This window comes from Mesoplodon mirus (genome assembly GCF_964341445.2).
Source record: "Mesoplodon mirus genome assembly, chromosome: 16".
In the NCBI taxonomy this organism is placed as follows: Eukaryota; Metazoa; Chordata; class Mammalia; order Artiodactyla; family Ziphiidae; genus Mesoplodon; species Mesoplodon mirus.
The window spans coordinates 1,276,520-1,415,912 of NC_138992.1; the positions used below are offsets into that span (position 1 = coordinate 1,276,520).

A 139,393-nucleotide genomic window follows, 5' to 3' on the forward strand; every position below is an offset into this window, starting at 1 on the left:
CTTCTCATTCCACGTTGGAGTCTCAGTTCCTCCATTTCCAGGAGCTTTGGTCCATTCATAATTTTCACGGGCACATAGCCCGTGATTAGTCTCCCTTAGTGGCTTTTGTGCTCCGACCTGAGGCTGGCTTCTGCCCATAGTGCTCCCAAGCTCTTTCCTGGGGGATGTGGGCAGAGGCCCTGCGGTCACATGGGGGGTGCGTTGTGGCGGGTGTGGAATAGCGGGAGGGAGGTGGGGATCTCCTGTGCGTGAAATGCCACCTTTCCAAAGAGCAGGGTGGGTTCACACCGCACGGGGCTGTGCTCCGGGTTTCTGTTGGAGTTCCGACGTCATTAACTCAGTGCTTCCGGATGGTGTCTCACCGCGGTCTAACTGGTCCCCTTCTGTGACCTAAGTCCTATCAGTACTTCCACTTTACAGCAAGGGGCCAGAGATTTGCCACGAGCATGGAGTCCCGTCTGCCTCTGGGGGCTCGGGCCCTGCTGGTGGGGGTGGGAGGGATGGCGTCCTGGGAACAGAGGGGTCAGGCCTGAGTGTGGAGCTGGGTTGCAGTGGCCGCTTCGCTGGTACACCTTCATTAGATGCATTCAATATAAGAGCTGCGAATTACAGTTGCACAAGATTGGGAAAGTAGGTTGGAGCCAGACCTGGGGACTCTGGGGCGGCCCTGAAGGGACCCAGCTGGGGGAGCCTCTCTGCCCCTTTTCCTCTGGGTCAAGGAGGTGTGGTTGTCTAACGAGAGGCGTGGTCTGAGGTCAGGCAGGGTCAGTCCCCGCACCCCTAGGGGGATGACCCCTCCTGTTCCTTACCTAGCTCAGCTGGGAGGTGGTCACGGGGTGTCCAGAGGGATGCGTGGGGAGGACCTGCACTCCTGTGCGGTGTGAGAGTCGGAACCTTCTCGTGTGTCCTCCAGGTGGGAAGAGGAGAAGGAGAGCCCAGGCGGTGTGAAGTGGACGCAGCTGGAGCACAGAGGCCCGTGGTTCGCACCCCCGTATGAGCCGCTTCCTGAGGGAGTTTGCTTCTACTACGATGGTGAGGACTACATGGGTGGCTCGAGTGACTGTGGCCAGGGACCTGCTTCTGCACCTGGTAACTGGCGGCCACCCAGGCCTGCTCCGTTGGTGGCTCTCCCGTCAGGGTCTGGGCTGACCCGTGCACCTGGGAGACACTGGCCCTTTGCTCAGGAGCCAGGCCAGGCTGCTTCCAAGCCTGCAGTTCAGAGGCTCCCTGAGACATCAGGGGGCCCCTGCCCATCTGCAGCCTGGCCTGGCTCAGAACTCCTGTGCTTTGGGGGGCGGGGGCTGCACATCCAGCGCCCGGTGACCCAGGTGGTGTCCTTGAACTCGCCCAGCTTGGTTCTGCCACCCCTGCCTTCCTGCTGTGCTGGCATGGCCCACGTGGGCTTGCATCCAGAAGGACCTTCTGGGTGAGGGCCTGAGTCTCTGGGTCCCTGGGTGTTTGCAGCGGGCCGCCTGCGGGCTCCCAGCTGTTACCGTGGGCGCGTGCTGACTGGCCCGGCCCCTCACTGCCCCTCCGCTGGCCTCTGGCCCTCTTTCTCTCCACCCCTCTGGTTAGGAGCGTCTGCTTAGTTGTTTTTTTTTGTTTGTTTATTCTTTTGGCTGCGTTGCTGCATGTGGGCTTTTCTCTAGTTGCAGCAAGTGGGGCTTCTCTTATTGCAGAGCATGGACTCTAGGCGCGTGGGCTTCAGTAGTTGCAGCGCGTGGGCTCTAGAGCGCAGGCTCAGTAGTTGTGGCGCACGGGCTTAGCTGCTCCGTGGCACGTGGGATCTTCTCGGACCGGGGCTCGAACTCGTGTCCCCTGCATCGGCAGGCGGACTTTCAATCACTGCGCCACCAGGGAAGCCCCTTCTTGTGTTTTTCAACTGTAAATTTTCATGTAAGCGTAGCAGCAAAATAAATCATTAAAACAGTATAAACGTGAGCAATTCTGGCCATTGACACCTTCTACAAAGGCCTGGCCTGTGCTCCAGGATGCTTACAGCCACACCTGTGCACGGGTGTGGTTGTCTTCTTAAATTTAGAGCCTTCTCCTGAACTAAAAGAAGTCAGCTATGTTACGATACAATACAACGTGTGTAACCAAGCGTGACTTAAGGAGCAGGATGTTGTGGGCCGGAGGGTGGGGCAGGGTCGGCTCCCTAAACCAGTGTATCTTCCGGCGTCTCCAGGGAAGCCCATGAAGTTGAGCTTAGCAGCTGAGGAGGTTGCCACGTTTTATGGGAAAATGCTGGATCACGAATATACAACAAAAGAAGTTTTCCAAAACAACTTCTTTAGCGACTGGCGGAAGGTACGTGCTGCGCGGCCGCGGTCTCTGGGTGTCGGCCTGCTGCGGTCAGACGCTTGCCCACCCTCGCTTCTCTCCAGTGGCTGGAAGGCCAGGCAGAGCCAGGCTTGGAATCTCCAGGAAAGGGAGGTGGCGGGGTGCCAGGAGTGGCATTTTCTGGCCCCCGGGAAACAGAGATACTCGTTGGCAAGCTATCTGAATATAAGGTGCTACTTGTTTTTTCTTTTCTCATTGAAAAAAAAACTGGGTTCTGTGTGCGTCTGCACTCATCTTGGCTACACCTGTGGACTCCGCCCGGAGAAAGCGCACCCCAGACCCCCTTCCAGCTGCTTTGGGCAGGACACCAGCGCCGCGTGTGTCCCCTTCCCGGCTGGCGGGCACCTGGGTTCTGCCACAGGGTGTGGTGCGGCCTCACACCTACCTCTGCAGGGACCTGGGGGTTGGTGGGGCTGCGGGCTGTGTGTGTGTGGCTGGACTGGGGACCGCCAAGCACGTGTGTGTTCCCACCGCGCGTGGGGCGGTGGCCGACTCCCCTGGTGGTGAGTGAGGGGCCCCCTACTGCCATGCGCAGCCCACGCGGCAGCCAGAGGGGGCAGTTCTTCAGGTGCGGCCACAGGGCCCAGCTCAGAAGGCCATTAGGAGGAAGCACCGGGGCCTCAGCTCTCCATCCGGCCACCTGCACACCTGGGCCACCTGCACACCTGGGCCACCGGCCTGAAAAGGCTCTGCTTAGGGGACAACTGCAGAGGCTGCTGGTCGGGGTGGCCTTGGCGTCTTTGCCCAGAGTCTGCTCCTCCTGCTTCTGGGATGTCACCATTCCCTGTGGAGTGGGACCCCTGCCGTGGTGGGGGAGGGTCCCCACTGCCCCTGTGACTGTTGCCTGTGTTGGATGTTGAGAACGCATGTCTGATTTTGGGGCAGGAGATGACAGCAGAAGAGAGGAAAGTAATCAAGCACCTGGACAAATGTGACTTCACGGAGATCCACAGATACTTTGTGGAGAAGACCGCCGCCCGGAAGGCCCTGTCCAAGGAGGAGAAGCAGGTCGGGCTGCTCTGGGGCTCAGTCTGGCTTGGGCCCCTGGGGCCTTGCGTGGGAGGCTGCTGGTATGCAGAAGACGACCCCTTCCTCTCACAAACGCCGTTCCTGTGTGATTCTTCTAGACGAGCCCCCGACAGGGTGTGCTGAAGGGGCCTCTGATTCTGCTCCGTTATTCTCAGACACTTTTGAGTTAACATGGCCCCTAGACGCGTTTAACCGTGCTCTGCCCACCCGGAGCACGGGGGACAGTGGCCCCGCCGTGTGAGTTAGTGACTCCGTAGTTCATGCTCCGTGGTGACGGTGGACCAGCACAGCTGCAGCCGGGAGCCGGGGGCGGCCGCCTGCCTCGCTGGGCCTCCCGCGCTCCTCCCGCAGCAGGGAAGGGGCTCTGGCGAGTGTCGTGCACCCGGCAGACGTGGGCACCGGGCTCGTCCTGTTTCTTCACCCCTGACGCCTACACGCTATTCTGTGAACGCAGAAGCTCAAAGAAGAGGCGGAAAAACTTCAGCAAGAGTTTGGCTACTGTATCTTAGACGGGCACCGAGAGAAGATAGGCAATTTCAAGACCGAGCCCCCTGGGTTGTTCCGGGGCCGCGGCGACCACCCCAAGATGGGGATGCTGAAGAGGAGGGTCCTGCCGGAGGACGTGACCATCAACTGCAGCAGGTGTGCGCGGGGCGGGGGTGGTGGGGGTCGGTCCCGCCTCTCACCCAGGGGAGTGGGGCCCGATGTGGGGCGTGTCTCCGCCACTCCAGGCTCTGTGGGCCGGGTGGGCGGGCACCTTCCCCGCAGATGGACGCTCTGCGGCGGCCCACGTGCCGTTTGCTGAACCAGCCCGTGTCACTCTGCCTCCTGCTTGAGGTTTCACTCCACCAAGAAGGCGTGTCCGTGTCCTTCCAACACAGTTTTCCAGAGTTCAGGTGGTCGAGATGGTCTAGTAACACGTGAGCGTTTGGGACTCCGGGCCACGCTCCAGCAGGAGCTTCGGTCCCTCCGCTGCGTGGACCACGGCCGAGCCGGGTCGGCAGAGGCGTCCTGGCAGCCTGGGCCCATCAGGCGCCCGGCGGCGGCTTGTGTCCCATGGAGCTGCTGAGCTGGCAGCGTGTGTGGCCTCGGGGGTGGCCGTCCCGGTTCACGTGTGGTGGTAGCTCTGAGTGAGCCCCTCACGTGCCTGGCGACACAGAGGCCGCGACGCGAGGGCGTGGCCTGGGCGAGGAGGCACCTGCGGCGCCAGCGCAGTCGCAGGAGGCGGCGTTTGGCCCGTGTCTCAGGGAGCAGGGTCTTGCATCGTCGGGTTTGGGTCACTCTCCTGCTGCAGGGACTCCGAAGTACCCGAGCCTCCGGTAGGTCACCGGTGGAAGGAGGTGCGGTGCGACCGCACGGTCACGTGGCTGGCGGCGTGGACAGAGAACGTGCAGAACTCCACCAAGTACGTCATGCTGAACCCCAGCTCCAAGCTGAAGGTGAGCCGGCTCTGACCCGCTGCCCCCGGCTGGGCCCGGGCCGCTTTGGCAGGGGGTCCCTGAGGTCACGGGCACTCGCAGGCCGGTTTTGAAGTGATATCGTGTCCAGCGGCCATTTGTCTTAAAAAACAAGGTATTTAGGCTTACGCTCTCTTTAAATTTCGCTGAGTTTGGAGTCTGCTCCCCGGCCCTGAGCCGAGCAGGTGAGAGCGGCCTGGGAGGAGAGTGGGCGGTTTCCTGTCTGAAGGGATCCCCGGGGTTTCCTCTGCTACTTTTGCTCCCTTCGTCAGGGGGAGAGGGACTGGGAGAAGTACGAAGTGGCTCGGCGCCTGAAAGGAGTTGTGGGCGAGATCCGTTCTCAGTACCAGGCCGACTGGAAGTCCCGAGAAATGAAGGCGAGACAACGCGCCGTGGCCCTTTATTTCATCGACAAGGTGTGGATGGTTCCAGGCTTCCCCACCTGCTGTTCACAGACGCTCCAGTCGGTCGCAAAGACCTGGTTGCACGGGCAGCTGGGGGAACCGCGGGGCTCGTGTGTCCTGAGCCGGAGCCTCGGGCAGGTGGAGGGGTGGGTGTGTGCCTGAGGGGGCGTGTCCGTCTGTGCCCCTGTGTGTGTGCACCACGTCCTGATGGGCCCCGTCCGCTCAGCTGGCGCTGCGAGCCGGGCACGAGAAGGAGGAGGGCGAGTCGGCTGACACGGTGGGCTGCTGCTCGCTCCGTGTGGAACATGTCCAGCTGCACCCAGAGGCCGACGGCTGCCCGTACGTCGTGGAATTCGACTTCCTGGGAAAGGACTCGATCCGCTACTACAACAAAGTGCCGGTGGAGAAGCCGGTGAGTGCCTGGTGTGGGCGGTGGCTCGTGCCCCACGCTCGCCCCTGAGATCTGGGCGCTCTCTTTCAGGGAGCATCAGAGGAAGGCACAGGGCCACGAGGCCCATTTGCCTGTCCCGTCAGGCTTGGTGGCAAGGCCAAACGCCCGTAGGCTGAACTGGACCTGCCCTCCAAGGTGCCAGTGCCGCCACTGCTCTTCTGGTGGGTTAGGGTGGCATTCTAGAGGCCAGGATTCCGAGGGCAGGGTGTTGGCAGGGCCGTGCGCCCTCTGCGGCTCTGGAGAGAAACCTTCCAGGCCCCCTGGCGTCTGGAGGTGCCCGTGCATCCTGGCGCGTTGGCTCGAGGCTGCAGCAGTTCAGCTCCGCCTCCGTGGTCCCCGCGCGTCTGTCTCTCTTCTTGGGAGGACACGGTCCTGTTGGAGTTGCCCCCCACCAACTGTGACCTCGTCTGGACTCATTGCATCTGCAAAGACCCTATTTCTGAAAAAGGTCACGTTTTGAAGTTTTGGGAAGGACGTGAATTTGTGGGGGACGCTGTTCACCCCAAGGCGCCTGGGAAGGGTCTTCTGGCCGCTGGGCGTGCAGCTCGCTGCAGTCTCTCTGGCGGTGTCCCGGGTCTCCCCTCTGTGAATGGTGAGGTTCAGGGCTTGAGCCTGCTGGCTGACCGCCGCGCCCACGGCGCCTGGCCTCGCACCTGCCGATGGAGGGACGGATGGAGTCGGGGGGGCCCGGGGGGTGAAGTCTCTGGTTTGCAGAGGGCTCTGAAGGGAAATCAGGATTTCCACTCCTTCTGGAGTGATGAGCCCTAGAGTGTCAGTCACCCTGGCCTCCGTCTGCGTGGGCCCCGTGTCATAGCAAGGAGAGCAGATCCAACACTGCCCACCTGCAACTTACACACAGACATGGCTGCCCGAACACAGAACGGGAGGCCTGGGGAGACCGTCGAGGGTGACAGAGAAACACCCACTCGGGAGGGGCTGCACGGCGTGCCCAGGCATCTGAAATCTGTTCCAGGGCATGAGTTGGTGGGGAGCACAGGTGAGGAAAGGGAGAGGCTTTCCTTGGGGCAGGAGAAGGGGTTTTAGTAACAGAAGATAACCACCACATATCTCAGTTCGGGCCACTCTGATGAGGCACCTGGCCTGGGCACCTCATTAACAGTGCTTCCACCTCCTGGTCTGGAGGCTGGAGTCGGGAGCTGTGAGCCGGTGAGGCCCCTTCCTGGCGTGGCCATGCTTTCTCACTGTCCTCACGTGGCAGAGGGTGAGGGAGCACTGGGGCCACTTTCCTAAGGCACAGACCCAGTCAGGAGTCGGGGGACTTGGGGGCCGTGGTGCCGAGAGTGGGGGATGTTCCGGTCACTCTGGAGCTGGGCACCTGGTGTCCAGCCCCGTGGGGCACACGCAGAGCTGCATGGAGAGACAGGCCCAGGCCGACACGAGCCGGGAGGACGTTTGCGCTCCCTTAGAAGGACAGAAAGGAAAGTGAGGGTGGAGGGAAATTGGACAAAGGGACCTTGAAGGTCCTCTGAGGCGCTGTGGTGTCGGGCGAGTCTGACTGTGGACGTGGGGTCACCTGGAGGGACCCGGCGTGGGAGACAGAGGAAGAAGCCAGGGTGTGCGTTGTGAGGGGCCGTGCCAGCCTCGCGATGGACAGCAGCCTGGACACGTGGCGCGTGACCCTGCGGTGGTGCTGACTGCTTCCTGGGAGAAACCCAGTCTGCTGGTCTCCCAGTTCTGTCGCACAGCTGGCCCTTCGGGCCCCTCGTTTACCTCCATCTCCTTGGCCCCAGGAGGCTTTTTCCTGCCCGGGGCACGAGGGGGTCTTTGTAAAGGCTTCTTCTCTCTGCCACAGGTGTACGAGAATCTGCAGCTGTTTATGGAGAACAAAGGCCCCGGGGACGAGCTCTTTGACAGACTGACCGTAAGCCTGGGGCACTCAGAGCAGTGCTGATGGGGTGACACAGGGCTGCAGCGCAGCTCGGCCTGTCTGCGTCCAGAAGGGCCAGGCTGACGCCACGGGGCGAGCGTGAGCGCCGACTGGCGTGTTCTCCTGCACGAGAAGGCTGAGGCCATCTGTCTAACCACCAGCTTCCTTCCACCCAGAGGTGTGGGGCAGGGGGCTGGGAAGAGAGCTGTGAAACTGTCCACAAAGGAGACCACGTTTTGAGACCCACCTCCTTCCTCGTGTTCAGACCGCCAGTCTGAACAAGCACCTGCAGGACCTGATGGATGGCCTGACGGCCAAGGTGTTCCGGACCTGCAACGCCAGCCTCACCCTGCAGGGCCAGCTGAGAGTGCTGACCAGAGGTGAGAGTCCCTGGTGTGGGGACAGGGCGCCCACTTGTGGGCTGGTGCCCGGCTGCTGGGTTGGTACGGGATGCCTCGTGGCCGGTGTCCAGGGCAGAGTGGAGCTCCCCTGGCCCGCAGGGACGGGTCAGGGATGTGTGTGGGTCCCCAGGCCAAGCCATCCCTGCAGGGCCACCCGCACGGTTAGGCCCGCTGCCCAGTCTCCGCATCTGCTCCTCCGCAGAGTTGGTTTTGAAGCGCCCGTCCAGCTCTGCGTGTCCCCCACTGTGTGCGGGAACCCTCTTCCTGCCACTCCCACCCCCAGCGGGGGCTCCTGGACGTGGGCCCGATGCTCTCGGGGGGGCTCTGGGGAGGCCTCTTCTCTGCCTCTGTGGTGAGGCCCTTGGACTAGGTGCGGAGCCTGAGTCCTGTCCTGTGAGCTCCTTCCTTGGGCGGCAGCGGCTGTTGTCCGGTGGCTGCTGCTGTGTAACAGACTCCTGTTTTCTAGCTGAAGACAGTGTAGCCGCTAAGATCCTGTCTTACAACCGAGCAAATCGGGCCGTTGCCGTTCTCTGCAACCATCAGCGGGCAACTCCCAAGACCTTCGAGAAGTCGATGCAGACTCTTCGGTCGAAGGTGCGCGGCGGGCACGGCGGGAGGGCCTCTGGGGGCGACTGTGCGGCTCTCCTCCTCTCCCCTCCCTGGGACCGCACGGCCCTCGGAGGTGCTTGGGCAAATCAGGGCTGCCCGGGGCCAGGTGCTGGCCAGGAGGGGAGAACCGGCTAAGGGAGGGCCAGAGGCTGTCCTGCGCGGCCTTCTGGTGTGGAAGGGCCTCTAGCCCAGGAGGGAGGTCAGCAGAGCACGGGGCCGGGTCTGGCTGGAGCAGGTGGTATGTCTGGGGCCTCTTGGCCTCACCCTGCCCCCTGGCCACAGAGTGACCAGTCAGGGCCAGTGCTCCGGCACCCTGACTGGGCAGACGGGTACCCAGGGGACCCGGTCAGCTGGGCCCTTTCAGGGCGTAGGGCCTGCAGGCTGTGGACGGTGATCCCTGGGGCTGGACTGGGGTGGGCAGGAGCAGCCCTGACTGGGCCCCTCTTCTTTTGCAGATTGAGGCAAAGAAGCAGCAGGTGGCCGAGGCCAAGGCAGAGCTGAAGAAGGCAGAGGCCGACCACCAATCCAGAGGGGACGGCAGGTCCAAGAGGCGAGTGTCCGGAGGCCCCAGCCCATCCGAGTCACGGGGTTGCCAGTGAACCTGCTTTTCTCTTCACCAGTTCTCTGCTTTTCTTTCCGATCGTATTTTCTGATTCAAACAATACAAACTATATTTGCGCCAAAAGGTGAAGCAGTGCAGAAGTGCAGGAGGAGAAACGCCTGTACTCGGGCACCCGAGCTCCGGGCCGCGTGGTTCTCTCCTTCAGAGGCTCTCGGCTCTTGACTGCGGGCGAGCGGTTCCGGCTGGTTCACAGAGCTGCGCAGCCATCGTCACCGTGCATTTTAGAGCGTTTCCATCACTGCAAACAAACCCCCTCCCCTCCCCCAGCCCCTGGACATTCGCACAAATGGAATCCCACCATCTGTGGACCTTGTCTGGCTTTTTTTGTTTAGCGTAATGTTGCTGAGGTCCAGCTGCCTTGTAGCCCGTCAGTGCTTCAATCGCCGAATATTCCGTGTGTGGCCAGACCACGTTTTACCGTCCATGTGTCTGGACGTTTGGGTGTTTGCACTTTGTGACTTTTGTCGTAGAATTGTTGGATTGCTCTGTAGCGCCAAGGTTTAGCATTTTAAGAAAGCGCCACCTGTTGTCCATCGTGCTCACGTTCTCACCAGCCGTGCGCTGGGTCCCAGTTTCTCCACATCCTCGCTGGACTTTTCTCATCTTCCCTCTTTTTGGTTACAGTCCAGCGGGTGTGGGTTCGGTTTGCATTTCCCCGATGGCTAACGATGTGTGAGGATCTTTTCTCTGCTTATTGGGCATTTGTGTGTGGTCTTTGGAGAAATGTCTGTTCCATCCTTTTTCCGTTTTTCAGTTGAGTTCTTTGGTTTTTTTTACTGTTGAGTTATAAGAGCTCATAATTCACTCCAGATACGAGTACCTTTTCAAATATATGATTTTTTTTTTTTTTGGCCGTGCCACGTGGCACGCGGAACTTCCCCAACCAGGCATCGAACCTGCGCCCCCTGCAGTGGAAGCGTGGAGTCTTAACCACTGGACCACCAGGGAAGTCCTCAAATACATGATTTGAAAAGACTTTCTCCCATTCTGTGTGTTGTCTTTTTACTTTCTTGGTAGTATGCTTTGAAGAACAAAAATCTTGATAAGTCTAGTTTTCATTGCTTATTCTTTAGGTATCATGTCTAATAAGGCTTTGCCTGACCCGAGGTCATAAAGATGCATTTCTAGGTTTTCTTATAAGAGTTTTGTAGTTTTAATATTTACATTTAGGTAGTTGATCCATTTTGAGTTATTTTTTGTAGATGGTGTGAGGTAAGGATTCAACTTCATTTTTTCTCATGTGGACACCCAGTTTTCCCAGCACCACTCCCACCAGCTGAATGGTCTTGACACCTTGTGGAAGATCAGCTGATGGCAGGTGTTTCTGGGCTCCGTTCTGTTCACGTTCATCGGTCTGTCTGTCTTCCTGCCAGTACCACTCAGTCTTGATTCCTGTAAGTTTGAAATCAGGAAGTGTGAGCTCCAATTTGGTTTTCTCATTAAAGATTGTTTTGGCTATTCAGGGTCCCTTGAAGTTCCATATGAATTTTAGGGTTGCCTGGTCAGTTTCTGCAGGGAAGTCGGCCTGGGTTTTGATTGGGATGCGTTGACGCTGTAGGTCAATTTGGGAAGTACTGCCTTCTTAACAAGGCCAAGCCTTCCAACCTGTGAACACTGGGATGTCTTTTCAGATGCTCGTTCTTCTTTCATTTCTTTTAGCAAAGTTTTGGAGGACAAGTTTTGCACTTTTGGGGGTTAAGTTTATTTGAAAGTGTTCTATTTTCGTTGCTGTTGTAAATGGAATTGTTTTCTTAGTTACACTTTTGGGTTGTTCATTGCTAGCTTTGTTGCATGTCCCCGAGCCCACCCACAGGTTCAGTGATTCACCAGGAGGACTCCCAGGACTCAGCATTGAGCTGAGATTCCTCACAGTGATAGGACACACGGACGGTTCTCAGGCCCTCGGGCTGTGCACACGACTCATTCCCACTCCCTGGGCTCAGCCGGTGCTTCCGCCTCCTCCCCAGGGACCAGGATCTCAGGAGTGTTCCCCCTTGTTGTTGCAAAATCATGTTCGTGGTCAGTCGTCATAACTGCATTGCTTTCTTTCCCAGACCTTTCATCTGGGTTTTGTGCACAAGGGGCAGGTGTTGCCACAGAGAGACGTTTGTATGCATCTGGGCCAGAAAGACACACCACATCCAGGTGCTGGCGGGACGGACTCTGGATTTTTCACAGAGGTTCTCATGTTTATGTAATGTCCACGTGTGTACGGCTGTATCCTCCTGCTGATCCGGTGAGCAGCAGAGACAAGATGGGCTGCATCTGGGGGTCCACCTGCCCCACTGGGCTGTGTGCCGGGGCAGCCCCCTCCCCTGCTACAGGCTGCCCTCACCTGGAGAGTCTCAGGTGGAGCGCCGAGGCATCCCTGGGGCAGCTGTCCCTGTGATGTGCCCCCCCTGCCCCCCGCTGGCACACGTGCAGGATCCACAGCCTGGGTCGCGGGCAGTCTCTGCATCAGAGACACACGGCCCAGTGCACTTGATTTCTGACTGCCCTGCCAGAAAAACGGGCCTTTTCCTGGGGGCATCTGCAGGTGACCCCAAGGTCCAGCCAGCGGCTACGTCTGCATGGTTAGGGTCCCGCGAAGGGGTGTCCCAAATCTGCCACGACCCTGGGGTCTGAGGTCCAGTCCTGGAGCCTCCGTCCCACTTGCTCTCCTGCTGCAGACGGTGCTGGGTTTCTGCCTAGTCAGGCCCAGGCAGCAAGACCCGAGGTTCCCCGCAGACCGGTGGCTTTCCTGCAGCAGCAAAGTGGAGACGCCGCCAAGTCCAAGTCACAAGGCTTCCCTGAGCCCTCAGTCGCTTGTCCATCTGGAGGTTAGAAGTTGATCTGCTCTAAAGGGCACACGTCAGGCCAGAAGGTCACCAGCCTGGGTCCCGTCTCACGAGAGCTCGTTAGAAATCCACCCAGCTCTCCAGACTCCAGGACGTGTCTCCCTCTTGGGACAACCTCCTTCCTCACGTGGGCCCCTTCCCCAGAGATGTCAATCGGCAAACAGAGTAAGAAGGCATCGTTTATGGAGATGTGTTCGCTGCACTCAGAGTTGGAACTCTAACCCTCCCACAGGCTGCAGCACAAGGCTGTTGAGTCCCCTTTACACTTTTCCTGGGCATCCTTTCTGATTGGGATGATTCCTCTGGCATTTATGAAGTTACAGGGATTTTCCTTTTTTTTTTGGCCGTGCCATGCAGTGTGTGGGATCTTAGTTCCCCGACCAGTGGAAGTGCAGAGTCTTAACCACTGGACCGCCAGGGAAGTTCCAGCCATTTTACATTTTAGGTCAGCTTTTTACTCTACGTCCACACGCGGTAGCCACAAAATACAGAGCCATCGCAAGAATTGTACTGTTTTTCTTTTTTTTTTAATATTAATTAATTTATTTGTGCTGCTCCGGGTCTTCGTTGCGGTACACGGGGTCTTCGTTGCGGCCTGCGGACTCTTAGTTGCGGTGCGTGTGCGGGATCTAGTTCCCCGACCAGGGATGGAACCGGGCCCCCTGCAGTTGGGAGCGCGGAGTCTTACCCACTGGACCACCAGGGAAGTCCCTGTCCTGCTGCTTCTTACTGCTAATTTTTCCAAATCCCTAGCAGGTAAACCTTCACAGGGTTAACGTTACAGCTGCCTGGGAAGATCCCAGCTGGAATGGGGGTTGGGGAGGGAGAGGCGAGGGCAGCAGTCTTTTCTAAAACTTGTTCCAGGCTTTTCTGCTTGGAGGGGAGAGCCGTGTAAACTTCTAACATTTTTGGCCCATCCAGAGCTCAATTTTGGGAATTTTTGGGTCCCTTCTCCCACCTGGAGAACAGAAGCCCAGGCATCACCTGAGCTGTATTTCCCCCCCTCACTTCAGCCATGGTGGTCAAAAGCAGCCTGAGGATCCGAGCCCAGTCAGCTGGGGTTGGACCTGTCATCTCCAGGCTCGCCTTCTCACAGCAGACAGCAGCTCTCCTGCTGTTGCACACCGAGCGAGACTCTGGGCCACCCAGGGACCAGGGGGGGCGTGTCCTGCGCCAGCCCTTCGTCCGTCCTTTCCAGAACAGTGTCCTTGCCGTGTTTCATGGGTCACAGTGCTAGCGAATACCCTTTCCCGCTGACTCCCCAGACCACCTGTAGGTTCAGTGATTCCGTAGGACTCACAGGACCCTGCACAGTCACGGCTGTGATTTCGTACAGTGAAAGGTCATGTGGGCACCCTCTGCCTAGCACATGCCAACCTTCTGGACTCCGGAGGGAAGCAGGAGCTCAGCAGGACCTGTACTGTTGGTACACGACTCTGGGCTCCGTGAGCCTCTCTTTTCTTACTGTTTAGGGAGATGGGCGCCCTCCCGACGTCCAGCCTGGTAGGCAGGCCTTCCTTTCCAGGGTTGGTCGGGCCTGCTGTGCTGACTTGTCCTCTGCAGACCACGTGGAAGTAGACTTGATGCGTGTGGGTTGGTCTCACACCCTGCACCCCACTGAACTCACCTGTTAGCCTTAGCAGTTTCTTGGCGGATTCCTTAGGGTTTAAGATCATGTCGTCCTCAAGTAGAGATGGTTTCCGTCTTCCTTTCCAACCGGGATGCCTTTTACTTCTTTTTCTTGCCTGATGCTCTGGCTGGACCCTCCAGCGCGGTGCTGAGGACGGTGACCTGTGTAGACCCCGAGTCTTGTTCTCACCTCACGGGCAGAGCTTTGACTGTTGAGGAGGAAGTCAGCTGTGGGTTTTCTTAGGTGCCTTTATCAGGGTGAGGACGTGCCCTTCTGTTCCTTTTGTCGAGGTTTGTTTTTTCCTGGAAGGTGTTGGATTTTGTCAGATGATTTTTCTGTATCCAGACAATGCTGTGTTGCACTGACTGGATTTTGGGTGTTACATTCTTGCATCCCAGGGATAAACCCTGTTTGGTCATGGTGCAGAATCTCTTTTATACATCCTGGGTTAGGCTTGCTGCTGTTGTGATGAGGATTTTTGCTTCTGTATTTACACTGGATAATGGTGTATGGCTTTCTGGTGGTGTCTTTGGTTCAGTGTCAGGGTGATGCTGGTCTTGGAGGGACATGGGAAGCGGTCTCTCCTCTTCTGCTTTGTGAAAGTTTGTGAAGAGTTGGAGTTAATTCTTCTTTAACCATTTGGTAGAATCCACCAGTGAACGCCTCTGGGCTCGGGCTGTTCTTTTGTGGGAAGTTTTAAAATTGCTGAGTAATCGCTTTGCCTGTGGTCCCTGTCGCGTCAGCACTGGTGGCATGTCTCCCGGGAGCTGGTCTGCCCCACCAGGACACGGTCGTCTGTGGTTTCCCTCATCTTCCTTGTTTCTAGCGGGGTGACCCCTTTTATACGCGGCTGCTGTGGCTGTGAAAGCATGAAAGTTTCCTCAGGTGCAGGCAGGTGCTTTTTAGTCGTGGGGTGTGTGTGTGTGTGTGTGTCCAGCCATTAGACTGAAGGGTATTCATGTTCAGTGAAAAATGAGGCTCCCCAGAGGCAGCTGCTGGGAAGCCTCTTGTGTCTTCCAGGAGGACTCGTGTGTGCCCCCTGCCCCTCCCCTCTTGGTGGCATCAGCAGCCGCCTGCCGTTTGCCGCTGGCACCTTGGCGTTCGGTTGGTGCTCTGGAGGCCACTGTAGAGCGGTGCCCGTGGCTGCGGCCCACCCTTGTGCACAGCCTGGGGACAGACCCCGCCTCACACGCTCCGCTGTGGTGTCTGTCAGGGCCGCTCAGCCTCTGCGGCGTTTCCTCCACCCGCGGTCCTTCCACACGTGTCCAGGTGGGTTCGGAGCTGGAGTTTCTGGAACAAGGACTGGGGTTGAAGTTCACGTGCACATGGATGTCGTGGCTGTGGCTGTCCTGTGCCCTCTGCAGGGTGCCCTGTCTGGCGTCTCAGGAAGGGCATGTGGAGGGTGAAAGGAGGGTCCTGCCTTGATAAATCAGCTTTTCTCTAAAACAGTAGAAATAAGGACTGAGCATCTTTCACAGATGTGAAAAGGCTTTTGTATTTGATTCTGTCCTTTGCCCCCTTTTCTGTTTGCTTGTGGCCTTTGGGTGCTTCCTGTGAAGTCAGGTCTGGGTGGATGGTCCCTGCTTCGTGCCGAGGGTGGTCTTCCTTGTGTTCCAGCCTTCTGGGACTCCCCCAGGAGATGGAGGAGGGCAGTGAGGGGCAGCACGGGCACCCCCATCACTGGGCTCTCCTGGCCTGAGTGGAGCTGGGTGGTGCCAGCGTGGGGGCTTGTGCCCCTCCTTCTCTCGCCAGCTTCCTGGAGAAGAGGGGACGGCTGCTGGAGAGACTGGAGGAGCAGCTCGGGAGACTGAGCACGCAGGCCACGGACAAGGAGGAGAGCAAGCAGGTGGCCCTGGGCACGTCCAAGCTCAACTACCTGGACCCCCGGATCAGTGTTGCCTGGTGCGTGGGCCCAGGCCGCCGTGCCCACTCGTGGCCTCGAGGAGGGGACTGGACCCCTGAGTGGCCCCAGTTCAGTCCCCTGGGCCCGGTGGTCAGCGCAGGTCCTTCCTGTGATGGGACCCGACTGGCTGGTGTGTTTAATGCTGAGTCCTGGGTCACTGGTCCTCTCTGCCCGAGAGCTCTGGGGCCGTGGAAGGCTGGGGTGGGACCCCGAGCTGCATACCAGCCAGAGAGCCCAGCCTGCCCACTGGGGGTGGGGTGGCTGGGTCGCCTGTGTGCGAGCCCCGCTCGGAGGACAGCTGGGCTGCGCTGGGGGACGTGGCCTCCTCCCTGCTGCTCTGGGCTGGTGGCCGTGCTGTGCCCGGGAGGAGCAGGTTGGGTAGCCTGGCCTCCTGACCTCTGTCCCGCTCCTCCCAAGAACCGCGGTCTCCTCTTGGCAGGTGTAAGAGGTTCGGGGTGCCCGTGGAGAAGATCTACAACAAGACACAGAGGGAGAAGTTCGCCTGGGCTCTCGACATGGCCGGCGAAGACTTTGAATTCTGAACGAGCATCTCTGTGTCTCGTCGGAACTTATTTTTTTCCACCATTAAAGCAGATTTGGGGAATTTTGTACAAAGTAGTGTCTTTCGTGTCATCACACAGAAGGTGGCTGCCGCCCGGCTGGGTGCTTTCAAGTGTCCCCTCCGCCATCAGGTGTCCCTTGGCCTGGCTGGGAGCTGGCATGGCTGTGTGCCTGGTCCCAGGCCCTGACTTGGGGAGGGCCCGACTGTCCCGTGAGAGGCCTATGCCTCCCCACTCGCAAACTGCCCCAGCACCGGGCAGGGACCCCCTCAGACACGCTGCACCTGTTCCCTCAACAGATGGGACGGCGGGGCCCGGAGTGCCCATGGAGCCTGTCTCTCCCTGGTGGGTGGGCGGAGTCCACGTGTCCCCGAGGGAGCAGCTGGCAGCACGTGGGGCTGTCCTGAGTTCCGTGCCAGCAGGAGTTGTGGTGTCTGTGCCCTCAGGCTGCCTGGTGCGGCGCACAGGCCCTCAGGGGCTGGTTTCAGAGTCACGGGGAAAGATCTAGGGTGGGTGTGTGGCACTCAGTGGCCAGGGACGTGGGCATGGCTGAGGATGGACGGGAACGTCACTGATGTGGGCTGGGAGGGACGTCCCTGCTGCAGCCAGGCCTGTGGTCTGCCTGCAGGCTCCTGGAGCTGGAGGTGGGTAGGGGCTGGGAGGCGTCTTTTTTCAAATTCTAGGCTGGGGGGCAGATAATTTTTCTTTGTAGTTTATAGGTCTGTGGCTTAAGAGGCATCTCATCTACACCCAGACGAGGTGAAACTCACCAGAGAAGAGCCTTTGGATGGGACTTCCGGGTGCCTTAGGGGCGGGCATGTTTTGTGTGGAAGGAAAAGTAAGTAATCATGGCTACAGCGTGGAGTGTAGGAAACTAAGTGGTCCCAGGTCTGCAAATCCTTGTCATTCCCTGGGGCTCTCTGGGCCCTCACCACTGTCTGCAGTGGATTCCCTGTTTACTGGACCCCACCCACCCGTCTCCCAACTCCTAGTGTGTTTGGGGATCTTCTTTTTGTAGCCTCCTGAAAAAAACTTTCATGGACAGCAGTGAAAAAATTTCAGTTTGCATGTCTGAAAATATTGTCATCCGACTGTCACACTGGACTCACGACTCAATACGTGTAAACTCAACAGGTTGCAAATTATTTTCAGTTGTAACTTTCAAAGCATTGTTCCGTTGTCTTCCGACTTGGGACGTGCTGTTGGGAAGTTCGCCGGGATCTGACTCCCAGTGCTCCATGGGATCTGCTGTCTGGCCTGCCCACTCTAAGGTCTGCATCACTGATACTCTTGTGTTCTCCACGTTGAGACTCGGCATCAGTTTTCCTTTGTTGTCTGTGGAGGGTACTGGGAGGTGCTTTTGCTCTGGTGATTCATGTCTCTTAGTTCTGGGAGAAAACATTATTTCTCTGATAATTTCATCCTCACCATTTTGTTTCCTTTTCTTCCCCCTAGAACTCCTGTTAGTCTTAATCTTTCTGTCTTATCATCCACCTCCTTGTCTTCTTATTCTTGTAAAAAGATGTTCTCAACTTTACGGTATCTCAACCGTCTTACTAGTTTTTTAAAAGAAATTTTATTTTTATTTGGTTGTACCCGATCTTAGTTGCAGCTCGAGGGCTCCTTAGTTGCAGCATGCATGTGGGATCTAGTTCCCTGACCAGGGACCGAACCCGGGCCTCCTGCATTGGGAGCATGGAGTCTTAAGCACTGTGCCACTAGGAAGTCCCCTAATTTGTGTGTGTGTGTGTGTGTGTGTTTTATTTACTTAAGTTGTATTTTTGGCTGCGTCGGGTCTTATGGCACGCAGGCTCTTTGTTGTGGTGCATGGGTTTCTCTCTAGTTGTGGTGTGTGGGTTTTTCCTTCTCTGGTTGTGGTACACAAGCTGCAGGGTGCGTGGGCTCTGTAGCTTGTGGCATGTGGGCTCTAGTTGAGGCGCGCGAGCTCAGTAGTTGCGGCGTGTAGGCTTAGTTGCCTCGCAGCATGTGGGATCTTAGTTCCCTGACCAGGGATCGAAACCGCGCCCCCTGCATTGGAAGGCAGATTCTTTACCACTGGACCACCGGGGAAGTCCCCCCTAATTTGTTTTTAATTTTGCTTATCACGTTTTTAAGATTTGTTTCCTTCTTTTGTTCCTTTTAAAATACTATTCTGTTTTTTTTGTTTTGTTTTGTTTTTGCTGCAGTGCACAGCATGTGGGATCTTAGTTCCTCGACCAGGAATCGAACCTGTGCCACCTGCAGTGGAAGCGTGGAGTCCTACCCACTGGACCACCAAGTCAGTCCCCTATTCTGTTCTCTTTTAGTGGACACAGTTCCTTCTTGATCTCCTTGAAGTTACTAACTACCATCTTGCTCACTTTTTCTACATTTCTTGCACTATCTCTGTTTCCTCTGAGTTTGTAAAAAGCTCCTTTTCTTTGATTTGACCTCGCACGCGCATTGAGAACCTCCTCAGCTGTCTGGTGCTGGCCTTCCATCCATGGGGATGGGGTGGGGGCGTTCTGAGCCCAGGGGAGCCTTGCTGCCTCTGGAGCAGCTGAATGCGGTTGCCACTGAGGTTGGTCTTTATGGCAGGACTTTGTTGTTTCTCTGAGATGGTTCCTGTTCTCTGGTGAGGACCCTGTAGGCCCGCTGTCTCCAGTCATGGAGCCTTCCCAGAACTTCGCACAGCAAATTGGCAGGCGTCTCACGTCCGGAGGCCCCTTGGTGGACTCCTGCCTCTGCCTACTTTGTCTTCGCAGGTACTGTGGTTCTTAGTTACAGGCTCCTCCTACTAACCTTACTGTTTTAACTGGACATTGCATCTAGTTAGGTTTACTGTGATTAAGAACCTATTTGGGTGGTTTCTACCATCTTACTCTGATTAGCTTTTTTCAGATTTTTCTTTTCCTGTTTATTTTTTAGTTGATATAGTAAGTTTTTGTTCATTTTAAATTATTGCATTTTTTTCTATTGGACTGGAAACATACACACCATTTATATATAGTAATTAAGGTTAAACTATACTATGCATATTTAAAGTCTAAAATTAAAGTGTGTTACAGCCCTTCCCAACAAAGGAGGATCTTAGAACCTGAAAGTCCCTTCTGCCCCCGTGCAGGGCCCAGTGGACGTCCTCACACAGTGTGTGTTTACACTCACATCGATCTTCTTCTTTGCTCCAATTCCATCTTGTATCGAAAGCTATCATTCTGATACCATTTTCTTTCTTTTTTTTTTTTGTGGTATGCGGGCCTCTCACTGTTGTGGCCTCTCCCGTTGCGGAGCACAGGCTCCGGACATGCAGGCTCAGCAGCCATGGCTCATGGGCCTAGCCACTCCGTGGCATGTGGGATCTTCCCGGACCAGGGCACGAACCCGTGTCCCCTGCATCGGCAGCCGCACTCTCAACCACTGCACCACCAGGGAAGCCCTGAAATCATTTTTTTTTTGTAGTACAAATTTTAGAAGTCCTTTCAGTGAAAATTGCTTAATGAACTGCCCCAGATTTTACTTATTTATAAATGTCTGTTTTCACCTTATCTATAAAAAATAATTTTGCTGGGTGTGCAGTTCTAGATGGACAGATACTTTCTCTCAATGCACTAAGGACACGAATCCACCGTCTTCTGTCTCTTACTGTTGGCTTGAGCAGTGTGATTGTGTGACTGTGATGGTGGTGATGGCGTGACTGTGATTGCTGGTGATGGTGTCTTTTTCTGGCTCCTCAAGGTCTTTTTCTGGCTGGTCTGTGTTCTCACTGTGTTGTCTCCAGGTGTGGATTTCTTTTTATTTATGCTGTTTCATATCATTATACTTCCTGCATCTGTGAATTTATGTTTTTCATTAAATACAGAGAAGCCTTGCTGGAACACTGTGAGTGGGGTGTAAATTGCAGTCACAGTACTGTGATTGTGGCACAGGGGCCACCAGAAGTTGTGGAAGTCCATCCAAGCAGTCGGGTCCTCCATTCTCAGCTGTAGGTTGGCACGACTTGTTGGTAGTTGTCCACTCTGGCTTAAACACTGAAGATAATGATTCTGGGTCTTGAGAATGGCTGGAACTTCCAGGACATAGATAACAATTTCAGCATTCTCTCCTTTAATTGATTATTTCATTGGCCTGATTACGGGGAGACTGGTTGAGGTTAAAACTGGGGATGCTGACACTCATCTTCACCAGATGGGGTTGGCTGTTGTTTCTCTGCCTGGATGGCCTGTGGGAGAGGATCTGCATACTCACAGGGGTCAGTGTAGGGTTTTGCTGTATCTCCTCTCCTTCACTCTCTCCTCCTGGGATTCTTGTCACATCTACATCAGACCTTATTCTCTTCTACAGATCTTTGAACATTTTCTTCATGTTTCCCATCTCCTCATCCCTGTGGTATTCCAGGCCTCCTTGCATGTTTCTTCCACTAGACTAATGCTTTCTTCAGCTGTGTCTAATCTGCTACTTAACCTACCCATTGAATTCTATTTCAGTGATTATAATTTTCATTTCTAAAAGTTCTACTTTAAAAGCCTGCCTTTTCATGAGTGTAGTCTCATTGCTTTCTTGTCACTGTGTCTATCTTCTTTTTTTAAAATTGAAGTATTGTTTATTTACAATGCTGTGTTTCTGGTGTATAGCAGTGATTTACATTATATATATATATATATACACACACATATATATTTTTTCATATTATCTTTCATTATAGTTTATTACAAAATATTGAATACAGTTCCCTCCGCTGTACAATAGGACCTTGTTGTTTATTTTATATAGTGGTGTGTATGTTAATCCCAAACTCCTAATTTATCTCCCCAACTTCGGTAACCATAAGTTTGTTTTCTATGTCTGTGAGTCTATTTGTTTTGTAAGTAAGTTCATTTGTATTTTTTTTTTTTAGATTCTATATGTATGTGATATCATATGGTATTTGGCTTTCTCTTCCTGACTTACTTCACTTAGTATGATAATCTCTAGGTTCACCCATGCTGCTGCAAATGACATTATCTCATTCTCTTTTATGGCTGAGTAACATTCCATTGTGTGTGTGTATATATACACACACACGTGCGCACACACACACACACACACATATATATTTGTTTGGCCAAAAAGTTCATTCGGATGTTATGGAAGAACCTGAATGTTCATTTTGGTCAACCTAATACCACATCTTCTTTATCCATTCACCTGTTGATGCACATTTAGGTTGCTTCTATGTCTTAGCTTTTGTGAATAGTGCTGTTATGAACATTGGGATGCATGTGTCCTTTGGAATTAGTTTTCTCCAGATACATGCCCAGGAGTGGGATTTCTGGATCATATGGTAACTCTATTTTTAGTTTTTAAAGGAACTTCCATACTGTTTTCCATAGTATGGAAGCCAATTTATAGTTCCACCCACAGTGTAGGAGGGTTCCCTTTTCTCCACACCCTCTCCAGTATTTATTATTTGTAGACTTCTTGATGATGGTCATTCTGACCAGTGTGAGGTGTTACCTCATTGTAGTTTTGATTTGCATTTCTCTAATATAATTAGTGACGTTGAGCATCTTTTCATGTGCCTGTTGGCCATTTGTGTGTCTTCTTTGGAGAAATGTCTGTTTAGGTCTTCTGCCCATTTTTTGAGTTGTTTATTTTTTCTGTTAATTGAGTTGGATAAGCCGTTTGTATATTTTGGAAATTAAGCCCTTGTCAGTGACAACATTTGCAAATATTTTCTCCCATTCCATAGGTTGTCTTTTTGTTTTGTTCATGGTTTCCTTTGCTGTGCTTTCAAGCTTTTATGTTTGATTAGGTCCCATTTGTTTATTTTTGCTTTTATTTCTTTTGCTTTGGGAGACTGACCTAAGAAAACGTTGCTATGATTTATGTCAGAATGTTTTGCCTATGTTTTCTTCTAGGAGTTTTATGTTGTCATGTCTTATATAGCTTTAAGCCATTTTGAGTTTATTTTTGTGTATAGTGTGAGGAAGTGTTCTAAGTAACTTCATTGATTTACATGCAGCTGTCCAACTTCCCCAACACCACTTGCTGAAGAGACTGTCTTCTCTACATTGTATATTTCTGCCTCCCTTGTTGAAGATTAATTGATGGTAGGTGTGTGGGTTTATTCCTGGGCTCTCTATTCTGGTGATCCGTATGTCTGTTTTTGTGCCAATACCATGCTGTTTGATTACTGTAGCTTGGTAGTATTGTCTGAAGTCTGGGAGGGTTATGCCTCCTGCTTTGTTCTTTTTCCTCAGGACTGCTTTGGCAATTCTGGTCTTTCATGGTTCTGTATAAGTTTTAGGATTACTTATTCTAGTTCTGTGAAAACGTCATGGGTAATTTGATAGGGATCACATTAAATCTGTAGATTGCTTTGGGTAGTATGGCCATTTTAACAATATTAATTTTTCCAATCCAAAAGCATGTCTTTCCATTTTAAATCATCTTCAGTTTCCTTTATCAGTGTTTCATAGTTCTCAGCATATAAGTCTTTCACCTCCTTGGTCAGGTTAGCATGGGAGTTCCAGGCTTAGCTTTCCATGTTACCTTGGCCCAAGAGTCAGCAGCGCAATAGCTGTGGTGCCTGAATGCACTCTGTGGGCAACTCTGCCCCTACAGGCTGCACAATCCTGTAGCCTAAGCTCACACCATAAAATAAGGTGCCAACAAGAGCCCTAGAACTGAGCTACTATTTTGGAAGTCCCAGCCGGCTACAGGACCCAAATAATTCAGTCAGTAGTTAAGCTAGAGCAGACAGTTCCCACAACGTGGCACCAAACCACAGCTTGACTAGGACGGGTTTGGGTCCTGCAGCTGGACCCCCAAGACTTGTGGCCAGGTAACTGCTCAGATTTGTCTCAGTCATTACAGTAAACTTCCCATAACATGACCTCACTCAGTTTGTTACAGCAGTTTTATGATATGTACAGAGTATCATCCCCAGCAAAGACACCTGTCCCATGCTATCTGGCAAATGGCATTTGTAGCTATCTATAACACTGCCGTACTGTGATATGAAATATCAGACCATGAGCAGTGAGCTCACCTAGACCACTGTTTTACATACGCTTTTTGTCTAATCATCTCCCAGCTACGAACCGGAAGGTCCTATGGGTGAGCACATTTCTTACGCTCTTCACATTCCGCTAGTGTGCCCTGACCTTTGCTTTGTACACAACATTTAATCCATCTGCTCAGGAATCCCCTCCCCTGGGTGTTCACCCCAGTGTTTCCCTTGCCCCAGTCTTGTTTACTGCCCTCCTGTGTCACTAGTTCCCTCTATATACTTCTGTTATTGGACTTTTACCTACAAAGTCCTTGAATGCAGCCATCACAGTGGCTTTCTGTTTCCTACAACAGTGGCATAGAGCCTGGACAGCTAAGTGCTTAGGAAATGTCTGTTCGAAGTACAAACATCTTAAACTTGCTTTATCTCATACTACCTTCCTGAGCCTGAGAAGAGTTCTGTATACTCTAAAATGGCATGACAACAAGTGAATCAGTACCTCCTCCTTCCGGCCAAGCCTATGGTCTCTCCTCTATGCCTATCTTTCATAAACTCCCCTGCCTATTTCATGTACTTACTTTTTTGTGGAGTGCACATCCTGTATCTGGGGCTGTACTAAAATAATTCTAGCTACAGGGGCTCATACTTTGATAGAAAGACACAGACATAAGCATATAGCTTTGATACAGGGTAGAAAGTGATTCTTGACTTTTCAAAAGAGCTATGAAACTGAAAAAAAAACCACAAAAGAACCCCCAAAACCTACTGATACATGGATAAACGTCCAAAAACATTAAGCAAAGGGAAAAAGACATAAGAGTATAAATTATATCACTATTTATATAACATTCTAGAACAAGCAAAACTATAGTGACAGAAACGAGATCACTGGCTGCCTCTCAGGATGAGGGGCTGACTTGAAGGGGCATGAGGAGACTTTCTGGGGTGATGGAAATAGTCTACATCTTGAGAGTGTGGTGGTCGTAAAGGTCAAAGCACATTGTACTCGTTGAAACTCATAAAACCAAACACTTAAGATCTGTGCGTTCCACTGTATGTAAATTATACTTCAGGAAAAAACCCAGTGCTGTGAAAATGAAATAACTTAACTTCCGAGGCACACGTTGCCATCACGTCTCCTTCCCCAAGGCTCCTCTTTCCTTTCCGGTGCTCCTGGCAAGGCGGTGGTAGACAAACTGCAGGCCTCCACGGGCAGGCTTGGAGACCAGCAAGACAGTTTTACCCTCTTCCTGTGGGGCGAAGTACACAAAGCTGGGGGCGTGGGCAAAAAGTGAAGGGCGCTGTACCCACACTCCAATCTTATTTACTCCATTTTCCACTCCATGTTCACCCCCCAACAGGCTCACTCCGTGCCGTGAACTCGCTGGTGCTGGATAAGATGAAAGCTCAGGCGGAAGGCCCTGCCACACCTGGCACAGTGGAAAGGCTTCTCCCCAGTGTGGATCCTCTGGTGCCGGAAGAAGCCCGACAGGGCCCTGAAGGCGCGGCCGCACTCGCCGCACTCGTAGGGCTTCTCCCCGGTGTGGATGCGCCGGTGCTCGCTGAGGAAGGAGCTGCGGCTGAAGGCGCGCCCGCACTCCTGGCAGGCGTAGGGCTTCTCCCCAGTGTGGACCCGCTGGTGCTGAATGAGGTTGGAGCTCTGGCTGAAGGCTTTCCCACACTCTCTGCATTCGTAAGGATTCTCCCCGTGGTGAATTCTCTGGTGCCGGACAACGTTTGAGCTGTGGATGAAGGTTTTCCCACACTCGCTGCACTCATACAGCCGCTCGCCAGTGTGAATTCTCTGGTGCTTAATGGCGTCTGACCTCTGACTGAAGGACCTGCCACACTCAGCACATTCGTAGGGCTTCTCTCCCGTGTGGGTCCTCTGGTGTCTAATGAGGTTGAAGCTCTGGCTGAAGGCTTTCCCACACTCCTTACAAATGTAAGGCTTCTCCCCATTGTGAATGCGCTGGTGCCTGACGACGTGGGAGCTGTGGATGAAGGCCTTCCCACAGTCGCTGCACTCGTAGGGTTTCTCCCCAGAGTGAATGCTCTGGTGTTTCACCACATCTGAATAGCATTTGAAGCTCCTGTCGCAGGTGCTGCATCGGTAAGGCCGTCCTTTCCAGTGGCCTCTCCTGTCGGCCGTGGAGGCTGTATTCAGGGTGATCTCTGACCCAGGCACACTGTCCTCATGGCCATTCTGCCCTCCAGTTTCCTCATAAACAACTGGTCCCCGAGGGGAACCTCTGGGCCTCTCTCCAGCTTCCTCATTCCCACAAGGGTCTGGAAACCGCAGTGCCCGGGGAGGCCCCCGTAACAGTCCTGGCACAGCCTGTCCACGGTGCCTCCCTTCTTCTAAGGTTGCTTGCCGTGGCATCAGCCCTGGGCTCTGAGCCCCTTGCTCAGCCACCGAAGCAGCGTAGCAGGAAGCCGGGCTGCCACTCGGTGCCTGTGCTAGGAAAGCTGGAAAAGAGGGACAGAGATGCACAACTTAGAACTCTGCTAATGACACACAGGTGCACGGGAGAGCCATGTGATGACAGGGAACAGTAAGACGCCAGTGGGCAGCAGACACCCATTATCCCGCCTGTCCTCCTCCTGCCCAGCTCTCCTCCCCGACTTCTAACACCTGTGGTCACAGGAATGGACAAGGGACTGGGGGAGAGCTAATCAGCAGGCTTCCCTGTGACTCCAGAAAAGGCCCAAGCCTCTAACCTCAGTCTGCCTGGTCTCACGAGTCAGGGGAGACAGACCCCCAGGCTCTGGTGACACCCTGGTACGGCCTCATGGCCTGGAATGCAGAGAGAAGTGGTTGGCAGCAAAGCAGGCACGTGTGGCCACATTTGAAAACACTTCCGGTGTCACAGTGGGGAGGGGGCACTCCTGGCACCTAGTGGGTAAAAGCCAGGGAGGTTGCTCAACATCCTGGAATGCACAGGCCACCCCCAAGAGACGCACCTCCAGCCCAAAGTGCCCAGAAGTCTTCCCAGAAGGCAGAACCTGGGCTGCCAGACGTCCTGACCAAGAAGCTCAGTCCCCTGGCACAGATGCTGGTCACCACTCTGACACTGGGACCCAGCCCTCAGCCTCACCTCCCTTCAGGCCATACATCTCGTAGTATATGCTCAGGCCAGCAACCCAGACAGGGTGCTTTCTCTTTATTCCTTTTCTGAATGGGATGTTTTTAGTAACCCGTTTTCCTACACAGTCTGTGTATGGTGGCATTTGCTAAAATTTAGCCCCAAATTGTGAGACTGAAAAGAGTGCTATCTGGGCCGGATCTGGTCAGGAGTAGGGTCAGACAAGGGAGGGAGACGGTGGCCTGGAAGGACTGGGCCCAAAGGGTGGCTCCATGGCTACACCTCTGGGTCATCCCCGACTCACACCCCGAGGGATGATGTGCAGGGACACAGGGTGGCTGAACCACCCGACACAGGGGCTCCGTGACTTCCTGGGAGAGCAGGTGCAGGTGTGGGAGCCACGGTCACGTCCTCCCCAGGCTCCCACTGCTGAACCAGAACCTTAGGGTAGAGTATGGTGGGGAAAAGCTTGAAATGGCATGTATCTTTGCCAAGGGAAGACGGCCTAGTTGTTAGCACAGGTCACGTGACAATTCAACAACAGCAACAACAGGCAACTGAATACGAGCCCTCCCCCAAATGTGGCCTGAAATCTTCATGAGAACAGAGGGGCCTGGAGCCCGAGAGGGAGGTGGCCAGCCAGACTGTCATCCACCACACACTTCCTGGTCACCAACCCTGAGCCTAGGCCAGTTGACACTGCTGTACATTAACTCTCATGTGGAACCTAGAAAAATGGTACAGATGAACCGGTTTGCAGGGCAGAAATATAGACACAGATGTAGAGAACAAACGTATGGACCCAAGGGGGGAAAGTGGTGGTGGGGGTTGCGTGGAGGGTTGTGGGATGAATTGGGAGATTGGGATTGACATGTATACACTGATGTGTATAAAATGGATGACTAATAAGAACCTGCTGTACCAAAAAATACATAAAATTAAAAAAAAACAGCATGGTGTTTGCACAAAAACAGACATATGGATCAATGGAACAGAACAGAGAGCCCAGAAATAAACCCACACACCTATGGTCAATCTTAGACAAAGGAGGCAAGAATATATCATGGTGAAAAGACAGTCCCTTCAGCAGGTGGTGCTGGGAAAGCTGGAGAGCCATATGTAAATCAATGAAGTTAGAACACTCCCTCACACTATACACACAAATAAACTCAAAATGGCTTAAAGACTTAAACGTAAGACAGCACACCGTAAAACTCCTAGAAGATAACATAGGCAAAACATTCTATGACATAAATTGTAGCAATGTTTTCTTAGGTCAGTCTCCCAAAGCAAAAGAAATAAAAGCAAAAATAAACAAATGGGACCTAATCAAACTTAAAACCTTTTGCACAGCAAAGGAAACCATAAACAAAACAAAAAGACAACCTATGGAATGGGAGAAAATATTCACAAACATTGCAACTGACAAGGGCTTAATTTTCAAAATACACAAACAGCTTATCCAACTCAATAACAAAACAACTCAATCAAAAAAATGGGCAGAAGACCTAAACAGACATTTTTCCAAAGACATACAGGTGGCCAACAGGCACATGAAAAGATGCTCAACATTGCTAATTATTAGAGAAACGCAAATCAAAGCTACAATGAGGTACCACCTCACACTGGTCAAAATGACCGTCACCAAAAAGTCTGCAAATAATAAATGCTGGAGAGGGTGTAGAGAAAAGGGAACCCTCCTACACTGTTTATGGGGATGTAAATTGGTGCAGCCACTATGGAAAACAGTATGGAGGCTCCTTAAAAAACTAAAAACAGAACTACCGTATGACCCAGCAATCCCACTCCTGGGCATATATCCGGAAAAAACTCTAATTCGAAAGGATACATGCACCCCAGTGTTCATAGCAGCACTATTCACAATAGCCAAGACACAGAAGCAACCTAAATGTCCATCAGTAGATGAATGGATATGGTGTATATACATATATAAAATGGAATACTACTCAGCCATAAAAGGAATGAAATAATGCCATTTGCAGCAACATGCAACAACAGATTATCGTATTAAGTGAAGTCAGACAAAGACAAATATCATATGATATCACTTATATGTGGAATCTAAAAAAATGATACAGGGGCTTCCCTGCTGGCACAGTGGTTAAGAATCCGCCTGCCAACGCAGGGGACACGAGTTTGAGCCCTGGTCTGGGAAGATCCCATCTGCCGTGGAGCAACTAAGCCCGTGCGCCACAACTAGAGCCTGCGCTCTAGAGCCCACGAGCCACAACTACTGAGCCCCCCAAGTGCCACAACTATTGAAGCCTGCGTGCCTGGAGCCCGTGCTCCGAAACAGAGAAGCCACTGCAATGAGAAGCCCACACACTGCAATGAAGAGTAGCCCCTGCTTGCCGCAACCAGAGCAAAGCCTGCGCACAGCAATGAAGACCCAATGCAGCCAAAATAATTTTAAAAATAAAATAAATTAAAAAATTAAAAAAGTGGGGCTTCCCTGGTGGCACAGTGGTTGAGAGTCCGCCTGCTGATGCAGGGGACACGGGTTCATGCCCAGGTCCGGGAAGATCCCACATGCCGCCGAGCGGCTGGGCCCGTGAGCCATGGCTGCTGAGCCTGCACGTCCGGAGCCTGTGCTCCACAACGGGAGAGGCCACAACAGTGAGGCCCGCGGACCACAAAAAAATAAATAAATAAAATTAAAAAATGATACAAATGAACTTATCTACAAAACAGAAACAGACTCACACAGAAAACAAAGTTATGTTTACCAAAGGGGAAAGGGAGCAGAGGGAGGCATAAATTAGGAGTTTGGGATCAGCAGCTACGCACTGCTATATTTAAAATAGGTAAACAACAAGGTCCTACTGTATAGCCCATGGAACTATATTCATTATCTTGTAATAACCTATAATGGAAAAGAACACACAAAAGAACATGCACGTATAACTGAATCACTTTGCTGTACACCTGAAAGTAACACAACATTGTAAATCAACTATAATTTAAAAAATAAAATTCTTGTTCTCAGAGGACTCCAGGTGGGGGGACCAGAGAGAGAGAGAACAGGGTGTAGCGTGTGCCCAGGAGAGCAAAGGAGGGAGGGGCTGAGGGAGCACAGCAGGCATGGAGGTGGGGAGCTGTGATGGTTAGAAGCTGCCCAAGCCTAGTAACACCTCCAGAGTAGCAGCCAGGCAGATGGACTTGGGAGCCCCGATTCCTAAGCTGTCCCCACGTCCCTGACCCCTGGCTGCCTCCCTCACCTGTGCATGTGTCCATCAGGGTAGCCCTCTCTGTGGCGTTCTGTGGACCCAGGCTGGGGCTCTGCTTGCTGCTTTCTGCAGAAACACCAGTAGTGGGACACCTGCCTGGAAGAAAGAGAAAGAAAGGGGAGAAAATGACAGGGAGAGTGGGGGTGAGGTCAGAGTACCTTCAGAGAAGGGAGGGTCAGAGCCTGCCCAGAGGGCCCTGAAGGAGCCACCTCACTATAAATCAAGGTCTGAATAAGCAGACATCCCAGAAACTAGTGCTCCACGGGACACGCTCTGGCAACTGTCTAGACCATGCTGGCTCCCCCACCCCTACCCCCCAGCAGATTAGGAGCAGAGACAGACGTGGCAGCACCTGTTACCTGCCCGCTGTGGTCTCAGCCCCACCAGGAACCAACCAGCACCTTTAGTCAGTCCTCGGATGTCTGGACAAATTTCTATGAATTTATATTTTTTCTTGATAATGACAAAAGATCTGAATATAAATACAAAAAAGTGACGATCTGAATGGCACAATTTTGGATTGAGGAATGCTTTTGCTAAGCTTGCCACCAAAGGTAAAGTGTGACAGATTTAACTACACAAGGATGTTTACTGTCAAAAACAAAACAAAAAAACAAAAACGGGAGGGATATTTGCAACACAAAGATTAATATCCTCAATATCTAAAAACCCACTATATATTCGTGAAAAAGCACGAAAAACTAGTAAAAGTTATGAACAGGTAACCAGCAGAAGAAAATAAACAAGTAGCTGGGACCTCCCTGGTGGTCCAGTGGTTAAGAAACCGCCTTCCAGTGCAGGGGACACGGGTTCCATCCCTGATCGGGGAACTAAGATCCCACACGCCACGGAGCAGCTAAGCCCGAGCGCCACAACTACAGAGCCATGCACTCTGGAGCCCATGCGCCCGCAACTAGGAAAGCCCAGGTGCCACAACGAGGAGCCCGCGTGCCTCAGCGGAAATTCCCCCAAGCCACAACTGAGGCCCGACGCAGCCTAAAATAAGTAAAATATTAAAAAAAAAAAAAGGCTTAAAAACAGTGGCACCTTATGAGCATATAGACAATTATGGGAAACAGGCACCTTCATACACCGCTGGAAGAAGAAAAAGTGCACTGGACGGCGGGTAATTCGATGATTTACAAAGGCCTTAAAATTAAACTGTGATTTCACTTCAGGGAACTGTCTGAGGCTGCCCCGGGGCCTTCACACTGGTCGTCACAATGGGCGGGGAAGGCTGTCCCCGGGGCCGTCACAGCGGCGGGAGTAGGGCCGCCCCCCGCTTCCGCTCTCCTCCCGGATGTGAGCCCTTTCGCAGGGAGGGCCCAGGACAGACAAGGGCCCCGTGCCCCGTAGGGACGGCCCATCCTTGCGCCCATATTTCTGTTTCCCTCGCGGGCGCAGCCCAGCGTCCACCACCCCCTGCCCAAGCCCAGGTCCGCCGCCACTTACCCGGAGGCCCCGCCGCCCGCCGGAAGCGCCGCCTCCCTCTCCCGGGCGGCTCGGGCACTTCCGGTGACGTTCTAGGGCGCCGGAGGACCTGCACTCAGCTGCCCTGGAGGCCGCGGGGGGGCGTGGGCCTGCCTTCGCGAGTTATGCGCGGATTCCCTAGCTTCGTGTGCAAGACCCTCGGTTGCTGTCCGGCCACCTTCACACCGACCGCTCCCGCCCCTGCAGGGCTTCACTCCCCGCACTTCTGGGACGCCTCCCGGGCTCCCGACCCGGGCCGCGAGGCCTCCACCAGGTCCAGGCCTGAGGTCCGGGGAGTAAGCCGGGTTAGGTGGCCTTGCTGACTGCGGAATGAGCGAATGCACGGACGGATGAAGTCAGCGCTCGTGGAGAAAGGGGGGAGTACCCCGGTGGAAGAAGCAGGCAGAACCGCAGGGACCGCTTCCCCATGGAGAAGATCCGCCGAGGGGAGGGCGCGCCGAGCCTGCCCGGCCTGGGCTCCAGAGCCTCACAGCGGCTGGTCCTCTGCAGATGGATTCCCCTCCTAAGCCAGGGGCAGCGCAGAAATCCCCTTCCTCCCGCGCGTCGGGCCGCCGCGCCACATTCTCCGGGTTTCCCTCACCGCTGGTTTTCAATGACCACACACTTAAGGGCTTGAAGCATCATGCGTTTATGATCTCATGGCTTCTTGTGTTGCACGAGTCCGGGCACAGCCTGGCCGGTCCTGGGCTGGAGTCTCCCCTAGGCTGCAGGCAAGGTGTTGGCCACGACTGGGGTCTCCCCTGGGGTCTCACGTGGCTGCGGGCAGGATTCAGTTCCCGAGGGCGGGAGTTCTCTGGGCTCCACACGTGACGTGGGGCTGCAGGCTTCCCACAGGAACAGCGGCCTTCGGGTCCTCTGCCGAGTGGATGCTCTTGTGTTTACTCCCAGCTGAGAAACCTTCACAGCGTCTGCCTTAGACACGTGTCGTGGGGCTTAGGCGATGAACGTCCTGTCCCCAGCCCATCACTGAGTGGTCTCTCCGTGCTCTGGGCACTTTCCTGTAGGTGACTCCTGTGGTCTCTCCTCAGCCACCTCATTCTAACCTGCTTCCAGAAACCCCACAGCCCAGAGAGCCCTTGAAATGAGCCCCTGCTCCCTGACATTGTCCCTCCGCAAGATTCTCCTTCTACAGAAGTCTGCTGCTCTGGCACCCACCCCGGGTTCTGAGCCCAGACAGAAGCACGGGTGGAGACTGGCACCCTCACAGCTGGGCTGGGCCTTCGATGGTGGCCCAGTGCCCGGATAGCAGCAGGCCTTACCTCCATCAGCTTCCACCCACCTGTCCAGTGTCGCCTCTTCCTCCAGCTCCCCCAACTGTGAAACCAGTCACGGCTCCCTGAACAGGCCAGGCTTGTTCCCGCCTCCCTCTGAGCTTTGCCCATTCCCTTCCCTTTCCGCATCACTGGACACAGGTCGCACCTCTCCAGCCTGCAACCACGTGTCCTCAGGGCGTCACGTGGAGGGACATGGTGTCCATGGGCTCTTCACTGGCTAGTGACCATTTTGATCACACGGTCAGTGGCCTCTGGTTTTTTGACCGTGTGGGCACCATTTTCCCCTTGCAACTAATAAACCATCTCGGGAGAAAAGAAAGGTGGAGGAACTGCTCCACACTATAGATTCCTCAGGAGACACAGTGACCACAGGCAGGCTGGGATCCCAGAATGGATGCTGGGTTGGAGGGAAAATGCCACGAGCACAATGAGAAGGCTTGCTTTGTTGAGCATTGTATCAATGTCCAATTACCTGGATTTGGTACCTACACTGTGGTTTTGTAAGAGAATATCGTTGAATATAGGAAATACACACTAAAGGGTTATGGAGCCAAGAGACATAATGGATGCAATCCATTCTAAAAAGATTCGGGGAAGAAATAATTTGTATAGATATAAAAAAATTAAAAGGTACATTTCTGCCATGTGGTGTGAACTAGTGTGATTTCTTTCTACTTTTCCCCATTTCCCAAATTCTCTACGATATATTCTGTTTATATAATAGGGAAAATGGGCTTTGTCAAAAGTTTTATCAAAACGTGAAATCTTGACAAACAGCAGTCATTGATGATCTTGTAAAACACGGAGAAAGCCTGTTTTGTTTTTAAGCCCCAAAGCAGATCATAAACTGCATACTGAGTTTGTTTTCCGATGGTGCAGGTGAGGCCGACAGCCACACCCCCGGATGCGGGTGGCGAACGGTTTTCTTCTCCAGATGTTCCCACGTGTCCCAGTTTCCTATCACGCACGTGTCGCTTCTACAACCAGGTGCCCGGAGGGAGCTTTCTTGTTCAGAGGCTACAACGACGGCTTCCTCATGGGACACGCACTGGCTTTTCTTTTCCGACAGGGTCAGGGGTGCACCTGGGGGCCCGTGGCTTGCTTCTGCTCAGGACCCTTCCTTCTGGGGAGCGCTCCTCTCCCTCTCTCCCTCTAGGTCATTCTGGAACCCCCACCACCCGCTTCTCCAGGAGCTGGGGTGAGAGAGGGCTCTGTACTCTGCAGCCCGGGCTGAGATGGTGTCAGACCTGGGGAAGGCCGGTCAGCGGTTGGAGCCTGAGGCCACACGGGGCCTGCAGAGGTGAGAGGCAGGGAGGGGCCAGAAAATCCAGATTCCTGGGGGTCCTGAAGCAGCTCCTTAATCCCGCCTGCTGCCCGAGCCAGTGCTGAGGGGTTTCTGTCGCTGGCTTTGTTCATGGGTAGTGGGACCACTCAGCTTCCAGGCCCAGGCCCTGGGCACCGGAGAGCTGGCCGGTGCCCAGAGGGCCGGACAGGCTTCAGTGGTGCCAGGGCTGGGCCGGCACGAGGTGGGGAGGGCTGAACTCAGGCTAGCCTGAGGCCCCAAGCGCGCATGTGGTCTGTCCGTCCACTCACAGCCCCAGGGGGATACCACTCAGTCTGCCTGCGCCCAGGCACACTCTCCTTGAACAGCCCTGCACTGTGTTCATCACCTCTTCTGATATCAACCCCCAGAGAGAGACTGTGTTTCCAGAAGAAGGAGCTGGCACATGGAGAAGGCAAGCACCACACCTCTCTCAGTCAAGCCTGACTGTGCTGTGCTGACAGATGGGCACTGAATCTCCCCGCTGGAAGCCAGAGGTCCCTGTTCACCACTGGTCAGCGGCTCTGCTCTGCCTGTCTTCCTCCATCCAGGGCCAACAAAACAGGCGCCACTGGAATGTTGCTGCTGGTCGCTGCGGGTGCAGGAAAGGTGGACGAAGCCCACTGGGTCTTCCCAGTTCCCTTTTACTGCCCAGAGCAGCTGGGGCCTACAGTCCTGCCACGACGTAGGGGGAGAGATGAAGGGCCGAGCGCAGTGGACAGGCCTTCCAGCGGGCGGCTGGGCGGCAGCAGCAGGGCCAGGAGGGGAGGAACCAGGTAGTCTGGACCCCCATCAACAGCCTAAACAGTTTTCTCTTTGGGACCAAAACCAGCTTCAGAACGCAAGAGCTGAAGCCGGAGTAGCCCTGAGCCTTCTCAGTACCTGCAACCTGCAACTCGCAACCTTCCCACCTCTGGACTCCCCGCCATCCCCGGGGACCCTCTGGAGCCTCTCCCACAATCCCGCCCAAACGGGGCTCCCCGCACCAGTCTCCTGCCAGCCCACCCTGTGTGTTGAGGCTTTTCACCGCAGAGGCATCAGTAAACGCTGAGTACATACCCACCACGCACTGCATTTATTTGTAAAAATTATAAAAATCATAAAGCACACATAAAAATGAAAACATCTTAAAAAGATGATCTAGGGACTTCCCAGGTAATCCAGTCGTTAAGACTCCACACTCCCAGTGCAGGGGGCCTGTTTGGTCAGGGAACTAGATCCTGCATGACGCAACTGAGAGCCTGAAAGCCGCAACTAAAGATCTCTCGTGCAGATCCCCCACGAGGCAACTAAGAACCCGTGTGCTGCAACTAAGACACGGCGCAGCTGAATAACTAACTAACTAAATAAATATTAAAAAATAAAAAGATGATCTAAAAACTAGAAACAAGCTTGCCGACGCATCACAAGGGAAAACCTCCAGTATCGTGAGGGCTACTCTTAGCAAAAGCAACACTCCGAAAACGCCAGCCCGACTTCCGCTCCTGACCACTGGCTCCCACAAGCCACCGCGCAGTCCAGGGGCCTCACCTGAGCGCAGGCATCCGGAGCGCCACTGCGGCCACATCCCACGAACGTTATCCATGTCCGGGCCTGTGTTCTAGCCTCTTCTCACAGCCCCATAACCAGAAAAGACCCACTAGTCTCAGCTAAGCTCCCAACCCAAAACTCTTGAACAGTCAACTGCTCTATCAGGATCAGGGCCGCCCCTTACGGCGCTCCGCCCCTTACGGCGCTCCGCCCCTTACGGCGCTCCGCCCCTTACGGCGCTCCGCCCCTTACGGCGCTCCGCCCCTTACGGCGCTCCGCCCCTTACGGCGCTCCGCCCCTTACGGCGCTCCGCCCCTTACGGCGCTCCGCCCCTTACGGCGCTCGCGCGTCTTTGCATGTTAAGGGTTATTTTAAAAGTAGGATTAATATGCCCAAACGAAATATTTGAACGAAATATTTGCGGGTATTTACCCCTGACCCGAAACAGTCTTGTCCCTTTCATAGAAATGGACGCGGGTAACTTGGCAGCGAACACGCGGAGCGTAAGGGGCGGGGCGCCGTAAGGGGCGGGGCGCCGTAAGGGGCGGGGCGCCGTAAGGGGCGGGGCGCCGTAAGGGGCGGGGCGCCGTAAGGGGCGGGGCGCCGTAAGGGGCGGACGGGCCTGAACCTGGTAGAGCAGTTGACAGTTCAAGAGTTTTGGGTTGGGAGCTTAGCTGAGACCGGTGGGTCTGACGGCTGTACACAATCTTCCCCAGCGCCTGAGCTCTCGTGTAGGCCTCGGCCAGGGCTGCCATTAGGGCGACCACGGGCGCTCAGGCGCTACATTTCCCTTCGTGTCTGTCAACAGCAAAGCCGCCAGGTCTCCCAGGAAGAGCAAGGGCGTGGCCACCTTACTTCGACCGTCTGTCCCGCCCGCGACCGGGAACTCTGTTCGCACTTGTTTCACTGGGAAGCCCTGGGGCGGTGAGGGTTGGGGGAGGGTGCGGGCGAGGGGGCGAGCGCCGGCATCTTAACTGGGGTGCAGGGGCCAGCTTCAGCGAGGGTCCGCGTGCTGCTCTCCCCGCGCCCCTAGAAGGGCGCGGCAGGCATCCATGGTGTCCACAGCGCCCTCCAGTGGAAGGTCGGCTTGGCGCGGCACAGGCCCCGGTGCACCCCTGCGGTCCCAGTCAGCGGAAAGGGTTCTCCCTGGTGAGGATGCGCTGGTGCCAGAAGCAGCCCGACAGGGTCCTGAAGGCACGGCCGCGCTCCCCGCACTGGTAGGGCTTCTCCCCGGTGTGGACCCGCTGGTGCTGAACGAGGTTGGAGCTCTGGCTGAAGGCCTGACCGCACTGCTGACACGCAAGGGGCTTCTCGCTGTTGTGGAACCGCAGGTGCTGCGTGAAGTGAGAGCTGTGCACGAAGGCCTAACACGCGTTTTAACAGCCGCACGCGTAGGGCTTCTCGCAGGTGTGGACCCTCTGGTGCTTCACCAGGTCCGACCTGCGGCGGAAAGCCTTCCCGCACTTGCGGCACTGGGGAGGCTTCTCCCTGCTTGGAAGCTGCCACTGCTCCAGGACGTGGGCCCCTCACGGGGAGGCCTCGGGGCGCACGGCCCGGTGCAGTGCTGGTTCGCCCGCTGGGGCTCCCCACGCCTGCTGGATTCTGAGTGGCTCCTCCAGCTGGGGTCGCAGCTACCCGGGATCCCTCCTGCGCGGTCTTCCTGGCGCGTCACCAGGCTGGCGGTCATGGTTCCTCTCTTCCTCGGGACCCACCTGGTGCGTGCAGGCCTTGTGTGGCAGCCCTGCCCGCCCCTGTGAACCCCGATGGCTTCTGCACGGCCTGGCAGGTCCCTGGCCCTGTGGCCCGGGCCTTAGGACCTTTGTCCCCGGGACACCGTGCGGTTCTGCCCCGGAATCTGCTCCTCGCTCTGAACTCCGTCCTCATGGTCTGAAACCAGAAAGGGAGGCAGCAAATGACACCGGACTCTGAACCAGAGCATGGAGAGACTTCGGCCAAGGCCGCACCATCTCATTTAAATCAGTGGGGCGGGAACAAGGAAATTAGGCCCTCTGTCTGGGATGGGGTTATGCAGGGATCAAGGTCAGGTAGCGGAAGGGTGTTTGTTAGAAGGACACAAACTCCCAAAACACTCACTATTAAAAAGAAATCTGGGAGCACGCCTAACCACTTCCAGTTTGGTGCTCTCTGATTCCAAACGATTTTTTCTCAAACTCTTAAAGACAAAATTTAAAAAAAAGAAAAGAATTCTGTTAAAACCTGTCCTCCTTGAGGACTAGCCTTCAATTTCCCCTGAGATCTGGAGCCTGGCTGATCCCTGTGGCAAGGCAGCAGGGCTGGGGGGAGGGCACTGGGAACAGCCCGAGGAGGCTGCACACTGAATGACAGATGTCAAGGTCAGGACCTGTGGCCCAAGGGACAAAGACCGGGGCTCGAGAGGGCAGTACCATGTCCCTGGGTCCCCGCCTCCGGAAGAGGAGAGCCTGGCCCGGTCCCCTCGGCAGGCAGAGTGGGGGTGAGGTCACAGCGGGTGACAGCGCTGCCATCGGTGAGATGAGGATTCGTGCTGATCCGTGGAGAGGTCCTGAGGAAAACACACCCCAGCTGTGCAGATGGGGCCGTGCCCAGAGCCAGATGCTCTCCCCAAGGGCACATTGGCCTGGACTTAGCAAGGTCCACCCGGACACTCCAGGATGAGCTTCTCTGAAAGGGAAACCCGGGCTTTCCCGGGATTTTCAAATCTTCCAGCGGACTCCCTAAAATAAGAAGTTGGGAGAAGCATGGTTTGGGAACCTAGCCTGTGGGCATCCAGGCCCCGGGCCCAGCAGGCCGGGGCCGCCCTCCTCGCGCACGGACGAAGCTCGGGCGCCGGGGGGCGCGGCTGGCTGGTCGCGCTGACGGCGGGAGGGAGCCAGGCGCGACGCCGCGTCTCCCGCCGGCCTGGCTGAGGGCCCAGCGACCAGCACCGCGGGGTATCTCACCCACCACCCCCTGGGCCCCGGTGGGAGCCGGAGCCAGAAGCACGCACCGCGCCCACAGGGAGCCCCGCCCCGCCGGCACTTCCGGGAGCTCTAGGAAGCTCGGGGGACCCTCTCGGGGGGACCCGCCCAGGGGAGCGGCCGGGGGGAGGGCTCCTGGGGAGGAGTCCCGGGGAGAGCCTCTGGGCCGTGGACCTGCGCCCGGAGGCGTGCGCGCGTCCCCGGAGCTGTCCGAGGTGCTGGGCTGCACTGCCGATGGGGCCTCTGGGAGGGAAAGAGCAAGGGGACCCGGCGTGTAGGGCCCGGAAGGCCGTAGGAAGGGCTCTGGGGAGGAATGACGCACGCTGGCTTGGACTGAGGTGAGAACATTACCGTCCATTGCTAAGGCAAGTCCACAAACCCTGCGACCAGCTGAGGGAACTGAGTGCTTAGAAAAGAACCGCAGGGGGGAGGAGACGGACCCTGGCCTGAGCACTACCTTCGAATCCTGAGGCTTCTTCCTTCCAGTGAGTGCAGCCAGGCTACCACAGGCCCAGAGGGCAGAGCTGGGGTCAGCTGGCGGTGGGAGGGCAGATCCTGGCGTGAAGGCAGAGCTGCCCGGCAGTGCGGGTGCCTCTCCAGGTGGCGTCTGAGTGGGGCTTGGACCGCTGCCTATGCAGATGCACCTGCTTTGAGGGACTAGATGAGACCGGAGGTTCCCAAGCCTGGCCCACTGTCAACATCACTGGGGGTGTCAGAACTAAATCCGATTCCCTGGCTCCACCCCAGGCCTATTGAATCTGTCTTCCCTGGCGTGGGGCCTGGGAATCTGTGTTTTTCAGCAAGCTCTGCGCCCAGGAGGAGCCTCTGATACTCATTCCTCAGGGGTCTGGGTCCGGCATAACCCCTCCTTCAGCTCAGAGACCCCTGTCAGAGACCTCTGAAGAACAGTTTGTCTCACTTTCCCTAGTGGAGTTGGAAAAGTCCTGCCAGATCTGATTTAGCCTGCAGCCTTGGGTTTAAAAGATAAAGTCAGGGGATCTGACCAATGACACACCTGGGTGACCCCAGTGACTGTTTAACCATGCAGCAGTGCACAGGCCACCGCCGTGCTGCACACCAAGGACAGAGGTGGGTGAGACGTGCTGTGCGGAAAAGCAGCTCCTAGATGGGGACACGCACAGCCCAGAGCAGGTGCTCAGAAAGGGTTTGCTGAATGAATGGGATGGAAATAAATCAGCGTAATAAACTATCACGAGGGAGGATGTATATTTTCCAGGTGGGAAGTGGATGTTAACTTCTGCTTCTGGCCTGTGCTCTGCTGGTTCTTCACATAATGATCTAATTTAGTGCTCAGAGGAACCTTGTGATGTATTCAATAGAATCACTATTGCCAATTTACCGATGCAGCTTAGAGAGGATACGGACCTTGCCCAGGTGGCATAGAAGTGAGTGGCAGAGCTGGGCTACAAAGTAGAGTGAATGTCCTTCGAAGCTGGATGCTGGGAGAGCCTGCCTTCCTGCCCACCTGCGTTGGGGCACACGGCACAGGGCAGATGAGCCCATAGACCACGTCTTGGCTTCCACCTCTGGGCCATCATTAATCTGGCGTCTCTCAAAGTCCGAAACCCTTGATACTGAGGTAGCCCAATATGGAATGTTGCATAGCAACTGGAAAAGACAAGCGCGTGGACAATACTGATATTGAAAACGCGTGCAGAGGACCTTATGGTTCTGTTTGCCCATCCCAGCATCCTGCAGCCAGCCGTGGGTGTGACCTTGAATCAGGCTGAATGACAATCTCTGGGCCCATCTCCCTGATTACAGCCCTTGGCCCAGGGATGGACAGTGAGCGGCATGAGACCCCAGCAGGAACCAGCAGAGCCCTTCCCTGGATGCTTCCCTTACCCTTCTAGTGGCTAAAATAGATACGAATGGGTCTGGGGCTGCTTTGAGCTCTGCTCTGAGCCACGGGGAGAGAGCACATCCGTATCAGGAGGAATGAGGCCAACCCTACGGCATTAAGTACCATCTTATCCTGGCTCGAGACGCTTAATTGTATGTGTCGACGGGACTGGGTTGCAGGGTGTCCAGATATTTGGTCAAAGGTTATTCTGAGTGAGGTCAACATCTGAGGCAGCATGCTGAGTAAAGCAGGCGGTTCTCCCTGACGTGGGTGGGCCCAAGCCAATCAGCTGAAAGACTGAGCAGGACAAGAAGACAAAGGAACACGGAGCTCCTCCTGCCTGACTGCTGAGCTGGGGTGTCACTCACTCTACCTTTGGACTTGGACTGAAACCCTGGCTTTTCTTGGTCCTGGGCCTGCCGGCTTTCAGACTGGAACTATGCCATCAGCGGTCCTGGGTCTCTGGCATCCTGACTGCAGGTCTCAGAACTTCTCAGCCTCCGTAATCTTGTGAGCCAATTCCTAAGAATACCTACCTACCTGTCTCTCCAATTGAGTCTGTTTCTTTGGAGAGCCCTAATACATCTTTTTTTTTTCTTCCTAATTAGAAAACAAATTTGGAGACTAATAACTTGTCCAACCTTACACTTAAGTGTAGAGTTGGGCTCTAAGTTTCAAAGTCGGTTCTCTTAACCATCATGCCACAGTCCTTATATTCAATTAAAAATAAAACCCCTTGTATCCAACTGAAAAGTGTCCACATTTAGGCCCAGCTTTGTCGTTATTTCCCACCTCACAGGCACACGCAGCCCGCTCCACACTCTGCGCAGAGCCCAAGATGGATTGTCAGCTCCTGGACCGTCTTCCCTGTGCGGGGCCCTGGGGGCTCCTCACAGGACCACCTTTCTTTAGGGCTCAAGCTCCTATAGGGCCGAAAGCAGATACTGCCCCTACACAAGTGACCACTTCCTGGACCCTGAAACGCACAGGGACCGCTTTCCCGGTGCCTCACTCCTTCTCCCTCAATGTTCTTTTACACTCGCTGTGGCCGGCCCTGGCCCCCGGTGGCTTTCTGCTGAGGCTGTCCATTAACAGTGTTCCTGACCTGTCCCTGGTTGTCGACAGAGCCTTTCCAGGAGCCCCTTTTATGGGTTTTTGCTGTGTGCCTGGTGGCGTGCAAAGGATTCTATGGCCATCCTCCCAATCACCCTATGCGGTGCCAACAGACGGCTGTCCCTATTTCCAGAGGAGGAAACAGGCTCCGTGAGGGACAGTAAGTGCCTGGGCTGGCATCAGGGCAGGCAGACCCTAACCCTGGTCTCCCAGAGACCAGTGGGTCACTTCAGGGAAGAGCATGAGGCTGGCTGGAGCCGAGGACACGGGCCTGGGTGGGAGGGAGAGCAGCCCATGGGGTTGGAGATAACGGGGTCAGTGGGAGGCAAGGGACTGGCCGCTGAGCTGGAGACACTTGCAACCAGGGCTGGATAGAGGCTCCAGAGCAGGCCGGGGCACAGAGCTGGAACTGGAGGATGACGATGGCGGGGGAGGAGGGGCATGATGCCTGTGCCTGACACGAGGCAGGAGGACAATGCAGAGACTCCGGGCTGTACCCACGTCCCAGGAGTGGTCAGGGGTCGAGAACTGTAACATCCTGTGCAGCCAGATACTGATAAACCTGGGCAGCCACAGCAGGCAGAGAAGATGCCCTGAGTCCTTATCTGGGTCCTGCTGGGTGTTCCAGGTTCCCGGGAAGTGCTGAATGCATCAGATGGAACCCTGGAGAGAGAACCGGTCCCAAGCCAGCAAACACAAATGCCATTCAGCCCATCTCGGCAGGCCGCATGCGACAAGGGAGGACACAGAGCCTTTGCTGAGAGTTTACCTCCTGGCACCGAGGAGCTGCAGCTGGGGGCGGTTGGTTCCACGCTCCCCTCCTCTGGGCAGCCTTCCTAACTTGCACGCCTGCTGCTCAGTGGCCTGGGAGCTTCCGCCCTGTCCTGTCACCGAGGGTCTGCCGGGCCACCTCCAGGACAGTCTAGGACAGTGTGGAGGACTGCCGGGCTCTGCTCTGGGGCTGCCCGCTAAGTCCGGTTGTGGTGCAGGTATCCGAGTCCAGCCTTGGTGCTGAGGCTGCAGGATGACCCTTCTGGAGCACAGGCTGAGCCGCCGCTCCCCGGAAAGCCCTGGGGGCTCTGCTCGCCCGCTCTGCGGCCTGGCTGCCCAAGGTGGAAGCTTCACAGTACCCAACAGCCGCGTGGTATTAGGGACAGGGGACTGGGGAGAAGGCGGGTGTCCCTTGTCTTCCAGGGCGTCACAGTGCACCAGCAAAGACGACTCAAGGAGGTGTTCTGACCCTCGTGGGGGAGTCCAAAGCGCTTGATGGCTTCGGGGCCCTGGGAGTGTAGCCTGGAGAGGGCGCAGCCCAACCACAGGGCTCTCCATTGGGGTCACTGGGAAAGAGGATGGGGAGGCGAGGCGGAGTTATACGCTGGAGAGGGGCCGGACAACTCCTCCGTGTGTGGTGCAGGTGGGGGGGTCCCAAAGCTGTCCAGGAAGGAGCAGGCAGGAAGGCAGGCAGAAGGCACCCCCACCCAGCTGGGCTCTCCCCTTTACGACAGGGGCTGGAGAGCTACAGGGCAGTCATGGCAGATCTGAAGCCGGCTACAGCCAATGCCCAGCTGCAGTTGCCTAGACCTGTCAAGCAGGGAAGCCCTGGGGCCCCGGCTTCCTGGGGCTGGAGGCAGCTATGAAGGCTGGGCAGGGCCACCTTCCACTGAAGCCCGCTGGCCTCAGGCAGCCACCAGTAGGTGCAGAGGCAGCGTGAGAAGGCAAACAGAGCAGATTGAGGGCTTGCTGCAGAGAGAACACGCTACACACATTCTCCCAGACGCATGAGGAAACCAAACCACCAGAGACTACAGCCCAGGGTGAGAGCGGGCAGCCCGGGCCCGCCCCGTCTCTGCCAGCACCCCCCAACCCCAGTCTGGAAACCACCCGTTCTGGGGTGCCTGACCCCGCCCTGGCTATGGCTCTGGTAAGTCACGACGCCTGCAGGCCTCGGTCGCTAGGGCACGCGGTGGGCTCTGCCTTAGGCCCCTCACTCCTCTACCGAGAGGAGCCCTCAGGGATGGGGGGCAGCCACGTGGCCTTCCTCCCGCGTCCATCAAGTACACAGACTTTATTCGGGACACGCACGAGACGCCGGCTGCGCCAGCCAGGAGGCGCGAAGGCGCGAGCCCTCCGCGGGAACTCGCCTCGACCTCAGGCTGCTGACGCCGGCCCCGCGCCCGCTACTCCCGGTAGTGCACCCTCTGGTGCTGGATGAGCTGGGAGCTCTGGCCGAAGGCTTTGCCGCAGGCACCGCAGGCGAAGGGCTTCTCGCCCGTGTGGGTCCGCAGGTGCCGGAAGAAGTGCGAGCGGCCGCGGAAGGCCTTGCCGCAGTCGCCGCACTCGTAGGGCTTCTCGCCCGTGTGGATGCGCTGGTGCTCGATGAGCACCGAGCTCCAGATGAAGGCCTTGCCGCACTGGCTGCAGGCGTACGGCTTCTCGCCCGTGTGCAGCCGCTGGTGCCGCACCAGGTTGGAGCTCTGGCTGAAGGCCTGGCCGCACTCGCCGCACTCGTACGGCTTCTCGCCGTTGTGGATGCGCAGGTGCTGCGTGAAGTGCGAGCTGTGGCTGAAGGCGCGGCCGCACTGGCCGCACTCGTAGGGCTTCTCGCCCGTGTGGATGCGCTGGTGCTGGATGAAGCCCGACCAGCCGCGGAAGCGCTTGCCGCACTCGCGGCAGGCGTAGGGCTTCTCGCCCGTGTGGATGCGCTGGTGCTTCAGCAGCAGCGAGTTGTACTGGAAGCTCTTGCCGCAGGCCTCACACCTGTGCGGCTTCCCGCCCCGCGCGCCACCCTGCCGGGCCCCGAGGCCCGAGCCCCGGCCGAGGCTGCCCGCCAGCTCGGCGGCGCGCCCCGGGCCGCCCTCTGTCCCCGAGGCTCCCTGCAGCCCGAGCGGCCCACGCCAGGTGCCTCTCTTCTGGGGGCGGGGCCCGGCCCCCGGCCGCTCCAGGCTGCACTCCTGGCCCAAGCTGTCCCCACACTTGGGACTACGGGGAAGGCTCCTCAGAAGGGTCCTGAGCACCCCCGTGTCCTGGTCCGCCTCGTCTCCAGGATTGTGCGGCTGGGGAGACGACGGGCCCTGCTCGCGCTCCAACTGGGGATCTGAAATGAGAAACGGGAGAGGCGGAGAGTACTCAGCAGCCCACCAGGCTGTCCCTCCGCGGGGACCCCCGTCCCATTCCACATGACAGGACCAGGGTGAGAACACACAGGGCGCGTGTGCATGTGGAGGGGGGAGGCCTGACAGGAGATTCAGACTCAGAGCCAAGCAGAAAAGCCCCTGATCCTGAGGGTGCTGCCCACACGGCCCCGGAGCTGCTCCACGGATCCCCAGGGGACAGCCCAAGGGCTTCTCTAGGGGAGAGAGGCCAGGGGTGGGATGTGGAGGGAGAGAAACGAGGAGCTGAGGGCCTGGATAAGTGAAGCCCCAGGGGAAGGGGGTGGGGACCAGAGCTCGATTTAGGGGACAAGTGGAGGCCGAGGGCAGTACACAGGGGGGCCAGGACGACTCCCCGATTGCTGGCCACTGGTGCCAAGTCAGACACTCTAGCCGGACAGGCAGGTGGATATGGGGGTCTGCGCTGCTCTCACAGCCCAGAAAAGTGTCAGCAACAAGACCGGGACTGAGCGGCGGGAGGGGCTGTGGCGGACAGAAGTGAGCGCTGAGCCGGGGACAAGTGGGGCCCCGGGGCCTGGCAGCAGTGGTGGGCGCTGCACGCAGCCTGGCGTGCAGCAGCCGCAGGTAAACGCGCTTCTGGGCGGGGCCCCGCAGCAGGTTCCGCTCGCTCACCTGGCCAGCAGGTGCCTCTGCCAGTCTGGACCTCCTCCACGTCCCGGAGATCCTCCTCCTGTGGTGGCTGGGAGAGCACCTCAAGGCTGCAGCCGGGGAAGCCTGGGGGTCACAGGGGGGCTGGGGCTCATCTCCCCCTCCTCTAGAATGGGTTGTACCCCCCAACACACCTCCTTGTCCTCTGGAGGCTCGCTGAGTGGGACGGAACACATCTACCTGGGCCCTCGTCCTGGCGGTCAAGAGCTTATCTATGTCCTCGACTGTGAGGGGAGTGAGGCCAGGCCTCCTGTGGGACATGGGGCATGGAAGGGAGTCTGGACTCCCTGACGGCTGAGTGTGAGCAGGGTCCAGGGGCACCACACACCGCAGGGCTTGGACATCCTCCCCGACCAGTTGTCGGCTATTTCCACACCTGGACACCCCCAGATCCTGCCGGGGGGCGGAGCAAGGCTGATGGCTCCATCCCTGCAGGTCCCTGGGGGTCCCCACCCAAACCAGCTTGCCCAGAACTCTGGAGACCATTTTCCTGGCGTGGGATCAAAGGCTCGGAGAGGGAGATAAGGTGACTGACTCCTCTCACACAGGCCTGGCCATCGAGGCTGCTTGTTTTGCACCCCTCATCCCCTGAAGAAACACACTTCAAGGGACTGTCCTCTAGGGAGCCACTGCTCACACAGCTCAACCCCTAGCCTCAAGCACTGCTGCCCGAGGCCCGACCCAAGCACCAGGGTGCAGGAGCCCCAGCGCCCAGTGAGTTGCCTGCCTGCAGTGACGGTGCAGGGCGGTAAGTACCATGTTGATGGCCGTGGAGGTGAAGCTGGGCCTCGTGGTGGTGGTAGGCTCCAGGGGTCTCCGGTGACTCGAAAGTGACAGTGGACAGGACATGAGGGGGCTCCTGACCGTCCCCCAGGGCCGCCATCTTCCCCCAAGGCCTGCTGGAGGAGTGCACACCTGGGAGCCGGGGAAACGAAAACCACGGCGAGATGAGGGGGTCAGAGCGATGTGCGGGGTGGGGCTGATCAGCCACAGGTGAGCTGGAGGCTCCTTCCCCGGGGGAGGGACTAAACGCCAAGAGGTAACCTGTGCGGCCCACAGTGTGAGGCCACCGGGGCCCCTGGTGTGTTAGTTCCACCACGGGCACAGCACCAGCGCACCCACACGCACTGAACCCAAGCTCTCCTCCCAGCAACGCCTGCAACGTCCTCCCAACCCAAGGCCTCGCCCACGGAGAGAAGCAAGCTGGTTCTCCCGAAAAACCTCCCCCATCACGGCTGGGGGCCGCTGGCCCTGGGGAGAGCAAAAAACGGAACCTTGCCTGCCGGAGCAGGAACGTCCTAGGTTAAATCTTGACGAGGCGTTTCCAGAGAGGAAAACCCCCTCAGAGGCTGCAGGCTGGGACCCCTCACCTCCCAGCCCCGCCCAGGGTGCTCCGAGCCTCCTCTGGGGTCAAAGATACTTTTCTTTAGTCTGGTTTGCAGGAATAGCTTGATCTAAAATGAGCATTTTTCTTTCACACTTCCATGAAGTAGGAAGCCTTATCTGGGAGTGAAAAGGGGCAGGGGAAGGACGAAAGGTAATGTACCTCCAATAACGGTGCAGGCAGTACCTGCTTCAAGGAAGCAGGGAGGCAGACGCCACAGGGCTGCTCACCAGTGGGGGCCTCCTGGGTCAGCCCCCGACAGACCTCAGCCCCTAATGATGGGAAGGCTCACCCGCAGCCAGGTAAGTGGACACACGGTGGGGCTGCAGTCCTGACATCGGGGTATGCCACATTTTAAATATCTGGGAAAGGGCACGGTCACCCCTAGCCGGGCTGTCTGAGGGGAGGTGGCGGTCACAAAGAGACGCCAGTGCAAACGTCCACGCTGCTGCAACAGGCTGAAGGCAGAGGGGACACAAACGGCACCGGCCCAGGAGCAAACCCTCCTCCACCACCCCCTCCCAGCTTGGAGCCTGTGCGCCGCCGTAAAGAGCCCGAACTCGGGGCGCTTGGCAGCGGAGAGCAGGGTGCCCCGGCTGAGTCCGGCCACGGACCTCGGGCCAGGGGCAGCTCTGAGCCTCTTTTCCATCCGAAAAGTGGGCATCACCACAGCTCCCGTCCCTGGGGCTCCGGGCGCGTGGGGAGGCGCCCTGCGAACGGACACCCGCGATCATCAGGGGCCAGTGTGCCCCCTGCGTCCCGCCATCCGCGCTCCCCACGCCCGGCCGAGGCCAAGGTGGTGGCGGCTGCGGGGATAACGCGCGAGCGCGGGCTGGGCCGGGGGTCCCCCGCAGCCGCCACCACCGCCAACGCCCGGAGCCCACTCACCTTCCGATCGGGAGGTGGCCGCCCGCCCGCCCGCCGGCCGGAAGTGCTCCCGCGCCCCGCCCGTCCGGCCTCGCGCACTTCCGGGACGCTCTAGGTCCCCGGAGGACCGGTGCCTTGGTGACCTCGGGGGCTGCGGGCGTGGGCCCTCGCCAAGCCGGGCCGCCCCACAGGTGTTCGACCACAGGTGTTCGACCCCGTGTCTGCGGCCTTTGACCACCGCAGCCGCGCCGAGAGCCTGGGGCCGGGAAGGTCCCTTCGCGTGCCGAGGACCCGCGTGCGCCCTCTGAGCCCAGAGCCCGGAGCCCGTCGAGGCCGGCCGCCCCTGGTTCGTCTGCAGAGCTCGCTGTCTCCGGTCCACACGCTTCCAGGGCAGCGCGCGTCTGGCACGCATCCCTCCTTGCGGAGCGAGGCTTGGATCTCACACATATTCTTTTAGCCCCTGGAATTCTCCCTTCCACAATATGAAAAGTTCCACCCAAAGCATTCTTGGAGGGATTTTTCTTTCCCCAGGATGGACGGCCATCATTTGCTGGGGAACTTGCTGAAGACATGCTTCCTCCCTTTTTGGGGGTGTCTCGAATACCCCCTAAACTGCCCTTTCATTGAAGTGTGTTCCCAAACTCTAGGGCCTGAGGAGTGTGTTACAGATTTTCCCAAACGCTTTTTGTGGAATTCTTCCTGAAAACAGCTGGAGGAGGATTCCATGAACCTATCCACCAGGGATGGACGTCCGGCAGGGTTGCTTGCCCATGGCTACCCCTGAGCCTGGGCAAGTAGCGGACAGGAAGACAGCAAGGGCGGAGCCACAGCCCCAGGCCTGAGGATCTCATCAGGGAGGAAGAGACATCTGGTCCCAGGGCGGATGCCAAGGCAGCAGAAAAACTGGATGATCAGGGACGTGTGAAGGACCAAGTGTGTGGGGAGGGGCCGTGCTTGGCGAGTGGTGAGACCAAGATGAGAGCTGGGAAAGAGGCTGAAGCACACCTGGAGCTGGAGAAAAGGTGCCTATACTTGGAGTAGCCGATTCCCACCGAAGACTAGAGACACAACAAGCGGTCCTGAAGCCAACGTGGAGCCTGGATTTCATTCTTCTTGCACCAGGAGCCACGGAAGGTCCCGGGCAGGGGAGTGAAGAGTGCATTGAAGAACAGTCTGGGGCGGTGGGGAGGCAGGAGAGAAGGGGAGAGATGGGCTAGATGGAGAGGAGGCTCGGTGGGGCCCCGTGTGGGCGGCAGAACTGACAGTACTCGCTGCCCCCTGGGATGTGGGGCATGAGGACACCTCGGGGTTCAGGCAGGAGGGAGACGGGGAGACGGCAGGGGAGAGGAGGGGGGTTGTGATGGAAATGCACACAGCCTAATTCTCCTTGGATGTGTCCTCCCCGATGGTGGACAGCGGTGGCCGTGGGCTGGACTTTCACCCTTTCTTTTCTTCAGTCTGTCCTGCTGGTTCAGTTTCAGAGGGATGGGGGCAGCCTTCTGTTTCCCATGAGGGTGGACAGACCTGAGGGGTTCTAATTACTCCCATGGAGACTTTTAGCCAAGCACCATTTTTCTTCCCACCTCTGCCCCACTGTCAGGGTTACTCGGGCGCCCATCCCCAGGCCCTGCCAGCCTTCTCAGCCTGGACGTGCACCTTGTCAAGTGTGTAGGCTTCTGCCGAAAGCTGCTTCTCCTCATTTTCCAGCTTCTGAAACCTCCAGCTGACAGCGCTTACTCTTCTCTCTCCGGCCTCGTGAATCTTCTCTTTAGCCCTTCGCCTAAGTCACGGATCTAACTCGGGTCCCCACCCTCAGCATCCTGGGCTCTTTAGGACACGGAGCAGCTTCCCTGCTCCCCCGCAACTGACAAAAATAGCACCTCCCCTCAGTTGTGACAACCAAAAAAATGTCCCCAGGTGTTGCCAGCGTCCCCTTCTGAGGGCAGAATTGCCCCTCGTGAGAACATCTGCTCTAACAGAGGCAAAGTGAGCAGGGGCACAGAGGGGAGGACTGACAGCGCGTCAGAGCTCAGGACCTGAACGGGGTGCTGACGGTCTGGGGGCAGGCAAGGTCACATCACACTGCAGGCATGAAGCAACGACAGGGCCTAACTTTGTTTCCCAGGTAAAAATGTCCCCCTGCTTTTTGAAAGTTCTCTTTACACCACTCTGCTTTTACAAGAGACCTATGTTAGTACCTGTTTTCCGACAAATCCAAACAGGATTTTAGCTTTTTTTGAATAAAGGCAAAAAGTGAAAACAGCGCTCAGCCTTTGTTTTGCAGCAGCTGCAACCGAGGCAGGAGAGCGGCCCTGCCAAGCTCCTATGGAGCTACACTCAGCACCAAGCTGCCAGGGCTGCGAGCCGCGTCTGCGGGCGTCTGCGCTTCGTCTCGATTTGTCTTGTGCGCCGTGAGCAACATGTGTCCTAACGAGGTAACTAAGTGCCTCTTCGCTTTATGCCATTTCGGCCTTGGAAGGTGTCACAGGAACGCTCTGCTTTTGGCTAGCAGGGGAACCTGTATTCAGGCTCAGAGAGGGGGTGTCTATTGAGGGACACGATATTTTGCTGCAGCAAAGGGTCATGCCCATCCTAAGTTAGCCCATTCGTTTTCTGATTTGTGTGTTGGTCTCTTACAAGTTTGGTTAAGATGAGGCGGCCCCCAAGAGACACATCCAGAGGCAGTGACCAGCTGGGTCTCTGGCTCTGCAGGCCTGGGCCAGACCTTGGGCTGGGAGATGGTCTCTCCCTTGAGCCAGTGGCACCTCCCTGGGGAATCTGGACTGTGGGGAGAGCAGCTGACTGCAGTGAACAGGTCAGAACGGATGTTTCCTGCGGGAGAAAACAAGATCCAGAGGCGGCAGGACAAGGAAGCACTGACGATGCCCAGGGCATCCGGGAAGACACGTGGGGGCCAGCGCAACGCCCGTCTGGGGTAAGAGAACACCGCGTGGAAAGCAAGCCCCGGGAAAGCGAGGAGAGAACGAAAGAGAGCACCTACCCCAAGTGTAGACCACACTTGCTTTCCCCGGACTGAAGGATGTGAAAATATAATAACGTAAAAGTTCAACAAACTTGACTAGTTGGAAAGTTGCATTTCTAGGACTAAAAATAACAGTCAGAAACACTAGACTGGGGAAAGCGTCCACCCCAGCACAGGCCCAAGGCCACCTCGGTCCACCAGGGGGGCATGAGGAGAGCAGCAGCCCCAGTGCTGAAGCTCTCCCGGAAACAAACACGCAGTAACACCAAGAGGCAGGACACTCAAGGCAAACAGGACCAGAATGCTGCGGGGGTGAGGCTGCACGGACACAGGCCACGCGGGGCCGCAGGGAGCTCGCAGGTTGTGTCGGGCGCACCTGACACCGGGGCCGCCCAGTGCCGAGATCGCTGTGGGCACTGGGGCCGGGACGCCGGGAGCTCACCCCGAGGGACGGCTGTCCTCAGGCCTTGGAAACCCCCGTCCGTGGAGTCCGCAGTGTCAGCCTCGCCCTGTGGCTGGGCCTGGATCCTGTAGGGGCTCTGGTCAAGGGGAGGACCTCCGGCTCCCGGCTTTGCTGACAGGTGGCTGGAGTTTGTGCGCAAGCAGCCAGGAGACAGTGAACTCCAAGCTCGGGGCAGGGGTCCTTGAAGGCACCGGCTGCCTCTCAGAGCACAGCCCTGACCCCAGGCAGTGGATCCCGGGTCACTCCCGCCCTGACCCCCGCCATTTCCCTCTCTGGTCCCAGCACTGCTTCCGTGGGCCTCGAGACACCCCCTTCACCCCGCCATCTTTGCTCGCTGAAAACCCCACCCTCACCGTGACCTCTGTCTGTGCTGCTCCAGAGCAAATGCCCAAGTGCCCCAGCACCAGGGGCTTCCATTGCAAGGAGGGCGACTCGGAGCCCTGGCCTTGCCCCCAGGGCCCAGGCCAGCCCAGTGTCACTCTGCAGTGCGTCTTGGTGTCTAGCTCACCGGCAGAAGAAAGGAGTGATCACATCTCGGTGCCCCAAATGGGGACAGACATGAGTGGCCATTAGAAATAAAGCCCAGGTGACATGCTGGTGCCCAGAGCCTCCCCAGGGGTGCAATGGACCTGGCGAGGGCGCCCTGGGCTGAAGCCCATCAGCCCCGCCTGCTCTGTGGCCCGCACCGCCAGCCCCCCTCAGAGCACAGGATCTGGCACCAAGGACCACAGATGTCACGTCCCCGGGACATCGCAGGTGTCCCCACGTCCGTTCAAGGTCCTCTGTGTCTTCGCTCTGACGCCAGGTCATGCCGTCCCAGCGCCCTCCGTGTTGGCCCCGGCAGCGCGGAGCCTGCGCGGTAACTCAGGTGCCCTGACGTGTTTCTGCGGTCGCTGCTTTAACAGTTCTCCTGTGTTCAGTGGGGAGGGCACACCCTGAAGGGCGTTTGCCGGGACAAGCTCTGAGGCCAAGGAGGTTCTGACTTGGCCTGCAGCTGTTTCCTCCTGGAGCCTGTCCTACAGTGCTCCTGGCTGAGAGGGAGGGGCTGAGCGCCTCAGAACCTCGAGATGGCTCCCTGCGGTTGCTTCCCCTTTTCACCTCACTGCCTTCACAGGGCCTATCAGACGAAACACTTCCCTCCACCTGACCCGACGGCAGGCATTGCCCGAGGGTGGAGTGTCTGCTGCCCTGCGGTGACAATGCCTGCCCTGTAGTGACAGCGCCCGCCCTGCAGTGACAGCCCTCCGCGCCCCGTGTCCCCGCACGCGCCCCTCCTGCAGCCTAGCATGTGGACCGCAGGGGTGTCCTTTCTTACCACGGCCTTTCTCTTCCCTTCCTCCTTGATCTCTGTTCCTCCCTGGAGCTCAGGAATGTGGAAGTTTTGCTAGTTTTGAGGTTCTTTTTTACGCATATTTCATCAGGAACTTCTTGCTTTGGGGCTGATCTGCTTTCACAACCGAAAAAGGACAGAAATACCTTTTGAATAAATAAAGAAGCTCAATTATCACCTAGTTGATAATTGGGAAATTATCAACAGTTGGGAAATGCCAACGATGTGAATAAGGCCAGGCTCTGGGTACATGGACACGCGGACGCTGGTACTTGGTGGGGATGACGGCCACAGGGGCTGGAGGAGAGCAAGGTGGGGAAGGGGGCGTGGGCTGTGGCTCAACCCATGTATCCCACCCTGGGTGGCAACAAGATTTCAAGGAAAGTGCTTCAAAACTTAGGACTTCCCTGGTGGCACAGTGGTTAAGAATCTGCCTGCCAATACAGGAAATACGGGTTCAAGCCCTGGTCCGGGAAGATGCACGTGAATATTAACAGTGATGGCAGAAACTCTGTACTGCTCTTGTTTTCAAAGAGAATGCCGTTTAACATTTAAACTTAAGGTTTAATTTGCTATAGATTTTTTTTGTTCTTTGATTTTCATTTTATATTGGAGTATAGTTGATTTACAATGTTGTGTTCGTTTCAGGTGTACAGCAAAGTGATTCAGTTATACATACATATATGTGTGGGTATATATATATATATATTCTTTTTCAGTTTCTCTCCCCATATAGGTCATTACAGAGTACTGAGTAGAGTTCCCTGTGCTATACAGTATGTCCTTGTCAACTATCAATTTTTATATATAGTAGTGTGTTTATGTTAATTCCAACCTCCTAATTTATCCCTCCCCCCCCAACCTTTCCCCTTTGGTAACCGTAAGTTTGTTTCCTAAGTCTGTGAGTCTATTTTTGTTTTGTACATAAGTTCATTTGTATAATTTTCTTTTAAGATTCCACAAATAAGTAATATCATATGATACTTGTCTTTCTCTTTCTGACTTACTTCACTTAGTATGATAATCTCTAGGTCCATCCACGTTGCTGCAAATGGCATTATTTCATTCTTTTTTATGGCTGAGTAATAGCCCATTCTATATAGATATACCACATCTCCTTTACCTATTCCTCTGTCAATGGACATTTAGGTTGCTTCTATGTCTTGGCTATTGTAAATAATGCTGCAATGAATATTGGGGTGCATGTATCTTTTGAAATTATGGTTTTCTCTGGGTATATGCCCAAGAGTGGGATTGCTGGATCATATGGTAGCTCTATTTTTAGTTTTTTAAGGAGCCTCCATACTGTTTTCCATAGTGGCTGCACCAATTTACATTCCCACCAACAGTGTAGGAGGGTTCCCTTTTCTCCACACCCTCTCCAGCATTTATTATTTGTAGACTTTTTGATGATGGCCATTCTGACCAGTGTGAGGTGATACCTCATTGTAGTTTTCATTTGCATTTCTCTAATAATTGGTGATGTTAAGCATTTTTCATCTGCTTTTTGGCCATCTGTATGTCTTCTTTGGATAAATGGCTATTTAGATCTCTGTCCTTTTTTTTTTTTCTTTTTGCGGTACGCGGGCCTCTCACTGTTGTGGCCTCTCCCATTGCGGAGCACAGGCTCCGGACACACAGGCTCAGTGGCCATGGCTCACGGGCCCAGCCGCCCCGCGGCATGTGGGATCTTCCCAGACCGGGGCACGAACCCATGTCCCCTGCATCGGCAGGCGGACTCTCAACCACTGCGCCACCAGGGAAGCCCTGTCCATTTTTTTTATTGGGTTTTTTGATATTGAGCCACATGAGCTGTTTCCATATCTTGGAAATTAATTCCTTGTAAGTTGCATTGTTTGCAAATATTTTCTCCCAGTCCATGGGTTGTCTGTTTTGTTTATGGTTTCCTTTGCTGTGCAAAACCTTTTACGTTTGATTAGGTCCCATTTGTTTATTCTTGTTTTTATTTTCATTACTCTAGGTGGATTCAAAAACATCTTGCTTTAGTTTATGTCAAAGAGCGTTCTGCCTATGTTTTCCTCTAAGAGTTTTATAGTATCCGATCCTACATTTAGGTCTTTAATCCATTTTGAGTTTATTTTTGTATATGGTGTTAGAAAATGTTCTAATTACATTCTTTTACATGTAGCTATCCAGTTTTCCCAGAACCACTTATTGAAGAGACTGTCTTTTCTCCATTGTATGTTCTTGCCTCCTTTGCATTGATTAATTGACCATAGGTGCGTAGGTTTATCTCTAGGCTTTCTATCCTGTTCCATTGATCTATAAGTCTGTCTTTGTGCCAGTACCATACTGTTTTGATGACTGTAGCTCTGTAGTATAGTCTGAAGTCAGGGAGCCTGAATGCTCCAGCTCTGTTTTTCTTTTTCAAGATTGCTTTGGCTATTCAGGGTCTTTTGTGTTTCCATACAAATTTTAAGGTTTTTTTGTTCTAGATCTGCAAAAAATGCCATTGGTAATTTGATAGGGATTGCCTTGAATTTGTAGATTGCCTTGGGGAGTATAGTCATTTTGACAATATTGATTCTTCCAGTCCAAGAACATGGTATATCTTTCCATCTGTTTGTGTCAGTTTTGATTTCTCTCATCAGCATCTTGTACTTTTCGGAGTACAGGTCTTTCACCTCCTTAGGTAGGTTTATTCCTAGGCATTTTATTCTTTTTGATATGTAGGCAAATGGGACTGTTTCCTTAATTTCTCTTTCTGATCTTTTGTTGTTATAGAAATGCAACAGATTTATGTGTATTAATTTTTTATCGTGCAACTTTACCAAATTCATTGATGAGTTCTAGCAGTTTTCTGGTGGCATCTTTAGGATTTTCATGTATAGTATCATGTCATCTGCAGACAGTAACAGTTTTACTTCTTCTTTTACAATCTGGATCCCTTTTATTTCTTTTTCTTCTCTGATTGCCGTGGCTAGGACTTCCAAAACTATGTTGAATAAAAGTGGCCAGCGTGGACATCCTGTCTTGTTCCTGATCTTAGAGGCAATGCTTTCAGCTTTTCACCACTGAGTATGATGTTAGCTGTGGGTTTGTCATATATGGCTTTTATTACATTGAGGTATGTTCCCTCTGTGCCCACTTTCTGGAGAGTTTTTTTTTTTATCATAAATGGGTGTTGAATATTATCAAAAGCTTTTTTGTGAATCTATTGCGATGACCATATGGTTTTTATTCTTCAGTTTGTTAATGTGGTGTATCACACTGATTGATTTGCGAATATTGAAAAATCCTTGCATCCCTGGGATAAATCCCACTTGATCATGGTATATGACCCTTTTAATGTATTGTTGGATTTGGTTTACTAGTTATTTTGTTGAGGATTTTTGCATAGTATCAGTGATATTGCCTGTAATTTTCTTTTTTAGTGGTATCTTTGTCTTGTTTTGGTATCAGGGTAATGGTGGCCTCGTAGAACAAATCTGGGAGTGTTCCTTCCTCTGCAATTTATGTCGTCTATGCATCTATGAATTTGTCATCTATGAATGCAATCTGTCTGGTTAGAGGATTCTTCAGGCTATTTCCTCGAGTTGGCTTCAGTAATTCATCTTTCTTCTATAACCTACTTCATTTGAGCCCTCACATCTCTTGGTTCGACAGTTTATCCTTCTAATGTCTGATGTATCTGCCATTATCCTCCCCTTCTCACTCCTAATGGAGCTCTCCTTTTCACTCCTAAAGGAGCTCCTTTGCTCCTTCCTTCTCTCTTTCTGGATCCCACTGCCAGGGAATGTGAATTTTCATAGTCCTGTCAGAGCACCAACCTTTATTAAAAATGCTCTCCATGGTATCCATTCCCATTAGTCGTATTAATTTCTATAATTTGTTTCCTCCATTCTACTTTGAGTTTATTCTGTTGGCCTTTTTTTACTTTTAAAATTGGATGCTTAGCTTGTTGATTTCCAGCTCTTCTGCTGGTCACATAAGGCTACAAATTTCTGTTTGGCTTTAGTTGCACCAGAATTTCTGGCAAGTTGTATTTTCATTATCATCCAGGTTTAAGTATTTTATAACTTTCATTGTTTTTTTTTCTTCTCTCTTTTAAAAAATTTATTTTTGGCTGTGTTGGGTCTTCGTTGCTGTGTGCGGGCTTTCTCTAGCTGCAGTGAGTGGGGGCTACTCTTTGTTGTGGTGCGCGGGCTTCTCATTGTGGTGGCTTCTCGTTGCAGAGCACAGGGGGCTTCAGTAGTTGTGGCACGCGGGCTCAGTAGTTGTGGCTCATGGGCTCTAGAACGGAGGTTCAGCAGTTGTGGTGCACAGACTTACTGCTCTGTGGCATGTGGGATCTTCCCGGACCAGGGCTCGAACCCGTGTCCCCTGCATTGGCAGGTGGATTCTTAACCACTGTGCCACCAGGGAAGCCCATGTTTTTCTTCTTTGACTCAGGCTACTTAGAAGGTTTTCTTTTTCTGGAATTTAAGTTTCATTTGAAGAGCAATAGCAAAAAAAACACCCCAAAACAAAAAACCCATCAAAATAGATTTATCTGAAAGATTTGGGTTCAGTGCTTGGTGGTGATGTGTTGTCATAATGGTTAACTCAGAAGAAATGGGAAATGAGCCCGTCTGTCTGCACCAAAATGACAGGAGGCAAAAAAGATGGTGGACTGATTTTAGTTTGATTGTGTGATATATTTTCTCATGTCTCTCGTTTTCCTGGTTGATTTCATCCTCTTGAGAGAGGGACTGATGGTTGTCTGCTTGCACAGCCACCTCTCATGCCTGTGGAAAAATGTCCCCTCACTAAGGACACTAACACGTGACCGGAGCTGACAGTGGCTCAACTGGGGGTCAGCACGGCACTGAGGTCACACACAGTCACTGACCAGGTTGAGCACTGTCAATGCCTCCAAGTCACCTCTGAGGAACCATAGGCACAAGGAGGTGAAGGACGGGCCCAAGGTCCCACATCTCCAAGGCACGAGGGTTGAGTCAGTAACCCTTGGCTCGAGAGACTACGCTCTTTGCCACCTGCTTCCTCTCTAGAACTCGAAGACACCAGATTAGAATGCTTCTTCTCTTCTATCAAATTGGCGAGATTAAAACCCACCTGCTGCCTGCGCACTGCTGGGGCACTTATGCAGCACAACCTGGGGGAAGGTATTTGCCAGAATGATCTCCCTGTCAGCTCACTTCTGGCAACCCGTCCTGTTGGCCCTAAATGTGGAAAAGATGTTAACTGCATTGTTTTTAATGACCTAAACTGGAAACAGCCTACATGCCTTTGTTAGGAGAAGGTTAAGTCAACTTTTTATTTAATGGATCGTTATGCAGCCACAAAAAATGCTTCTCATTGGTATTAACGTGGAAACATAATAACATAGAAAACGATAATTTTTCTATAGTACGTGTGATGTGTTGTAATTTATGGTACATTTATACAATATTTTATATATAACCATATATCCATCATGGTATTTTATAAACCATCATAAATAAAAACCAAACCAAACCGAAGCAGATGCAGACACCCCTGGAACGTGTCACATACCCTTCACCTGGAACCAGCCAAATCTGGCCCACCGCCTGCTTCTGTAAATAAAGCCTCATTGGCCGTTTCTGTGCTGTGACTGCTATTGCATGTCATGGCTGAGCTGAGCTGTGGCAGAAACCTTATGGCTACAAAGCCAAGAACAGTTATTAGCTGTCCCTTAACAGAAAATGTTTGTCAACCTGCCAATCTGCATTGTTGTTATTGCTTCTTTGCTCAGACTTTGAGAGCAAACTGCAGATGTCATGACCCTGTGGCCCTTAAGACCTCAGCATGCATCTTTCATGACAAGGATGTTGTCTGGGATGGCTGCAGGCCATCAAACCAGGGAGCTTTGACACTGATGTGCCCCCCACCTCCCCTGTGGACAGTCTAGACCCAACGTTTGCCAAATGTCCCAGTGACCTCCTTTATAGCAACCTTTCCCCACCCAGGATCACAGGTGTGTTTTCCCTAAGCCAGCCCCTGGCACCTGTTTGAACAACTTTGCCTCATCACATCTCCAGTTCTGGGACTGTGAGAGCAGGATCACAGGTCACACCTGGGGCCTGCCTGTCGGGGTAGGAGGAGGGCCTGCCGAGCTGTGAAGCGGAGGTGCCAGCTCAGGTAGAGCTGTTATAACGTCATAGCTTTTAGAAAGAACAAGAGTAAAAATCTTAACCTGGAGGGATGTTTCCACTGGGAGCACTCTCTCCTGTCTCCTGATGGAGGAGCCCCCAAGATCAAGGCCATTATTAGTTTTCTGGGTCCAAAGAGCTGAAAATGTAGGTATCAACATTTTCCTGATAAAAAGCCCTATTACTTCCTGGATGACAGTCACCTCGCCCCTCTTATACTGTGCTGAAATTCCGAGACAAACCACACCCTTGCCCAGGAGAACATGGAGGCCCATCCAGACCACTCTTGGAGGGAAACCAAGGGCAGGCACAGCATGTGGATGTGAAGGGGGTAGGATGGAACCTGGGGGCCAAGCACAGAGAAGTGGAACTAACCTGAATGGAGAGCTGGCCCTGGGGGGCAGGCCCACCATCTCGTGTCTGAAAGGCCGCACGGCAGGCAAAGGCTGCATCCAAACTGCTGTCAACATCCCAGGGCCTCACATGGCCAGGGCAGGAAGCTCCCACAGTGGCAGCATTTAGTGTCCTGAGTGGTCCACCTGGTAAGTCAGGCTGCTCAGCTGGGATGATGGCTGATGTGGGAGGACACACAGAGAGCCCAGTTCCTGGGAGCAGGGGCCAAGTTCAAGGAATGGCTCTCCAGAGAGGAAGGAAGGCAGAGGACAAAGCACAGCACCGCCATCACAGCCAGCCAGGGGGACAGTGGGGTCCCCAGTGCTCACTGCAGAAGCACTGCCATCCAGCTCAGGGCCACAGGCCTCCTGCCGGGCTGCACAGAGATGGACTTGGGACCCAGTGGGCCAAAGGTCTGCAGCTCAGTCTTCAAAGGAGCCGGTGGGAGGGCCGAAGCCAGCATGGGGGTCACAGGCGGAGGCGGCAGTGGGAGGTGCTGGCTGTGCTCGGGTCTGAAGCCTGTCCCCTGGACAGCAGTTTGTACACTCGCCTCCCTGGTGCCACAGCTGTGAGAGCTGCCTTGTTATCATGATGTCTTGCCCCAGAGATTCTCTAGACCAGAAAGGTCTCCAGCCACACTGGTGTTTGCTGACCTGTCTGGGGCGGTTTTCCTGGTGACGGCAGGACCCCCAGCCCGATCAGACGCCAGGGCAGGAGGAGCCCCAGGCAGGCCTGCCAGGACAGTTCTCACGGGCACAAAGCTCCGAGTCTGGATGGCTTCCCCACGCTCAGTGCTTCTTCTGTGGGTGACGTTTCCGATGGCGAATAAGACACGAGCTGTAGGCAAAGGTTTTCCCACATTCCTTACATTCGTACAGCTTCTCTCCAGTGTGGGTTTTCTGATGTTTTAGGAGATTTGAACCGCAGTTAAAGGCTTTTCCGCACTCACTGCATTTAAAGGGCTTTTCTCCGGTGTGAATCCTCCGGTGCTTGGTCACATCGGAGCTGTGCCTGAATGTCTTCCCGCACTGGGCGCACTGGAAGGGCTTCTCTCCAGTGTGGACTCTCTGGTGGCGAACGTGATCCGTCTTGTGCTTAAAGACGCGCCCACATTCGCTGCATTCGTAGGGCTTCTTCCTCTGGAAGGGAGTGAACACAGGAACCCCCTCAAAGTCATCTTTAAATGAAGCACTGAAGGCCTCAAACATGTGTTCCTCGTCCTCATGACTCAGGCTGGGTTCCTTACTGTGCTTTTTGGCCAAAGTGGATCTCTGGTTTGGCTTCTTTTTCCTAGATGCTTCATCTTCCTTGGGAGTGTCCTTCTGAACACATACTTCCTCCTCTGGGGTTTGTGCCTTTTTTTTGCCTGTGGGCTTTTCCATCTTTCTTGTCCCCAGGAGAGAGGAAGGACCACTGGAAGCCGGCAAGGGCCAAGGAGAACGACCAGCAGCAAAATTCTCCAGTCTTACGAATTTCCTTGTAACTCCACTTCTTCAGAAAGGTCTTGCTTTAGACACAACACTGTATTTTTCCAAGCTGGTAACTGCAGTTCTGGAACAGAAACTCTGCAACAAAGAGAAGAGCACCGACAACCCTTCTGAGGCTGGAGAGAAACAAGACCACGAACATTAGATTAAACGAATGTTTGGGAGGAGCACAGACACGAGGTCTTTGAGTGCTGAGTTATGAAGGGGCACATGGACAGGGAAGGGGTGGGGGAGGCATGGGAACACGGCCCCCTTCCCTTCCCAGCTCACGTATCCCACCTGGATACCTAACGAGTCTCAGGCTGGACATGACCAAACAGAGCACGTATTTCCCAGAAACCCACCCCCCGCAACCTCACTGTTCCCAGTTTTCCTCATCTCAGTAGATGGCATCATCGTTTACTCAGTTGCTAACCAAGGAATTCTTTTTTTCTTTAATTAATTAATAATTAATTTATTTATTTTGGCTGCGTTGTGTCTTCATTGCTGCGTGCGGGCTTTCTCTAGTTGTGGCGAGTGGAGGCTACTCTTTGTTGCGGTGCATGGGCTTCTCACTGAAGTGGCTTCTCTTGTTGCAGAGCATGGGCTCTAAGCGCGCGGGCTTCAGTAGTTGTTGAATGCGGGCTCAGTAGTTGTGGCACATGGGCTTCGTTGCTCTGTGGCATGTGAGATCTTCCTGGACCAGGGCTCGAACCCGTGTCCCCTGCATTGGCAGGCAGATTCTTAATCACTGCACCACCAGGGAAGTCCCAACCAAGGAATTCTTATTCCTCTGCCAGGGGCCAGCGTCTCCACACCTGCGTGCAGTAGGGCTCATGTGTACCATGGACCAACGACTGCTGCGTGGTCCCCAAATTGGAGTTTTCCCCGCCCTTTACTTGCTCCTTCTCCACTTCTTGTATTTGGGACTAGACAACGTGCTTTTGGAGTTACAGGCTGTGGGAGTCACATGTGACCCTCATGGAAGGTACCTCCCATCACCTGGAGCCTGGATGAAACTCGCTCCCACCCTCACCCTGGCCCTCCCAAGTCCATCCTCCACAGAGCAGCCAGTGAACCCCCGTCACATCTCTGCCCAAATCCCCACTGGCTCCCCTCACACTGATGCCCCTGTGCTTCCCCACCCCCCCAGCCATCCTTAGGTGTGCCACACATTCCTTCCTGCCTCAGCACCTGGCTGCTCCTAGAAACAGGTCCTGAGAGGAGGTGTTGGTGGTGTTGGCCCCTCACTCATTCAGAGCTCTGCTCTCAGGGCCCTTCTCAGGCAGTCCTCCCTGGCCCCACTCCCTGGTTTCCTTACCCGGCTCCCATTCTCCTTGTGGCACTTAACTGGAGCCAACTCATCCACTGAAGGCCAAAACCCCAGGGAACAATCAACTACTATCTTGCTTGCATTGTCTAAAAAGTCTGACATTCTCTGTCTCTAATCCCATCTAAAAGAATTCCAATTTCACCACGAATTCAAACAGGAATCAGTCGGTTCCAGTGATAGGTGCTTGTAGAAGCTTCACCAGCATGGCTCATGTTTCACTGGTTAAGAACCTTCATCTATTTCTTTTTTGTATTATTTCTGAGCATCGTTGACCTGCCTCTTCCCTCAGTGTTAACTAATGCAATTCCGGGATAAAGCCTTGACAAACTTCAGGCTCTTTAACTGCTAGCAAAAGAAATCCTCCACAAGATTAGGAGAAAGCACTTTCCAAAGAAAGCAGATCATGTTCTGAGTCCTCAAATCATCCCTGAGAAGACCTCCCATGACCTGTGCTGGTTACCCAATCTACTGGGAGGTCCATATCCTGACAGGCTGTCTCATCCTAAAATGTGGTGCTCTGGGTGATAATGTTCCAAGTGACATACGTTTTGAGATACAAATGCTTTGAATTCCCTTTAAGTTAAAGGGGGTACTTGGGCTTTCATCCACTCTCGCATGCATAGAGGCAACACATAAAATGACTGGACAGGTTTCCCAACTTGACAAGAGTTTGAGAGTCTGCTTAAATACATCTGACTTGGATTCAGGTAAACGTCATTCTCTTAAGGCTCTATTGGAGGTAGCTTCTGGGAGGTAGCATCAGGTGAGAGCCAGAATTGAGGATGATGGAAGGCCATCTAGGCTGAGGGAAGCATGCACAGATATGGGAGCATCTCTGCTGGGGAGGTAGGCGGAGCCAGGGCAGAGGATCACGGCCCCAGTCAGCCAGGCTGGAGCTCAAGCTCAGGTGTAGTGTTAGTAGGAAACAGATAAAAAGCCAAGAACCACCAGGAAAGTGCCATCAACCCTCTAGCCCACGGCTCTCCAGGGAAGGTGACAAGTAAGCTTGGCTCTGTGCTGACCCGTTTGATGGAGGGGGTGGTCCTTGAACCCACTGAGCCTGACGACTGCCGGCTGTGCTCCAAGAGCCGTTCCCCCACCAGGACTCCTGTCACTCCACGTGTGGCTTGTCACTGATGTGGCAGTCTCCCGACGAGGCGAGGGCTCTTCAGGGCAAGGATCGTGTCTTTTTCATCCTTGAATCCCTAGTTACTTGGCTGTAGCCTGCACGTACTGCTGCTCAGGAAACATTCTAGATAATCGTCTTGTCTGCCTAATTCAAGCTGGCAGGTGCTTAATGGCAGAGACTGGACGTACTCACTTCTCTAAGTCCCATGCACACCAAGGAATAAAATATTTAATTATTAAAAGCGGCGTAGACCTGAGGTCATTGTCTTGGTCTTTTCATTTCACAGGCCTGTAGGCCTGGTGACTGCTACAGCCACGCAGAAAACTCAATCCACCTTGCCAGAGCAGACGAGAACCCTGGCCTAAAGGCCGGGGTGCTGGTATCTGCTGTGCGACTTCAGTGTAGCTCCTTCACTCTCTGTGCCAGGCCTCTTGTAACATGAAGCTTGGGTATCCCCCTGCAGCAGGACACTCTGTGGTAACCTCGCTTGTCCTCAGAAGCCGGGGGCTCAGGGAGAGACTGGATTACTAGTGGTGGGAGATCCAAGGGCAAACATGCACCCAAGCAGTGTGTGGGCCCCGGGCCCGCCAGCAGGCCCGCAGCGGTGTCGAAGCCGAGGAGAGGGCGCCGCCTGACAGAGCCTCGCCAGCCTTGGGCCCAGGGACTCCACCTCGATCCGCACGGAGCTGGTCTTCGAGCCTCGCCCTCCTCCCCGCGGCTCCCAGGAGCCGAGAGAGGAGTGCTGTTGCTCTGGGCGGGGGGCCCACGCGACGCCAGAGGGACCCAGTGAATTCCTGCATGGAGGTTGGGGCTGGCGCGCCCCTCGCAGGGTTCCCGGGCCGGGAGGGACGTCTCGTCACCGAGCCCCGCCGCACCCCTGCTGCCCAGTGCCGGGAAGCTGCACAGTCCAGCAACCCTTCCCATGCGCCGGCCGGAAGGGCCCGCCTCTGGCCCCGTCCCTTCCGGCGTCGCTCTAGGAGGCGAGGGCCCGGGCCTCTCTGTGGTGCTCCCGGGAGGGCTCCGCCCCTCAGCTTGTTTCCCATTTCAGGCGATCCCCGCTGGCCTGCCCGCCCGCTCGCCTTCGGTGCTCGCAGGAAGAGCCCGCTCCCAGCCGGCCGTTTCCGGTGCCGCTCTAGGTGGCGAGGCCCCAGCATCTCGGTGGTGCACCACGGTGGACTCCGCCCCCGAGCCACCTCCTCCCACTCTGCTGGGGTCCCACACGCCCCCTCACGCAGCCACCCCCCTCCATTAGCCGCACCTCAGTCAGCTCTGCACCCGTTCCCTTACTCTTGTGCCCCCTTACTCCTGTACTCCATCACTCACCCCAGCCCCCTCCCTCACTCGTGCCCTCCCCGCCAGCCACCTGCTCCTTAGAGGCAGCAGGCAGGGTGTGGCGTGCGTTCAGTTGCACTGGCCACTCCCTCTGCCTGGGACACTTGTCCCCAGCTGTCTGATTGGCTACCTCCCACTTCCGTCTGCTGAGAGCTCACCTCCTAGAGGGGACCCCTGACCACTGATTACCCTGTGTGTATTAGTTTCCTGGTTATCACAAGGTTAGCAGCTTAAGACAATACGTGTTTGTTATATCACAGTTCCTGTGGGACAGGAGTCCAAGGTGGTCCTCTGCTCAGTCTGGCAAGGTTGTGGTCATGGTGTCTGTGGGCTGTGTTCTCAGCTGGAGGCGAGACTGTGGAAGGATCTGCTTCCACACTCATGTGGTTGTTAGCAGGCTTCCTTTCCTGGTGGCTGTGTGACTGAGGGCCAGCTTTTTCTGGGCTGTTGGGAGGCTGACCTTAGGTCTTAGAGGCTGCCCACAGTTCCCTGCCATGTGGCCCTCTTCATGCTCCTTCAGGGTCAGTGGAGAGCCTCTGGCCCCGGTCTACTGGGGTGGAGTCTCATATGACCTAACGGTAGGAGCAGGCTTCTGTCACCTCTGCTGTAGTCCGCTGGCTAGGAGCACGTCCTGGGTGCTTCCTGCACTGTTGGGGGTCACATTCTGTAATACCACAGCATTCTGCCTTTTTCTCCACCTTCTGGCCCTCACCCTTCCCTGCATTTTTTTCATAGCAGTTTCCACTTTCTAACATACTATGTAATTTCCTTATTATTGTGTTTATTATGTTCATCTTCCCTTCCCACGCCAGAAAATCAAGTCTTTGGGGGCGCACGGTTTTGCTTTTTCTGGTGGGGTCTCATTACATGTGGTGCAACGAATGGGCACTTGACCCTGATGCCACCTAGATACAGCCTTCTCCCACGTATCTCTGTTTCTAGCCCCTGCTGTCCAGCTCTCTCCTGGACTTCACCCTTGCAGGAGCTTTAGGTACCTCGATTTCAAAATATTCAAGACCAAACTCAACTCTGCTTCCTTCTTTGTTGCTACTGTCAACTTCAGTAATATAATAATAGCCAGGTATTTTACCAGCAAAAGCAAGTTTATTTGGGAATAGCCAGAGGAATTGCAATTCAGGAAATGCAAGCTATGGTGGTCCATAGGCAAATCTAGAAGGAAGGAAAAGGGGGGAGTTGGGAGGGGCTGGTCCCACAGCACAAGGGATGGGATGCTGGTCCCACACACGCTGGGCGTGAGAGCTCCCCCTACAGGCTTGAGAAGTCCCCTTACCTTGGCCCTCCAGTGACATGCTGGCCACCCTCTTGCCACCGCTTGCCCTTTCATGAGACTCTAGCAAGTAGTGCACGTTTCTGCAAGGCCTGGGCTTCAGGCCCTGAGCTCTCCTGCACCTGGCATATGCTCCTGCCTTCCTGCACCTGACTGACCTGTCCTCCAAGACTCTGCTCAGTTCAGCCCTCAGTGTGTGCTTCTGTCCTACCTTTGCAACTTTATGTGGAGTTGTTCTGCTTGTGCGTCTGTCTCTACACATTACATACCACCTCTGACTCGGATCAGCACCTGCCTTATTCACCTGTGTATCCCCAGGACCCCAAACACGGCCCAGCCCAGAGCTGGTGCAAAATAAATATTATTGAGTGACTGATGGCTGGACAGAGAGAATGCGACTGAGAAGAAGCAGCACCGCAGAAAGAAAGGCGTTCTCCTGTCTCTGAGGAGAGACACAAAGCTTGGCCTCCTGGTGGCCCTGGTGGCTCCCTCCAGCCCCGCTTTGGTGGCCGAGTTGGTCCACCAGGAGCTCCAGGTGATGCCAACAGCATTGGTGTGTAAGGTCTGGTCAGAGGCCATTTCCCCAGCCAGGAAGCCCTGCTATCACCGAGACTCCCCCCACCAGCTGCCCTATAAATATGTACAGCAACATTGGGGGATGAGGGAGGAAGGGGGTCCTCTTTCCATGAGGGCAGCCTCTGTGAGGAGGAGAGCTGGGGGACTTGGAGGCTTTTCTGGAACATCCTTTGCTCCAGGCCCCTGCCAAGTGCTCAGAATGCTCACCTTCCAGAATATCAGCTTCCTTCTCGGTGGGGCGCTGTAGCCCGGGCACCTGCATACAAGGTGCATGTGTTCTGATGTGGGAGTCATGGGTGGGGGGCCAACAGGGAGAAGAGAATTCTAGGACACGAAATGGCACATGGGAGGTAAGCTTGGCTCAGCAGGAAAGAGCTGTGCTCACCTAGATTGAATGTTATCCTAACTTGTACTGTCACCAATATACAATCAGGGAGATTTCCCGCCTCCTTCTCTCCCACCTCCTCACATTTTAGAAGTTACGTTATTTCTACTTGGTCAGAAAATACATATAAAGTACGTTCTTCCACTCATTTTTTTATTTGGCCACGCCACGCGGCTTGTGGGATCTTAGTTCCCCAACTGGGGATTGAACCCAGGCCACAGCAGTGGAAGCATGGAGTCTTAACCACTGGATGGCCAGGGAAGTCCCACCACTCACTTTTTTTTTTTATGTTAGATCCAAGGTCAGGGCATTAAATGATCACACCATCCATCTTTTTTGCTGAAGTTCCTGTCATCTCTTGGTTGGATGAAGCTTCTGGTACATCCCTCATGTTGGGCTCAAAGGTACAGGATCCCTGAGATCACAGTGTGAGTGGATGCACAACCCTTGGTTCACAGTTTCCTTTCTTGTTTGTTTTGAAACTTCTGCTCCATTGTCGCTTTGCGTATTGTTGTGGATTTTGAGAAATTTGATGCTAGTCTAATTCTTCTGCTCCTGGAAAGTATTGGACCTTTTTGCCTGGGAACCTTGACTTTTTCTTTATCGTCAACATCTCATAGTTTTTCTAGGCGGTCTCAGACTCGGTCATTGTGGCTTATGTTTTCCTCGTACCTAGTGATCCCTTTCAAGATGTAGATTTAGGTCTTCTTTTATTTCCAGAAACTTTTCTTGGATTATAGTTTTAAGTCTTAGTTCTGTTCCATTGTTTTATTTTCTTCAGGAATTCCAGTTTTCCATACATTATCTCTTCTTTGCCTGTCATCCATCTTGATCACTTTCTCTCTAACACTTCTTACTTCTTCATTTTTGTTTTTTTTTGTTTTTTTTGCGGTACGCGGGCCTCTCACTGTTGTGGCCTCTCCCGTTGTGGAGCACAGGCTCTGGATGCGCAGGCTCAGCGGCCATGGCTCACGGGCCCAGCCGCTCCATGGCATGTGGGATCTTCCCGGATCGGAGCACGAACCCGTGTCCCCTGCATCGGCAGGCGGACTCTCAACCACTGCGCCACCAGGGAAGCCTACTTCTTCATTTTTAAATTCTCTTTGTTATTTTCCTGCTTTCCTTATTAATTTCATTCAAATCTGTTCTTCCTTGTGCATCTTGTCTGTCATTCAGTCTTCATTTCTGATTGGTTATTGATTTTTCTTCTATGTTTTCCTGAGTTCCCTTATTTCTTCCTGCTTTTTGTTCATTTCTGTTCTGATTCAAGTTTTTTTTTTTCCCTTTGTTTCCATATCTCCAAATACTTGCAGATATTTGATTCAGTTTGGAGTTACAGTTTCCTTCTATTTTGCTATTGGTTATTTTGGGAATTTTCATGAGCTGAATTGTTTGATCCCCATTTTCTCTCCCTTTGTGTAGTGGTTTTAGAGAGATGGTGAGCTCACCCCTGCATTTCTGTGTACAGAGGTATGGGTTGTTTTACAAGATTCCTAGCCCAAGAGGGACCTCTTGTGTCAATGTAAAAAAAAGCATAGTTTCGTTACCTGCTGGCTTTTGTTTGTGGAAGAGGGGTGTCAGTGGGGAAAGGATGTGTGATGTTTGATTTTTGAAAACTTTCTTTTGTCTCACAGGATCTTAAATTCCCCTTCTAGCTTCTTGTTTTACAGGTAACTCAAAGTTCGGTTGTTTTCTGTCTTATAGTTACGCCTAGGGCATGAGTTTTCTGTTGTCTTATTTGCTCTTTATTGATATTTTGAAGGAAATGTTAGAAGATTCAGATTTATGCTGCTGCTATCACTTCAACTATGCAGAATTTCCTCAATACATATTTTTGAATGAACAATAATAGCTGATGTTTACTAAGTTTATGGAATGTTCTAAGCATTTTACATGTGTTATCTCATCTAATCCTCACAGCAACCCAGTGATTTAGGTACTGTAACATCTCCATGGCATGGCTGAATAAATTGGGGAACAGAGAAGTCAGACAGTTTTCCAGAGGTCGTAGAGCTAGTGCGTGCAGAGCCAAGCTTCTGACTCCAGAGCTTGTATTCTTTTGTTTATCTTTTTTTTTTTTTTTTTTTTTTTTGCGGTCCGTGGGCCTCTCACTGTTGTGGCCTCTCCCGTTGCGGAGCACAGGCTCCGGACGCGCAGGCTCAGTGGCCATAGCTCACGGGCCCAGCCACTCCGCAGCATGTGGGATCCTCCCGGACCGGGGCACGAACCCGCGTCCCCTGCATCGGCAGGTGGACTCTCAACCACTGTGCCACCAGGGGAGCCCTGTATGTTGATTTTATACGTCAGACCTGAAACCGGAAATCTCTGTGTTGCTCTTATAAACAAGCTAACCCCTCTCCTTTGTTCTGTTTACTCCTATTTCAAATTGATAATATTTGGGGTGTTTCTTTTAAGCATACTTCTATATAGCTCAGATATTCCTTCTGAAGTCTGTAAACATATCCAAAGTGAGAGAGGGGAATGGGAATAGATTGTTTCTCAGAAGAAAAGAGTGGCTGCATAGTGGGGGAAACAACCGCCCCTGGGCTTTGTACCCAGGCCTTTGCATTCCTGGGTCCTCCAGGCTGGCTGTGGCCTGGGAGGGCCAGGGCAGACAGCTGTCAGGGTCAGAGGAATGTGGGGACTCCCGGGTAATAAGGACAGAGCATGCTGCCTGCCCTGTGTAGCCCCCCATTGGCGCCGGGTTTCTGTCTCTCCCTTCTTGCTCTGGGCCTGCCCTGCCCGGCCTCCTTGGCTGACTGTTTATCCAACAAGGTGTGGACAGCCCGCTGTGGGCAGTCTCGGGCCTGCACAATCAGCCTGGCTGTAGCTAGCCCTCCTCTGGGGGAGGTGAACACTGCTCTCTTCCTTACCTAAAACCCACCCCACCCCCTCTCCAGCCCGAGCCGTCCAGCACCAGGCCAGAGCCACAAGCAGCTTCTGAGCCTTGAAGGAGTCATGGCTGGTACACGCTGAGGGGGGCTGTGAGTGCAAATTCACACTCCAGATTTGGGAGAATTAATATGAAACAAAGAAAAAGCAATGTAAAATATTTCAGTACTTTAAAAATATTGATTACATGTTGAAATGATAGTATTTTGGATATATTGGGTTAAATAATTGTTTCTTTTTACTTTTTTAATGTGGCCACCAGAAAATTAGAAGTGACATGTGGTTCACAGATCTTGTGGAAAGTGCTGTCCCCGCCGCTGCCTCTGCTTGACCTCTTAGGAGCAGTGGCCACAGTCTGAAAACCATGATATTTATTTACTTATTTATTTATAAAAATATTTATTTATTTATTTTGGGCTGTGTCGGGTCTTAGTTGTGGTACACGGGCTTCTCTCTAGTTGTGGCACACGGTCTCCAGAACATGTGGGCTCTGTAGTTGAGGCGCACGGGCTTAGTTGCCCCATAGCATGTGGGATCTTAGTTCCCCAACCAGGGATTGAGTCCATGCCCCCTGCATTGGAAGGCGGATTCTTAACCACTGGACCACCAGGGAAGTTCTGACTGTGGTATTTATTTCTTCACTTCTTTACTCTCCCCCAGAATGAATGAACATCCTGGGGTCGGAGACAGGGGTCGGAGCACTTTTGACCCCAGCAGGCTGACTGCCTTGGAATGGGCCCTGCTGACCGGAGTCCTGGGCAGTGGGTGCCGTCTTGGGTAAAGACAGCACAGTCTAGTAAAAGCCTTTCTCTCAAACCCCCAAATAAACTCAAGTCTTACCTCGATCATCCCTGAAGCCCCCAGGTCTCAGGCTCAGGCCTCCTCCCTTCACTGTTGAGTCAAGGCTATAGACACAAACCCTGCACGGTCAGCTTGGCCACGGCAGCTACGCGGGGCCACACTCTTCCCTGTGAAATGTCTTCCTTTCCATCACCTCCTCTGGCCTACTCTGCCGCTGGTGCTGACCCTGCTCTCCAGAGGAAACACGGAGAGTTTAAGACTTGCCCAGTGTCACACCACTGGACCCAAACGCCTGCTGCACCGCCAGTCGTGGACTGGGGATGGTCACTGGTTTCCTGCCACTCGGGGGTGAGGGCTGCGCCGCCCCTGCAGGCAGGTCGTGTGCAGGCTGCGCAGGAGAATGAAGCCCTCAGCACAGCCCCGCTGGGAAAGGTCAACTTGCAAGTGAAGAGCTGGGACAGGGCGGGATGTGCTGGCTGGTCTGTCCTGCACCCTGGTGGTCCCGGCTCTGGGAGAGGCCACAGAAGTGGTCCTTATGTGGCCTGTCCACACCACTGCCTCACATCATGTTCTCTATCCAGTCCAACCCTTCTAGAAGCTTAAAGAATCTTTTCACTGGATGGACCCAACACCTAGTATTTAGGGGTCAGGCTGAGGCAGGAGGTCTTCTGATCATGCTACTGGATGGGTCAGGATTCAGTCTGAGAAGCCGAGCCTTGAGAGTTACATACACCCACATGTACGCACACCCACACGTACACACACCAGTACACATACCCACCACACACACATACATACACATACATACACAGGTGTGTGATTTGATTCGTTCCAGGGATGTGACCCCATGAGATCGTGGGGCTCGCTGAGCGGCTTTTTCTTCCCGCCTGATGCTGGAGCTCCACGGCTGAAGGACTGAGCTGATCACCTCAGCGGGGAGGGAGGGTCTGGCCACCAACCCCACCCTGCCTGAGCCCGACAGCCTCAATTTTCTCACCTGCATGAAGCGGAGAGGAACTTGACCTCAGGGGTTCTCCGTGAGGCCAGATGAGACCCCTGTGGGAGATGCCAGGCCGCTGGGGGGCAAGGCAGGTGCTGGTGAACACTGGTCTCTTTGTTCCTCGGCTGGCAGGACCGTTGCGTCCTTACTCGTTTTCGTCCCTCTGTGTCATTGGTTCCCAAACCTGCTCTTCTTCAGAGCCGCCTCGGAATCTTTGAAAATTTTTCCAGGTGCCCTGCAAGAGCTGGTGAAACAGTGCCACGGGGGTTAGTGATTCCGGTGGTCAGTCAGGCTTGAGTGGCACTGGAGGGCGAGATCCCCTCGGTGCAGCAGTGGTCGCCGTGGGCTGTTCGTTGGGAACACCTGTGAGCTCAGAGAAAGTGTTCCCCCGCCCTCCCCCCCCCCGCAGGGGTGCTAATTTGACAGTGGGGCGGGGAAGTGGGCATCTGTCACTGGGATTTTTTTTTTTTTTTTTTTTTGCGGTACGTGGGCCTCTCACTGTTGTGGCCTCTCCCGTTGCAGAGCACAGGCTCCAGACGCGCAGCCTCAGTGGCTATGGCTCACGGGCCCAGCCTCTCCGCGGCATGTGGGATCCTCCCGGACCGGGGCACGAACCCGTGTCCCCTGCATCGGCAGGCAGACTCTCAACCACTGCGCCACCAGGGAAGCCCTATCACTGGGATTTTTTAAACCACCCCTGGATGATTCCAGCGGGTAGCCAGTGTCCAGAACTGCTGTTCCCGACACACAGGGGTCGAGTGGTCAGTACGATGGTTCTTCCAAGCAACACCAATTTCTGACCTTTTGGCGTGTTCCTCAACTGTGTGTCACAAGTTTATTTAGAAAAACTAACGTCCGCCCCCTCAGGCTTACAAGTGATGGCGAGGGGTGGGTGGTAAGTACATCCATTCGCAAATTACATAACCTTTCCCACATTCATCTGCTTACAGACTTCCTGGGAGATAAATCGCTAGGCATTACCTGAGCCAGGATGGGGACGGGAATGGGCAAGGGAAACCAGACCACAGCTGACATTCCCGTGTCCTTCAGTGTAAATTCACCCTGGGCTGAGGCTGTGTTCCGTCTGCACAGCTTCTCTCTCATTGTAGCTGGTGGATCACAAGCAGTCTGGAGCTGAGGGCTTTCCTGCAGCCACCGCACTTAGGGGTTTCCTGCCCGAGGATGTGCTGAGGTTGGGGCTTCATGGGGCTGTTCCTCTCCAGGACGCCTGCTCCGCAGGGCTGAGAGCCCACGTGCCACCGCCTCTGCCACGTACCCTGGGTTTCTTTCTGGGAGGATTATGAGGCTGAGCAAGGGGACACCCCGAGGGGAGGCTTTTCCACGTTACTCCAGCATAGCCCCCACCCCAGTTCTCCAACTCTGGGTGCCCAGAGCCACCCTGGTCCCATGGGTGAGAGCGGCTCTGCTCTGATCAGCATCCTTGACACTGAAACCCATTTCTGCATCCCCAAGTGGGCCTCCCCCCAGCCCGCTCTCAGGCGGGAGTCCTTGGCGTGTGCAGGCCTGACGTCTTCGAGTGACACCGCTGTGACTCCCCTCCCTTCCGGAGAGCTCCCAGGCGGACCGTGTGCCTGGGAGTCTGTGGTCTCGCTCAGCTCCCACTGCTGACCTGTCCCCGAGTCCACCGGCTTCTGCAAACCCTGGTGGTCATTGGAGGGCGCCGCTGGGTCTGTCCAAGGCCGAAGGCCGGGAATCTCTGTCCTCAGGAATGTCCTGCTTTGGGGTCACTGCTTCGTCCGCACCCAGTTCTCATGGTCACAAACAAGGACGGGAAATGCGACCACGGCTATCTGCTTCCTGCGCTAAGAGAAAGGAAGTCCCAAAGAAAACACCACGTTAAAGGAGCTGGGGCGGGATGCCCAGGACTGCCCACTGGGACAGGACTCCTGCAGCCCTTCGTCCAGCTGGCAGCTCACGTGAGCCCAGAAGAGAAGGGAACACAGCATTCTGAGCTCTCTGCCAGCGCCGGGGCTGGGTGGGGACACAGGGCCTGAGGGGATCCCAGGGGGTGCAGAACGGGTCCCTCTGCCCACTGGGTTCATTTGTTCCCTTCTCATGGGGGCCAGGGGGTGGGACAGGGGCAGGACACCTGGAAGGGAGCAGGGCGAGTGGGTCCACCCAATGCTGGGAAGAGAGACAGAAGGCCTGCCTCCAAAGGCCAAAGTGCAGGGCCCAGAGGAGCCCTCCCAACCCAAGGGACAGCAGCTCGGAGCTCAGAGCAGCCCCCCAAGGACAGCTCCAAGGGTCAGAGCAGACTCCCCAGGGACAGCTCCCGGGTCAGAGCAGCGACCATGGCACTCACCCCTGGCGTTGGTGGTGCACCAGCGCCTGGCAACCGGCACCCAGCCAGCCTCCACAGGGATGAGAGCTGCAAACAGATGCAGAACTGGCAAACACCTGGCAAACACCTCCTTTAAATCCAGTTCAGGGCAGTTGCCACCCTCTGGGCCCCCCACAGAGCCCTGTCTCAGCCCCTTGCAATGGGCTGAATTGGTGTCCCTCAAATCCATATGCTGAAGTCCTAACCTCATGACCTCAGAACGGGACTGTGTTTGGAGATGGGGTTTTTAGAGGCGATTAAGGTACATGAGGTCACGAGAGTGGCCCCAAGCCAATCTGACTGGTGCCCTTATAAGAAGAGGAGGTCAGGACACAGACAGGCACAGAGGGCTGATTACAGGAACTGGGTCACATGGTCCTGGAGGCCGAGGAGCCCCGCCACCTGCTCTCTGGAAGCGGGAGAACAGGAAAGTGGTGCGTAAATTCCCTCTGAGTCCAAAGACCTGAGAACCAGGAGCGCCAATGTCTGAGGGCAGGAGAGGATGGACAGCCCAGCTCCAGAAGAGAGAGTGAGTTTGTCCTTCCTGACTTTTTGTTCCATCTGGGCCTTGGATGGACTGGGTGATGCCCACTCACCTGTGGGGTGGTGATCTTCCTTCTCAGGCCCGCCATTCATGTCAAGCTCTTCTGGAAACACTCTCAGAGAAACACCGGAAATAATGTTTTACCAGCTACATGGGCATCCCTTAGCCCAGTCAAGTTGATCCATAAAACTGACCATCACAGCCTCCAAAAGGGACGCAGCCCTGTGATACCTTCTGACCTCCAGAACCATAAGATAATTCATGTGTGTGGTTTTAAGCCCCTGAGTTTGTGGTCATTTATATCGGCAGCCGTGGGGAACAGGGGCGGTGATCCAGATGGATATGCTCCCTGCCAGCCTCCTGGGAAGGCGTACAGGCGCTGTGACAAGGCCCTGGCTGTGACCGTCTGCTGACACCTCACACTGGTCTTGGCCTGGGGACCCAGCTGGGTCTTGGCCGCCATCTAGCCATTTCCAACCTCTGGCTCAGGTGCCCTGGCGCCACCTGGCCCGTGATCCCCCGGGAAGGCGGCCGCTGTAGGCGGGAAGCGCCCAGCTGGGTCCTGGACCTGTCAGCACCAGCTGCTTGACCTTGCGCAGAAGTGTCACTTTCATTGGATGGACTGTTGGGTGCCAGGACAGGGAGCTGGCTGGGTGGTGGGGAGGGGCGGTGTTCTGGGACCGGGTGTCCAGCAGGCACGTCAGGTCCCCACCCACAGCTGGACCTCCCTGCTCAAGGCACCACTTGCTTCCTCCTGTGCCCTCAGGCAGGGGCAGGTTAAAGCCCCAGTGAGGGGTCAGGGCTGTGCTTTCTTCTCTCCCGGACGGGAGTCAGGGGCCCAGCTGCACGCAGTGCGCCCGGAGCCCAGAGAAGAGGCTGTCACCAAAGCAGGAGCCCGGGGCAGGCCCTTCAGCCAGTGGCTTCAGACTGAGCCCGACCTGGCTCCCTCCTGCTGCCAAGGGCCGTGAAGGAGGTCAGCTCCAGAGGTGCATGGTGGGGCGTCTGTGCACTCAGAGCTCTGGGGGCTTCAGGGAGGAGGGTTGAAGGGAATCCTGTGAATGCGGGTGACGGCACCCAGTGTTTCCACAGCGGGTGGGTGTGGCTAACGAGGCTTCTTGTGATGGTAAAGGACTTGGGTGGGGCGTCTCCCATGAGCTTGCACACACAGGTGGCACACAAGGGCGGGGCCGTAAGCGTTGCCCTGACAACAGTAGAGCGCTTGCTGAACGTTTAGTCTCTGCCAGGCATGGGCTACAAGCAGCCCCCTCGGCGCTTCAGTCAATTCTCACTGCAGACCTGCAGGGAGGGATCTCCTACTTTCCCACGTGGCAGATGAGGAAGCCCAGCTGCAGGCGAAGGGGCTCACCCGGGGCCTGGAGCTGGAGGGTGTGGGCCTAACATTTGAACCCAGGCAGTGTGACCCCCGAGCTCTGCTCTTATCTGCTATGCTTCCGTAGGGACTGTGTGTGCAGATGTGTGTGTCCACGAGTGTGTGTGCGAGTGGGAGTACATGTGAATACGTGCATATGCATGAGAGCATGTGAAAATGCAAGAAACAGAGAAACCCCAAATAACTAGCTTCAAGATGGCAGAGGTTTATTTCCCTCCCAGGTAAAGGGGTCCTGAGCTAGGCAGTGCAAGGCTGGTATAATGGGTCCAGGCCCCTTCCTCCATGCTGCCCTGCCATTCTCAGTATGCCGCCTCATGGTGCAAGGTGGCTGCTGTGCTCCAGCCATCATTCCAGCCACAGGAAGGAGGAAGGAGAAGAGAAATATATGCCATCTCTACCTAAGGGCTTTGCCCCCCATCCCCAGCTAGGCCTTGATGTTTCCATTAGTAAGGAAAGGGGAGAACGGAAAGTGGGAGACTATTCTGCCTGCTGGGATACTAGACAGGCAGGATAGAGTTCTGGGCTTCCCAGCCCAGGGGATGTTGAGCTGGTGGGGATCAGGGGTCCTCTAAGCCTTGTTCTGTACTGCTCTGATGGGGAAACTGAGGCCCAGGCCCAGGCCTCCTCCTTCCCACTCCAGGGCTCTGTCCTGTCACCAGTCAAGAAGGCCAAGTGCCCAGCAGCCAATGACACCAGCCCAGCCAGAGCAGACGCTGGGGAAGTCGAGGTTCTCCTACCCGGCCCCCTCCCACTTCTCCTCTCCTCTTCTCCTCAGGAGCCCAGAGGCCATGTCACCCCTCCCTGATGCTGGTGGCCTGACCGCCCCGTTCACTGCCCCTATGCCCCCGGCACCCACCAGGCTGAGCGGTCGGCTGCAAAGTCCCATCTCGGCCACCCCTCCAGCCTCCCTCTCTTTTCTCTTCTTCTTCCAGCCCCTCATTAACTCCACCCCCAAACCCCAGCAGCCTCCCGGGGTGGAGGGCCCTTCCTCCTATAGGCCAAGGAAGCCTTCCTCCCAAAGTCTCCTCCCCCAGCTGGGCTGCCCATCACACGGATGGAGGTGTTTTGTTGGTGGGAAGTTGGGGAGCTAGTTGGGGTGGTCTCCCCCCAGGCACATGGTGAGTGTTTACCAGGGGCGGGAGCTGGGTGGACCCACCCTGTGAGCAGCTGAGGCCTGCACCTAAGGCCCACGTGCTGGCCATCCTGCCACACACAGGCAGGGAGAGGAGGCCAGGGTGCTACATGGGGAAACTGAGGAAAGGCAGATGTGGCTGTGAGGAACCAGTGCTGGCCGGATCATTACAGACGCTTCCAGTTTATTCTCCAAAGCTGGGGTGGGGGCAGGGGAGGGGAAGGGAGGGGGAGACAGTGGACAGAGTGCTGACCAGCCAGGGTATAAGCCGGGCTGGGCGTGGGGGTGGGACCCCCCCACACACTCAGAACCCCATTGCCTGAAAGCCGGCAAGGAGGCTGAGCAGGAGAGTGGGGGCCACAGTTGAGGGTCTACCCTGGGGGCCACCTGCCCCACTTCCCTGGGGGTCCTGCCAGGGCGGGATGTTGCACAGGCTGGCCTGGCAGCAGGATATGGTCGTCAGGGATCCATCCACCGTCCTGCTGATGGGCTGACACGTGTCTGCACACCACCCCGAGTAGGTGGTCCGGGGACCTGACTCTGGGTGGGAAGGGGGCGGTGGAGAAAGTGCGTCACACTGTAGGAACGAGGCCCCGCACACACGTGGGAGGTGGGCTCCTCCCGTCCGGCTGCCCCAGGGTGGCCTGCTCACCAGTATTCCAGTGGGAGACGATGGTTTTGCAGGTCCTGGGGAGGATGCAGTGCTGCAGCTGTTTGCAGCTCTCATCCCTGTGCAGGGACTGGCAGGAGTAGCACCGCAGCAGCGCTGGGAGGCCGGGTGGGCTCAGTCCCCAGCGCGCCCCAGCTCACCCACGCCTCCCGCCTCCCGCCTCTTCACCTCCGAGGCCTTTTCCCAGCTCCCGTCCAACCCACCCATCCTCAGCTGATCCCCTCGAGCCCTGCGCCCCTGCCTCAGGACTGGCCCCCCTTTCCCTCCCCTCGCCCTGCCCCACCAGTGCCAGGATGCTCATGTCCTTCTGAACAGGACTCCACACCAGGGCCTGTGACTCTCCGGTCTCCCCATCCCGGGCTCCGCCGTGCTGCTGTCTGCCTGGTGAACTCCTGTCTAACCTCTCTGCCCCGACACCACTGTCCCTCCCAGGAATGGCTCCTTCTCTAGGCCTCCCTACTCTGGATGGCAGTTGAGGGTCACGGTCAGGGTGAGAGGTGAGGGTGTGCTGAGTGTCAGGGGCCCCTCCTCACCCCTTCCCCCACGAGGGAAGGGAAGCTCACAGGCGGAGGCCTTTGCCTGTCAGGTCCTCACTGTCAGCCTCGCGGACCCATGCATGTGCTGGTAAAGGGGGACACGTGCCTCGCCTAGGTAGGTCGGGGTGGGCGGGTACCTGTGCCTCTGCCGCCTGCAGTCATGCTGGCCTCGTCGTCCTCCTCGTCATCCTCCTCATCATAGCCTTCGGGTCCAGCGTCCACGTCATCATCCTCGACCTCCTGCGCCCGCCCTCTGCCTGGCCGCGCAGGGACGCCTGTAAACCTCCACTACCCGGGCACAGAGGACACGTGCTCGGGGTCCAGTGCCGCGCCCCCACCCCTCGATCCATCAGCCCCCTTCTCAGTCCCTCTGTCCTCCCCGCTGCCTCCCAAGTTGGTGAGGTCACTGCCTGGGTCTCTGAGCCCTGGCCCTGCTTCCTTATCTGTGTGTAGCCTGGCATTGTCCTTACCAGCAACACTAGGGGTTGTGCGCTGGCCCTTTACAGCAGCTGGCCCATAGCCGTCAGGATGGCCTGTCCATTTCACAGAAGAGGAAACTGAGGCTGGGAGAGGAGAGGGCACCCTAAAGCCTGCCTCTCTGAGAAGCTGAGCCTGGGGTTGGGTGGGGAGGGAGCCCGTGCCCCCAGGGCCTGGCTGGGCCGGGGCTGGAGGTTCAGGGACCCGTGGGAACCCAGGACAGCCCCATCCACCTCCCCGTGGCCTCGGCCTCCAGCTGCACTCCCTCCTTCTTCCCAAGCCCTGTCTTGCCCCCAGGCTGGATGATCCTGGTGGTCCTGTGCGCCTGGACTATGCTGTCCCCTTCACTGCAGGGTCCCTCCTCGCCCCGAGTACCTTGCTGCCCGCACAGCAGCAGGGCCAGCAGGACAGCCACCAGCGCCTTCATCCTGCCGGAGCTGCCGCGTCTGCTCACCCGGGTCCTCGCTGGGCCTCTGGATTTGTGGGAAGTGGGACAAAGGACATTGCCGGGGGCTTCCCGGAGGCCCTGGACCCCCCAGCTCCAGCCTCAAACAATGGGCCTCACACTGGCCCCCAGGCCAGGCACTGGGCCAGGGATGGTCATTTCCCTCCCTGACTCCAGGGGCTGGGTGGGGGAGGGGAAGTCATTGTGGTTGGCCTTGGGGCGTCCCGTCCACCTGTGTGGCTCTGCCCTGGCCTTGAGGCCTCAGCCCAGTAGTGCGGGCCAGCCAGCCCACTGCCCCATGTCTGGACCCCAAGGACCCGGGCCCAGGCCACACAGCCCCAGGAGCCTGGCCTCACGGGCCCTCCAGCTGCAGACCACTGACCAGGCACCTACAGCAGTGAGTCGTCATCGACATTCCGGGGGCCTTGTTAAGAGGATTTCAAAGAAAAGCACAATTGCAGTCCTCCCACTAGGCCTGCCTGTCCCGCCAGCACTGCGCTCGCCCACTGGCTGCCGGCTGCCCTCCCTCCCACCTCAGGGCTTCGTCCTGGCTGTTCCCTCTGCCTGGAATGCTGTTCCTGCCGATGTCCATGAGGCTGTCCCACCTGCACAGGCCTTACCTCCTCAGAGAAGCCTTCCCACCATCACCTCACACCCTATCCGTCCCTTGCGTTTGGCCCCTGCCCTCCAGAGCTCCACGAGGGCCATCCAGGGCGGGGTGGAGGCCTCCTGGGGAGCCGCTGGGAGCCTGCCTTTCCGGCCACTGCGCTCCTGCCCGTGCTGCGCTGTGTGTGGGCCTGGGCTGTCCCACTCTCCCGTGCCTCCCCTGCGGGCCGCAGACTGTGCACGGGGGCTGCTGAGAAGCCCCTTCCTGGAGGCCATGGAGAGGAGGGGGCAGGAGGCTAGATTGGGGCCTGGAGCCGGGGACGCGAGCCCGCCCACTCCCTGAACTTGCCCAGCCTGAGTTTCCCCAGCGGGTGGAATATTCTCAGGGACCACCTGCAGCAGAGGTTGAGAGCTGGCTCTGGGGTAAGACCGCCTGAGTCTGAGCCCCGTCCTGTTCTCCCTGGTTCTGTGGGCTTCAGCGCTCTCACAGTGGTCGTGGCCATGAAGAGCCAGTGCCCGCTGGCGTGTAGGACGGCTCCCGTCGCAGTCCCCACACGGCCAGCTGGGATGACATTTCTCTGAAGTCTCAGCCACCAGGTGTCATCATCCCTCCCCCATTCCTCTGGACCAGTGCACTCTCGCCTTCCAGTGGGCAGTGGGCCGGCCTGGCCATCCTCAGCTCTGCAGGAAGCTGCCCGGCCTCCGTTATCAGCTGCCCCCAGCCCTTCCCCACCCAGAGGCCAAAATCACTCTCCAGCCAGGGTCTCACTCAGTCTGGTGCTCACGGCCCTGGACCTGCCCTCTTCACTCCTCAGGCCTGTGTCCACGGCCACCCCACCCAGCTGCCCCCGCAGACCCGGCTTCCTCCTGTAGGTGCTTTGATCTGGGGTCACAGGAGCTGCTCCCAGGAAGGGCTCCACAGGGGTTCCCAGAACTGTTAGGGAGCAAGGAGGCTTCACCCACCGCCTGTCCCCCCAGACGGGCCCAGCTCCTCCTCGGCCGAGGTGCAAATAATACTAGCACATTTAATTCACTAAGTAAAATTAAATGTCATTTTACTTGTCCTCAACAACTCTAGGGCTGGGTAGTGTTACCGTCACTGCTTTACCGACAAGGAATTACTGCAGAGGTTCAGCTCCGCCCTGACTGCCCCGCCCACCCCTGCCCCAGGCTGCCCCTCCCCCCTCCTCCCCCACAGTGGGCGCTGCTGCATCCCAGCAAGGGGGCTGGGGGCTGGTCCCGCTCACGCGGACGCAGTCACGTGGCCAGGCCTGGCCAAGGCTGGTGGCCCACAGGAGTGCACGAGGCCCCCAGCCCTCAGGTCAGAGTGAGTGTGGGGACCACCCTCCACGCCCCCAGACGTTCTGGCCTCAGACACGCCTGCTGGTGGCACTGTCTGACCCCAGGCTTCCGTGACAAGGGCCACCCCTGAAGACCCCCCGGGTGGGGACATGGCTCCCTCAGACCCCAAGGGCCAGGGTTGAGGGCAGGTGGGCCTGTGGGCACCCGAGGCCCACCTTAGAGCCTCTGCCCTTCTACGTCAGGGCTTTCTCCCTCAGCCCTGCCCTCGCGCACCAGCGCTCTTCTTGGGCAGCCTGGGGGCCCAGCTTCCTGCCTGCAGACCCCTGCCTGGTGTGGGCCCGGCCTTGCCTGCTCTGCCCTGCTCGGTCGGGCTGGCTCCCGTGAATGGCCCGTGGGCGCAGCTGGTGTGGGTCCCCTCCCTGCCAGGCCTGGCCTCCCTCTGGCCGAGTGAGTTGAGTGGGTCACCTTGTTCCTCCTGGCGGCAGCGCAGCTTTGTCCTCAGACCTTGGTGCCGGCTGTGGACAGGGCACACTGGCTGTCCACACCCTGTCCGGCCCTGGCAGAGGGGGAGGTGGTAGGGGAAAGGCATGAGCCCTGATCTCTCTCTGGGGAGCCGCGTGGCCCCGGCCTGTGCTATGAACCCACACTCTGGGCCTCTGGGGTCACCACAGTGAACCGGACCCAGACCTGGGGAGGGATGGACAACGCTTCTGACTGAGGGGTGGAGGTCTGGTGCTTGTGTGTGCAGGAAAGGCATCTGCCCTGCCTGGCAGCACACAGCCACGGGCCAGTGGGGCCTTTGAGGGCAGATATGGGCTGCAGATGGGCTGGCCCTCCTGCCCCCCTCCCTGTTCCGGGCTCCTTCCCACCCTCTCTGTAGCCAACTGTCTCCGCCTCTGGGAGCAGAGGGAGGGCCTTCCTTCTCAGATCAGAGTCCAGACCGTCCTCCCCGGTGGTCAGGGGGCCATGAGGGGTCTCTCGTGGGCTCTCTCTGCTTCTGATGGCCCCCCAGTGACTGGCCAGGCAGGCAGCTGCCAGGGACTGTGATGAGGCACAGCCTCTTTCTTTCCTGAAATGCATAACTGAGAAACAGGCAGGTGCGGGTGGGCTGGCCAGAGGGAGCAGGCTCCGGGTGGTCTCAGGGGGCCGACTCCCCTGCGCCCCGGGACCCCGTGAGGAGACACATCAGGGTGTAAGGAGCCATCTGTTGATTCCAGGCCACCACCCTCCATTTGTTCAACCTGCCCCCGTCCCACCTCCACACTTCCACACCCCAGGTTAATTTCCTCTAACCCTTGGACACTCTCGGCCCATCCACATTAACCTCGGAGAGTCTCACCTCCCCTTGCCCCCCAAGCCCCACCACGGATCCCTGGTGTCCGGCGCCAGCTGCGGGGCTGCCTGTGGTACCCCCCCTCAGCCCACGGTGCCTCTCAGCTCGCCCTGCTCCTGCACCCTCAGCTTACCCGCCCCCCCCCGACTTCTATGAGAAGCCAGGCCTCTGGGGGCAAGGGCCCCGAGGTTGCCACCCTGCCCACCCTGTGCCCAGCATCACCCACCCTCTGGATGTCCCCTTCTCCAGCCTCCCCATCCCCAGCATCCTTCTCCTCTCCTGTGCCTTCAGCTTCCCTCTCTTCTGTCTCCTGTTTCTTCTTTCTTTCCTCCCCCAATTTTTTTAATTGGTAAAATACACATAATATAAAATTTGCCATGTTAACCATTTTTAAGTGTACAGTCCAGTGGCCTTAAGGACATTCACATTGCTGTGCAGCTGTCACCACCGTCCGTCTGCAAAACTGAAACTCTGTCCCCATTAAACCCTCATTCCCCGTCCCCCTCCCCTGCGTAAAGTCCTCGAGGTTCATCCATGTTGTAGCTCGCGTCAGAATGTCCCCCCTTTTAAGGGCCGAATAATATTCTGTTGTATGTAGAGACCACATTGTGTTTATCCTCCGTCTGCCGCGGGCTGCCGGGCCGCCGCTGTGCTCTAGGCGCTGCGAATAGTGCCGCTGAGGACACGGGCATGCAGACGTCTTTTCCAGTCCTTGCTTCCAATTCCTCGGGGTCTGTGCCCAGAAGTGGGACTGCTGGATTGCATGGTGATTCTGTGTTTAATTTTTGGACTGGTTCCTCTCCTTCTGCATGTAAACACACTCAGGTGCCTCTCGCTAAGAAAATAAAAACAAGTCCCTGAAAAGCCACCCTTTTCCTTAACTCTCCACCCAAACTTCCTCCCATCTCCTTCCTTGGGCAGCTCTCGGACCGCGATGTGGGGACATCTCCACGTGCCAGGAGCTGCGCTCTCGCCCAGGAGTGAGCCCTCTAACACCACCACGGACCCCTGGCCTCCGCGCCGGCACGAGGGCCGGAGCACCCAGACTTGGGCTGAGGCTGCTCTGGCCCCGCCCACCGCCGGCCCCACCCACCGTCGGCCTCGCCCACCCCTGCCTATAGGGCGGCAGGCCTTGGTGTTGGCGCCCCCTGGGGAAAATGCGCTGGCGAGGGGCACATCCTGCACGGCATTTATTTCCTGGCAGTAGGCACCCACCTCCCCTGCACTGAGCTGTTACCGCTGAAAGTAATTTTGTAGGGATTCTCTGCAGCCGGAGAAAGGGATGAAGAAGCTCTTTGTGTCCTGCGTCGGGGAGCGCTTACGCGGGCTAGGCGGCAAGAGGGGGCATGGGGGGGCTTGGCACTCTGTGCAAAGACCTCACGTCTGCCCTGCGCCCGCCCCGCGCTGCCCGCCCCGCAAGCTTGGACCTAGGACGCCGGGAAGAAAGGAAAGCCGCTGATGGCTGAGCTCGGGACCGGGGTCTGCACTTGGCGGGGGGGCGTCACTTAAGTCAAACTTGGCGGCAGGGACGCGCCCCCGCGAGAAGCCAGGGCTGCGGGCCCCGGGCGAGCAGGCGCCCCTCCCCGGGCCGTGGGCGGGGCCCTCAGGGGTCGCACGGGCCCTCCCGGCCGCAGCGCTTCTCCCGCACAGGGAGAGCAGTGGGACCCGCGTCCCGGGACGTCCCACCTGGACTCCCGGCAGGTGTGGTGGCAGAACTTCAGGTATAAGGTTTTTGCCAGCAGTCCTGCTGGGGAAGGGGGTGGTGGGAGAGGGGCCAGGTGAGACCCCTGGGGGGAGTGGGGAGGAGGGGCTGGGGGAGCCCATGGTGGGGGGCGTGTGGATGAGGAATCTGAGACTCAGGGATGGGTGGACTGGCCCAGGCCCTGAGCTTGGGGGGATCGAGGCAGGGAGTGCAGCTGGGGTGCAGGGCCCTGCCCACTGCCTGAGGAGCTCACTGAGTGGGAGGCTGTGGCTCCAGGATCCCATGGGATGGGGGTGGGGCAGGGGATTCTGGGTGATCAATATAAATAAATATATATTTATTACAAATCACAATATCACACCAGCTGACCATTGTGGACCACCAGGAGCTGGTTCTGATTCTGCCTGTGATCTCTAGGCTTTCCAGCCTGATTTCCATCTCCACCGTCAGCTGGTGGTCATAATGTAGGCAGATAGGGTAGGGGGTCCCTGGAGGAAGAGAACCAGATATAACTTTCTTGCCACAATGGGGCAGGAGGTAGTGGCCCCAGGCTGAGCAGCTGGAGCTTGTCTCCTGTTGACACTTCAGATAAAGATAATGGCAAAAGCAGCAAGGAGCTGGGCCCTGTTTGTGTAAAAGATAAGGAGGCCACATTTTCTCAATCTAGGAGTCAAGTAGACCTCCCAGACCACACATGTGCAGAAAAGTTCCTCGGGAGTCAGGGAAGGGAGGGGGCACCAGCCCATAATATGTCCTGCCAACCTCCCAGAGACCCTTGTGTAGAATCCAGCTTGGCTAAATGATGCGTGTGCACGTCAGAGAGAGCCCTGATTCAGACCAGATATGGGCACAAAGCAAGACGCAGCAAGAAGATTGGCTAGAGGGAACCTGGAACACTGCCTCCTTATAAGAGATTTAAACTACCCCTTTGGCACACGACCCTCTCTCTGATCACGCTTGTTTGTTCTTTCACATGTACTTTGCTTCTAATAAATGCTTTACCTGCTTTGCTATGTGTCTCTTTGCTGAATTCTTTCTTCAAAGAAGACAAGAACCTAGGCCCTGCTTTAAGCCCACTAGCCCTTTTGTCTAGTGCTAGGATCCAGCGCTCTCACTGTCATGGCCCTGGATCTGATCCCCAGTCAGGAAACTAAGCACCTACTTCAAGCCATTGTACCCTGCAGCCCCTCAAGATAAATAAGAGAAGCCATTTTAGGCCTAAGCTATTTTGTGATCTAAGCCTGGCCACAGTGCTTGCCCTTGACCAGGCCAGGGAAATAACTTAACCATAACAGAGTCAACAAATCAATCACCAAGACTCCCAGTTCTGCTTCAAAGGTAAAGAATAGCCTGACGCACATTCTTGAGCTATATTACAGGGTTCGAACCCCCTCGAACAATCGGCCACCAGACTAACTGGAACCAGAAAACTGATGATGCTGACCTTTGCTGGCTGTGGTGACTTCAATCAACTAAGACCTGGCCTCTGCCAACCCGGGATGACTCTTGAATTCAGTAACTCAACAGCACAAGAGTTTTTGCATCTCTTCACTCTGTAACCATCAGTGTTTGGAATAATGCCCCTCAAGCTCACAAGGTGGTTGCTGCAGTTCCAGACATCACATACGAGCTTGACAACCCAGAGAAGAAGGGGACCCATGTTTCATGCCATGAGTTTGTTTGTTTTTCGTTATAACCAACATAGAGAAAAATGCTCCAATCACAAATTCATGTTGATGAATTTTTACAAAGTGAAAATATCCATGTAATCAGCCTCTAGATCAGAAAACAGTTCACTAAGAGCACCTCAGGAGGCCCCGTCATGTCCCCTTCAGTCACCCCCAAGGGTGAGCAGTATACTGATGTCTGATGTCAGGGATTAGTAGTGCCTGTTTATATAATTGGAATCATACTGTTCCTTGTCTGGCTTCTTTTACTCAAGTAGGCTTCTGAGATTCATCTGTATTGTTGGGGCTGGATATCATTTGCCTCTTCCAAGTGCTATACAGTATTGTGTCACGTGAATATACCACAAGTTATTTACCCTACAGTGGATGAGCTTTGGATAATTTTCCGTTTTTGGCTGTTTCAAATAGTACTGCTATGAACAGTCTTGTAGATGTCTGTTTGTTTCCTTCATGAAAAGAATTGTGATATAATTTACATACAGCTAAGTATATAACCTTTAAGTGTACAGATTGATGAAATTAGATATATATATAATATATATGTAGCATATATATAATATATATACATATATATGCAATGTAGCCACCACTCACATCAAGATACAAAGCATTCCAGAAACCCAGAAGGCTCCCTTGTGCCCCTCCTTCTAGAGTCTATCCCCTGAAGTTCATCACAAATTGTTTCTTTTTAAACCCTGTATAACCAGCATCAGCTACTTTGTGTCCCACTTCTCCTATCCAGCCTTGTGCTGTGAATCACCCACACAGCTGTATGTACTGGTAGTCCATCCACTCTCATTTTTGTTGCTGTGCTGTGTTCCATTGTACAGAAATACCAGGGCCGTTGCCTAGTCTACGGCTGGTGGCATTTGGCCAGTTTTGGCTTTTATGAAGGACACTGCTCTGGACATACTTTACACATGTTTTGGTGTAAATAAGCCCTTATTTCCATTGGGCAGGTACCAGAGGTGGAATATACGTAGGATTAGCTTCAGTTGATATTGCCAAACATTTCCCCAAAGTGTTTCCTCCAGTATTGTAAGAGGGTTCTGGTTGCTCCACAACCTTGTCAACACTTGGTATTGTCAGTTTTAAAAAACTTTAAAAAACTGTAATGAGGTGGATAGACCTAGAGTCTGTCATACAGAGTGAAGTAAGTCAGAAAGAGAAAGACAAATACTGTATGCTAACACATATATATGGAATTTAAGAAAAAAAATGTCATGAAGAACATAGGGTTAAGACAGGAATAAAGACACAGACCTACTAGAGAATGGACTTGAGGATACGGGGAGGGGGAAGGGTAAGCTGTGACAAAGTGAAAGAGTGGCATGGACATATATACACTACCAAACGTAAGGTAGATAGCTAGTGGGAAGCAGCCGCAGAGCACAGGGAGATCAGCTCGGTGCTTTGTGACCGCCTGGAGGGGTGGGATAGGGAGGGTGGGAGGGAGACGCAAAAGGGAGGGGATATGGAAACATATGTATATGTATAACTGATTAAATTTGTTATAAGGCAAAAAAATTAAAAAAAAAAAAGCTTTATGTCAAATCTTCTTGCAATTATCCCTCTTGGAAAGTAGCATAATAATAATAAAAAAAAAACAAAAAACAAAACAAACTTCAGCCCTTCTGGTGGGTGTGTAGTGGTGCTTCATTGTGTTTTTAACTTTATGGGTGTGGAAATTGATGAACGGATTCTAAAATTTGTATGAGACCAGCCATACATTAGGGGCCTCTCAACTCTCCAGTTTTGTCCTTCCTGCCCTGCATAATTGCCAGAAGCTCTGCTTGTTTCCTTTCCCCCAGGAGTGGCCTCTCCCTTGACCAGAGCCAGATCCACAGGCTCCCGGCAGCCCCAAGACAGCGGGGGAGGTGGTGGTGAATTTTCGGGTCCAGCCTACAGATTTCCTACTCCCTCTTTCCCTTATTGCTTCTCCAGGTTTCTAGTGTCTTAAAAAATGGTTTCTGTGATTTATCTGCCTTTTCTTGTCTTCAGTGGGAGCATGAACCTGCCACAAACGACTTTGTCCTCCTGAGAGCAGGGTCGGCCGAGTTTCTCCTTTACGGTGAGGGACCTTTTCCATAAACCCTCCCTTCAGACATCCTCTTTGGCCAGAATTGCTTTCTACGCCTTTGACTAAACTAATTACCAACTGATGTTTCACCCCACCTGGCTGACACTAGGAAGGATTTACCCCCGGGCAGAAGTCACCTTCACAGAAAGGTGTGCACCTGAACAAAATTTGGATTCTGTCCAGGAAAAGGGTGCATGGACATTAGGGAAGCAATGGGGCCTAGTGGTGTTCAAGGTCATTGTCCAATCAGAATGATGCTAGCCATGCACAGCCTCCGCAGCTGGGTTAGGGGTGCAGATATGGACAAAGTGTCGGGGAGAAATCATCTGAGCATTTATGAAGCCTGACATTTTACTAAGATTTCTACCTGCATCCTATCACTTAGCCCACGCGCTGACCGCATGCATCAGGGATCCCATCTTTGCATGGGAAAACCAAGGGGAGCAGAGAATTGCCCAAGGCCATACAGCTGGTGAGCAGCACAGTGGGACCCCGGTCCTGCTATGTCTGTTTTATAAGATGCAAAATTTCTTTTGATAGGGGGACCCAGCAGGATGACCCCGGGAGAAAGAAAGGCAGAACTCTGTAACTTATAGTGTGTCCACACGGGGTTGCACCCAGGGGCGGGGTACTGCAGGCTGGGGCAGCGTGTGTGGCCTGTGGCGGCGGGTCAGCTGGAGCACTGGGCTGTTCCTCACTGCCTGGTACCCGGCCGTGGGGCAGTTAGGGTGGGTGTACAGTGGCCTGGAGTGTGAGAGCTTTAAGGAAAGAGGTTGGGTGTGCACTTAAGTGGCTGCTCAAGAAGGGGAAATGACCGCCTCTAGCCAAGGCCTCAAAACCTGGTCAAGACAGCGCAGTAAAAACTATATTACGCTGACAACAATGATTGCTTTTGTAATAAGAAAAAAACCCCTCTAAAAATAAAAATATATACAAGCAAAACAAAACAAACCTGTATTACAGCAGAGCTGGGACCTGAACCCAGGTCCTTCTATCCCCAAACTCCCACTTCCCCCTGTGACTGGTCCCAGTATCCCCTTTTGGGACTCCTAGATCCAGACTAACTTAAAGGAAGACAAATCTAGTTAGTGGCACAAATTTGGGGAATTTAAAAAAATCATTCTCATGCAGTCACTGAGCCATATGGGGACAGGGTCCAGCCCCTCGCCACGTGCACATTACGGAAAATGCAAACATCTTACTATAAAAATTTCCAAATGTTCACAACAGTAGAGGCTTGTGACATTGTGATTGATAACAGGAAACATATTGGTCTTCACCTGCTCCTGGCACAAAGCTCCCCAAACTCTTGGAATTTCCTAAGTGACCAGAATCTTAAAGGTGTTTCTTGTCATATTAATGAGGTGACTTTTGGAAAGCTCCTCAGTTACCTAAGGAGGGGGCTGGTTGCCAGGAGAACCAACTTTGTGGTTAGAGGGTTCCAACTTTCAGTCCCACCCCCAGATGTCCGGGGAGGGGAGAGGGGCTGGAGGTTGAATCAGTTGTCAATGGCCAATGATTTAATCAACCATGTCTATGTAATAAAGCCTCCATAAAAACCCAAAAGGATGGGGTCAAAGAGTTTGTGGGTTGGTGAACCAGACATACCGCCATGTCAGACCCCAAACTCCATGGGGACAGAAGCTCCTTAGTTTGGGACACGTGACATCGTGGACTTAAACTTGGCATCTGAAGTGGGGACTGTCTTGTGGGACTGAGCCCCTAACCTGTGGGATCTGATGGTGTCCCTGGGTAGATGGTGTCAGAATGGAGTTGATTTGTAGGCTCCCTGGCTGGTGTCAGGGGTCGCTTGGTGGTGTGGGGGACCCCCCATGCTGGGATTGGTGTCAGAATATTGAGTGTCCAGTGAACCCTGAGTCCCAGCACCCAACTTGTACAACCACACTTGGCTCTCCTCGCTCCACCTCTTCTGTCCTTTCTTGATGGAGTATTTAAAACCAACCCTAACCTTCATTTCACCCCTAATACCACAGCATGAACCTCTTAAATAGGATGTTTTCTTACATAATCACAAAGCCTTACCATACTTATCAAAATGTAAAACAATCCCTTACTATTATCTAAATCCTGTTTGTGTTTATATTTCCCTGGTTGTGCGTCTCTTTAGCTTCATGGAAACGTGGTGCTAGCAAGGGCATCTGTGTTGGGCTGTGTGTCTCTCAGGGTTTCTGAAAGTCCATCTTTATCTAAGACAACCGCCCCAGCTCTTGTTTTGTGTCATCACATTGGTCTTTTAAGGAAAGCGGGTCAGTTTTCCTGCAGGATGCTCCACGTTCTAGATTTGGTGTCATCTGGCTCACTGCCCTAGCTTCCGTATTTCCCACAGACTGGAAGCCAAGACTATAGGCCTGATTAGATTTGGGCTCCCTTTTCTGGGAAGGACATCTTATGGGAGTGCTTTCTCCTCTTCGAATCTCATCCAGGGTGTGTAAAGTCTGGTTGTCTCAGTCCGAGGGAGCCTTAGGTGGACCAGCAGCTTCAAGCATCTGATCATTTTACCGTATTCATGGTCAATGACCGACTTGCCCACCTGGGCCCTGAAAGCCAGCCCATTGCCGGAGCTCAGAACCAGCTGGAAGGGCACCCCCTCCCCTGCGGGGCCACTCGGGCTGTTGTTCCTGCTGCTTTCAGGCCCGCCCTTCTTCTTGACCCTGCCAAGCACTCCCCGGGAAGTGTCCCCCATGCTCCTTGGTCTTGGAACCTGCTTCCAGGAGGCCCGCCCCGCTGCCCCACAGAAGTCAACTCTGCCCAGGTTTCTGTAATTTCCTTTTAACGTCCTTGTGAGCTCATGGCTTTCATATATTCAGTGTGTTTTAATAAATTACAGTCATTATGTTTAACATACATTTATTTATTTTATTTATTTATTTTTGGCTGCGTTGGGTCTTCGTTGCTGCACGCAGGCTTTCTCTAGTTGTGGCGAGCAGGGGCTACTCTTTGGTGCGGTGTGAGGACTTATTGCGGTACCTTCTCTTGTTGTGGAGCACGGGCTCTAGGCACGCGGGCTCAGTAGTTCTGGCATGCCAGCTCAGTAGTTGTGGCTCGTGGGCTCTAGAGCACAGGCTCAGTAGTTGTGGCGCACGAGCTTAGTTGCTCCGCGTCATGTGGGATCCCAGACCAGGGACTGAACCCGTGTCCCCTGCATTGGCAGGAAGATTCTTAACCACTGTGCCACCAGGGAAGTCCCACAGACATTATTTTTGATTCTTGAATTGTCTCATCTGTAGTGGGCTGAATGGTGGCCCCAAAATGATGTGCCCACGTCCCAATACCTGCAACCTGTGAGCACGACCTTAACTGGAAAAAGGGTCTTTGCAGGTGTCATTAGGTCAGGGGTCTGGATATGAGGCCCTCCTGGGGCAGACAGCAGGGTCACAGCAATCAGGACAGTGCTGTTTCTGTTTTTGTTAGTCCTTTAGGGTCAGTCCTGTCAGTCCTGTAGGGTCTGCCTCATCTATTGGGGGTTCTAGCACTCACCAGGTGTTATATATCTCTATTTGTGGTTCATCTGAGTCTGACGTTTGGTCATATTGGCCACAGGGCCTGGGGTCTGGGGTCCCTGAGGCTGGCCACAGATGAAACCTCCTGAGTGCATATATGCGAACAGACCCACTAAGGGGCACCCAGGGCAGGGACACCCAGGAGTGTCCACATGGGGTCAACTCCCTGTGACTTGGGGTGTTTTTGTGTGAGGATGAGGCCGAGCGGCTCACCATTCCGTGCACCGGTCTGGTTGGATCCCGGGGTGGGGGGCAGCTGCCTGCCCCTCCCGGACGATCTGAGTGTGAGCGGAGAGGAGCGCTCTGCTGTCTGCCCCGCCCAGGAGGCGTCCCCGGGGCCTCAGAGCTCAGGATGGCCAGCCGGGGCTGGGGGAGGGGCACCTTCCTCTCTCACGGCGCCTTTCACACTCTGTACTGCTTTCCTGCAGCTACTGCAACAAATCACTAACTTGTGGCTTAAAACAACCAAGAGGTTCCACGGGAGGACCCTTCCTGCCCCTTCCAGCTTCTGCGGGCTTCAGGTGTCCCTGGCTGTGGCCTCATCCCTGCGGTCTCTGCCTCCATCATGTGGCCTCTCTCTGTGTCTGTCCCTCTCCTCTATCTTATAAGGACACCAGACATTGGAGATGGGCCCTGCCTTCCAAATCCAGGACAGCCTCATCTCAAGGTCCTTAACTTAATCCCACCCTCAAAGACCCTTTCTCCAAACAGGGTCACCTTCACAGATTCTGGGGGTTAGGATGTGGACACCTTTTCTGGGGCCACCACTTAGCACCCAGCACTCAGCCTGTTGACTTCTCCCCACTATTTTGGGGGTCCTGGGGGCCCAGAGGCTTTCTCTCTCCCCGAGTTCAGCAGCACTTCAGGAGGTGTTCGCTGTGTGAATGTCCCTGTCACCCCTAGGCTGGTCCTCTCCGTGAGGCAGGGTGGTCAGGTCACAGCCACACCCACAACCTTGGACGGCTTGGAGGGATTCTGATGGCGTCGGCCAAAATGCAAGGCAGAAAACCCTGCAGCACAGCTCAGGAGTTACCTGAACCTTGCCCCTCTCCTGACAGGGCCTGACCCAGAGGCCAGTCCCCTGCTTCTGTGCGCTTCGGAACTCCAGATGCGCAGCAGCAGCCAGTGGGTGAAGAACGCAAGCCTCTGACGCTGTCCGTGGTTCTGACCACCTGAAGCGGCTCTGCTGTGGGGACAGCTGGCCACCAATCGTCCTGACCCTGAGGAGAGCATGAGATGGGCCACAGCCACATAGTCACCCCAGGCTGTGGGTACTTGTCAGAGGGTCTCTGGGCAAGGTGAGATCCTGGTGCCCCTTGCCAGCATCTGGGAGTCTGGGCCAGGTCAGTCTGGGAGGAGGGAGGTCAAGGCCAGTGGTCACCACCTCCATGCGGAGGCCGTCCAGACTGAAAGGGCCAGGGCCACACGTGGGCACATTCTGCTCTTTCTTCTGCTAATCATGACTGATTGTTATTCTTGTTTGCAAAAATCCTGATACGGTGACACCATCCCACGTGCATTGGGAGGAAGGCAGAGTAGCTCAGAAACGGGGTTAGGGATCTCTGTCCCCCTGGCAACCAAGCCCAGCATGGGGAGAGCAGGGTCTTTGCTCTCTGAGGAGCAGGCCCAGAACTGCATCCCCCAGCGCTGGCCCCAGACTCCTCGGACATTACTCTTTGGACATCTGGCTTCTGCCCCTGTCATGCCCAATCCAGTCCCTACTCACCTGCTATCTTTTGTTGCATAACAAATTACCCCCAAACTTAGGGGCTTAAAACAACACCGTTCATGCTCTCCAAGTGTCTGTGGGTCAGGAACCCAGGTGCTGGGACCTCGGGCTCACATTCTCTCACGAGATTGCTGTCAAGCTGTCAGCTGGGGCTGTGATCTCATCTGAGGGCTCAGCTGGGTGTGTGTGTGGGTCCACTTCCAAGCTCCCTTGGGTGGTTGTTTGCAGGCCTCGGTCCCTCTTTACAGGGTTGCCTTCGAACACGGCAGCTGGCTTCCCCCAGGGTGAGCAATCTGAGAGAACGAGAGGCAGAGGCTGCATCAGAAGCCACGGTCTTAATAATCCAACCTCGGAAGTGACATCCTGTCACCTGTGCCACACTGTTTTCACTACAAGTGAGTCCAGCCATGCTCAAGGAGAGGGGGTGATTCCCTGGCGGTCCGGTGGTTAAAACTCCGTGTTCTCACTGCCGAGGGCCCAGGTTTGATCCCTGGTTGGGGAACTAAGATCCCACAAGCCGTGTGGAGTGGCAAAAAAATAAAATAAAATAAAAAAGGGATGCACCAGGACAAGAATACCAGGGTGTCTCTGGGGGCTCTGAGAGCCTGCCCCACACACCACCTGCCCCAGATGTTGGCGTGGGCTGCCCTGCCTTAGGTCTGGCAGGGATCTTCCACGTATCTGGACAGATCTTTGCACAGAACTAGAGGTTCCTAGTCCGGGAGCGAGTTGGCCGTGATCAGCAGGGACCCCCTCCCCGCCACCCAAGTGACACCCACATCCACCCTATACCTGCACAGGGAGTCAGAATCCAGCTGACCAAAAGGGGTAGAGGCTGGCCTTGTGGCAGCGCACCCAGGATATCTGCCCTGCTTCCAGTCCCATGGGGAGGGCCGTGTGTTAACTCTGAAATGCATGTGTCAGTTCTGACAAGGATGACTGGCTCTGGACTCTGCCCAGCCTCAAGCCTTGCCTGGCCCCAGAGCTTTTAGGACAAAATCCAGCCCTTTTCTGTACTGTGGCCTGAGCCATCCCCACCACCCTCCTCCCCTCCCACCTCCCCCAAACACTCCTGCTCACTCTTACCTTGGAGCTTGCCAGCTCTCCTCCTCCAAGCTCACCGGCTCCATCAGAGAGGCCTTGTCCACACCCCCAGGGCTCTCTCTTTACTGCTCATCCCATTCTGTAGCCCCTGTCAAGTTGCCCAGCTGTCCCCTGCTTGCCTTCCCTCTCGCTGGCACGCGCCTTGGGCCAGGTGCACGGCGAGCTCTCTCCCTGTGGGTCTCGTGTAACCCTCACACACTTTCACGTGGTTACTAGCAACACCCTCATTTTACAGACGAAGGAACTGAGGCTCACGGGGGGCACGCAGCATACCTGAAGCCACACACCAGTGGGTGGTCCCGGGCTGTCTGCATAAATATTTGTTGGACGAATGAGGGCAGGACTGAAGGAACGACCCCAGCACTTGCAGGGTAGCTTTCATTTACTCAGCACCCAGCAGAGACCAGTGCCCAGCAGAGACCGATTCCAGGCACAGGGGACAGCAGATGCAAAAGCACAGCACGACTAACGCCTGGTGGGACCGGAAGATGAGAGACAAAGCTGAGAACCTGGCCAGAGCAGGCAGCGGAGGACCTTGAATGCCCAGACCAGGATTTGGGACTCGCCCTCTTGAGTGTGGGCGTGGCTGAAGGCAGCAGTCCCTGGGGCTGCGGCTGCTGGTGGGGTCTTCACAGGTGCTCCGGGGAGGAGAAAAGCCTCGAACAATCGAGACCGTGATGGGGCTGGGGAGCGTTGGGCCCAAGGGCTGTGAACGGGGCCCTGTGCTAGCACCTTCCACCCGTTACTCCCTCCCTCCCTCTCTGCGTCTTTGTGCCATGTCGTTTCCTTTCGCAGTAAACGTTCTTTTTCCGAGAAATTCCAAGGGGATCTCAGCCAAGCAGAGGGGGAAGGGATCCAGCCCACGCCTGGGGAGGGGAGGTAGAGGTGGAGGGAGTGCCCGGGAACGGGCGGAGGGAGCCCGAGCCGGAGAGGGCGGGCGCGCGCGCTGGCGAGCGGGGCGCCGGCTGGCCGTGGTGGGGGGGGGCGCCCAGGACGGCCCGGGACGGTGACCCGGCGCTGGCCCTGAGCCCCAGACACCCCAGTCCGAGAGTCTCCAGCCTCCCCCGCCCCCCCGCGCGGCCCCCGCCCCGGCTCCGCCCCGCCCCTCGCGCGGGGTCCGTGTCTGCGGCTGCGTTCCCCGAAAGACAAGGCTGCACCCGGGTTCCCGTCCACAGGGAGACCGAAGGGCACCTCTCCCCGCGCCGCCCGCGCTGCCCGGAGCCCCGGAGTCGTGACACCCCAGGGATGTGAGTGCGCCCCCGACCTGAGGCCCGCGCTCCACGCTTAGATCCGCGGTGACAGCTGAGGCTCGCACGGGGAGACGAGGGGAGGAGGCTCGGCGCCGGGTTCCCGGTCCCCCCGCCCGGGGTGGGGTGGGGGCGAGGCGCTCGCCCTTCCCCCCATTGGCAGGTACTGTCCACTCGCATCTTGTCCTGCCCTTTCCTCTCCGGACGCACCTATCGCTCCCCAGGGATAAGACGCGCCTCCCGACCCACCCTCCTACCCACAGGTGCGGAGCGCGTGGTGCGGGCCTGTGGAGCTGTCACCCCGCCGGAGAGGGCAGACCTATTTTCCCCGGAGGGCATGCAGTGATGGTGGATGCTCTGGGGGATGGGCTGGGGGTGGGGCTTTGGGAGCTCCCGGACGACCCCCGGCCCTGGATTCTGGGGAGGAGGTTGCGTTAGGATGCCAGAAAAGGGGAGGGTCCTTCGAGCTGCGCCGGGACTTGGTCTCCTGATCGAGGCTTCTCCCTGCCAGGCCTGTGCCCCAGACGACCCCAGCCTGCAGCCCCCGCGCCGTCCTGAGGCCCGCCTGGAGCATGTTGCCTGCGGCCATGAAGGGCCTCGGCCTGGTGCTGCTGGCCGCTCTGCTGTACTCTGGCCCCGGTGAGTCTGGGGGCGGCTGGCGGGGGTAGGCCAGGTCGCCTGAGAGCCTGTACGAGGCAGCTCCGGAGAGAACCAGGTGTGGGGCGGCCATTCTCTGGCGATGCCCATCAGACCCACGCCCCCTCCCGAACCCAGCGACCCCAGCCCAGCCCTCGCCTGTGTGGCCCCTGCTGGCGCTGCCCCAGCTCCTGCCGCGCGGGTCTCTCCTGGCTCCTGAGGGCATGGGTCCTTTTCCTCCCGCGCCTTGGTCCAGCGGCTGGTCCTGCACGGATGCTCCTGGCTTAGTGCCGGGTTGCTTGTGCTCCATCTCTTCTCAGAGCCCCACCTGGCCTCCCATCAAGTCCTGTTTGGTTCTTCCTCCACTGGAACCAACTAGATTCTGGGGGGATGTATGTGAGGGGGGTAGGAGTGTGCAGGAGGGCACCATAGGTGTGACACTTGTGGCTCTGTGTGCACGCACCGCGCATGTGTGTGGGGGTGCATAGGGGCTTCCGGAGTCCCGGTGGTGGCACCCTCACCCCACCCTGCCCAAAGGAACACAGGTCCTCCCAGCCTGTCCTCCGGGTGCTAGTTTGGCCTGGGCACTCCTGGTCAGGGAGTGCCCGGCCTCCTACAGCTGCATGGTTCTCCTAGGACAGGCAGCAAGGCAGGTGGGGAGGATGCAGGGGGCTGGCTGGCTTGGACCCCGGTTCCTCTGGTCATCCTCCTCTCTGTGCCCTGCCCAGCTCATGGCCTGTGGTGCCAGGACTGCACGCTGACCACCAACTCCAGTCATTGCACCCCGAAGCAGTGCCAGCCGTCAGACACGGTGTGTGCCAGTGTCCGGATCACAGATCCCAGTAGCAGTAAGTCAGGTTCCAGCCTGGGGTGGGGAGGGGTCGGCGGTGTCATCAGAGTCCCTCTGGCCTCGGACAAGAGCACGGGTCTGGGGGCAGGGCACTGCCCTGCTGTGTGACAGTCAGCAGGTGCCTGACCCTCTCTGGCCCTTCTGTGGCCCTTTTCATGTAGCTGGGGACAGCGTGGGTGGATTGAAGCCTCAGTTCTGTTGTTTTGGGGTCCTGAACTGACCTGGAGGGTCCCCGGCTTGGGTCCTGGGCTCAAGGCAGAAAGGGCCCTGTGGGGCTCGAATCCCAGGCTCCCCTCCCTCTTCCCCAGGCAGGAAGGATCATTCTGTGAACAAGATGTGTGCCTCGTCCTGTGACTTCGTGAAGCGGCACTTTTTCTCAGACTATCTGATGGGCTTCATTAACTCTGGCATCTTAAAAGTAGATGTGGACTGCTGTGAGAAGGATTTGTGCAACGGGGTGGCTCTGGCGGGGCGCAGCTCCTGGGCCCTGGCTGGGGGACTCCTGCTCAGCCTGGGGCCCACCCTCCTCTGGGCTGGGCCCTGAGGTCCCCTCCCTCCCGCAGAGCTTCTGAACTCGTCCTGCCAGACCTGAGCCTGTGGCTGCCCCCTCCCCAGCCTGGCCTGGCTGAAGCTGGGGGCAGCCTTGGCCTGCTCCACAGTCTGTGGCCCCCGCCCCTCCCTGTCTCCCCACCAGCTCCAAGTCCCAGCCAGCAGGACATCTCCAGGAATCAGGCGTCCAGCAGGAGGCTGGGACCCCGGGCCTCGGAGGGGAAGCCTGGCTGTGAGGGCATCCTCTACGGAGAAGTAAAGTCACTTCTGAGTCCAGAGACCCGGGCCTGCACCTGGGTGGGGATTTTGGGTGGGGGAGAGGGGGTCCTGGCAGAGAAAGGGCAGGGGGCGGGGGCGGGGAGGTCAGCGTTCGTCCCCTGGGGGCTGTGGTGTGGAGCTGCCAGGGGACCGCGGGCCTGGTGAAGTTTGGGAACAGCCTGAGGGGCGGTGAGGGTTGAGATGAGCAAAGTCACAGGGTGGGCCTGAGGGCGAGGCCTTGCAATGGTGTGTGCCCACACCAGGGACGGGACCGTGCCCAGACTCACACCTACGCCCGCAGAGGGCACACTCGTCACCCACACCACGCTCTCACGTCGTCACGTGCTCGTGCCCACAGGTGCCCCACACACCCCCACTGACGCGTTCGCGTCACAGCAGCCCCTGAACTGGTGTGCCCCAGCGCAGGCAGGTCCACACAGGTCCACGTGTGCGTGCGCACGGGAACATACAGACACGCCCGTGTGTAGGTCTCCAGTGCTCTCTCCCTGCTGGGTGGTGATCAGCTGCCCTGAGAGCTGTCGGGGCCCCTTCAGGCTCACGCGTGGACCTCGAGGGCCCAGACCCAGAAGCAGGCACACTCCCTGCCTCCACCCTGAGCTGGGCGCCGCCGTGGGTAGGGTCTTGAAGGCCAGTCCCCTGACCAGGGGATGGGATGGCACAGATGGCCTGGGTGCTTCCCGTGGGAGGATGCTGGCCGTGGAGGTCAGCCTGAGGCTGCTGCTGCTGCTTTTCCTGGCCCTTCCTGCTCCAGCAGTGGGCCCTCGGTTAGTCCCTGCACCCCTGAGTCCAGCCCAGCCTCCACACCCACTGGCCACGCGGCTTGTCTTGTGGCCTAGGCTCACCACGGGACGCTCGGCAGCCACTCCAGGCTTTCTTGGCCAGTTCCTCTTCATCCCTCTGTGGCGGACCCAGCCCGAGGTCACTCGTGGGTCCTGGACTCCCTGGAATGAACCATAGTTCCTCTCAGAGCCGGCCTTGGCATTCCTCCCCGGGCTGCTCTTCTGGGGTGATGGAGAGGGGTCTGGAGGTCCTGGGCGAGTGAACCAGCGGGGAGAGTGGGGTCACTGGAGACCGGTATCAACTTCCTGCTGGCGGAAATGGCCGAGGGACTTGTGGGAGGGTCGTCTCCCACTCCGTTTTAAGTTTGCTCTGCGATGTACCCCCCCGCCCCCCGCCCCAACCTCAGTAAAGCGTGCTATCCACAGTGTGCGTCTGCTGCTTTTGGACCGTGGGGACCGGGCACTGCTGGCGGGTGACCTGGAAGACCCGTGCAGAGAACCTTGGGGATTCGGAGGAGGCCGGGAGCCAGGAGATCTGGAGCAATGGGAGGCCTGGAGGTTCTGGGAGGATGTGCACGGGCCACCCCAGGGGCACAGGGTTCAAACCAACTTTTACGTCAGTCCTTGCTACATTTGTTATTTGAGGGAAGTGTTTAAAACACAAAAAGGCGTGAAGTTCTCCCAGGTCTGTTAAGATACACGATTAGGATTGGACGGAGGGGCTTACGGCAGCATGGCCCAGGTAACCCGGCCTCGACACCTCAGCTCCCGTTTCCAAGCAGCCAGAGCTGAGTGTGTGCCCCGGCCTTCGCGAGCTGTTGCAGAAGGATCGAAGCCCACAGTCCGTGCGACGTGCTCGGCACCTAGGCACACGCATAGCGCTGATAAGCCAGGGTGCCATGGCCTCCTTTTCTGAACCATTCATCAAGGACACTTTCCTGGGTCAGGACGTCTAGACGGACCTTTCAGTGTCAGCTGCTGAGTATCTTTTGGACCAGGACTCATTCAGCTTCCCCTTGTCCGTGGGCGCGGAGGTCCCTTCAGTGGTTTTCGTCAGCAGTACTGCCATGACCGTCCTAGTCTTCATATCATTATGGGGTCAGGCAACTATTTGTCACATCGATTCTGAGACAGGGGCAGCTGAGCCAGAGAGGACATAGACTTAACAACAAAATAGGTGCTCAGAAAAGGCCGTGTTGGGCTTCCCTGGTGGCGCAGTGGTTAAGAATCCGCCTGCCAATGAAAGGGACACGGGTTCGAGCCCTGGTCCGGGATGATCCCACATGCCGCGGAGCAACTAAGCCCGTGCGCCACAGCTACCAAGCCCGCGCGCCTAGAGCCCGTGCTCCGCAACAAGAGAAGCCACCGCAATGAAAAGCCTGCGCACTGCAGCGAAGAGTAGCCCCCGCTCGCCGCAGCTAGAGAAAGCCCGTGCAGCAACAAAGATCCAACGCAGCCAAAAATAAATTAAAAAAAAAAAATGGCCGTGTCAAGTTGCAGTCACACCAGCTCCATCCACATCACTCCCAGAGGGTGTTATTCAGCTTTAGGACTTTTTGCCAGTCTGGCCAGTAGAATCTTACCCTGAGTGCTACTTAAGAAGTGATTAATGAGGTTAGATGTCCCAAGTGTTTGTCAGCCACTTGTGTTTCTTCTGTGATTGTCCACTGGCATCCTTAGCCCATCCTTCTATTGTGGCGTTTGTCTTTCCTTATGATTTGCAAGACCCCTTTGTGTGTTACGGAAACAGTCTTTCCCATGGTGTATGTTTTGCAAATATTTCCTTGTGTCTTTGTTTTTGGTGTGTCACTGTACATATGCATGTTCTCGAGTTTCATGTGGTCAAATCTAATTGTTCTTTTATGGTTTCTGAGTTTCAGGTCTTAGGAGAACGTCCTCCACCCTTATCTGAGGAAAACAGTCTCTGTATTTTCTTCGAATATTATTACAGATTTGGCCACCACATTCAGGTATCCAGTCCACCTGGAGTTCATTATGTGGCAGAAGGCAGGGACCACTTCCAAACACGTGGCCAGTTTTTCTCAATGCCATTTGTTAAACGACCCGTCTTTCCCTGGTGACTTAAGCACCACCTTGATAACAGGAGGCATGTCTACACAGGTGTGTGTGATTCAGGCCTGCCACCCTTGGGGACACCCTCCCTGCTTTGGGTCTCACCCAGCTGCTTGACTCCAGCCAAATTTCAGCAGCTGATGAGGTGAGAGCCTGTCTTGCTCTTCTTTCAATTTTTAAAATTTTTTTAAAAATTATTTATTTATTTATTTTTGGCTGTGTTGGGTCTTTGTTGCTGCGTGTGGGCTTTCTCTAGCTGCAGTGAGCGGGGGCTACTCTTCGCTGTGGTGTGCAGGCTTCTCATTGCAGTGGCATCTCTTCTTGTGGAGCGCGGGCTCTAGGCGCACGGGCTTCAGTAGTTGCAGCACACAAGCTCAGTAGTTGTGGTGCACGGGCTTAGTTGCTCCGCGGCATGGGGGATCCTCCGGGACCAGGGATCGAACTCGTGTCCCCTGCAATGGCAGGTGGATTCTCAACCACTGCGCCACCAGGGAAGCCCTGCTCTTCTTTTTAAAAGACTCTTGTCACTTCTCACAGCTTTTTCTTACCTATGAATTTTAGAACCCACTTGTCTAGTTCCAGAACAACACTCCCAGGGTTTTGACTGGACTTTTACTCATTTGGGTACAAAGTTGGGGAAGGAAGAGGTCTTCACTGTTGGAAGTCTTCCCACTCAGAAACTCCATGGATCTCACCGTTTGTTCGGTCCCTCCATACAAGTTCATCATTTTCTTCGTGTGGCTCTTGTATCTTCCTTGATATATTTATTGCTAAGTAATCTATAGTTTCTGTGGCGTCGTAAGTGGGATTGATCCCCTCCCCTTTTCATTTACGGTCATTTTTGGTGTGGTGAGCTGATGTTTTTCATTTTCTTTGTGACGTTCGTTCCAGAAGTACCTGCCCCCACTGGGCCCCCATTTCAGTAGGATGACGAGGGAAGGGGTTGCGGGGTCCACAGGGGCTCTCAGATGGTTGGCCTCCATGTTTCCAAACTCCTCAACCCCCTGTGCCACGGGCCTCTCTGAGACAGATGTCAAGACGGAGCGAGTCTAAGGAGAAGCCCTTCAAAACACTTCCAGATGCGGTGTTGGGGGAAACTCCCGAAGGTGAGGAAGTGGTGCCCCTGGGCGGAGGGGCTTGGAAGGAGTGGAGGGTGGGGTGGGTCCCAGAGAGAAGCTCCTGAAGGGTGATGCTCCAGAGCGGGATGGGCGAGAACGGCTGCAGGTGGGCCACAGACAGCCCCACGCCTGCCAGTTGGGCGAGTGCTGGGACTGAAGCCTGGAGACAAGGTGGGGGTGATTTGTGCAGCCGTGTGCCTTGGTGGGTACGTGAGGACCAGATGGGCTGAGGGGCATTGTAGCAGATGCATCTGCCACTCCTGACTGGACACAGCCCTGGGAAAGAAGACGTGGCCAAGACAGTTGGGTCTCTGCCACCTGGTAGAATGGATCTCAAGAGAGAAATCATTACAGAAAGATTAAAGTTATGCCCCTTGTTTGCCTGAGGTTGGGGCTGTGTTCACACACTCCAGTGTATCAGCAAGAGCCCCCCTGAGTCCGAGGGGCCTCAGACGGGACTCTGTTGGGAGGATGCGGGGAGCTGCTCCTGGCGGCAGAGCTGGCGGGCTGGGCATTGCCCCTCACCCCTATGGTGCTCTCTGGGGGTGTCGCCTGGATGCATCTCCCTGGCAGAACCAAGGTCATACAGCGACACCCTAGGGGCCTGGAGGCTGCAGAATGAGGTTTCTGAATCCCAGAAAAGTGGGGTTCACAGTGCAGGGACTATCAACTTGGTGCAGAGGGTGTTGGGATGATTTGGGGCAGCCACGTACAGCACAGCAACTAGAGCAGGGGAGGCGACTCATTTTCCAATGCATATGTCCCTAAATTCTATTACCATCAGAATCCCTTAAATTTTCAAGGCATACTATCGGATTATCTGCAAGTGAAGATCATTTTGACTGTGCTTTCCCAATATTTTTATGGCTTATTTAATTTTGGTTTCTATTGCTTTAGGTGGGACCTGCAAAGCATGGTTGAATAACGACAGTGATCCAGGGCCTCTGTGTTAATGGAAGGTCCTTCCTGTTGTACCTTGAATTGAGGTTTGCTTTTGGATTTGAAAATCAGTCTTTATTCAGCTCAGATTCTTTTACTTATTTGTATTTCAGTTAGATTTTTTTATTAGGAATGGCTGATTAATTTAAAAGAAATACCCTTCACCATCTGTTGATGGAAGCGCATGTTTCCTCATTTAATTAGTAGTTAATACAGTGGGTTCTCTCGTTCCATGTCCTGATGGTGCTTGTGACACAGACAAACCCCAGTAGGTCACGGCGTAGTGTTCTTTTAAACCACTGCCAGATTGAAATCGTCAACACTTGCATCGTGTGACAATTGCATCAGAGTCAGGAGTGAGCCTTGTCACTGGTTTGCCTTTGAACCTCTTTGTCGGAGGTAAGCTCAGGATTTTGGCAGCCTCACAGGGCAGACAGGCCATTTCCCACCACCCACGCTCTGCAGCAGTCTGCTACTGGGGGTCTGTGGGGTTCATCTTCTCCAGCGCCCCCTCGCTGGAGCTGGGCGGCCTCTGGCGCTGGCCCAGGGGAGTTGCAGGATGGCCGGTGCTCTGAGCCCCTCCCTCACTCCCTGCCTGCTGGGCCTGTCCCTCTCAGAGCATCTGTCCATCTCCTCCTCACTTGCACCTGATAGTGGTCTTAGTATGCCCACTCCACACCTAGGAAGCAGACTTGGAAGAGGTTAAGATGCTGACATATCAAAATCTTCACTGGATCCACAGGAAATGCCTGGATTCAGGTGTCTCTTCTGGCACCTACTTGCTGTGTGATTTTGGCCAAGTTCTGCTTGCCCTCTGAGCCTGTTTCTGTGTCTGTGAGGTGGGGACACACCCAGCTCACAGGGGGGGTTGCACGCGGAGGAGGGGCTGAGCCTAGAAGCCAGGCCTCTGGCCCTTTTTGTTCCGGCTGGCAGAACGCCAGTGGTGGAAGTGTGGGGACGTGGGAGGATGAGCACCCCCCCTCAGTTCCCTCCTTACGGCTGGAGACTTCCCCGACCCCTCCCCTGTTCCGTCCAAGCCCCTTCCAGACTTCAGGGCTCTTAGGCAAGGCCCTCCTGGTACACCTTCCCTGACGGCATCTCCCCCACCCTCCCTCCTGGCCTGTTCTCCCAGTCCCCTGAGGATGCCCCTGATCCGGTTTCAGTTTCGTCTCTCTCCCACCCCTCCTGCCCCCTGCCTGTGTCTCCTTCTCCTTCCTGGGGTCCCAGGGGACAGCTGGCAGTGCAGCCCTGCACACGGCATGTGTTGGTAAGTGTCGGTGAATAGCGTTGAGCTGGACAGAACCCCCAGCTCCCCCTGCTTCTTCATGCTCTACAGCAGAGACTTTTATGTGTGATGTTTCCAGGTACCTCTCACCTTCACCCCCCAGTGCAAAGGTCCAAAGGTCCTTGAGTTTTAGGTAGCTAGTGGGAGGAGAGTGGTAACTCCCCCTCCCCCCTCCCCCCAGGCAGGTAAGGAAGCAAGGTAGGTGCAGGAAACCCCTCTCCAACCTGTGAGCTTCCCAGACCGTGGCTCTGGGCACCAGTTCTGAAACCCCAGCAGAATTCCTTCAGGTGAGGGTTCCAATGCGGATGCCCAGACCCTGTGCACAGAAATCCCTATTTCAAGTGCCCCAGGAATGTGCACCATCCACACCCCCATGATAAGGAGCTGGCACCCACTGGAAGAGCTAAGAGGAGGAACTGAGCGTTTCATGTGCTTATTTGTTCATTGCAGTACTTTTGGGGAGCCAGGTGCTGGGCTCTAGGCCTTGGGGAAAGAGCAGGGAGCAAGATAAGCGAGATGGCCCGGGGCCTGCCTCTGCGGAGGATGTCAGGGGCGTCCTGAGAGTGAGGCCCCAGGGCTTCCTTACCCTTCCTGGAGGGGCAGCATGGGGCAGGGAGGAGCGATGGGACCCCAGTCCTGGGATTAGGTGAGGGGCTCCTTCATAGCTACTACATTCACGTCAGTAACACAGGTGAGAAATGTGCCCCCTCCCCTGCCTGCCTGCCCAGCGGTCCTCTGGGTCCATTCAAGGTGTCTTTATGCAAATACAGGGTCCTCTTCTCCTTGTGTTTTCACGCCTCTGATGTGTCACCCCGAGGAGCCGTGCAGGTGTCTCTGGGGGAGAGGGAGCCCCCTGTTCCTTCTCACAATGCACTGCGTCCCGGACAGACCCCAGCTCCGTGCCGTGCCCTCGGCCTCCACTCACGCTCGTGGAGGCTGCCCCTCGTGTGCTCTTGTCCCAACGACATGATGCATCACCAGCAGGCGTCTCTGGGGAACCAACCCCAGGGTTGGCCTTGCTGGGCCTTCGTCACTGACGGGTGTGGCCGTCCTTCCTGCCTGAGGGATGGTGCCAGCCCCAGTCCCACCAGCTGGACCTGTAGTCGAGGGCAGAGTTCATACTTCCAGGGTCTTCACTCATCCATTCTCTCTGCTGCTGGTTTACGCCTTTGTCCCCAAGACATACAAAGAGGACCAGTTACAGTGAAGTGATCCGAGTGAGGAGAGGGAGCCCCAGAGCTGGATCTGGATCTTTCTTGATTCACCACCAGCCGAGACCATCTTTGAGAGTTGGTAACTTTGCTGAATGAATGAGTAAAATAAAAAATGAGTGAATGAGGGATGAAGAGTGATAGTCGGATGAGTCAAGAATTGTGAACTGATGAGGAGAGGGCTTCTTGAATGTGCCTGTGGAGCAGCCGTGTGTGGCAGGGCGAGTGTCTCCTGGGGCTGCAGCCCCCAGGCCCAGCCTCCCTACCAGTCCTGCTGCCCTGATCTCCCTGGGCTGAGAGGAAAACATGGGGGTCCCTGCTCCATCCCTCCAGAGCACAGGGGCCTCATCCCCTAACTTGGGACCCTGGGCTAGCATATGGCTCCAGCTAGGCAACAAGACAGACAGACTTCAAGATGGACAGAAGGACAGGCGTTTACCTTCCTGAGTTGACATGGGATCTTGATCCAGGGGAGGTCTCAAAGGGGAGGGCTGGTCCATCCGAGGGAACACAGCTGGGAAGAAGACTTAAAGATTAGCTAATCAGAAATCAAGTGATCCTCTGGTGACTGTCCCCCAGTGTTCCCTGCAGTAATCACCATGGTTACCATGCCTCCAAATCCCCCGAGTCTTTTTGCAGAGCCCTCCTGCTGAAGCCAAGCATTCCATTTCTACTTTGGGGAGGTTTGCCAGGGCCAAGGAGAGTCCTCAGACCTGCAAAGACATGCGCCAACATCAGGGAGCTTGCACACGGGGGAGAGGTCCAGCTTCCGCAGTTACCAGGGAGATGTGGATCTCAGACGCAGAGTTGTAGCCCTCAGGTTAGCAGAGGCTCAGTCTGACAACGTCCCTGAGGAAGCCCACATTCACCGCCCGGGTCTCTTGCACCTCGCAGGTTGGAGACTCTCTAGAACAGCTGCCAGGAAAAACAGCCTGTCGTATTCTTGGAGTTGAATATTCTGCTTCCCATAACCAAGCCATCTCCTTCTGGCACATCACCCAGTGAAACATCTCGATCATGTGTACCAGGAGAATGTGTATGGTCGCACTGTTCACAAGAGCAGAAATCCTGAAGCACCCCAAATGCCCACCAACAGGAAAGTGGGTTGATGAGGTGTGATGGGGTTTTATAGAGCGGCTGCTACAAATGAGCGAGTGTCACAAAACGACATGCACCCACGTTAGCAACGTGAGTTCGAGTAGATAAGTCCCAGTAGATCACATAAAGCTGATATGCATACATACATTACTTTATACTGTTGTTTTATATAGATGTGATAGAAAATATTGCTTTATAGATAATAAAACTCTATATCATCTATCATTTATCCATCTTTATCATCATCATTATTTTCTATCTAACTATGTATCTATCCATCATCATCATTATCTATCTACCTATCGTCTATCTATCTATCTATCTATCTATCTGTCTATCTATCGATCTATCTATCTAATATCCATCTGGAGAGCATAAGAAGAGTCAACTCAAGATTCCAGAATCTGATGCTGCTGCCCTAGGATGGGGAGGTGGGGGCACATAGGGGGCCTTAGGGTATTGAGAAGGGTCCCACAGGGAGCAGTAAGTTATCATCAAAGTGTTAGTCTTCCAGTTGGTTGGTGAGTTCATGGAAGGTTGTTATATTATTAAGAAGAAAGGAACGAGGGCCGTGTAAGGGACCAACGATGAGTGGGTACCACAGACCAAAGACCATGAGTAAAATTCGATGTTATGCACCTGAAGTATCAGAAATACCCCCAAATGGGAGAAAACAGAGCATCCCCTTCAACACCTGTGTCTGTGCGCTGCACCTCACACTTTGAACACGTGAACCCGAGAACAGCTACAGGAAGGCTCTTCTGGACTTGCCTGCTCTGGGCAGGAGGAGGGCAGGGTTTCAGGGGCCCTGGGCCTGCAGAGGTTCAGGGGCAGAGGCGGGGATGGGAGAAGGGACCCTGAACTGAGGCGGCAGGGACCACCGATACGAGGGCAACTGGCCTCGGAGATGGGCTCTGGGGACATATATGCCCGCGTTCCCCCTGAGGTGATGCTTGCTTTAGGAGTTTCCAGGGGCTGCCGTAAGAAAGCACCACAAATGAGGTGGCTTGAAGCAACAGAAATCCCCCCACAGTTCTGGAGGCCAGAATCTGAAATCAAGGTGTGCCAGGGCCGTGTTCCCTTTGAGGCTTTCAGGGAGGATCCTTCCTGCCTCTTCTAGCTTCTGGGGGGATCCTGGCTGTCCTTGGTTGGTGGCCACATCACTCCAATCTCTGCTTCATCTTCACATGGCCCTCCCTGTGTCTGTGCGCCCTTCCTCTGTCTCTTATAAAGACACTCTCATCAGATTTAGGATCTGCCCTAATCCAGTATGGACCCACCTCAATCTTTACCTTAACTGCAAAGACCCTGTTTCCAACTTAGGTCACATTCTGAGGTTCCTTTTGGGGACCCCATGTGCCGGTTCTGAGCTGTGTCCTGTGTGCTCTGACTCAACCCTCGACTTCACACCTGGAATCAGGCTGCGTCTGCTCCTGCTAATCCAGGGGGCTGTGCACCTGCCTGTGGGGACCAGGAGGATGGGCAGCCAGGAGAGGGTGGCCCTCAGGAGTAGCCGAGGGCTCCAGGGAACTTCAGAAAGTTCAGATTTCTGTGGCTGTGAAGCACTTGGTGGTTGAAGGGAACGTGTCCTGGAGACATGCCTGGCGTTGAAGCCACAAAGCGAGTTTTACACTGTCCTGTGTTTCTGTGATGCGGACGGAGCGGCCTTTGTACAGTGAGTCCAGCGGGCTGCACCCGCAGGATGCTCCTTATTTGTGAAACTGACCTGTGACGAGTGTCCTGCTCTCCATCTTGTGCTCTCTGCCCTCCTACCGGGGTCCCATCAGAGAACTCAAACCAACGTTACTTATTGGTTGTAATAATTCTTGTTTTGTAAATTTAAAAGCCATCTCTATCACCCCTATAACTCCCAACCTCATAGTTATCCTTAATCCCTTTCTTTCTCATACCTTACTTTCAGCTGTGCCCAATCCCAGATATTCCCTCTTTTTTTTTTTTTTTTTTTTTTTGTGGCACACGGGCCTCTCACTTTTGTGGCCTCTCCCGTTGCGGAGCACAGGCTCCGGACGCGCAGGCTCAGCGGCCATGGCTCACGGGCCCAGCCGCTCAGCGGCATGTGGGATCTTCCCGGACCGGGGCACGAACCCGTGTCCCCTGCATCGGCAGGCAGACTCTCAACCACTGCACCACCAGGGAAGCCCCCATCTTCTATTTTAACCACTTTTTCTCTGACCCATTTTTACTTCTTTTGTTGTCTCAAGTTATCAGGCTGTTTCTGTCTCCTTTTTTATATTTCCTGCACCAAACCTAGAATCAACCATTTCTCTGAGAAGTTCTGGCTTCTTTTAGTTTGAAGTGGTATTTCTGGACCACAGTCTGAGTTCTAGAGATGTTAAAACTTCATGATTTTACACTGATTCCTCCAATGCAAATTCAGGACTAAACAGTTTTCTTTTCTTATATTTTAAAATATTTCGTCCTCCACAGTGAGAATTCTGGGACACAGGGGAAAATAAAATTGTTTGAGATTTTTAGAATTAATATATTTCATAATTACTCATTAATTTTATCCCATATCACCACACAGCGGGCTCAGAATAACAATACTGAAACCATCACCAGCAACTTAATTACTGGGAACATTTGAAATTCATTTTCGCAATCCCTTTACATTTTTTATGGTGTGCTATATCCACATTGTCCGAGCACATAATCATTAAGTATTTCACAAACTCCCTCTGACGATCACTTGGCTGCAGGTCTATGTGTGTTTTATGTTTAATCACCCACAGTCTTCACCTCACTGTCTCTGTAGTTGATCTGATTGTCTGTAGCTTTCTTCTGGTAGATTCCTCAGCAACGGCTCATGAAAACAAGATTCCCTGAGTTCTTCGAGGTTGCTGTATATAAAACCCTTGAACCACATGTTCTCTCCTTGAGTTTTCCAAGTACGTCCTTCCACCTTCCTGTGGCTCAAGGCACTGCCCTACTAATAATGTGTCACTCGCCTTGGAGAGAGGTGGGCAGGTGTCCCTGACTGTCTCCAAACCCCCTCCCCATCCTGGCTGGCCCTCCATCACCCCAGAATCTCTCCTTTGGCTTGAGAAAACCCCGCCTTACAAGATTGCTTACACCTTTGCTCTGCTGACAGTCCCTAAAAGCAACTACTTTAAAGAACTGGGACATAAATGGATGGGAAAAGAGAGGCCGAACTTGGATCCCCAGGATGCACCCTTCAGGGGCAAATGGGAGGAAAGGTAGATGAAGGGGGAGCAGACAAGACTCTGAAATGAGGGCATGGGGACCCCTCTGAGCCCACCAGGTGCTGTGTGTGTGTTTGTGTGTTGGTGATGGGGCGGAGAGCCTGGGGGAGGGCAGTGTGGTGTGGCCTTCACCCTGCGGTCTGTGCCTGAGGTCCATGGCCTGCATCCATCTGCTCTAGAGGCAGCCTCTTCTCCCACCTTCCCAGCCCTGCTCAGAGCCTTACCCCTCGTCTATCTGTGGAAAGCACACTTCAGCCCGGGCCCCCAAACCCTGCTCAATCTTGAGAGTGGAGGGTCTCTTGGTGCAATAAGGAGAGGGGGCTCAAGAGCACCTGTGTCACACGTGGGACATGCCACTCCCTAAGGGTGATAAACGGCCTCACGTGTCCTATGATGCCTACATGACATGCAGGCTGAGCTTGTGCTGCACCTCCATGCACATGGCACCTGCAGGTTGGCAGCAGCTCTCAGCGGGCTGCTTCCGGGCCTGCTCAGCCCTCAACCTCCTGTGTCCTGCCCACCCTGCTCCGTGGCCTCACCTGGTTCCAGGCACCTGGGACAGCCGCAGGGTCAGAACACAGCCCTTCTCATGGGAGTGGGGGACACAGGCACCCAGCCCTCCTGCCCCTCCCTCCCTGGACCCCTGTTCTCCTCCCACTCAGTCTCCTCTGCCCGCTCACCCATCGGGGGTTTTGACCCCACCTGACCCTCTCCCATTGCCTCCCTCTTGGACCAACCCACTCAGGATCTGGAATAGAGGGTGGTGAAGTGGAGGGGCAAACACGGTGGAAGAGAGCTCCCTGGGAGCCAATGCCAGCATCCAGGTGGGAGCAGGTGCTGACTGGGGCGGGGGGTGGCAGGGGTGACCCGGGGGAGGGTGTGAGAAGCACTTTGGAGCTGGACATGAAGATAAAAGGTTGGTATCTTGATTCAGGAAAAGTCTCAGCTGGGGACAGATGGTGTTACTGAGTGCTTACGACTAGACCAGAAAGAAGGGTTACATATGAAATGATCAAGAATTAGGATTTTAATTTTGGTATTTGTTCCTAATCTTTTCCTAGATTTTGATTATTCCAAACATCAATTCTCTTAGCTCCTTTGGCGTCTGGTGCTTGGTTTTCGTGGAGAGCACTTTGGGTACCGAGGGACCCCCGTTCGTGCCCACTGAGATTTACTTACAGCCGATGCTCATTATTCAGATTCCGTATTTGTGAGTTTGCCTACTGGCTAACATCTATTTGTAACCCGGATCAACACCCGTGGCACTTTCTCAGCTGTTTGAGGAGGCGAGCAGAGTGGCAAAAGATTTGAGTCACCAACACGCCTGTTCCCAGCTGAATCTGAACAAGCGGAGGCTCTGCCTTCCTGTTTCTTGGTTTATCTGATGGCAAGTTGTTTTGCACTTTTGTGCCTTTTGTTGGTCATCATATGCTGTTTAAAATGGCCCCCAGGGATGAGGCTGAAGTGCTATCTAGTGTCCTGAGCATGAGAAGCCTGGGACGTGCCTTACAGAGAAAGCACGTGTGTTAGACGGGCTTTGCTCAGGCATGATGAGTCCCAGTGCTGCTGGCCATGAGTCAGTGCTCATGAATCAATGTTATGTGTTAAATATGGTGTCTTTAAACAGGAACACATGTAAAACAAGGCTATAATAAATACCCAGAAGTGGAATTTCTGGATCATAGGGTAGCCCTATTTTTAATTTTTTGAGGAACCTCCATACTGTTTTCCATAGTGGCTGCACCAATTTACATTCCCTCTAACGGTGCACCAGAGTTCCCTTTTCTCCACATCCTTGTCAACACTTGTTATTTTCTGTCTTTTTGATGATGGGCATTCTGACAGGTGAGAGGTGATATCTCATTGTGGTTTTTTTCTTAGAACCCTTAAATTTTTTTTAATTTATTTGGCTGCACCGGGTCTTGGTTGTGGATCTTTTATTATTTTTAATATTTATTTATTTATTTGGTTGCACCAGGTCTCAGTTGCAGCTCCAGGCCTCCTTATTTGCAGCTCACCAGATCCTTAGTTGTGGCATGCATGTGGAATCTAGTTCCCTGACCAGGGATCGAACTCCAGGCCCCCTGCATTGGGAGTGTGGGATCTTTTTTTAAAAATAAATTTATTTATTTATTTTTGGCTGCCTTGGGTCTCCGTTGCTGCGTGCGGGCTTTCTCTAGTTGCGGTGAGCGGGGGCTACTCTTCATTGCGGTGCGCAGCCTTCTCCTTGTGGTGGCTTCTCTTGTTGCGGAGCACTGGCTCTACATGCTCGGTCTTCAGTAGCTGTGGCACACGGGCTCGGTAGTTGTGGCTCCTGGGCTCTAGAGCACAGGCTCAGTACTCGTGGCACACAGGCTTAGTTGCTCCATGGCATGTGGGATCGTCCTGGACCAGGGCTCAAACCCATATCCCCTGCACTGGCCTATGGATTCTTAACTGCTGCGCCACCAGGGAAGTCCCGAGAATGCGGAGTCTTAGCCACTGGACCACCAGGGACGTCCCTCTTATTATGGTTTGGATTTGCATTTCCCTGATGGTTAGTGATGTTGAGCATCCTTTCATGTATCTGTTAGCCAACTGCATGTCTCCTTTGGAAAAATATCTGCTCATGTCCTCTGCTCATTTTTAAATTGGATTATTTGATTTTTGCTTTTGAATTGTATGAGCTCTCTCTCTATTCTGGATATTAACCCCTAATCAGATGTGTGGTTTGTAGATATTTAGGTGTTGATCGGCTGCTGGAAAGGTAGCCCTGCGTTTCCCTGGGAGCAGTGGCTCTGGACTCGCCAACTCTGTTCTCGCTCACTTCATAGAACAGAACCACTGTGAATAATGAGAATCACCATGTTTGCGGCCCAGGAGGGTCCTTTGATGAGCTAGAGAACCGGGGTGGAGAGCTCCGTTAGTCCTTGGGGCCTCCCCTGCCAGCCCCTGCACTGGGGCATCGGGCAGCTGAATGGTTGGTTTCTTCTTGATCGCTCAGTTTTCTTAATAGTTGCCCAGAGATGATCAAAACTTCCAGTGAGAAATGGCGTGTTTAGTTGGGAAGAGTCCCAGCTCCCGGCGCTGATGGTCAGTGTGTGCACAGGGTCCCTTCCAGCCTGGGCTCCGTGGGATGTGCTTGATTCCCCAAGGGTAGAGTGAACTCACTCCTGCACGCACAGGGGAGGGAGTGCTGCCAGGACTCAGGCCAGCCTGTCCTCCAGCTTCATTACACTTTTATCCTCAGCCCCAATGATTTTTTGAAGATTTTATGTGTGTCAATGGGAGCATTTAATTCTGTGTGATTTTCAAAGGCCATATACACTTCTTTTCCTGTCCAATCAGTTTTCGAAGGTAGTCAACCCGGGTTTCAAATCAGCCTCCCCAGGTATTTTCTCATCCTGGGGTCATTGTCAGTATCAGCCTGTTTTTTTTTTTCTCATTTAATTCTATTAATAAATTTATAAACACTTTGTTACACCATGCAACTGTGGCAGAGAGATGAAAATAACGTTTGTTACATGACTCTTAAAATGACAGCCTCATTTCCTTCCTTTGCAGCTGAAATGACCGTCACGTACGTTCCCCACGATCCCAGTAGCTTGGTGCTCACCTCATTCTGCACTCCTTCTGGCCTGTGGACGTAACCATTTCCCAGGTGGCAGCACAGATATTTGCAGATTCGGGCTCCAGATGTCCTTACGTAACGCTGGCCATTGACACCTGCCCTCCCACAGGTGGGAATGTTCAGCCCGGCCGGTCCAGCGAGAGCCGAGTAGAGGTTCCTTTATACGTGGTTCTCAGGTCATCAGAGAACAGCAGTAGAGCTCACACTGACCAGTGACGTCCAGTAAATACTCCCACCCAACCCTGCCTGGCCACTGACCTTTAAAGCCACAAGATGCCACGGTGACAAGAATGCCAAGAGCCCTCCTGGGTGAGGGGAGGCGGCCCTCCCCTGTGTTGTTGGCAGTGTGACCTCTTGACTACATCATTCATTGGCTTTTGTTGGCCTTCCAAGCTAATTTCCAGCCGAGGCCAGTCTCCTGGAAGGAATCTCCCTCTGGTGTCTCTACTGGGGACAGCAAGTCCTTTTCTTCATGATGCTGAGCCTCCAGGAGCATTACTTCCACCTGACTCAGTACCCCCAAGACCAAATCCTAAAGTACCCTGAACTTATGGCAGTGTAGGGCCAGTCCTATCCAGGCCAGTGCACCTGTTCCCGTCACTGAGTATGGGTGGGGTTAGTTCACTTTGGGAAGACATACTTCCAAAAATGTGGTGTGTCCCTGAGGGTAGACTCCCTAGGCACTTTACCCTGACTTCCGCTCAGCCTGGCTGTGTCGGAGCCTCCTGTGAACCTGCCGGCTGGGCTTGCGGGAGGGGAGGGCGTCCATGCTCTCAGGCCATTTAGTCACCCACGCTCTGAGTCCCCTCCCATCCACACCTGTCATGTTTGGAGGAGCAAATCAAGCTCTGACACTCCAGGGAGGCAGCCACCTGCCCCCACCTCCCACAGGCAGGGGCTCAGCTGACTCCCAGCCACACAGAGAGTGAGGTTGTGCCACTTGGCATTCCCCGGCCTCCGGCTTCATTGGTATTATTTCCTGCAGGTCGTCGGGAAGTAAGCAGATGGCAAATGCAGCTGTGGATGGTGCACTGAACAGCTACAGCCGGTGCCAGTTACCAGAGGACCAAGGGATGCTGTTTCACTTACGCGTTCAGATTGTCCAGGTGATGCTTTGAGGCAAGTGCATAAGTCAGCAGGAATCCCAGTCGGATTCCTGTCCTGGTGACCCAAGCAAGCACTCAGCTTGGTGCCGTGAAGGGTTTTGCAGACATGGTGCTCACCCCAAGATGCACAGGTGTAGGTGAGCCTGTTGAATCTCATGCGCCCTGCAGAAGGGGAAGTCAGGGAGATAGACACATGAGGACCACTCGGGGGAAGGAATGGGTCTCAAGGGGCAGAGCAGGTCTGCAGACCCCCAACAAGGGAAAGGGGGCCTCAGCCCCACAAGGAAAAGAGTTCTGCCACCAATCTGATGAGGAAGAAGAGCCCAGCTTGGCTGATACCTTGATTTCAGTCTGTGAGAACTGAGCAGAGATCCCAGCCAAATCCACCCAATCTCTGATGCAGGAGACCCCTGGGGCACAGGACCTCTGGGCCAAGGACTGTGAGGTGACCGAGCGGCTGAGCTGTGGCTGTTGGCAATGCAGTGATGGATGCCGTTCTGAAGTCCCCAGGGTCCAGCTCCAGGGCTCTCCCAGGTGGGCTCCGGAGGAGCATATCAGGCAACCCAGTCTTAGTTTTGATTTCGGCAAAGGCCCCCCCCACCCCGCTCCGGTCCTCGACGCAGACCCTCTAATGCTGCCTGAGCGCTGTGTGGTCTGGTTGAGACAGCTGCCCGCCATGTCCCCTGAGAGTCCTGATGTCTGATTCGGCTTAGGGCCCTTTTCACATTCAGATTGTTTTCCCTGGTGACTTTGTGATCAGACGTCACAGGATTCCGGGATGAGGAATGTGATTTTCCCCAAAACTCCAGCAACCCTACGAGTCTTGTGTTTCGTAGCTGGGTTGGTGCCAGTGGGTTGCCTCTCTTGGTTAGTGTGCATCTTATCCCCACCATGCCTTGTGGCCCCCGAGGTCAGGTTGCATAAGTTCCTGAGATGAGGAGACCGCCTTTATCACAGCACCCCTCACGTCCCATCAATGGCATTAAGTAGGTGTGTCTCCCTGTTCATCGTGAAGCCCGTCACGTGTGGTTGTGGGGGGTGGGGCAGCAGGCAGGGTAACCCCACCCCCATCCCCTGCCCGTCACCCACTGCAGCACCTTAGTAGTTAAACCACCTGGAAGTGTTGCTCACAAAAGTTTGTAGCCCTGTGGAGATTGGTTGTCAACCCAAATAATCACTTCCGTTCACCGGCGTCTAGAATTAGTGATGTACTCACCCCTCCCACTGTTAAAGCGCCAATAATGAGTCATCAGACTTCTGCTGTTACTTCTCCCCAAAGCATCCTCCTCTTTCGTGGAACACCTGTGGGATTCCATGGTTACCTGGCACGGTCGTCGACCACAGCATGGGTTTTTGAGTAATCAGTGGTCTTAATTGAGTTACTCTTCACCAGAGTGTGGCATCTGTTTAATTGGTCACAAGAGAAAAGACTTTCCGTTGACTAGAAAACTGGTCGGCTTCTTTCTGATTATCCCAGCTCCTCTAAAGGTCTAGCTTTTAACAGCAGCCAGAGAATAAACTCTTCTTCCTAATGTCCCTCTGTCTGTCCCCTGGGGAGCTCCATGGGATCCAGGTCTATCTCCTCCATTTGCCATTGGTAGGACCTGTTCTCTGTAGCTGCCTCAAGACTTCCACTGTTCTGTATCAAGGATGAGTTTTCAGGAATCCTGGCTCCCAGTGCCTTGGTTTTCCCAATCTTTTTTCTTGTCATCATAAAAAAACCAATCCTACTCACAGCACCAGCCAGAGGTAGCCCAGGAGTTGGATTGTCCAGTTCACAGTGAGGTGCAGGGCAGCACGAGGACCTAGCCATCCTCCCCGCGACGCCTCCCTTGCTGGGGTCCAGGTTGAGGAGTGCTTGGCGGTGTGTGAGGCCGACACCAACACTGGTGTTTCCATTGTGAAACATTGCCCTTCAAATGCCAATAACCTCAGGGGAGAATCTGACACTTCCCAGGGCCGTGCCCCACAGATCCAGATGTGTTTATCATAAGCGGAGGCAGGGCGAGCTAAGGATACTCCTTTGTCTGCTAGTAAGAACGCCAGGAGCTCTGAGCAGCAAGCCCACAAGGAAATTCGCCTGGTGGTTTCCTTTTCCTCTCTTTATATTTTTCTCCTTCTCCAAGGCATCCCCAGGGGAGGGAGGGAGGGTTGCAACCAGCTGTTAACCCTTCCTTTCCATGTATATACGAGTGTGTGTTACAATTATGCATAGCTGTGTGTGTGCATGTATGTGTGAATGTGTATGTGTGTATATATTTGTATGTATATGTGTGTGTATTTATGTGAGTGTGTATATGTGTATGAGTGTATGCTTGTGTGTAGGTGTGTGTATATGTGTGTATTCACGTGAGTGTGAGGATGTGTGTGTGTGTGTGTGTAGACTCACATGCCATGTTTCTGGATATGGGTCATGGTCAGAAAAGTTCCATGGCCACTGGCTTAAAGTACTGAACTCCACCTGTTTCCTGAGTTACCCCTGATTCAATCCAGATCATGGGAGGGGGCGTACCATGACCCCACTGTTGCCAAGCGCCAGTCCGCAGCATAGCTGTGCAAAGAACAGTGGGCACTGCTTCCCTGAATTGACTCCAGTATGATGTCAAGAGGTCTGTCCCACATGGAGTTACAAGGGAGCCCCTGGTTCCCCTTGTCTCCTCTGAGGGGACATAGATTGTGATTTGGCATCTAGGGCACTAGCTCTGCTTTGGCTCCTGGACACAAGGAGGTGCACCTGTCCCGTTTCCTCCACATGGGATTCCAGCCTTGGTGCTGCCCGCCTCACGCCCTGCACTTTCCACAGGCGGTGGCTCGGCCTTCGTGACTGCCCCAGGCCCAGCTTTGCTTCTGGTCCTTCCCCTCTCCCTCCCATTCTTGGAGTCTCTGATCATCGGCTTCTGTGATCCTTTACTCTTTGGCTATAAATGGGGCAGTTGGGCTCCTCTGACCCTCCTCCTATTTTCTGGTCCCTGCACAGAGCGATGCCCACAAAGTCCACCCTTGCTCTGCCTTCTATTCCAACTCCACTGTACAAGCTGAGGTATCTCGTTCAGACTCCCTCCAGCGGTCTGGGGACAAAGTAAAGCGTACAGTTAAGTACATATGGACCTCGGGGTTCATGCGAGTTGGGCAGGGGTGAGTTGCTCAGATGCTGCAGGAGCATCACAAGTGCTCCATGACCACAGGCCACACCCTGAACATTTAACCAGATCTCGGGGCTCCAGGGCTGCCAGCCATCTCCTCTTGACTCATGAAGAACACAGTTTAGTATTTCAATTTCCCATCTAACAAAAAGACAGGATCGGTGGTCTTCCTCAGGCCATTTCTCCTCCTGCTTCCCCACCTCCACCCCTACTCTGCAAAGTTAATGACTCTCACACCAAGAACAGGTGAGTATTTGCTATGGAATCTTGAATAGTACATTCAAGAACTTTAATTTCATTCTAAAGTTCCAAATTTCTCCTAACTGAATTGTTTATTATGATGGCCACACTCTCTGATCATCACCCATTTAATTTAAATGTTGATACAAATAGATAAATAAAAATTAACTTATACAAGTAAATTAAAATATTCTTCTGGTATATCTAAGGATGAAAAATGAAATCACAGTGGAAATGGGGAATTTCCTGGTGGTCCAGTGGTTAAGACTCTGCACCTCCACTGCAGGGGGCATGGATTCGATCTGTGGTCGGGGAACTAAGACCCTGCATGCCGCGTATGGCGTGGCCAAAAAAAAAAAAAAAAAATCACAACGGAAATGTAAAACTATCTCTAACTGAATAATAAGGAAAAAACAACTTATCAAAATTATTGGGATGCATGAAATTGGGGATTTTTATCCTTAACTACTTATATTAGAAAATAAGAGAAGCTGAAAGTGTCCAATTTTGAACTTAAAAAATGAACAACAGATTAGATCCAAAAAAAGAGATAATAAAGGAAAAAGTGGAAATAAATGAAAAATAAAAAAGAGATGATAGGATGATCAAGCAAGCCAAAATTATTTCAAGACCAGCAGAAGAAATTCCTGACACGATTGAACACGGAAATTAAAAACAGGTAAGGCATATATAGATAATATAAGATAAAAAGAGAGCACATCCACAGACAAAGCACAGCTGATATGGCAATTTGAAAAACCAGATGAAACAGAAAAATTCATAGAAAAGAATACCTTGAAAAATGGACTCGCAATTAGATAGCATGAACTGTGCTATAGCTGACATAAATTAAAGCAAAAATCTCCCTAAGGGAAACATTAGGCCCAGATGATTTTACAAGTGGGTTTAATAGCCCTTCAGATCCCTTCAACCTCATGCACTTTCCCGAGAATAGGAGGAGAGAATACTCCCCAGCTCATCCAAAAGTCACTGCAGTACAATGTGAAGGCCTGAAAATCATGGCAAGAACATTTCTGGCCCATTTACTCAAAAACCTAGAAACAAAACTACAAGCAAAATTTTAAGAAATTAAATCCAAAAAATGTATAAAAAGATAATTCAAGATGACCAAGGTAGATTTAATCCAGGAATTCAAGGAAGGCTTGAAATTAGAAAATCTATAAATGAATTTTAACCACAGAAGCAGACTAAATGATAGAAGTCACCTGGTCATTCAATGAAAAAGTTTTTGGAAAAAACTTAACACAAATTCATGAAAAACTTCTTATAAATAGGACCAGAAGAGTATTACCCGAGCTTGGTAATGGCTATCTGTAAAAAACTTACTGCCAGTTGTAAACAGGGAAACATTATTAGCATTTTTGGTAACGTCATGAATGATACATAAATATTCACTTTCACCATTTCTATTCAATGATAGAATAAGATAGTGCAACAAAATAAGAAAATAAAAATAAAGGCATAAAGATTGGAAAGGAAGAAACTAAACTGTCATTATTTATAGATTATAGAAGGGGTTGGCAAACTACAGCCTGCAGGAAAAATCTGACCCACCATGTCAGAGCTGGCCATGCCTGTTTGTCTCTGACTACATTCTCTCTGAGTGACCAAAACCAAAGGGCAGTCAACACTTGGGACAGGGGAGCCACTGGTAAGTTTACTATTGTTATGGATTTTAGCCTGAGGACATCTTCCAGTCTGTGCCAGATGGGGAGACTAAAAATCAGGTAGAAAATCCACATTCTTGCTGACTTGAAGAACCAGAGGGCAAAGTGCATGACCACAACAGCAGCCGGAATATGAGGGAGCAAATCCAAAAAAGATTGATCTAGAGAAGGGGAGTCCAAAATTCCATGTAGAAAGTCTCCTCAGATCACTGGTTGACCTCTGAACCATGCATGGGCAGGGAAGACTCCAAGTAGCCCAGTTAAGAGTAATAGAATGGAACTGAAGCTTTAGTTGTCAGCCTCTGCAGAGGAGACAGTTGAGTTCAGCCAAGTTAATGGCCTGATTTTAAAAATTAATACCCTTCAGAGGAACATAACAAATTCAGACTTTCTATGCATATCATTCTCAATGTCCAGGAAGCAATCTAAAATTACTTACACATGATGAAACAGGGAACTATGACCCACACTCTGAAGAAGAGATAATGAATGGAGATCAACTCTGAGGTAACCCAGATTCTGTAATTAACACATAAAGGCTTTAGAGCAGACATTATAACTATGTACAAGGGTATAAAGGAAAATATGCTTGTAATGAATGAAGGGATAGGAAACCTGAACAGAGAAATAGAAACCATAACAGGATTGAAAGAACTAAAAAGAGAAAAATATTTGAACTAAAATTTCACAAGCTGGGCTTACCAGAAGATCGGAAGTGATAGAAGAAAGAGTTAGTAACTTGAAGAGAAAACAATACATATTAACCTATATGAAGAATACACAGAAGAAGATAGACAGGAAAAAATGTACAAAGTCTCAAGGAACTGTGGAACAATATTTAAAAAGCTCACATAAATGTAACAGGAGTTCTTGAAAAAGAAGAAGAGAGAGAATTGTTTGAAGAAATAATGGTGAAAATTTTTCCGTATTTGATGTAAGGCATAAAATTACAGATTTAAGAATCTCAACAAATCCCAAGTAGTATAAATATGAAAAAACTACATTTAGGCACAACACAGTCAAACTGTTGACAACCAAAGATAAGAGAATTTTGAAAGCAGGCAGAGGAAAACACCCTTGACTAAGCAGAGAGACAACAATGCAATAATCAGTTGACTTCCCATCAAAAAAATTGAGGCTGGAAGACAGTGGAACAATATCTTTAAAGTACTGAGGTAAAAATTGATTTGCCCAGAATTCCATATCCATTGAAAGTATTCTTCAAGAAGGAAGGTGAAATAAATACTTTTTTTTTTTTTTTTTTTTTTTTTCGGTATGCGGGCCTCTCACTGCTGTGGCCTCCCCCGTTGCGGAGCACAGGCTCCGGACGCGCAGGCCCAGCGGCCATGGCTCACGGGCCCAGCCGCTCCGCGGCATATGGGATCCTCCCAGACCGGGGCACGAACCCGTATCCCCTGCATCGGCAGGCGGACTCTCAACCACTGCGCCACCAGGGAGGCCCAATAAATACTTTTTTGATACAATAAAAGTATGAGAATTCATTGCCAGCATATCTGCACTGCAAGAAATGAAAAATTTAAACTATGAGCCTCTCGACAGAATAGTTTTATTGTTCTTTCATATAAGTACAGAAGGATATAAACTTTGCCCAAACTATCACCCTTCACTGCATCCCAAACATTTTGGGGAGTGGTATTTTCCTCATTCGTCTGTTCTGGGTATTAAAAATATATATATTTCAGATGCTCTCTTTTTAAAGTCTGTGCTAATTTGAAATGTGGTTTTTAGATTTTTACTTGCGTTAAAATTGTATTTATCTTTTATTCATTTCTAACTTAATTCTCCCTAAGTTGGAGACTATGATCCTGAGATATGAGATAAAGAAGACTTTTGAGAAATGATAAAATCTGGACACTGAACAAAACCAAAGCACTGGAAGAGCTTGTTCAAGTCTCAGTTCCAGCATCTGAGTGCCAGGGACAGGGGTGTTTAATTACTGCCACAGAGAGAGTGCCTGAGGGAGCCCGCTGGGCCATTCGTTTTATGGAACATGAACTTAATACAATGAACTGTCCTCTCTTATTTCAATGAATTGACAATAGCAAACTCTCCTACAACACGAGATATTGCACTCGGGGCAGCCCTAAATTCTAGACGATTTGGTCAATTTCTCAGGGCATGAAAAGTGGGCAAGGATTATTTTTGATGCCCCAATTGTTTGCCATCTAATTCTAGTTCCACTCATACCCTTTGGTTGATTTTTACCTTTTCAGCAAGTGGCAGGGGAAAGTCAGAGATGGGCTGCGCATCGCAGGCTGTGGCGTCTACCTGGGGAGGAACTAGAATAGGCCCTCTTTCCAGACTGAGCTTTACACAGAGAACTAAGCAGGGCCAGGAGGGGACGAAGACATCACAGATCTGAGAACAAGAGACTTGGAGAGTCTTAGAAGGAGGGGGAAAAAGAAAGTTGACAGGGGGCCTTCCCTTGTGGCGCAGTGGTTAAGACTTTGGCTCCCAGTGCAGGGGCCGGGGTTTGATCCCTGGTCCGGGAACTAGATCCCACATGCATGCTGCAACTAAGAGTTTGCATGCCACAACTAAGGAGCCCGCCTAAAAAAAAAGAAAAAGAAAGAAAGTTAACTGGTGTGTGACAATGAAACATGCTAACATGAATAGCCTAGAGATTTACATGCTTGCTGGGGGTGGTGCAAATAGGGATCTGAGCTTCCTGGCACTCGAAGTGAAAAAGAAAGATAAGCACGTATGTAGTCATATATACAGACAGACAGGAAAACACCCCACCCCCTGCCAACATGAACATAAACGCAACATTTATAGATGAAAAACCAAAATACACACATTCAATACCCTTTCATATATGTGTTTGTGCAGGACATTCATAAACAACGCTCATGTGATATTTTTATGTGCATGCGTGTTGTTTTCTGAAGTGGTTGCTACCTCTAAACCGGCTTCATGACCCACACAGCCTTTCTCAAACAGGGCTCCCTCCTGAGCCCCAGACCCCAGACAGTGCTTTCCGGCTATTTTCTTGGTTCTCTCAAGGACCACACATGACTCACCATGAGGGTGCCTCAGGATGCAAGGGTCACCTTCTGGGAAGCGGACAGACCAAAGCTGATGGGGCTCAGGCACGCCTGGGGGACAAATGTGACCTGTGACCTTGCAGACGCCCCTGTAGCTCTGGGAACCAGCTCTTTTGTCTGTGAGAATCTTCCACCTGGTGTAAGCCAATTCTGGGCTCTGGCTGTGTCCTGCTGGGACTCAGCCATGGAGACTTGGCCGGTGCCCAGCTGTGGCCCTCGTGGTGGGGGAAGGGCTGCAGTGCCCAGGAGAGACCCCAGGTTCTCCTCTCAGCGTGTGTGGCAGGTGAGGAGGCAGGGAGTGCCCAGGGCCTTCTGTGGCCGAGAGGGGGAGGGGAGAGGTCTGGCCGCAGTGGATGGGGGAGGGGAGGGCCTCAGCACCTGCAGGAACGGGGACTGGAGGGCCACTCCCCTCCCCCACACTCGTCTGTGACTCATCTGAACCCAGAGCTTCACATGGGACACAGGAGGCCCCGGGAGGACAACCCGGACCGCGGGCACCAATAGATCTGGGGCCACCACACGAGGGTGACCGGGGGCTTCATCTGCTGGGAGGTAACCCGGGACACCCCGGGGCTGGGAGCAGCTGTGGTGTGAGGGAGTGGTCGCCACGCGCAGGACTCTCTGCTGGACCGAGAGGTGAATGTGAGAGTAGTTGGAGGAATGCGGGGCGGTGGCTCCATGGTCTCCGGTGCCTGGATCTCGAAAGGTTCTGACCTTACCAAGAATCAGACACTTGGCCTTACAGATCATGCTTACACACACAGACACACAGACACACACACACAGACACACACACACAGACACACACACACACACACACGAGCAAATGCCTCACACAGCCCTTCCCTCACTGAAGAACCCATCAGGCCTTCCCTCCTGCCGCTGTTGGCCTCACCTCTATCTGCACACACCAGGGCCCACAGCAGGATGAGGAGGACCCCTCTCATGGTGCGGTCAGTCAGGCCTGGGTTGGGGGAGGCAGAGAAAGAGCCCGATCCAGAGCCCTGCCCCCCAAACCTGGCCTGGGCACCTCTGATTCCCGCTCTCCTCCCCTCTCCCTCGGCCTCACACCCCGGCACACACCCTTGATTCCCGTTTGCATATGTCCTCCTAGCTTCTCCGGTCCTCTGTCCGGACGTGGGTCCTGATCCCGGGACCCTCACCTGACCCCCGTCTCCTGCACCTTCCAAGTCAGAATCAACCCTGCCTTTGGGAAGGCTTCCTGGAGTTCTTAAGTCGGCAGCCCCTGAGGCCCAGGAAAGGGGAGGAAGCTGAGTCACAGCTGGGTGTTGGGGGAGAAGGGGCTGGGGACCTGGTCTCCCCACCTGTGGGTCCACCCACCTGGGCCAGCCTCAGACTGAGCCGGCAGCTCTGATGCAACTTTTTTGGAGTAACAGACCCCGTGGAGCAGGGAGGGAGTTCCACACTGTGTAGGATATGGGGGAAAGACTTGTAGGGTCCACAGATGGCTGAGGGGGAGACCCAGAAATCCCTGAGCGCCTGGAAGAGGGCGGCCAAGGGATGGGGTGAGAAAGGACAGTTCATCGTATTAAGTTCATGTTCCATAAAACAAATGGCCCAACGGGCTCCCTCAGGCACTCTCTCTGTGGCAGTAATTAAACACCCCTGCCCCTGGCACTCAGATGTTGGAACTGAGACTTGAACAAGACCTTCCAGTACTTTGAATTTGTTTAAAGTGTCCAGATTTTATCATTTCTTAAAACTCTTTATGTCATATCTCAGGACTGTATTCTCTTAGATGCAATTAAGTTAGAAGTCAATAACAAAAAAGATAAATACAATCTTTTCACATGTAGAAATGAAGAAGAAACACATTTCAAATTAGCACAGTTTTTTTTTTTTAATCTGTTTATTTATTTATTTATTGGCTGCGTCAGGTCTTAGCTGCGGCACCCGGGATCTTCGTTGAGGCATGTGGGATTCATTGGGACGTGCCAATTTTCTGTCCTCTCGTTGAGGTGCACAAGCTTGAGGGCTTAGTTGCCCCGAGGCATGTGGGATCTTAGTTCCCCAACGAGGGATGAACCCATGTGCCCTGCATTGGAAGGTGGATTCTTTACCACTGGACCACCAGGGAAGTTCCTAGCACAGTTTTTGAGAAGAGGATGTCTTAAATATTTTTTTAAAGACCCAGAACTGATGAATGAGGAAAATACTACTTCTCAAAATGTTTGGGATGCAGTGAAGGGTGATAGTTTGGGCAAAATTTATATCCTTCTCTACTTATATGAAAGAACAATAAAGACTAATATTCTGTGAAGAGGCTCATAGCTTAAACTTTTCATTTGGGAATAATTTCAGATTTATTAAAAAGTCGCAAACAACTTTGCAACTTTTTAAAGAATTATACAAAGTATAGAATTATACTAAGTATAGAATTATACTATACAAACCTTTACACAGATTTTCCAAATTTTAACATCACACATAACCATAGTACAACCATCAAAATGACAAAGTTAACGCTGATGCAAAACTATTATCTAGTCCACAGACCTTATGTGATTCTGCCCGGTGCCCCTCGCCCTTCTCCTGCCCACCGTCGACCCAACCTCAAGCCCCACCTGCTGGTCTTGTCTCCTGAGGTCCCTTTGATTTGGAACAGGCCTCCGTCTTGATTTCCTTCAGGACCTCGACACTTTTGAAGAGTGCTGGCCAACTGTTTTGTAGAAAGTCTGTTCACTTGGGCTTGTTTATTCATGATTAAATTCAGCTGAAGCATTTTAGCAAAAATATCTTGGAAATGTGGTTGTGTCCTTCTCAACGCATCGTATGAGGAGGGCATGGGACGCTGACTCACTGGTGATGTTGGCTTTGGTCCCTTGTAACCAAGGTGGTACCTGCCAGGTGTTTGCCCTGTAGTTACACACACTCACACTGCAAGTCACACACATGCTCCCTGACACACGCATTCACTCTCTCTCTCACACACAGAGCCTGCTCTGGTGCCTAAAACACCCCCCAGGACCCCCATAGTCATGGCCAGGCCTTTTGGGAAGGACCACCAGAGACCCACCCCAGGGCCATGTCCCCACTGTGGACTCCTGACAGGAGCTCAAAGTTCAGGAGGGGTGTTGATGGCTGCAGCCTCCATCCCCTGCCAATCCTCTGGCTCAGGACCCTGTAGGCCCCCCTTTTCCAGATTGAGGACCCCCACAAACAATGATTACGGTGGCTTTTTGCCAGATGGTGATTATGTATTTCCATCATTCTCTCTACATTGATTAGTTGGAATTCTACTGCATTTTACTTTCTTCCTCCTGTCCACACTCTGGGATTTCCTATTTATTAAAACGGTTCAGACTCCATTGAGAAGGAAATGTCAGTTTATTGTATTTAAAAACCAAGATCTGGACCAATGTATGCTTATTCCTACTAGGATGTTTCACGTAGATGATATATATTCACGCTAATACCTCTCCAGTCACCACTGTGTTTCCTATTTCCTCCTGCTCCCCGTACTTTTTGTTTCTCCCACAGAGAGAATGCTGACTTGTGACAACATCAATGTATTAAGCAGTTCATTATGATAGGTCCAAGTGTGTATTTCTTTGGATTCTTCCTGTTTGGAATTCACTGGGCTTCTTGAGTCTATAGTTTTATGTCTTTCTTCAGAACTAGAAAATTAGTGGTCGTTATTTCTTCAAGTATTTTTCCTGTACTCCAGTCTTTGTCCTCTCCTTCTAGGGCAACAGTTACACAGATATTGGATTTTTTGGTATTTCCCCTAGGCTCCGTTCATTAAAAAAAAATCTTTTATTTATGTTGTTCAGATTCTATGATGTATCCTCAAGTTGGATCTTTCTTTTTTCATCTCCATTCTGCTATTGAGCCCAGTGGAAAGTATTTTATTTTTGTTATTGTATTTTTCAGTTCTACAATTCCCATTTTGTTATTCTTTATATGTTTTACTTCCTTGCTGAGACTTATCTTTCCATTTATCCCAAGACTGTTTGCCCTTAGTTCTTGGAGCATTTTTAAAATAAGTGCTTTAAAGACTCTGTGTGATAATTCCTAGTTGAGTTTTTCCCCGATCTTCTGTACAAAGAGTAATTTCGGATTATATCCTGGATATTTTGAATTTTGCATTATGAGAGGCTGAATCTTATTTCCATCTTATGGAGAATGTTAATCTTTTTGTTTTAGCAGGCAATCTACCTGGTTGGGTTTATGCTTCAAGTGAAGATCAAGCTTATGTGGGTTGTGGCTTCTATGTCAGTTCAGTTTTCAAAGGCTTTGCAGTGGACACAGTGGCCAATCTGATATCTTGGTGGAGGTCAGTCCCATAGATCAGTTCTTATAGTTTATGTTTTTCAGGGCCAACTCCATGTATGCACAGCTCAGAATGAGCCTGGGTTTTCATAAACATCTTCATGGGATTTCTTTCCCAAGCTTTTCACTCCCTGCAGTCTCTCTGGCACTTTCTAGTAACTTACAGTTCCTCTTTTCGGTCATCTAGTCAGAAAGCTGGAGCTTAGTTATTCCATAGTGCTGCACAGTTCCCTCCCCTATAACCACATCTGGGAAGACGTAGAGAGAAGAAGGTCAATGGGTTTTACCCCAACATCCTGGGATCACAGATCCTCTGACTGGAGGGGCCAGTTTCCTTCTCTCAGAACTTTAGGTACCTGCAGGCTCTGTTGGGAGCTACTGAAGTTGCTGCTTTTCCCACTCATTAAGTGAGACCAAGAGGGGTTCTAATGGACCTCTTCTGTCCATGTTCTGGTATTCACTTTCAGAATATGGGCTGTTTTGGGAATTCTCTGGTAGTCCAGTGGTTAGTACCCGGGTGATTTCACTGCCAGGGCCAGGTTCAACCCCTGGTCAGGGAACTAAGATCCTGCAAGCTGTGCAGTGTGGTTAAAAAAAAAAGTGTGGGCTGTCTTGAGTCAAATCTAGAGAATACCAGAGGAAATGAAAAGGGGAAACTTACCACACATTTGGTGGCACTTCAAAGTTTTGTCTTATTCCCCAATCATTCTGCTACTATTTTCTGTTTGGAGTCCTCATATAGCTTCTCCTTGTATTTCATTCTGGGTTTATAGCTGCATTCAGTGGGACAGGTGGCTGGGCAAAGGACAACGTCTAGCCATCTCACTCTGAGCCAGGACTGGCCCTGACGGTGTAGCCCCCTACACTCTGCACAGCACACTCTACAGCAGGGGTGCACCATCTTCCCTGTTTAATTTGAATTTCCTTCACAAGTGAAGGCAAACATATTTTCTTATGTTTAAGTGGTATTTCGTATCATTTTTGTTAATTTTTTTCATGTATCACACATATTTGCTTTAGTCCTGTTCCCCCACCCTCAGTGTTTACAGAGTTATTTATATCCCCTGGGGAGTGTGTGTGTGGAAAATCTTTATACTTGTATAGAGTCAAATTAGTCTATCGTTTTTTTCTTGTATTTGGATTTTGAATTATACATAGGAAAATGTTTTCCACACCCAGATTATAAAGATATTCACATGTGATTTCTCTGGGTATTTGTATAGTTTTGGTTGTTTACTATTTAGTTTATTCTCATGTATGATGTATGGGTGCATGTGTATAGCTCCAATTTTGACTTTTTCTAAGTAGTCATTTATTTGTTCACAAACCAATTATTTATTTATTTATTTATTTATTTTTACTGAGTAAAATTGCTTTACAATGTTCTGTTAGTTTCTGCTGTACAATGAAGTGAGTCAGCTATATGTATACCTATATCCCCTCCCTCTTGGACCTCCCTCCCACCCACCCCCATCCCATCTAGCTCATCACAGAGCACCGAGCTGAGCTCCCTGTGCTGTACAGCAGGTTCCCACTAGCTATCTATTTTACACATGGTAGTGTATTTATGTCAAACTTAATCTCCCAATTCGTCCCACCCTCCCCTTCCCCCACTGTGTCCACATGTCCATTCTCTACATCTACATCTCTATACCTGCCCTACAAATAGGTTCTTCTGTACCATTTTTCTAGATTCTACATATATGCATTAATACACGATAGTTGTTTTTCTCTTTCTGTCTTACTTCACTCTGTATGACAGTCTCTACGTCTATCCACATCTCTACAAATGACCCAGTTTCATTCCTTTTTATGGCTGAGTAATATTCCATTGTATATATGTACCACATCTTCTTTATCTATTCATCTATCATTGGGCATTTAGGTTGTTGCCATGTCCTGGTTATTGTAAATAGTGCTGCAATGAACATTAGGGTACATGTGTCCTTTTGAATTATGGTTTTCTCAGAGTATATGCCCCGTAGTGGGATTCCTGGGTCATATGGTAGTTCTATTTTTAGTTTTTTAAGGAACCTCCATACTGTTCCCCATAGTGGCTGTATCAATTTACATTCCCACCAACAGTGTAGGAGAGTCCCCTTTTCTCCACATCCTCTCCAGCATTTATTGTTTGTAGATTTTTTGATGATGGCCATTCTGACCGGTGTGAGGTGATACCTCATTTTGATTTGCTTTTCTCTAATAAGTAGTCATGTTGAGCATCTTTTCATGTGCCTCTTGGCCATCCATGTGCCTTCTTTGGTGAAAAGTCTGTTTAGGTTTCTGCCCACTTTTTAATAGCATTGTTTCTTTTTTTGATATTGAGCTCCATGAACTGTGTGTATATTTTGGAGATTAATCCTTTGCCTGTTGCTTCATTTGCAAATATTTTCTCCCATTCTGAGGGTTGTCTTTTCGTCTTGTTGATGGTTTCCTTTGCTGTGCAAATGCTTTTAGGTTTAATTAGGTTCCATTTGTTTATTTTTAGTTTAAGTTTAATTATGTTGCATTTGGTTATTTTATTTTTTAAGTTTGTTTTTGTTTTCATTACTCTAGGAGGTGGGTCAAATAAGATCTTGCTGTGGTTTATGTCAAAGAGTGTTTTTCCTACGTTTTCTTCTAAGACTTTTATAGCATCCAGTATTACATTTAGGTCTTTAATCCATTTGGTTCATCTTTGCTCCAGTGATTTGAGATTCCTCCTTTATCATACACTAAATTTCCACATGTTCTTCGGTATATTTCTGGTCTTTCTATTCTACATCACTTAATTGTCCATTCACATGACAATAACATGCTGCTTATTTATTTATTTATTTATTTATTTATTTATTTATTTATGGCTCTGTTGGGTTTTCGTTGCTGCGTGCGGGCTTTCTCTAGTTGCAGCAAGCAGGGGTTACTCTTGGTTGTCGTGCATGGGCTTCTCATTGCGGTGGCTTCTCTTGTTGCAGAGCACGGGCTCCAGGCATGTGGGCTTCAGTAATTGCAGCACATGGACTCAGTAGTTGTGGCATGCAGGCTCAGAGCACAGGCTCAGGAGTTGTGGCACACAGGCTTAATTGCTCCGCGACATGTGGGATCTTCCCAGACCAGGGTTTGAACCTGTGTCCCCTGCATTGGCAGGTGGATTCTTAACCACTCTGCCACCAGGGAAGCCCCTAAACTTTTTTTAAATTATGTTTTAACCTGTGCTAGTACTTATTACTCCCACAACTTAATTTTTTCCTAACTGATCTTGAATGTTTTTGTTTACATGTCTTTCAACTTGCCCATTTCAAGAAAAAAAAAGCCAGTTATTTTTATGGTAATCACATTAAATTAAAAATCTTATAAATTAGAGAGAACTGACATTTATTTATTTGTTTGTTTGTTTATTTAGGCTGTGCTGGGTCTTCGTTGCAGCATGCAGGCTTCTCTAGTTATGGTGTGAGGGCTTAGTTGCAGCATGTGGGATCTTAGTGCCCCGACCAGGGATTGAACCCAGGCCCCCTGCATTGGGAGTGCAGAGTCTTCCACTGGGCCACCAGGGAAGTCCTGAGAGAACTGCCATTCTAATGATATTTAGAGTCATCCAAGAACAAGGAGTGTCTTTACAATTGTTTGAGGCTACTGTTGCAGCTCTTGGAAGTTGGTTGAATTTTCCTCCTTTAGATTTTGCATATTTTTAGTCAGATTTATATTTTTATTTTATTTTTCTAAATTTTATTTATTTATTTATTTGGCTGCACTGGGTCTTTGTTGCTGTGCGCGGGCTTTCTCGCTGTGGCGAGCAGGGGCTACTCTTCGCTGCCGTGTGCAGGCTTCTCACTGCGGTGGCTTCACTTGTTGTGGAGCATGGGCTCTAGGCGCCCAGGCTTCAGTAGTTGTGGCACGTGGGCTCAGTAGTTGTGGCTCACAGGCTCTAGAGCACAGGCTCAGTAGTTGTGGCACACAGGCTTATTTGCTCTGCGGCATGTGGGATCTTCCCGGACCAGGGCTCGAACCTGTGTTTCCTGCATTGGCAGGCGGATTCTTAACCACTGCGCCACCAGGGAAGCCCAGTCAGATTTATTTTTAAGCATTAGCTCTCTATTCCCCAATTGTAAATGAAAACTTGTCTTCCGCTATAGCCTCTAGGTGGCTATTGCTCATGTATAAAAAGGCTATTAATTTTTATTTTAGTTTCATATTCTACTACCTTATTGAATGATTTTATTGACTTTGCTAGTTTTATCATTGATCTTTTAGGGTCTTTGAAACATACTATTAAGTTAGTTACGAACAGAGATTGTACTTTCCCCAACTCTCATGCCTCTAATTGTTTTCTCGTTTACTTTTGCTTATGTCTCAAATACAATGTTAGAAAGTACTGATCCTTCTGTTCAGCACCATCATAAGACTGCATCCAGCACTTCCTCGTACAGATAAGTTCCTGGCTTCAGGGCTGATACATACACACAATCATGTTATTGTATAATATGCTATTGAATTTGGTTTGTTAATATTTTATTTTATTTAAGATTGTTGCATTGATCCACAAAAATGCTATAATTTCCTTTTTAGTATCATCCTTTTAGTATCATCATCAGGTTTAGTTATCAGTATTATGCTTCCTTTGTAAAAGGAACTTGGAAATTTTACTTCTTGGGTCGATTTTGGTAATCTGTAGTTTTCACTAGGAAATACTTCATTGCATCTAAATTTTCAAACCTATCCCACAGAGGTAGGCAGTGACTCTCTTGTGATAGTTCAGTCAACTTTCCTAAAGTGTGATTTACACACAGTAAAAAGCACCCCTTTGAAGTGGACAGTTCGGTGAGTTTGACAAATGTAAACACTTATAGAGCCACCAACATGGTCAAGACACAGAGCGTTTACCTTAACCCTGGAATGCCCAGCTACCTCCTTGTGGTCAAGACACAGAGCATTTACCTTAACCCTGGAATGCCCAGCTACCTCCTTGTGGTCAAGACACAGAGCATTTACCTTAACCCTGGAATGCCCAGCTACCTCCTTGTGGTCAAGACACAGAGCATTTACCTTAACCCTGGAATGCCCAGCTACCTCCTTGTGGTCAAGACACAGAGCATTTACCTTAACCCTGGAATGCCCAGCTACCTCCTTGTGGTCAAGACACAGAGCATTTACCTTAACCCTGGAATGCCCAGCTACCTCCTTGTGGTCAAGACACAGAGCATTTACCTTAACCCTGGAATGCCCAGCTACCTCCTTGTGGTCAAGACACAGAGCATTTACCTTAACCCTGGAATGCCCAGCTACCTCCTTGTGGTCAAGACACAGAGCATTTACCTTAACCCTGGAATGCCCAGCTACCTCCTTGTGGTCAAGACACAGAGCATTTACCTTAACCCTGGAATGCCCAGCTACCTCCTTGTGGTCAAGACACAGAGCATTTACCTTAACCCTGGAATGCCCAGCTACCTCCTTGTGGTCAAGACACAGAGCATTTACCTTAACCCTGGAATGCCCAGCTACCTCCTTGTGGTCAAGACACAGAGCATTTACCTTAACCCTGGAATGCCCAGCTACCTCCTTGTGGTCAAGACACAGAGCATTTACCTTAACCCTGGAATGCCCAGCTACCTCCTTGTGTGGCCTGCAAGACTGTTTTCATTGTTAACGTGTCCCTTTGCTAGAATTTTGTGCAAATGGGCGATTAGCATTATGTGGCCCTTTCATCCATTTTTGTCATTTATTTGTATTTCCTGTTTATTCCCATTTTCAATCTTGCCAATGTCACCTTCTTGTTAGTCTGTTGGCTTTGTAGATCTTCTCTATTTTATTTTGGTTTCCTATTTCACTAAATCACATTTTTGGCTTAATTTTGTTTTTTGTTTTTTTGGGGGGTTTAATTTGTTTTTCTTTCTCCAGCTTCTAGATTTAAACACATGGTTTATTGATGTTTCAGCCCCTCTTCTTTTGTGACACAAGGATCTAACCTATCCATTTTCCTCACAGTGCCATTTTCTTTTTAAAATAAATGTTTGTCCTGATTTTATTACTGTTCAGATCAAGGAATTAAAAAAATTCCTATTATAATTCCTTGTCCAACAGATGAACTAATCAAAATGTAATAATTTAGTTTAAAAATATTTGGGATTCAGAAGTTTATCTCCTTTGTTATAGGTGTTTAATTTAAATGCTTATGGACAGAGAACATTGTCTATGGGGTAATTTATTGTTCAATGATAAAAATCTGGACATTTGGAACAAAATGAGAGAACCAGACTGCTCCATTCAAGGTTGAGCAGACCTTGGGCGGGGGTACTTGTACCCTCGGGGGTGAGGGGGGAGGAGTGGGGAACAGAACCTGTGGGAGAACACAGGCCGTTCTGGACTCTGCTGCGTGTGGGGTTCACACACGACCTGACTCACGACTCTGTACCACAGACGTGGCAGACTTGGGTCTCTTTTTTAGGGCAAGGGGAGTGGAAGCAGCATCTGGTATGCCCTCACTGCTGGCTTTCCCTTCTAGGTCTTCACAATCCCAACACACGCTGCCATCGGGCTGTCCTGCGGTGCCTCCTGAGCGCCCCATCCTCACGTGGGCCGTCTGGGGAGACACCCAGGCTCCATCAGTGGAATCAAGACCCACAGCAGGACGAGGACAGGGAGCACCCTGCAGGCAGAACCAGTGAACAGAGGTCAAGGGATGGGGAAATTATGAACATTGACTCACCAAATCCATTTTATAGTTAAAAGAGTTAAGGTAGTACAAACTAGGAGAATCGGAAACTCAAATAATTTTGAGGGAGGTGGGGTAGAAGAAAGGCAAGGCAAGGCGTGGCCAGGATGGAGACGGGATTGGATACATCTGAGCGTCAGCACGAAGCTGGAAGCCTGCTGGAGCGCAGGTTGTAGCCGGATCTGAGCTTCCCAGCAGAGACTGTGAAAAAGAACCTAGTCCCCAAAGAATCCACAGCAAAAATCCTGAAACTAATGACGGCTATAGCAGTGCCCGCACGTTGGCGGTCCTGAGGCCGGCTCAGACCAGCTTTGGGTTGCTCCGTGGCGGCCACGTGTTGCTCAGGGCCCTGGGGAAAGGGGGAGGGCCGTGGTGCCCAGGAAGGATGTGACCCGCCGTTGTCTTAGGTCAGAGGGACTTGGGGGAGCTGAATGGCTGAGGGCAGGCTCCATCTTCTTCTCACCTCCCGTGCTCAGCCCTCATGAAGCATCCATTCCCTGCTCAAGAATACCTTTCTCATTCGGTTGTCAACCATCTTCATCTTTCCTTCACTCTTTCTTTACTCATTTCTCCATTCATTCAGCAAAGTTTCTGATTTCTAGCCGAGAGGTTTCCCAGAAGGGCCTACAATCCTGGGTCCCCTGTCCAGAGGAGGGACCAGCTCCAAAGGTGGTCATCTTCATGGAGAGGGAAGCAGAGAGTGGCTGGTACAGCAGTCGTGGGGAGACAGGGTGTGGTGGCCCCTGACCCGGATCACATACACGTAGTTCCTAGGAGAATGCAGCTTGGAGAGAAGACCATGGCCCTACTGGGTGATTGTTTCCCCTCTGCACTGGCCTTGTGGACTGGCCTCGACTCAGGAAGTCAGAGATTCCTGATGCCTCAATGGGCCAGGAACCTTGTGTGGGGAGTTGGAAGCAGTAGACGGTGACCAGCCTGCTTGGCCAGCCTAGGGGTGTAAATTCAGCATGAAAATTCACAACTGCATTGAAGGGGCGTGAGGTCCCACTTTAAGCTGGGCGTTCTGGGGCTCTCATCCAGAGAGATCCTGGCCACTCCGTCGGTCACCTTGGCACAGAGTGGAGCCTAGCCCAGGACTGGGAATGCATGAAGGCCGCAGAGCACGAGGGGCGGCCAGGCCCATCTTGGTCCACAGGGGAAATAACCAGGAGTTGGAGACTGGGGTCAGGTGTGCGATGGGGGAGGCAGGTGTAAGGCCCCAGAGCTGGGCAGACCCTGGGGGGCGTGCAGATCCTGGGTGGGGGGTGTGCAGACCTTGGTGGGGGGAGGTGTGCAGACTCCGGGGTGGGGGGAGGTGTGCAGACTCCGGGGTGGGGTAAGCCTGAGGAACCAGGACTGGGGAACAGGTGTGTGGACCCAGCATCCTTCTGGGCTCTGGGGACCTGCTGCCTGGTGACGCTGCCCCCACCCACAGATTCTTGGCCGCTGTCCTCTATCTCCCCGTCCTCCAGGATGTCTCCCTGGACGTTCCCCTGGATGTCTCTATGAGCTTGTCATGAGTTCCACTTGTCCCAACCTGCTCCTCCCCTGTGCCCCTCTCCTGGGTGACCCTCCCCCAAGCCAGGTGTGGGGCCATCCTGGGCACCTCCAGGCCTTCCATCAGCCCCTACTCTATCCAGCCCCCCTGTGCACCAGACATGGGTCCCAGCCACCCCACCGCCCAGCCGTCACCTCCCAGCATCTCTCCACCCCACTCTCCTAGGCAGGCACCACTGACCCCTGTCATGTGCCCCAGACTTCGACCCTCCACCCCACCATTGGCCAGCTGGCCCTCCCGAGGACCCGACCCTGAGCCTGTGACTCCTGCTTGCCCAGCGCTGGTCCTGTCCCCAGCTTGGTTGGCTGTAGCCCAGAGGGACAGTTTTGTCCACCATTCCAACCATGGACAGCACACAACCACAGAGTCTGCTGAGAGCAGGCCAGAGGGCTGTAGTCTGGGCCAATGGGTAGAGACGAGGAAGAAGCAAGAGGGGGTGTGGTCAAGCAACAACTTTATTGTCTCTGGAAGGAGTGAAGGTCATGGTCCCACTGCAGGACTCTGCCTGGGCCAGGGACAGAGGTGGCCGGAACAGCGGACGTGGAGGGGCCGAGACCACAGAGCCAGTCAGAGCCAGAGCCAGGGCTGAGCCACCCTCTGGCCTTGCCAGGCTCTTCTTGCCCGACACAGGGGCCTGGAGCTTCTGTTCAGGGCAGGGGCTGTTACCCCAAACTGAGAAATGCCCATTGCATGCCTCCATCCCTGACCCCCACGGAGTGGTGCTATAATCCCAGGCTGTGTGAGCGAAGGGCCCCTGCTGGGGACAGGAGAGGCGCCGGGCCCAGGGCGAGGTGACGGCACCGCCTACCATCTCAGGGGTGAATGTCCCACCCACGGTCTTGAGAGCCATGGGGGCAGGATAGAGGTGGGAGGACAGCGTGGGCTTTGGGGCCGAGGGGAAGGTGCTCACAGCAGGACCCAGAGGAGGCCAAGGCCCACCTGGAGCAGGAACCCCCTTGGGAGAGCCCAGGGCCCCTCCTGCAGGGCGGCTGCCCTGTTGCAGAGAGATCTGGAGCAGCACTGCCTGGTGATCTTGCCGAGCATCCCGGGGCCCGACGACCATTCAGACTTCATGTTGGTGTTGGGACACCTGGGAGCACAGCGCTTGCTGAGCAAAATTCCCACCCGTAATCCTGCAGAAAAGAAGAGCCAGTGCTCAGGAAGAGAGGAGGAGCCTGGGGAGGGGCGCTTTCCCGTGGGCAGGGAAGGCCAGAACCAAACCTCGGGTCAGAGAATTGTTGGTCCTGAAACATCTACAGATACCTTCTCCTGACCCTTTCACAGGCCAGGCCCTGCACAGCTGTGGGAGCACAGCTGCCCAGGGTCACCTTCAAGGTCACAGCAAAGACAGGGTTCAGGACTGCTGGCCCTGGTCGGGGCTCTTCCCTGAAACCACACGTGGCCTGGACACCCGGGTAGCCAGGGGCCTGGGCGTCCCGGGGAGACGGGGGAAGCACAGCAGAGAGAAAAGTGATGGCGACCAGAGGACCCGCTGCACCCGGCCTGGGCTCCCGTGCACCCCTCGCTCCTTCACGTAGAGACGCGCAGAGACCTCTGAACGCAGCACCGGAGGGAAGCAGGACACTCAGAACCACCCAAGCTATAGAAGACAAGATATCCTTGGGCGGAGTCCGCCTTCCTTGCGTCGTGCCGTGCTGTGTTGTGTTTGTTGTGTGCATGGTATCTCACTGCATTGAACTTTATTATATTGTATTATATGACAATTGTAGGCATTGCGTTACATCATATCCTAGGCTGCTCAGTGGCACTTGGTTTAGGAAAACCGAGAAGAAGGAAAGAGACCAGCCAGCCCCCTCCGGAAGCCCCCAGGGCTCAACCTTGAGCTGCTGCCTCCTTCCCCGCGCTCAGGACCGGGATCAGGCAAAGGTCGGCGCAGGCGAGGGGGCCCCTGAAGGGAGCCTTCCTCAACTCCCCACAGAGACCCCAAAGGGTCCAGCGCAGAGTCCCCGACAGGCCCCTTCCGCACTGGCCAGGGACTCTCTCAGGGTGATGATCACCGCGTGGGAGACGCAGACCCGGGCGGTGGAGGCGCACGCGGCGGGCTTGCGAAGCTCCCGGCTCGTGGCTTTGAAGCACTGGTAGCCGCTCAGGTTCCCACCTGTGGGCAGCACCAGGCCGCGGTGGAGCGCGCTGCGCACCTGCCCGGCGGCGCAAAGGGCTTCCGCCGCCTAGAGACGCGCCCGCCGCGCCCCGGAGCTCCCGGAGCGCCCCGCAGCCCAGAGGGCTGCCCTTACCTGGCTCTGTGGCTCCGCCAGCACAGCCCAGAGACACCAGCAGAGCCCACAGGACTAGAACCGGCATCCCCATGACGCCAGACGGCCCAGCCTGCAGGGGGCGGGAGCGGGGCGGTGGAGCAGAGACGGAGGCTTTGTCCGGACCTCCCCCCCTCGCACCGCCCATCCCCTCGGTCTCTCCGCCCTGGACCCTCCTCATTCGAGGCCACTCAGACCCTGGTTCTTGCGGCGCCCCTCTCGCAGCCCGACGACTCCTCCTGAGCCTTCCCTCCCCTGCTTCAGGGAGCGGGGCCCTCTGAGGAGAGTCAGCTGAAGGAGGGCCGGCTGTGGAGGCCTGTCAGCCCCTGCTCACAGCTCGGGCTCTTGGGAGCGTCTCGTGGGGTCCGTGAGGATGGCCGCTTCCTGCTGGAGCAGAAGGCGGGTAGGGGGCGCGCGCGTCTCCCCTGTGGGTTCATCCCCTCCGCCAGCCTCCACTCCGCGCCAGCTCTGATGCATCCTTCTCTTCCTGTAACAGACCCCTGCGGAACAGGGCCCGGTTCACACCTTGGGGACACAGGACCACACTGAGTCCCTGCCTCAGAGGCTCAGGAGAGCTGAAACTTCCCGCAGGTGTGGTGGCAAGTGGTCTGGTGTTGGAGGTGGAGGAGAGAGATGGAGGGCTTCAAGGGGGAGGAGGGATCATTGGGGCTGGAGAACAGGACGCCCGTAGGGCAATCAGAGATGAAGTGAAGGGCCGTCCAGAGGGGAAGCATCAAGAGCCAGGCCCGGAGCAGGAAGCAGGGAAACTAAGTGTCAAGGGCAAGTGGGGGAGGGAGGGGAAAGGGGAGAAAGGGGACGAGGGGAGGAGGGGGAGGAGGGGGAGGAGGGGGAGGGGAGGAGGGGGAGGAGGGGGAGGAGGGGGAAGGGGAGGGGAAGAACAGTGAAGGGAGGGGAGGAGGGGGAGAAGGGGGAGGGAGAGAAAGGAGAGGAGGAGGAGAAGGTGGTGGGGGGGAAGGAGGGGAAGGATCGGCAGTCCGGAGAGCAGCAAGAAGGGGTCAGATAACAGGCTTGAATCTTTTCTTTCTTTCTCTCGTGACTCCCTGTGTGAGGCGGGGTCTGGGACCCCAGGAGAAGGGAGGGCGTCAGGAGCTCCCGAAACAAGGCTGCAGAGAGGCTGTTCCCGCAGGTCCCCCAGCTCTGTCCCACCTCGTCAGCGCTCCACAGGGCTGGAGCCTGAGTCAGCCTGAGCGGCAGGCAGGGCCTTCAGCCAGGCGCGCCCTCAGCTCCTTTCCTCTCGCCAGGCGAGACGCGTGTCCTCAGCAACATCCTCAGCTCCGGCCAGGGCATCCTGCTCCCGCACCTGAGTCTCTTGGGCCCCTTGGCTGTCCCTGTGATGGGTCCACTGGGTCTATCAGGTAGTTTAGTTGTGCTTGGGCCCTATCAAGCTTCTTTTCCAAACTCTCCCCCTGCCTGGCGGAGACCTGGACACAGAGTGTGGAGGGCATTTCTTCCTGTTATGGTGCGGACCAGACCCCACCTGCTTCCCACCCAGGTCACCTTCGCAGAGTCCCCTGCAAATTCTTCCCTTTGTCCTGTCCTTTCTTCTTGTTTTTCAGCCTAGTGAACTGAACCACTCTCCATCGGCCCCAGGGTTCCCAGGAACCTGTCCTCACCAGAACCAGTGTTAAAGAAAGGAAATTCCATGACACTTGTTAAAGCTCAGTAAGACTGAATAATCTTAGCGGGGCTCTCGAGACCGGCGCAGGGACCACTGTGAAGGGGTTGTGCGGGGAGAGACTGGGGGCAACTCCAAATACAGCAGAGGCCGTGGGGATTTACAGCCAGGGAGCAGGTGTGGTCAGTGCATGGAAAAACACTAAGCGGAGACCTCAGGGGTAGGGGGATTCTGGCTAAACAAACCTACCAGGATCTCCCTGAAGGCAGGGCAGGTGCTCAGTCCTCACCTGGGGGGTGGGAGGGGATGGAACCCCATCGGATACTGAGTTGGGGGAGGTTCTTATTAAAACTGGATTTTACAAGGAAGTGCCCAGATGGGCCCAGGAGAAGGTTTGGGAGCCTGACTAAAGTTTGGTCAAGCAAAGAATCTTTGTCACCAAACAACACGGCACAGATAAAGCAGCAGAGTCCACTGAGGGCAGGAGCGATGGTCCGGAGTGGGACTCCGTTCTCTCTGGAGGCATCATCACCCCAGCCACAACCTCACCTGGAGACCGGGCAGGTCTAAGGGCCCTGCGTGAGTCCAGGTGTGGGCAGGAAAGGCTACCCTCTTTTCTGACCCCCAGGGACCCCTGCCTCCCAAGGCTGCCCCCTAAAGGCAGCGCCCATGCCTAGGTGCCCGCACCTGCGTGTCAGGTGGCTTCACAGTTTTCCACGCCATGTCCTGCCAGCATCTTTCCCCAGGTTCTTTCTTTGTTTTTCCTTCCTGCCTTTATTTCCTTGACCACACCCATTTGAGCTCCTCTGAGGAGCAGGCAGGGTGTTGGCCCTGGATCTGGATTTGCAGTGGGTGACCCTGCCCCCAGGGGTCTCGCAGGAGGAGAGTGGGCCGAAGGATAGAAGGGGCGACTAGCAGGCAAAGGGGGACTGGACGGGCTGCCTCTGGCCCCCAAGCGACTGCTGCCGGCCACCTCCACTCGCAGCCACTGGGCCTCTGGAGGCCTCGGCATCCTCTGCAGGCCCAGCTTCCCGTGGCCACAGGGAGAGGATGTGCTGGCTATGAATGAGGGTGTGCAGCTGGTTGGGGTCATTTCCCCTCCAGTCCACCTAGTGGTCCAACCAGCAGGACTGTCCCCCACCCCCTCTTGCCTGGCACGTCCTAGGGACCATGCCTGGCAAGGTGCAGCTTCCGCCTTGGTGCTGGTGCACCCAAAGCCTCCCTTCATTGGGTGCCACTCCAGCCCTCCCTGCTGTCCAGCCTCTGCCCGGGCATGGGCCCGGCTTGGAGGTGGGCACAGAACAGGTGGAACTGGAGATGCCTGGGGGGAGGATCTGGGCTTACGTTGTGCGTTTATTCATTTGTCATTTCATGCCGTAACAGAGTTGAACGTGAACCTGTGAAAAATTCGAAAACCCCAAATTGCATGGTGCTGTTGGATGTGGGTGTGATGAAGCAACCCGGGTGGGCATGGGGCAGCCGGCGGGAGGACTCTGTAGGAGAGAAGCCCTACCTGGAGCAGGGCCGAAGGCACGTGGTCCCGGCCACGGCGGGCCTCCCTGGTGTCAGCCCCTGTGGGCAGGAATGGGCCCTCCTCAAAGGTGACCCTGTTTCTCTGGCACTGGACTAGGGGTGTCAGA

The 139,393-nt window shown here is 53.8% G+C and overlaps 6 protein-coding genes across 12 annotated transcripts; 2 read left to right on the forward strand and 4 right to left on the reverse strand.

Annotated features, from left to right (window-relative positions):
- Positions 1-2,229: 2,229 nt before the first annotated feature.
- Positions 2,230-16,116, forward strand: TOP1MT (DNA topoisomerase I mitochondrial; the record flags this gene model as incomplete). Of its 2 annotated transcripts, none has more annotated exons than XM_082601534.1 (12): positions 2,230-2,310; positions 3,229-3,351; positions 3,830-4,014; positions 4,667-4,811; positions 5,102-5,245; positions 5,460-5,645; positions 7,498-7,566; positions 7,838-7,952; positions 8,440-8,567; positions 9,038-9,132; positions 15,424-15,573; positions 16,014-16,116. In XM_082601534.1, 12 exons carry the CDS (start codon positions 2,245-2,247, stop codon positions 16,114-16,116), a joined length of 1,509 nt encoding a protein of 502 aa, XP_082457660.1. The 2 variants fall into 2 exon arrangements, with proteins under 2 accessions (XP_082457660.1, XP_082457659.1); XM_082601533.1 differs by having other exon boundaries at positions 2,245-2,310; positions 3,827-4,014.
- Positions 16,117-20,849: 4,733 nt separating this feature from the next.
- On the reverse strand, positions 20,850-31,550 carry ZNF696 (zinc finger protein 696; the record flags this gene model as incomplete). Its single annotated transcript, XM_082600922.1, has 5 exons — positions 20,850-25,573; positions 29,430-29,534; positions 30,891-30,961; positions 31,133-31,231; positions 31,510-31,550. The coding sequence occupies 5 exons, from the start codon at positions 31,548-31,550 to the stop codon at positions 24,468-24,470; spliced, it is 1,422 nt and encodes a 473-aa protein (XP_082457048.1). The 3' UTR covers positions 20,850-24,467.
- Positions 31,551-43,038: 11,488 nt separating this feature from the next.
- Positions 43,039-47,059, reverse strand: GLI4 (GLI family zinc finger 4). Of its 2 annotated transcripts, none has more exons than XM_082600810.1 (4): positions 46,805-47,059; positions 45,563-45,721; positions 44,771-44,872; positions 43,039-44,082 (listed from the first exon to the last, which is right to left on the reverse strand). In XM_082600810.1, the coding sequence occupies exons 2-4, from the start codon at positions 45,687-45,689 to the stop codon at positions 43,166-43,168; spliced, it is 1,146 nt and encodes a 381-aa protein (XP_082456936.1). In that variant the 5' UTR covers positions 45,690-45,721; positions 46,805-47,059; the 3' UTR covers positions 43,039-43,165. The 2 variants fall into 2 exon arrangements, with proteins under 2 accessions (XP_082456936.1, XP_082456935.1); XM_082600809.1 differs by lacking the exon at positions 46,805-47,059 and adding an exon at positions 46,353-46,798.
- Positions 47,060-47,475: 416 nt separating this feature from the next.
- On the reverse strand, positions 47,476-63,417 carry ZFP41 (ZFP41 zinc finger protein). The gene is made up of 2 exons (XM_082600811.1): positions 58,343-63,417; positions 47,476-51,947 (listed from the first exon to the last, which is right to left on the reverse strand). Exon 1 carries the CDS (start codon positions 59,740-59,742, stop codon positions 59,149-59,151), a length of 594 nt encoding a protein of 197 aa, XP_082456937.1. The 5' UTR covers positions 59,743-63,417; the 3' UTR covers positions 47,476-51,947; positions 58,343-59,148.
- A 12,719-nt stretch (positions 63,418-76,136) lies between these two features.
- On the reverse strand, positions 76,137-80,481 carry GPIHBP1 (glycosylphosphatidylinositol anchored high density lipoprotein binding protein 1). Of its 5 annotated transcripts, none has more exons than XM_082601174.1 (6): positions 80,354-80,481; positions 78,028-78,125; positions 77,646-77,738; positions 77,313-77,432; positions 76,622-76,735; positions 76,137-76,509 (listed from the first exon to the last, which is right to left on the reverse strand). In XM_082601174.1, the coding sequence occupies exons 2-6, from the start codon at positions 78,077-78,079 to the stop codon at positions 76,274-76,276; spliced, it is 615 nt and encodes a 204-aa protein (XP_082457300.1). In that variant the 5' UTR covers positions 78,080-78,125; positions 80,354-80,481; the 3' UTR covers positions 76,137-76,273. The 5 variants fall into 5 exon arrangements, with proteins under 5 accessions (XP_082457300.1, XP_082457298.1, XP_082457301.1 ...); XM_082601172.1 differs by lacking the exon at positions 80,354-80,481 and adding an exon at positions 79,097-79,414; XM_082601175.1 differs by lacking the exon at positions 77,646-77,738.
- Positions 80,482-94,735: 14,254 nt separating this feature from the next.
- Positions 94,736-96,439, forward strand: LY6H (lymphocyte antigen 6 family member H; the record flags this gene model as incomplete). The annotated part of the gene is made up of 4 exons (XM_082601535.1): positions 94,736-94,757; positions 94,921-95,048; positions 95,774-95,893; positions 96,204-96,439. Exons 2-4 carry the CDS (start codon positions 94,982-94,984, stop codon positions 96,437-96,439), a joined length of 423 nt encoding a protein of 140 aa, XP_082457661.1. The 5' UTR covers positions 94,736-94,757; positions 94,921-94,981.
- Positions 96,440-139,393: the final 42,954 nt, after the last annotated feature.

Bases quoted from the DNA above. Each gene is read 5' to 3' on its own strand.
- GPIHBP1 (XM_082601172.1), bottom strand. From the start codon at position 79,206: ATGGCCACGACCACTGTGAGAGCGCTGAAGCCCACAGAACCAGGGAGA. The intron at 77,739-78,027 runs GTACTCGGGGCG...CTCCTCTCCCAG, and splicing joins GCTGCTGTGCGGGCAGCAAG to CCTCAGTTTCCTCTTCTGTG. The intron at 76,510-76,621 runs GTGAGCAGGCCA...CTTCCCACCCAG, and splicing joins CGTCTCCCACTGGAATACTG to AGTCAGGTCCCCGGACCACC.
- GLI4 (XM_082600810.1), bottom strand. From the start codon at position 45,689: ATGGCGGCCCTGGGGGACGGTCAGGAGCCCCCTCATGTCCTGTCCACT. The intron at 44,873-45,562 runs GTACTTACCGCC...TGTGACCCCCAG, and splicing joins CCTCCACGGCCATCAACATG to GCTTCCCCGGCTGCAGCCTT. The intron at 44,083-44,770 runs GTGAGCGAGCGG...TTCTCATTTCAG, and splicing joins CAGAGGCACCTGCTGGCCAG to ATCCCCAGTTGGAGCGCGAG.
- ZFP41 (XM_082600811.1), bottom strand. From the start codon at position 59,742: ATGGAAAAGCCCACAGGCAAAAAAAAGGCACAAACCCCAGAGGAGGAA.